General features: G+C 36.7%; 2 protein-coding genes across 4 annotated transcripts; both read right to left on the bottom strand.

The window, feature by feature from the left end:
* Positions 1–42,315: 42,315 nt before the first annotated feature.
* Positions 42,316–68,452, bottom strand: YY1 (zinc finger (C2H2 type) family protein). The gene is made up of 6 exons (XM_010247744.3): positions 67,978–68,452; positions 67,153–67,211; positions 56,014–56,213; positions 44,746–44,835; positions 43,823–43,966; positions 42,316–43,058 (listed from the first exon to the last, which is right to left on the bottom strand). Exons 1-6 carry the CDS (start codon positions 68,061–68,063, stop codon positions 42,525–42,527), a joined length of 1,113 nt encoding a protein of 370 aa, XP_010246046.1. The 5' UTR covers positions 68,064–68,452; the 3' UTR covers positions 42,316–42,524.
* A 19,354-nt stretch (positions 68,453–87,806) lies between these two features.
* On the bottom strand, positions 87,807–133,640 carry LOC104589420 (protein transport protein SEC24 A-like). Of its 3 annotated transcripts, none has more exons than XM_088887436.1 (14): positions 133,091–133,640; positions 126,747–127,738; positions 126,493–126,631; positions 124,306–124,496; positions 114,695–114,802; positions 113,870–114,073; positions 113,502–113,733; positions 113,274–113,423; positions 113,006–113,162; positions 112,461–112,588; positions 97,770–98,092; positions 97,488–97,682; positions 88,544–88,784; positions 87,807–87,829 (listed from the first exon to the last, which is right to left on the bottom strand). In XM_088887436.1, exons 2-13 carry the CDS (start codon positions 127,680–127,682, stop codon positions 88,551–88,553), a joined length of 2,997 nt encoding a protein of 998 aa, XP_088743562.1. In that variant the 5' UTR covers positions 127,683–127,738; positions 133,091–133,640; the 3' UTR covers positions 87,807–87,829; positions 88,544–88,550. The 3 variants fall into 3 exon arrangements, with proteins under 3 accessions (XP_088743562.1, XP_010246048.1, XP_019051890.1); XM_010247746.3 differs by lacking the exon at positions 87,807–87,829 and adding an exon at positions 87,966–88,405; XM_019196345.2 differs by lacking the exon at positions 87,807–87,829 and adding an exon at positions 88,389–88,438.
* Between the last annotated feature and the right edge of the window lie 10,539 nt (positions 133,641–144,179).

Below are 144,179 nucleotides of genomic sequence, written 5' to 3'. Positions count from 1 at the left end.
CTTAGGGACATCAATGGGTTTGGTTCAATACAAGTTTGCTTTAACTCAAACTTGACCCAAAAGCAACTCCTACTAGAGCTAGATAAAGAGAATAGGGTCAATACAGGGTTGTTAGAGAATAGGGTCAGGTTAGTGTGGAATTGCAGCTTAACCCAACCCATTTACATCCCTAGCTGAGCAAACACAACAAACCTGTGAAAATCATCCTTTTCTCAAAGTTGAAAATGATGAAAAGGTTGTTCTTAATACAAAAATGTCGAAACTTGTTGAGTAGAAAGGTAGGATTTTCTAAATTTTGATTCAGCCCAAGGAGGAAATTGAATTTCCATGAGAGAATACTTTTTCTCTCCTAGGATCAGACTACAATAATCAACATATTTTATTTCAAAGATTATTTAGAATTTAACGTAATCTGGATGCCACAAAAGTAACTCCCAAAGTGGTGTAACCTGCCCAAGGATTCAACCAAAATAGAACTCCAAAGCAAAAGATGGTATATCTCAAATTTTTGGAATTCAATCCTAGTGAATTGGTGTGAATTAATGTTGATCTTGGCTTCCTTAAACACAAACTCTATTGTCCTTATGGTAGTATTTACAACAATTCTAGACATCCCCATGTAAACACTATCTCGTCCTCACTCAACTTTTTTCTTTTCTTGAACCCTTGCAAAGTATTACAAGTATGAATTAAAGCCACATAGTCAATACACCAAGACATAGAAGTACCCAACAAATTGATTTTTATAACCAAAGATTCGTACATACTTTCTTTTTTCTTCAAGGAGTCTAGATATTGATTCGATGACAATTTTTCTTCTAATGTTCTATCTGCTTGTAGAAGTGATACTCATCAAATGATTAGTCTCTACCCTATTTCTTGGATTTATTACCCTTTTTCTGTGACTTTTTCTTTCCCTTCTTATTTTTACTAGACTTTCCACCTTCAACAAGCATGGAAACAAATATGTCATTTACCAATTCCTTGGCTCTTTGCAATTTATTGCCAATCTCATGCTAGGTGACCTTCATCTTGTTCATGTTGTAATTCATGACGAACTAATTAAACGTGGAAGGTAGAGAATTAAGGATAGCATCAATCTTAATATTGGGATCTAATTTGTTTTCAAGATCCTCTAATTCAGTAATAAACCCCATCAACTTCCTGACATGGTGGGTAGAATAGTTCTACTCCTCATACATGGGCTTTAGGGCATGTAAAATTTCTTTATAGGATATGACTTTGTCAAACTACTTCTAAATAGAGTTGTCTAGGTATGCCAATATATAGCAATGGGCACAAGAGTTCTCCTCTCATTCTTTATATTCTTTCTTTCTATTTGTGTTATCTCTTCAACTGAAAGGATCCAGATCTTTCTAGTTGGCATTTTATCCAATTTTTTAAATATAAGAACAATGTTGAGATTGCATCTCCAATCACTATAGTTGGGTCCCTTAAGCATGTTATCATCTAAGAGTATAGTAAACGGTCCATGTTCTATTTATAACTATTAGAGAATAAAACCTATTCAAGGACCTCACTTAACAACTTAAGCTTTTAGGTTGAATGGTTCTTTAAGATGGTATCAGAGCCACTTTGATTAAGTGGTCTAGTGTTTGATCCTCGTCGCCCCCATTATAAATAATTAAGTTTCAATACAAGGTATGGGTGAGCCTGTACTGTCCATGCTTCAATCCCAATGGGCTTTCGTGTGAAGGGGCATGCTAGAGAATAAAACCTATTCAAAGACCTCACTTAACAACTTAAACTTTTAGGTTGAATGGTTCTTTGAGAATAACAAATGTTCAAAAATAGATTAGTCCACAACCAATTTGTTATTTCATATTATACAACATAGAAAAGGGATTTTATCTAGGATTTACACCCATTTTATTCATCTTTGAGACTTTCCTTCTTATGGATGGAGTCATTTGCATGCTCTAAGAATGTGAGGGATATGTGCATGGAACCAACTGTGTCAACTACAAAACTCTATCGTTTTGTAAAAGATCTTTTATTCTCTCATCTTGTATGTGCTTTCACTTTTGCCTCCATTAGACATTGCTCATAGTCATTTTAGGGTAAGCCTCTCTAATAAGTAAGTTCTGACCTATCATATCAGGAGCCCAATGTACTATGAGAGAGTCCCATGTTAGGATATGTCACTCCCAATAATCTATGATGCCCCTATCATCTTATGAGGTGATCTAGGAACATCATCAGTCAAGTAGATAACCCAATTTTATAATGTATCATTTTTCACTACATCAACCCACCTTCACACCATTGGCGAAAGGTCTTCAAAGATTACTTCTCAAGTTAATCCCTATCGAAGCACTTATATTATTTATAAGGGAACAATAACCAACGCTTAAGTCCAAGTTTAGGTTTAACCAAAGTGGTTCCCATTAACATTCTTAAAGTCAAATTCTAAGTGGGTTCCATGCGTTAGGATGGCCATAGGGTTCCCTCTTGGAAGAGGAAACAATAAAGGGACCCACATGAAAAAGGGGATCATTCAACGGTCGACAAATCATCATGGTAATTATGTGCAATAAATCCACGATGGGTGTAGAGAAGCACTTCATTCTCTACATTGGCCAACCCGCCAAGTACTTATAACCTATGTGGCGATTCACAAATCAAACAAAATAAGTTTCATATATCATATATTAGCAACATAAACAAACAAAGCTTTGGAAACCCAAGCCCACTAAGGTTTACACATCACCAACCCATTTAACAATTTAAAACCTTCTTTGGGTATGGGCCCAACTACAAAATGCAATTGAGGCCATATATTAAGCATGGCAGAATTGGGCTAGTCCTGCTTTAAATTCTTTAGTTAGTTTTCCAAGCATAGGATAAATTGGCTAACATGTTGTACCATCAAACCCCTAACCTTTAGACCTTTTTGACCACTATTAAGTGGTGTTCATAGGCTGTTAACAGTCCACCCATGAAACCCTAGAATTGAACCTCGTTCAACTCTAGGCTAAATCGGCCTAGGGTTTGGTGCTTCAACACCTCAACCAACTTCAAGAATATCATCTGAATATTCACAGTGATATGTTAGCAATAAAAATCAATCAAACAAGCAAATAAACATAATTAAATTATGCTAAAATAGGACTGGGAGTGTGGTAGTTAAATTGAAGAACTATCTTCCTTGCACCAAACTAGGGATCCACCATTGCATCAATTCAAGATCTCCATCTTCCAAGTTGGATACTCTAGTTAGTTATCCAATTAAAAGCATAATAAAAAACCCTAATTTCTAAAGCTTACTGTAGAGAACACTAATGTGGACCCCACTAAGGTGGTCCCCACTATTCGTATGTCAACAATAAGTTATGATTAGGATTAGTTCTTTATGATTAGATTAGGACTAGTCTTTTGTAAGATTAGGATTAGTCTTTTTTCAGCTTTATCTTATCTTATCTTGCTATGTAAGCAATTCAGTCCTTTTACAAGTATGATACTATGTATATAAATTTAAGAGGGGGGGGATGTTTAAACACGTGAACCCAACTCTCTCTCTCTCTCTCTTCTTTTCTTATTTTTTTTCTTCTCCTTTTAAGTGTTTGTTCAATCTTGAGTGGCTACTTGGTATCAGAGCATTCGATCTAGGGTTTCTCATGTGGAATTAATTCAGCCGATCACATGAGAATTATTTAGGGCTGAGTTTTTTCATTCGACTGATTCTTGGAGATTACAAGAAGTCTTCAGCAACTGCCCAAGGATTGGAAAGTGCTCCTTGTAATCAGGAAGAATTAGAGAAGAATTAAGTGATCAAGGTTAGGTCTTTGGTCAAGATTGGAGGTGCCGATCAGATTTTTTTGGTTCTCTCATCAAGATTGAAGTTGGCGATCAAGAAGATTTTTCTCCGAGATCAGTTCTATTTCAGAAGTTTCTCGGGTTGATCAGAATCAAGATCAGTTTTGAGCAAACTGAAGTTGGCGATCAGAATTTCAGCAAGAATTTTTTGAATCAAGATAAGGTTTTTTTTTTCCTCAGAAATTCCTAGGTAATGTCTTATTCCTTCTTGAGGGCAGCAACAAGGATAGCTTAATTTGTGAGGTACGACTATATAGATTTTTTTTTCTTTTTATCTTCTAGGGTTTTAAGAGAAAACCCTGAAATCCAAGACTATTATTGTGTCTGGAGAAGAGGTTAGACTTGTTTTTTAAGTTTGGCTGCTATTAGATTTATGTTCTCTGATCTTTGTTTTTGAAGTTCTGTACCCAGGCCAACTGCTATTAGTTCTCAGATTTAGTAGGCTGATTGATACATTGATACATTGATACAGTTCTCAGATTTTTGCTTCTAGACCGACTGTCGTTAGTTTTTTTAGACCCAGTAGGCTAATTGTTACAGTAAATAGAATGTATTTTTTGCTTAACCCCTAACCAAGAATGGAGTTCAAGCACCAAGGGGAGGGTGTTTTTGGGACTGGTTCAAGTGGCATGACTAAAAACACCTTCCAAATTACAACTGTAAATTTTGATGGTTCAAACTACTTAGAGTGGGCCCAATCAACCATGATTGCCATTGGGGGAAGAGGAAAACTAAACTATTTGTTGGGAGATGTGAAGGAACCAAATAAGGAGGATCCCACTTATGCTAAGTAGATCAAGAAAATTATTTAGTGATGGCATGGCTGTGCAATTCCATGCAGCCACACATTAGCCGAAATTACTTATGAAAAAAAAAAGCTAAAGAAATATGAAATGTTGTGAAAGAAACCTACTCTCAGCACCCTTAATGTTGCTAGGGTTTATGAGTTGAAATGTGTGGTTAAAAATCTCAAGCAAGGTGAGAAACAAGTTTCTATTTATTTTTCAATCTTGAAATCCCTGTGGCATGAAATTGACCACCTTGAATCAATTGAATGGGAAACTCAGAAGGATGCACAGATTTACATAAAGCATATTGAAACTAATAGATTGTTTGAGTTCCTAGTTGGTTTAAATTCGGAATATGATATTGTAAGGCAGCAACTGTTGACAAGAGATAGTGTAACTCTATCCCAGGCCTATTCCTTAGTGCACAACGAAGAGACTAGTTGAAAAGTTATGCTATAGCAACAACCTTTTGAATCAGCTCTGGCAACAGTTAAGCCCAAATCTGGGAGTGATAAGGAAAGAGACATGAAGAAGGAAGCTAAGAAGGACCTAGTATGTGAGCATTGCAAGAAACCTAAACATACTAAAGAGACATGTTGGAAGTTACATCCACATCTAGTTCTAGAAAAACTTAGAAACAAAAAGGGGAATGCAAATATGGTTGTTGGCACTAATAGTACAACATCATCTAGCACAAGAGGCAATCCTCTAGATACTCTAGCTGTTGTCCGAGCTACTCTAGTTCAGCTGGAAAATGAAGTTGGTAATTCAACTCCACCTCCTTAAACACCATCAGCACCCCCTACCTCAGCTCACCATGCCTTAGTTACAAGTAATACAGAACATTCATGGATAATAGATTCTGGAGCATCTGACCATATGACTGGCTTGCCGTCACTATTTACTACCTATCACTTATCTTCAGGAAGAGATAAAGTGTCCATTGTTGATGGCTCCCTTGTTCCTATTTATGGCAAGGAAGACATCAAGTTGTCTAATGCTATTTCCTTATCTTCGGTTTTGCATGTTCCTAAGATTAGTACTAATTTTCTTTTAGTTAGTAGCAATACAAAAAACCAGAATTGTTCAGTAACTTTTTTTTTCCGGATCGATGTGTTTTCTAGGATTTGGAGACAAGGAAGGTGATTGGGACTGGTCGTGAGGCAAATGGAGTCTATCTGCTTGGATGGAGTCTTCATTGGGAAGATAGTGAAACTAAGAGGTCTTGTATTTCTCAATTTGTTGATCAGGCTATGCTTTGGCATAATAGGACTGGTCATTTACCTTTTCAGGCTTTGAAGAGTTTGTTTCCTAGTTTATTTGAATCTATCCAGATGTCTAGTTTGAAATGTGAGAGTTGTGAACTTGTAAACACTACAGGACAACCTATTCATTAAGTAATAATAAAAGTAATATTCCCTTTGAAATTGTCCATACTGATGTTTAGGGACCTTACCATACCACTGCCATGGGGGAGTATAGATATTTTCTACTGTTTGTTGATGATTATACTCATTTTTCATGGATTTATCTCATGCGTTCTCGAGATGAGGTTCTAGCATTAACCTGGATCTTTCATTAGATGATTTTAACCAAATTTAGGGTCAAAATCAAAATTTTTAGATATGATAATGTGAAAGAATATTTTGCAAACCCATTAGCCTCCTATTTGCTTGAACATGGGATTATCCATTAGAGTACCTGTCCTCATACACCACAACAAAATGGGATTGCTGAGAGAAAGAATAGACACATATTGGAGGTAGCCAGAAGCATTATGTTTACCTCCAATGTGCCTATACGTTTCTGGGGGGATGTTGTTCTTACAGTAGTGTATCTCATTAATAGGATTCCTTCACAGGTTCTTAACATGAAATCTCCATTTACCTTCTTATATCTTGATAAAGAGTTATTTACCATTCCCCTTAAAACCTTTGGTTGTACATGCTTTGCTCAGCTTCCTGGTTCTCATCATTCCAAGTTTGATCCCAAGGCCTCAAAATGCATTTTCCTTGGTTATGCACAAACTCAAAAGGGATATTGCTGCCACGAACCTACTTCTGGGAAAATATTTGTCTCAATGGATATCACTTTCTTTGAAGATGTACCCTATTATCCAAGGGTTTCTCCTCAAGGGGAGAGTAGTAAGGATGGGGTTAACTCATCAGAAGTTCCTTTACCTATCCCATTAAGTGAAGAATGGTGTAATGGGGAGGGCTATCAGAGATGCAGGGATGTGAGAGTCTATCACAGACGATGAAGACAGGTTGATTTTGGACATTAACATGCAGGCCAGTCCCTGTCTCCTCTACAGATCTAGATCCCGGTACCATAATAGTCCCAATTCCTTTTGTAGAGCCAGATCCAGGTACCACAAATACTATAGATGAAAGGCATCCCACCATGGAGCCTTCACCTTCATTAGATGATCTTTATCTTCCCATAGCAGTTCGTAAGGGCAAGCGTTGTTGCACCACATCTACAGCTCACAACATTTCTTAGTTCTTGTCTTACAATCACTTGTCTCCCTCCTATAAGTATTTTTTTTCTCGCATCCCTTGCTGATGTCCCCATTCCCAAAACAATATAGGAAGCATTGGAAGTGCCAGAATGGAAAGATGCAATAAAAGCAGAAATGGATGCCCTCATCAAAAACAATACTTGGGAGATAGTTGATCAACCTAAAGGTAAGAAACTGGTTGGATGTAGATGGGTATTCACTGTGAAACATAATGTTGATGGTTCTATTGAAAGGTATAAGGCACAGTTAGTTGCAAAATGATTTACTCAGACATATGGTATTGAATACTTGGAAACTTTTGCACCAGTAGCAAAGATGACCACTATCAAAGTCTTATTATCTCTTGCAGCTAGTTACTCTTGGTTGTTGTATCAGATGGATGTTAAAAATGTCTTCCTCAATGGAGACTTGCAAGAAGAGGTTTACATGTAGTTGCCTCCTGGATTTTATGGTACAGAGACAGAAAAGAAGGTTTGTCGGTTGAATAAAGCCTTGTATGGACTAAAATAGTCCCCAAAGCATTGTTTCATAGATTTAGACAAGCCCTTGAAAGATTTGGATATGTACAGGCCCAGTCAGACCACACCTTGTTTATTAAGAGAGTGGATTCTTCCTTAACCTTGCTTGCTGTATATGTGGATGATATTGTAGTAACAGGAAATGATAATACTGAGTTTGAGTCCCTTAAGAAACTCCTTCATCAAGAGTTCAAGGTAAAATATCTGGGAGAACTACGATACTTCTTGGGCATTGAGGTAGCCAGATTCAAGCATGAGATTTTTGTTTCTCAAAGAAACTATATTCTTGACATGTTGGAAGAAACAAAAAAGTTGGGTGTTAAGCTTACTGACACACCCATTGAACAAAATCACAAGATCAGTGCAGAGGGTGGAGAACCCCTTGAAGATAAAGCTATGTTCCAACGGTTAGTTGGAAAACTTCTTTATCTTTGTCTCCCTCAACCCGACATTAGTTATGCAGTCAGTGTGGTTAGTCAGTATATGCACTCTCCTATAACTACTCACCTCCTTGTAGTTGAGAAGATACTAGCATATTTGAAGAGGTGCCCAGGCAGAGGCATTTTATTCAAGAATAATGATCACATGAAGATAAAAGTTTTCATAGATGCTGATTAGGCTGGCTGTGTTGATGATCGAAGATCTACCTCTGGATATTATGCTTTTGTAGGAGGTAACCTTGTCTCATGGAGGAATAAGAAACAAAATGTTGTTTCTCGTTCCAGTGCTGAAGCTGATTATAGGTCCATGGCAAATGGTGTAGCTGAGATCCTATGGTTGAGATCATTATTTGAGGAGTTAGGTATTGTTTATGAGAAACCCTTGATGTTGTACTGTGATAATCAAGCTGCCATCAATATAGCCCATAATCCGGTACAACACGACAGGACTAAGCATATTGGAGTGGATCGACATTTTATCAGAGAAAGGGTTACATCTCAAGAAGTATGTCTTCCATACATCACCTCCAACATGCAACTGGCAAACCTTCTCACCAAGGCGGTTTCAAGGAAGAAGTTATAAACAGATCTACGCAAGTTGAGAATGACAAACATCTATTCCCAACTTGAGGGGGAGTGTAGAGAACACTAATGTGGACCCCACTAATATGGTCCCCATTGTTCGTATGTCAGCAATAAGTTATGATTAGGATTAGTTCTTTATGATAAGATTAGGACTATTTTATAAGATTAGGACTAGTCTTTTATAAGATTAGGATTAGTCTTTTTTCAGCTTTATCTTATCTTATCTTATCTTATCTTGCCATGTAAGCAATTCAGTCCTTTTACAAGTATGATACTATATATATAAATTTAAGAGGGGGCGGCTGTTTAAACACATCAACCCAACTCTCTTTTATCAAAATCTCTCTCTCTCTCTCTCTCTTCTTTTCTTATTTTTTCTCCTCCTTTTAAGTGTCTGTTCAATCTTGAGCGACTACTCTTACAATTGGAAAAACCTAATATAAATTCTATTAACAAGAAAGATAATAGAAATAAATAGCAACATGGAAAATTCAATCATCATATGTAATTGACCATGTTCTTACAACCTTTAATATTACATAAAGTTGAATCTTTGAAGGACCACCATACTCCATCCATTTCAACCATTCAAAAAACACAAATATAAAAAAAAATATATCAGATGCCCATAAAAGAGGAGGAATTTGAATTTTCAAAACTATGTCAAAATTTGTCCAAATTGCTAGAACTATTCTAGCCAATTTCTTGCAAGAAACAAAATATGGTCATTCAAATTATAGATCAGAACCTAGAGCTTTGGTACCATTAATGAAAGGGTTGTTCTTAACCCAAAAAAAATTAAATCTTGTTGGGTAGAAATATAAGATCTTTAAATCTTGATTCAGCCCAAGGAGGGAATCAAATTTCCATGAGAAAACAATTTTATCTCTTGGGATCAAACTGGAATAATCATCATATTTTATTTTAGAGATTGCGTAAAATTTTATCTAATCCACATTCAAAAAAAATGTAACTCCCAAAGTGGTGTAACACACCCAAGAATTTATCCAAAATTGAACTCCAAAGCTAAAGATGGCACAACCCAAATTGCTGAATTTGATCGTAGTCAATTGATGTGAATCAATGTTGATGTTGTGCATTTAAATTCTCTAGTTGAATGCAGCAACTGATCACTCAAAAGGTCTATGTTTTTGCTGGAACACTCAAAGGAAAAAGAGAAAAGGGTTTCCTTTAAGCCTTGGTTGAACAAGGGTTTTGGGTGAGACAATCTTGTTGTGTTCTCTCTCTTTAATATCCTAAATTCTACCTTATATAGAGCTGAACTCCTAGAGTCCGAAAAGGAGTTTCCCAATCAATTTTCTAACTGAATTAGATAACTTCTAATTAAGAAATAATCCTAACTAAGTTCAGAACAAGAGAGAATAATAAGCTTTACTAATCCAACCCATAATCTTCAACTAAACTTTTTAATCAAACTTGGCAAGTGACTACTCAAAATAATATTGTTTGAAACAAATTGAACCTCTTAAGTAATCTTTTATTTTCATACCTTTGGCTAGTCAATTTGACCTGAACCATGTATAGCATGGGACCCACTAATCTCCCAAGTTAAGCCGCATGGGTTTTGCCTATATATTAAAATATTTGGGCCAAACTCACTACTGCAATCTAGTGAACCACCCCTAATATAAGTGGTGCTTGGGTTTCAACCATCCTATGAAACCAAGCCCAATGATTTAGCTGAGAAAATTGCCCATTAGGCATCAACTCAAGCAAACACTTGCTCTCAACTTCTTAACCTATAATGTCAATACACTACCCATAAGGAAAGACCTCTTCCTGGATTGTACGATATGATGTTACATTCTCCATTCAAATCGATCTTAGGATTAAAAACTTTTTACCAACCCTTCTATAAAATAAACATTTTATAAATATAAATACATTTTGCAAACTAATCACAAAACAAATTAAAATCCACTACTAGTAGTTTTAGGTTTCCATTAGAAAGAGTGTAAATCAAGATATTCTCTTTGTTTAACAAAGTGGTTAATCCTATCATACTGGTTACCCACTTAAGTGTTAAACTAAACTACTCCAACATACTCAAGTATTTGACCTCAAATGGATCTTACTAGTTGGTACATCAAAAGCATCTTAGTCCAACACATAGCGAAGTATCACTATCAAGTTAGATTGATAAAAAATTCACTACCAAGTTAGGAGATGAGTGCAACTTTCCAATTTTTCCCATCAGTTTCCAAGGTCTAGGGAATAATTAGAAATGATCTTTATTCAATATTTCACTGAACACCACTCATTGTACCTTAAGTGTAATATTAGTATTACAGATAAATTGCTCCACCAATTCAACAGTATAATAGTGTCAACCTTAGCATGATAAACCACCCGAGTTTATCAAATGGCTGAGAACATTTTAAGTTAATATATGTCTCATAATGTCAAAATTAAGGAGTAACTCACAGAAACCTACCAAAAACACATATGAAATAACAATGTTCTAATTTCATTTAATAATAAATATCAAATTACATTTGTTTGATTGAAGCTAAGGAATACACTATCAAACACAAAGGTCCATTCAGTGCAAACAAATACCCCTTAAGACATTATATTTATATTTCAAAGCATCATCAATAAAAGTAACAAAGTAAAAATCACCATTGAGAGATTTAACTTTACAACAAACATAAAAATGAATTAAGTTTAACATATTTGATTTTTAATAAAAGGAATTTATGTAGCTTAGTTATGCATATCATAAATCTAATGCATCCTTTCTTATTATGTTTATTTCACCTTTTTCATAAGTGAACTTACATATCATTTTCTTCCTCTTGTCATTATAAAAGAGCATTTTATTAATATTCTAATACTCATTACCAAATTAACGAGTACTAGGGGTAGAGCCCAGGGGAGCCATGCCCCCCCCCCCCTATGATCTAGAAATCCCAACTATATATGGTATTTCATGTAAATTTCTTCTTCCTCCCACTTCTCATCCCAATGGTTTCCCCTCTATGGGTCCATCCATATTTATTCCCCCCAGGTCCACTTCAGGTTTTGCCCCCCCTTATAAAAATTTCCTAACTCCGCCCCTCAAGAGTACGCATCTTCATATAATTTTTTTTTTATAGAAATTAAGTTAAGCTAAACATTTGAAGCATGACTTACATTTTTTAGAATTAATTTATAGTCAATATCTATCTTAATGCACCCATTATCATAATTTTAAAATTTTCATTGCCTTTATCTTTATATTACTAAAACCACTTAATTAATAAGACAAGAGTAGTGGTTAATCAGTCGTTAATCAGTACCTGTACTTTGGGCCTAGTGCCATTTTGGTCCCCGAACTTTAAATGCAACAATTCAATACCTGAACTTTCAAAACGTGTCAATCTAGTACCTGCCGTTAATCAATTGTTAATCAATCGTTCAGTGGCATTTGAAAAAGATACAAATGCCCTTTGAGTGTCATCTAATTTTCTTGATCAACCCGTCCAAATATTGACAAAAAATTTACAATCCCAAATCCTTGCCTCTTCTATTGAAAAAGATACAAATGCCCTTTGAGTGTCATCTAATTTTCTTGATCAACCATCCAAATGTTGACAAAAAATTAACAGTCCCAAATCCTTGCCTCTTTTATTCAAAAAAGTTGGGGTCTGTTAATTTTTTGTCAGCATTCTTGAATAGAAAAGACAAGGATTTGGGACTATTAATTTTTTGTCAATGTTTGGATGGTTGATAAGGAAAATAAGATGACACTTGAAGGGCATTTATGTCTTTTTAAATGCCAATCAGTGGCTGATTAACAATTGATTAACACAGGTACTAGATTGACACATTTTGAAAGTTTGAGTACTGAATTATCACACATTTTAAAGTTCGGAGACCAAAGTGGCACTTAGCCTAAAGTATAGGGTACTAATTGGGAATTTTCCCCTAAATTTAATTATCAAATCCAAAGTACCTTCTACCTAGTTTGGACATCAAGTAATCAATCTAGGATCCCATTATAGTCATTGTGGAATTTTTTGTTGCTAAAGGTAGGTGGTTGTGACTAGACCTATTCATGGGCCGGGTAGCCCGACAGCCCGGCCCGCACCCCGACCGGGCTTGGTCATATAATTAGGCCCGCGGGCATGACCTCGGGCTTAACACAGTAAGCCCGACTGTGTTTCGGGTCGGGCTCAGGATTTGTCAAAAAAGCCCGGCCCGGCCCGACTCAGTATTATATATTTTATAAAATATATAATATGTATTTTATATATTATATAAAATATATAAATAATATAATATTTATTAAAATATATATTTATAATTTAATATATATATATATATAATTTATTCTTTTCTTTATAATTTCAATATCTCTCTCTATTCAGCTGCTTCAAGATTAATAATAATAATAGTATAGGCTAAATTTCGGGCCTGGGCCCAGGCTCGGGCTTCGGGCTTTTTATGAGGGCCGGGCTCGGGCCCAAGTTGTAGGCCCGATGGTCGGGCCGGGCTCGGGCTCAGGCCTTAAAAAAATTTTTTAATACACAGTAAAAGCCCGGCCCGAGCCCGACCCGGCCCGAGCCCAGCCCGGCCCGGCCCATGAACAGGTCTAGTTGTGACTTATAAGGATCTTAATAACCATGGATATATAATATTTAAAAGAAGGGTAAATTACAAAGACCCTCCTCATACTATGGGATCTGTGACAATTACCCCCTAAACTTTGATTTGTGATAAGACACCCCTGAACTTTCATTTTGCAATAAATACCTCCCTTCGTTAGAGTTCTATGAGTTAACTTTGAAAAAGATTCTCATTCGTTTATTTAAACTTTTTAAACCCCCAAACTACCCCTTTTCTTATTTATTTGAACAATTGGGGATTCAATCAATTTTCTAAATGTAATATTGAAATCCTTCCGGTTGCTCTAATAGATCCTTGTAGAATTTTGGTTGGTTTTAATACCCATATGAAATGGTAGACATTTCATTTTGATATATATAAATTTAAGGTTTCATTTGGTTTTTCTTGATTTATTGGAGAAAGGAGTGGATAATTTTTATATTTTATGGTGAAAGAGAGATTCATGTGAATGAAATGAAACAAGAATTTAAAGAAATTTGTTTTTCTATGGCAATGAAATGATTCTTGTTATTTTAGTTGGTTTTGTTTGGAGAAAATGGAGATATTTTTGGGTCAATTAGGGTTTAAGAGAAAAGGGCAAGAAAAAGAAAATAAGGAGGGGGATATTTTAGTAACTTAATGCATTCTGTCATTTGACTTAACGAGTAGGGGGTATTTGTTTCAAAGTAAAAGTTCAGGGGTCTTTGTCACAAATGAATATCCAGGGGGTAATTGTCACATACCGCATAGTACGAGGGGTCTTTGTAACATCTATATGTGCATAGTCAATTGAATGAAAAGTAATTTATGCATATTTTTCATAATAATAGAAAAAAGATATAAAACCTAGAAATATTCAACATGGATGTTTTTAATTAGGTAAAACAAGCCACCAAAATAATTTAAAGCCTTAACATAATCATTTGCTATTATAACTTCTCAAATCACCTATTTTGTAACTAAATATATAATATAAACGCATCATAAAAGATAACGGATTTCATTGTGAACCTTTATATTCATGTAAAGATCATAACTTTTGTACAAATTTAACTTTTAGGGAACACATCGTAGTAATAAGGAACCAAGATGCTCCGTTGATGTCTCTTCGAATAAAATAATATCATCACCATCAATATGAATGGGTATATTACAATATCTATAGTACCCACAACAATATCATGTTATATGGAGGTTTTTATAAAGGTAAATTAGCAATTGCATCACTAACAATAAGGGTTACCTAAAAATGCTTATATTTTGAGAGGTAGAGATCAATATATATTTTTACTTGGAATTCTTTAGGCTGCGCTCGGAAACAATGCAAATATATAGAGTGTAAAATGGTTCATATAAATTATAAAATCGGGTTAGTTTTGCATTGACAAATTTACCTTCTTACTAAACAAACTTTTAGTTGTAATGGATGCAAACATGAATTCCAATAAAGCATATACTTTTTTTTTAATCAAAAGTCCACTTGAATGCAAATTTACTTCTTTTTTATTGATGTACTTTTACATCTTATTATCAATGTAAATATGCATTTGTCTGTCATTTGTTGATGCATAAATGTAATGTTGCCAAACACAGGAAAAAGTGAACCAGATTGCAAATTTACCCTGAACCGGGATTTACACTCCATTTGCATTGTTTTCAAACGCAGCATTAAACTCTCATATTTTAGCACTAAACTTTTCATCTAATAAATGTAAAACATTTGGAAATTAGAATTAGAATGTAGTCCAAGTTAAAGTTTAATCAAATAACTATGGCAACCGGACAAGAGAGTTGCCATATTTTACACAAAATTAGGAAAAAGAAAGAAAAACAAGGAAAAAATGGGGAGAGATGATTTTTGAAAATGTTTTAGTCTTGAAAACAAACAAGGTTTTAGTCTAAAACCATCTAAGTAACTCTAGTTATCAATTTCTATCCAATCTAAATAAAAGTTTAGGTTATGAGTAGGGAAGGTGTTAGGCAACATATATACTCGTTGGGAATAGAAATTTTGGTCTCTACTTTATTCTTATATTGTTTGGGAGTAAATTAACTAGTCTTGGCCTACAAGGTTATGGAATTAGGGATACATCAGTTTCAATCACTCAACCCACCACTTCTTTTAGGAGGACTTACGTAGAACAAACCTTTCCTCGTAGGTGCCCCAAGACAATTTTGTAATTTACATGCCTAAGTGCAAGAACTATATAATGTGCAAAACAATTATAACACTGCTCTGCATGATGCATGAACAATTCATACAAAGGTAGACTCAAGGTATTGAGCATCTCAATTACAACACTACTAATTCCAAAATTTGAAGCCTCTCAGATGCTTTAAGCAAACTTATTGAGGATCTCAATTGTAACCTTCTCCAAGATTGTTACAACCACTTTTGTACAAAACCGGAAACTTGACTCAAGGTATTCTCCCAAGTATGAGACTCCTCTTGTCTAAACACTACAGAAAATAAAACTTAAGGAGAAGTTGCTTCTTCTAAGAAGGAACAACTCTCAAGTAGGCTCTCTACAATGGAAGAGAGAGAGCTTCCACTCAAATGACCAAAGTGCAAGATGCTAGATGATCCCTAAGGCCTCTCGAGATCCTCTATTTATATTTTATAGGATTGGAAGATTAAGAATTACAACAACACCAAAAAGTGGAACCTAGACATGAGCATGTCAGGGTTTAAATACCTTAGGGGCATTTCCCTCTTGAATCCACAAGAAATTGGCTCCAAATTTTGAATTTGATAGAGTTTAATGCTCTTGAAATTTTTCTAGACTTTGTTGTCTCATGTGTTTTAATAATAACAAATTCATTGAGGGTGTTAATGGTTTAAAAAGTAAGTGTGTAGCTACAAAGAAAATATCCTCTCTAAACTTAGCAAAGTTGAAAAGAAATCATTTAAGGAAGCAAAAAAGGTAGATAACAATCCCCATTTGTGCTCAACAAAGACGAAGAACTATCTACATGAGGCAATAAAGTTTAGGTGATTCCCATCATGGTTTTCAAAACTGGACTGGACCAGACGGTCTGACCGGAAAAATTGGGAACCGATTCCATTTTCCCCAAAACTGTTGATTTTGGTCAGCAAACCACTGAACCGGTCGGTTAACCATTCGAACGGTTTTGACTATTTTTCAATTTTTGTAATTTTTTTATTTATTTTTTGTCAGAACAGGTCAGCCATTCGAGTTGAATGGTCAGATTGTTCGAACCGGTAACCAGACCCCTGACCGGTTTGGTTTTAAAAACCATGATTCCCATAATGCAAATAAAAACACATTAAGACTCTCCAAAGAAGATGATGCATCAAATGACAAAGAAAGACTTTCTACCAAAGGAAGAAGAAGAAGAAGAAGACATCAAGATCCAATGTTCTTAACTTGTTTATATCGTTTTAGGACTTGATGTAAACTAAGTGCAAGATAAATCATATAGGATGAAATGAGAATACACTCGGTTAATCAATCTTAGAGACCAAATGGCTAAAATTGGGTTTGGTTCTTAGGCTTTCTTATACTATACATGATTAAGAATGTGGAAAATCATCTTTGTCACTATAAGGGATTGATTTCTCTCCAAGTGTTCTATGGTTGGAGTTGTCAAAGTAGTCAACTAGTAAGGTAAGAAGTCGACCAATAACAAGAAAGTAGTCAACTATGAGTAATCGATTCCCCATAAAGATGTGTCGATTACTCTTGACGGTAGAGACATAATCACTACATAATCGACTACCCATGAACTTAAAGTCAACTATATCCTTCACAACAGTGATTTGGGGAGTGTTGGACAACAGTGATTTGGGGAGTGTTGTAATGAACTGATAGTTATATCAATCGACCAATACATGAGGAAAAACTTCACATGTGAGTTCTATTCGACCGTTTAAACTCCAATGGCTGTATCCTCTTTGGTTAATTAATCAAACAAGTTTAAAAATATTTTCAATAAAGGATTAATGAGCTCCAATGTTCAAACAACAATAAAAAGTACTATTTTCATTGAGCCTATAAAAATCCATGAAAAGAAGAAGAATATGTGAGCTTCAATGTAGATGAGAAGGGTTTTCTCTAAGAAGATGAGAGGGAACCATGTGCTATCAATAGAGTTCTTCTATTGGTTTCCCCATGAGCTAAAAAAAGAGAAAACCCTTATGCTTCAAGGTTGAAGAAAGCCTATTTCAGCTCTTGGTCTCAAGGTATTATCTTGCATCTTGCTCTACAGCTTGAGCATGTATTGTTTTTTTAGCCTACTAGGAGGCATTTCATTGTATCTAAGCTTAAATGGAATCTGTTGTAAGACAGTGGTGTTCAAGGATGAAAATATCACGAAGATTTGGTCAAGACCTTGATGTTCTACCAGTTTAGGTCTGTCAGGCAACTGTGAAGCTTTGCTGAATATGGGTAGCATTCGAAAGTCTACCCAAGGTTGTAGGAGCCTTGAAAAACCTATGGTTGTAATGGCTTGGCTAGTACTCAAGAAGTTCAGTGGGATAGTGGAAGGGTTGGTTGAAACTCTATAAAAATCTATGTGGCATTCTCTCTCTCTCTCTCCCCTTTGCGCCATACTTCATGTTAGACTTCTAGTTGTATTTTATTTTTCCCTTGGGCTTCACTCTGCACCACATTTGTACAAAGAATATATTTGCAGCTTCTACAAAACAACCTTCTTCACTCACTTATAATTATCACTTGTGCTTATCCGTTGCAGTTATTTGAGTCCATTGCTTTTGTATTCAAGGCAAGAAATGTCAGGTCTATGAAGAATAGTTGACTACGCTAATAAAATGTGTCGACTATTTGTGGCAATATAGGCATAGATGGGTCTAGATATAGTAGACATGTTAGGTAAACACAATGAGTGAGCACTTAATAGCTGTGTGACATATGTCCCAACTAATGCGTCTTTCATCCAAACATTTTTGTTCCATTAGACAGAAATTATCCATTATTTTATTATCTTTATCAAAATAATTAGAAATAAAAACAATGGAAAAGAAAAACCTAATCATATTGGGAATAGGGATTCATTTACGTTTTCCTTTATTATTTTTTATTTTTATTTATTTTAACAAAAATAATTAAATAATGGATAATTTCTATCTAACAGAACAAAAACGTTTGAATGAAAAACGCATTAGCTGGGACATGTGTCACACAACTATTACGTGTTCACTCGTTATGTTTACCTAACGTACCGATTACATCCAGACCCAGCTAGATCGCCATATTGAGAGATGTAATTGACCACCCCAAAATTATATGATCAACTACGTTCGACAGTTGAGGGACACACAAGATGCACACACTAAACTTTCCTTCCGCTACACTCTATTAATGTAACCAACCAAGACGTTTAGAGATTTCCAAGAGTTAGGTAAAGTTTTAAATTATATGTAATTCACCCTTGAGCCAAAAATCAAGTTTCTTGGTCAAATTTGAATAAGAACATCAAAAGTTAAAAGAGGGGGGTAATGTCTAGCATGCATCAGGTTGCTAGGCGCCACATTGCTACCTAAAACGTGTCAACCATACCATTGCCACAAATTTGTAACCTTTGAAAATTTAAAATAATAATAATAATAATAATAATAATAATAAAATTAGGGGAGAGCATATATACTTGTTTCCTAAATCCGGAGTTATCTATACCGATGAGGTGAAAAGTATTGAGAACAGTGCGGAATCCACTTTAATTAATTAGAGAGCTCCCACAAATTGTCCAAAATACCCTTAAGGAAACATGCAATTATAAAAGGAAGGGGCAAAATGGGGCATCCACAAATACCAATTTTTGTTGTTACCTCTATAACTCTTGCTAGGGAAAACTAGATTGACAAAAAGTAACCTGGGCTGTTTGCCCAACCTCCACATGACACATTATCGGATTATCCACTACTCGACTTTGTTAAGAGTAGACAATTGTTTTATAATAAAAATATATAAGAATGGACAATTGTCTTATAATTTAATTTTTAAATAATTAATAATAATTTATATTTTATATATTATTTTTAATATTTTTTTACAATATAAAAATAATAATAATTAATTTCATTTAAGGATGTTCATCAAATTGATGAAAATGACCAAATTGACCACTCAATTCACCCCAAGTTGGTCACTTTTTAGTACTTTCGATTGGCTTCAGTTCAGCAATTTCCCAACCCGAGCAAGACAAATCAGTTTCGGTTTGGCCATTTGTAAACCAACCAAAATTAAACTGACCCGATTATAAATACAGTATAGATATATATACTGTATTTTAAATATAATTTTTTAATACATGAAAGTGGGAAAATTCCCATATTTCTTAATCTAAAATATTTTATTTTGTAAACTTAAATTTTTAAATTTTATTCTTTTAATAATATCATTGTATTTTTAAATGTAATTTAATTTTTTTTAAATTTAAATATTTTGAACTGACCAGCCAAACTCAAAACCAGCCCAAACCAATATCATTGTTTTTGATCTACCATTGACCCGACCGGTTAAACCATTTAAGTCGTCAATGACCTTGATTCCGGGTATAGCTTTTTTGAAACCACCCTTCAGTCAAAAATCGTTGACTTGGAAAAAATCCAACCGAATTGGAGGGTTCAACTATTGATCCATTCGACCCGGTCACTAGGTTACAGGTTGCATACTTAATGCATGTGCAAACTTTCGAAGGCCATAACTTTTGCACTCTAATGTACGATTGAGGTGATCTTTTTTTTTTATTTTGGGTAAGTTTTCAGGATCTATATGTCCTAAGGTGTCGTGAGTGCCTTACCCAATATTCAATTTGATGACTAAAATGATCAGAAAGATATACTAAGTATCAACCACATTGTAAATTTCTAAAAGTACACTAAATTGTCTTTAACTTTCAAAAATGTAATTTTACGAAGATTTTGAAAATTCATTACATTTTTGTAATTTTGAAAATTTATTTTTAAATGGTTTACTTATAGAATTACACTAATTTATCTTATATTTTCTAATATAAACTAATGAATAATTTCCTTTTTTCAATATTATACTAATTTATCTTAATAATTTGTGTAATTGTTGGTTCAAATTACAGTTTTCTCTTTCCCATACTCATTTATCTTTAATTATTTTCAATAATTTACAATAAAAATTATATAATTTTTCAATAGTTTTCCAAAATCTATCAAATGTAATAAATTACCCTAAAATTTCCAAAATATTCCAATAATTTTCAATAATTATTTAATACATTTTAAATAAACTTTCAAATTTTTTTCCAAAAGTACAATATTATATCTATTAATTTCCAAAATGTAGTTCTATGAAAATTTTATTGCATTTATGTAACTATAGAGATCTATTGAAAATTATTTTAAATTTTATTAAATATATAATTTTATTAAGTAGTTTAGTAATGGAATTACACTAATTTATCTTTTATATTCTAATATAAATTAATTAATAATTTTATTTTTCAACATTATAATATTTTATTCCCCCATCTGATTTCGGTTATTAATTATAATAATAGCAATAACTAAAAGTCTATACTATTTTGATAATTGTTAAATATAATTCTCGATTTATAGAAATTAGTTAAAGAGTTTTCAATTTCTATAAGATGTCGTTAATTAACATGAATATAACAGTATTTACCCAAAATACTTTAAAAAGTCATGATGAGTTAACTAATAATAGTATTTATTAATTTTTGGTAATTTACTAACCGTATTTATTAACTTTTGATAATAACACTATTTAATATTCATTGAATATGGATTGGATTAAATATTAACCATATTTAAATATTTATTAATTATTTTAAATGAGAGAGAACGGATATGCTCCTCACATATAGGGCACCTCACAGGCACATCCGCTATGCATTGGAAACATCTCCCATGAATAATAACTTATAAGTTCGGGAGATGTTCCCAATGCATGGTAGGATGTGTGTGTGAGGTCGGTGTGAGGCACCCTATGTGAGGAGCAAATCCGGTCTCAATTTTTAAGTGCATTAAATTACAAATCAAGCAAGTTCTTCTCCCACCTCATTGATGGAGGTATGTTTAAGTATAGTGTGGTCAGCCCACAAGGTATATTTAAGTTTATTTAGAAAACTTAAGGTATGTTTAAGCCAATTTATGAAAACTCAGGGTATATTTAAGTCTTTTACCTTTTAAATAATACACATATACACTTCATTTAACTATTAAAAATAAGAATCACTTAACTTTTAGTGAATAGAATTTTAAAGAAGTGGTGGGCTTCTTAATGACTGAAACTAAATGAAGTTAGATATATTACTATATCCTTGATTACTTTATTTTTTTTTAATTATTTTACTCACTAAAACACAAAGCAACAAATCTTTTGGTTCAACAACTTCATTATCAAACGACCCCAAGTTAAATTGTATGAAAATTTTGAAAGAGATCCAGCTAGAATTGATTTTAAGCTATTTTATATTTGGAATCTTTCAATGTTACACTTTTTATGTTTATTTCAGTGACTTAGTCGATGGAACTTTCTATTTCTGAAGGTAGGTGGCTTATAATCCTAAATATAATAGTTATGGTTATACCAACCTATTTACCATTCAAAAAATTATATACACATCACTAAAAAAATTGTATAATTCTAGGCAATCCAGGCAAAATGTTTGAAGGAAGTCCAGATATTTGGGAATCATGGGAGGGGAAGATTGGATACGTATCCTAATCTTTTGAATAGAAGTAAAAATGTCTCAAAACTTATATTTATATAAAGATCATAACTTTAATTATATATAATTTCTAAATAGAAATTTAACCTAATATTTTAATAATGACCCTTTTTCTAATTAAATAGGACTGATAGAAAAAAAAAAAAAAAAAAAAAAAAAAAGCTATTTCTTTCAGAAACAATAGATTTTCTTAACAAATCCAACTATGATGCCAAAAAGGTAGCATATCTAAAAAATTGATAACCAATCAGCTTGTATTCATACTTTTCCGGCATCATAGAAATTGCCTTTTATATTTAAAGAAAAAAAATGGGTTTTTTTTAAATAGGATTTTTTAAAGTCCTTTTCTATTTAATAAGACATTAGTTAATCAAATTCTCGGTTTTCCTATATATTTGACACTTCTCTCTCTATTTCTATCTTTCTCTTACCGTTCTTTTTCTTCTCAAATTTCACAACACACTTAGAACTCGTAATGTAATATTTTAGCAATCAGACCCTCAAATTTTAATAAATCCATGTCAAGCATTCAAATAAACTATGATTTTATTGATTTTATGAGAATGATAGAATTGAAATCTAATTTCTTATTTGTTTTTTCTTGTTTAATATTAGTGTAACTATTTTCTTAGTTTAATGCTTATGCATTCCTATGGTGCCGGAAGGTATAATAGCGGAAGAACCTTGACAGATCAAAACCCATCTAGTGAATTTTAACAAATACTGGTTGATTGGTTAGCACTTTTTATGATATTGATTGATTGATTATCATTTTTAGGTATCATATCTTTTCAATATCGTATCACATATAGTTGGGCTCTTTTTATATTGGATAAGGTGATTCTAACTTCCATCAACTGATTTATATTGATTTTTTACATCATGAAGAAAAAACAGAAAACCACTAAATATGTGGTTCTTAACTTTTCCTTTATTAAGACTGTGTTTGGTTGCAATACAAATAAATTTGTACTGATGCAAAATTATGACAGTGCAAATAATTTGAGTATAAATTCTGGCCTATTTTTGTTTTAAATGATAATTTATTTTTTTGGTCACACTATAAATGAAGTAAATTAAGACATGAAGCAGGATAAAATAAAGTCCAAAACAAAATTAAACAAGAATTTACATTTTTTTACATTTGCACTCTCATTCATTTGTATTAATGCAAATAAAATTACACTGCAACTAAACACAGCCTAAAACAAAACAAAACCTATCATTACTTTTCTAGGCCTCCCAAACTAAACTATTTAAACACGCTAATTTTGGGGTAAGATATGAAGTAAAACTAAGCAACAAGTTAGCTTTCCTAATAATTAATTAGACATCTATTCCCCAATAAATGTAAAAAAGGATAAAAGTAAAGAAAAGCGAATTAGTTACAAAGTAAATTAAACTTAATAGTTGACATCTTTAGTTTATTAAAGTATTCCTTGTCAAAGATGAACCAATAAAGTAAATAAATATATAACGTTTTCAACATGATTGATTACGTTTTTTTGCTCTATTGTGCAGTTTTTGCACTGTAATTGAACAAAAAAATGTCACAAAATCCCCACCTATATATGTTGTTTTCATTCTTTTCTTTTATTCCTTTATGCTATGTTTGATTGCAATGCAAATAAATTTGTACTGATGCAAAATCATGGAAGTGCAAATGATTTGAATGTAAATTTTGACTTTTTTTGTTTCAAATTTTAGTTTATTTTGTTTGATTGCAATATAAATGAAGTAAATAAGACATGAAGCGAAGTAAAGTAAAACCCAAAACTGAATCAAATGATAATTTGCATTTTTTTTTTTTTTCATTTGCACCCATCCCATGCATTTGTACTTATACAAATAAAATTGCACTGCAATCAAACGCAACTTTAAGGATTAAAATATCGATACAATACACAGTATCAATATTGGTGCACCCAAATAGACATGGAAACACTTTTTTTTTTTGTATCATGGAACTACATAACAAGAGGAAGGGTAACTCATCCCCCATCTCCCGTCTCCTTAGCCCCCCCAACCTTGGTGGCAACGAGATTTGATCCCAAGTCTCTACTACCAGCTGGGCCACCATCAGTTGGCCGTATGGAAACTATTTTACAACATTTAAAACTTTGGGATCGTTTAACCCATCCCTTTATTACTTATAAAATAAAACCTTAAAAAATAAATAAATATATTATTAGTCATATTAATATGCACCGATCCCCATGCCAAACTTGGGTATTATGCATATCGATATTTTAATCCTTGCTTACATGACTTTATTATATCACTAATCAGTATATTTGCTGAAAAAATAAAATAATCAAGTTTTGAATAAAACCCTTTTCTTAAAGCTACCTATCCATTATTTGTCGTCTAATAAAGTTTTGTTTCTTGAATTTCTTTCTTTTTCTTCTACCCATACTTATCTTAACATGGCCATTTCTCAAAACCAAAATATTTGAACCATTTTACCTCTTACGTTTCGACTGTATGTAGTCCCCAAATTCGTATTTTTTTTTCAAACAGGTTTACTATTGCTAGTTCTCGAAACCATATAGATGTAATTCTGATACAACAATGTACAAATCCTAAATTTAAGAAGTCTCGCTTTCATGAATCAAGATCACAACTCTCAGATATGAAATATTGGTTTATGTCCAAAAGAGTCCATAACTGTCAAAGCATTTTAAAATTCCTCTAAACTAGCATAAACTATCTTTTGCATTCAAATCTAGAAGAGGGAATTCTACCATCTTAATTGGGAGTCTAACCATCAAGTCCTCAATTACAAATTTTGTTAACCATGAAAAATGAGATCTGAAACTCATGAAAAATAAGATAAATTGTTATTTGTAATTTGCTGACAGATTTGCTGTTTAATTTTTTTTTCTTTTGACTTATATACAGATATGGAATTTATATGGGCTAAGTAATAACTTACTGAAAAAGTTAAATGGGTCAAATATATAACTTCTTTTGGGTGTTCTCCATGTAAATTGTTTCTCTTGTGTTGTGAGTTTTAAAAACAAAAACAGAGAACATGTTGATGATTAATTGCATGCATTTCTTAATTTTCAAAGAACATGTTACCATCTGGCTATTAATATCATGTTTCATAGATGATCATATAATATATGTACTTCAAATTTTGTTTGTTTTAGAAACCATTATTTTGATGTCTAGATCAAAACCAAGAAACAAAATCATAATTCAAGAATGTCTTTTAATATCTTTGTTGATGTGTGATGACTTTAAAATCAAAATAGAAACAAGAACATTAGCAAACAGTTAAAATGGTTGCCTCCAATTTTGAAATAGGATTTTCCCTTAATAGAAAATAAAAATAAAATAAAATAAAGTGACCTCAATTCCCTTCTACAACACAATGAACATGTGGATCACACATTTCAGTCCTTAAATTTCTTTACCCATTTTCCAATTTCTGCAAATTGCCTAACTATTCTGAACAATAGTTCTGACAAAAATTTATCAATAATGCAGATTATCAGCACTGGACATCTTGTAGACAGGCTTGGCTCAGTAATGGCTGGTGCTGAGTCAGTGCACTTGTGAAATGTTTCAGACATATAAGCTTAGAGCCTTCCGTACACTATTATATATTATATTAAGATAAGAGAAGTGACTTTTGTATATTATAATGATGAAGAAAGAGAAGTGATTACACATGTAGGAGCATCAAAGAAAATTTTGCATTTTTAATTACTTGTGGCAGACCAGACAAATTAAACCAGTCCATGCCATCAATCTAGTCTTCTGTTTTTTTTTTTTTTTTTTTTTCTCTGGATTGGTTCGGTTTACTCTCCTCAATGTTCAAGAGAATTCGGGTGATGATAACAATCGGATCGGGTTGAGTTGTTAATTCATTACTATGTTCGAATTGAATTGATCCCATTCCATACCTAAATTGATTCAATTTTATAATTTGATCAAATATGTAATATTTTTATTAACATTGCATATCATGAATTTATATCAATAATGCATAATAGTTTGATCCTTTTTATTTTATTAAATGTATGCAATATCCAAATTGAATCCAAGTCTAATATGAGTTTAATAGATAAATTTTCATTTAAATGAAAAGTATCAAGTAATGGATCCGGTTTAAATTTCAATCCATGTATATCCGATTCAAATCCTATTGTTTGTAGCATGGCTTTAAAAAATGATTCGGAAATGGAATCATTTTGGCCACCGATTTCTGGATTAACAGTTCGATTGTCTAGTTTTGACAAAAAAAAATTAAAATAAATAATTAAAAATAAAAAAAAAATGGCCAAAAACAGTTGAATGGACTAACGGATCAACGGTTCAATTGCTCAAATTAACGAGTCATTAACTGATTCAACGGTTTTTGGCCAGGGGACCGGATTTGAGGTAAGATGGAACCAATTATCTGGACGGTTCCTAGGCCGAAAGGTCCAAACATCCAGGTCAACGTAGTCCATGGTTTGCATCCATAATTATATTTTTACTTGATTTAATTCTCAAATCTACTGAAATCCGGAATCACAAGTCTTAAAACCAGGCTCGGAGCTTGAACCGTTCCCTTTCAGGTCAATGGGTTATTGGTTCAACCATTTATGTCAATGGCCCAATCTTTGATGTCATCGAAACAAGAAAATAAAAAAAAAATCAAAAAAAAATCAAAAATCTGGTAACTTGCTGAACGGATTAGATGGATCAATGGGTCAACCGCCTAATTGGCAGATCCTACATCAAAATGGGTTTTCATAAAATAAGGGATTAAAAGTTGACCCAAACTGATATTGTGAGCGGATCACGGGTCAGACCATCCGGGTTGAAAACACTGATTAAAAACAACTAGTTTCTGAATTCCGTTCAACCCAAAATAGTGCGACCAAGAAAAGAAAAATTCAATGCACCCAAAACAGCCCCTACCGTAAGCTTAGCAAGTTAGCAGTACTCTGTCTACATGGTCTAAGCTAACTACCCAGTGCCCAATCCTTTAGGTTTGTCTCATCTATCCCCTCCTGTACTGACACTGATCACTCTGCATCTTTGACCCGAATCGGATGGATTCGGGCGCCTTTGACCCGGGTTACAAGTTAGGTCTAGTCAATCCAATCAAATCAAATTAAAGGAAGGAGAAAGGAAAACTCCCTAGTCCCCTAATTCCTCTCTCTCTCTCTCCACAGTGTGCATTTGATGACAGTCAAAATAAAGCTCGTGACCCTTTGAAAAAGTGGTGAGGAAAAAACACACAGGTGATGGGGCCCATGATAGAAAAAGAGTCCTTTTATTCCAACCCTAGCCACTGATGCTTCTGATCAAAAGTTGATTTCCTGTGACATGAAATTGTACTTTTTTTCTTTTTCCTTTCCATCAATTACAACTCTCAAGGAGATTGAAAATCATTCACTCACTCCTCCCAAAGTTGAGAGTGAGAGAGCCATGACAATGCCTGTATTTCTGTCACTGTAAAAGAAAAAAATAAAAACTCCATCAACTTACCTCATCAGACCTGGGCAGAAACAAAAAAGCAGCTTTCTAAATCAGAAACAGTAATCAAGCTTATTGCCCATTACCAACCGACAACCTTCCCACCAAACTCAATATAATTCATTCTTAAATTACTGATCCCCAGAGACCCACAAAGCAATGCTTGTTTAAATCAGGGTTCAGAAGTCAGAGCTCAGGTGACTAAGCATTAATTATTTGAAGGAAATGGCCAAACGGGTCTTAAGAGTTGAGCACTCTCTCCTCCATGGGCACAGAGCACGAGGGCTTTTCACATGAAGGGAGCTTGTTGATGTCTCCCACACCAATTCCTTGGGTTCTTAACAAACGTGTGAAGCCCATTTTCAAGTGGGTCTTACACTGCCAGTTGACACTCTCAGTGCTTCTTCTTGTTGATTAAATTATTAGTGTTAAAACCCTAATAAGAATGACAACTGAACTAACTTTAGGGATTTAAGTGCCCATTTGGAAGGAATTTCGGGATGTGGTTTCTGCCTTTCTGGTGTTTTGTTTTAAGATGGATCCCATCCAGAAATATTATCGAAATCTGGAAAGCCCAAATCAGTGTTCCAAACTTCATTTGAGCCACTAAAAAATATGAAGTTATTCTTATCCGGATCCGGAACACGGATGCTCAATATAAGATGCTTCCCTCTCAAATTTGTTTTTAGCATGGTTTTTGAATCGCCGTTAATCTGAATGGTTGGACCATTTGGTCTGAGAATCATTCAGGCAATTTTACCTCAAATCTGGTCTTTAGTCAAAAATCATTGAATCAGTCAATAACCTATTGATCCAGACAATTAATTATCAATCCATCAACCCATTTAATGGTTTTGACCCTTTTTTTTATTTTTTTATCGGAATGAGTCATTCATTCAAACTGGACGATCGAATCATCGACCCAGAAACTGATGGCCAGAACAATTCTATTTCCAGGTCATTTTTTAAAACCATGATTTTTAGTGAAATCCACTTAACATTAAGTCCCCAATTGCAAATGCATCAAGCAGTTGACAGTTCATGCGCAAATGACTCTGTTTACCAGATCTCTTAGTTTCTACTTGCCATGTTGTTTCATATATTAAGCTTATTTTTGTTGCATTGTTAGGGTTTGTAGTAAATCTAACGGCTGAGAAATGGGGTAGTGATTGGGGCACATCTCTAACGAATAACCCAAAAATTGCTTTTGATTTAAAATACAATAACAACCATTTACACCCAGATGTGTTTCTTGTCATTTGACATGAATGTTCCCTAAAATCTTTTAGGTGTTTTAATAATTGCTCATGTAATAGCTGGGACGTGAAGGGAACATTTCAGGAATTATAAACCTATTATTTATATTCTATAAATATAAATATAAAGAAGAGATTAAGAATGACGTCACACCAAGAATTAGACAATGATGGACAAAATAGAGGAATGCATTTAGAGTAACCTAAGAATAGTTTAAATAGGTGATAAAATGAGAAAGAATAGACTAAGATGGTGTGGGCATGTGCATAGAAAACCACCAATTGCTTTGGTTAGAAAAAGTGATTACCGTTACACATCGGAGGGGTTAGGAAAACTCGGGTATAGACCAAAAATGGCATAGGTGTATAAGTAGTAACAAATTATTAAGCACTAATAATCTAAGAGTGGATATAGCTTTAAATGGAACGCATTGACAAAATAGGATTGATGTAACCAACCCCATATAGTTAGGATAAGGCATGAATGATGATGATGATGATGTCTCTTCGCAACTTGATTTTATCATGAATCACTCACAGACATTGGAAAGTGAGTTATTTCATCATAAAATACTTATCATATTTCAAAAATGCCCCTGAAATAAAGAACAATAAAAAATTGGTAGGGTGCAAATAGGTATCCAATTTGAAGAATTGAAACTGCATTGCCGGATCGATTTCCTTAATTTTAACAAATGCCAAAATCCAGACCCACCCAAAATCAAATAGCATGGACTTGTTGCAACTTTTACTTAGAGTTTGGGAATTTTTTATGATGCCCGAAAGGTATGGTACCAGAAAAGTTTTAACCAACCAAAAGGCCAGACTCGTTTATTAAGCAATCCTAATCCAAAGTTTAAGAAATACTCAAACTTGGTTTTCTTTCATCGTTTTGTGATTTATCAGCCTTAAATTCGATACTTGCATTATGAATTTTCCCCAATCAAAATAATGCAACTGTTGTGGGATCAGATGTAAACTCAATCAAATATTTGTTATCTGTGGTTCTAAAACTATATATAAAATTGCAAGTAGACAACAGCTCCACCCCTCCCAGACTACGCCAAAATTTTTACGTGGAAGTCCCATGGGTTGAAAGAAAACAATTTTGGGCTTTATAAAATTTTCATCAAATATAGCGTGAAATCTGATTTGGTCCTCACAAGACGGTACTCACTCGCACTATTCGTAGTCTTTGTAGTCTTGTATTGGAAATATCTCCTCATGAAAAAAAGCATACAAGTATGGAGATATTTCTAATATAAGGCAAGACGGCTACAAGGACCGACTCACTTCATAAAGCCACAAGCCACTACCGGAAGCCCTCCTAAAAGGGCACTATTTGTAGACCCCCTTTGTTTTGGTTGTTGCTGAAATTTTTCCATAAGTTTAGTAATTATAATTACCTCCCCTAAATTTTTTGACAAAGTTGTAAGTATACCCCCTTTGTTAGAATATTCTTACCAAAATATCCATGTAGTTACTTTTGACCAAAATGTTTATTTTCAAGTTTTCTATTCATTTATACGCCTAGCCCAAACCCTTCCAATATCCCTTTTCTGAAGTTGAAAGGTAAAGATGCAATTTTAAATTTTCTTTGTTTTTTATTTTTGGTTGTATATTTTTCAAATGTGCTCTGCCTGAGGCATTAACTCTATAACGGATTTGACTAATCCTTGTAAAATCAAATCAATAACATCTTGATGTTGTTGATTAGAAATTAAGGTATAACTAGCAACAGTTGCCTTTGCTATACCAATGTCTTTCATAAGGTAACTAATGAACCATTTTCAACTACCATTGTTTTCACTTGCAACTAGTGCCCATTTTATTGGCATCATCTAATTATTTGCATACCTGCCAATTGGTGAAATGAACTCACCGTGACTTGGTTCCTCATGGAAGCAACCATCTAAACCAATAATAGACCTACAACCTGCCATGAATCACTTCTTATAAAACTTCCTAAAATTTGGTTTTTTTTCCATCATTTTCCTTGTGAGCATGAATATATATTGAGCTACCAGGGTTAGATCTAACCAACTTTGTAGTATAATCATAAACCAATTTATATTCCCAAGTGTGATAACCTTTAAAGTGCTTCTTGACCCTTTGTTTTCCTCTCCTACACTATGGCATAGTAACATCATAAAACAATTGCTCCTTAGTACCTTTCTTATCCTTTTCCCCAACTTCTATGTTGTAGAATGCATCTTGTTTATGAAATACTCTGCTACAACCTTGGAAGTCACTCTTGCATTTTTAAAACTTCATTAGCACTTATGGTTAGGAATATATGTCTTCACCTGAAAATTGTTTTATTCTGTTCAATGTTACAATACCAATGGACAATACTTATCTTTACAAACAACCCTAAGAAATAATTCTTTTAGACTTGCATTTCTTGAATTTAATCTCTCTTGCACTTCATAGAAAGCTTTATAATTGCCTCCTTGCACTGCTTGTCATTCAAGAAGATCATACCCAGCTCAAAGTGAGAAACATCAATGGTGGGATCATAAACGGAAGCCTTCTGGTTTTCCCTCTTAAAACGCTCTGCCTCGAGTTCATTGTCTAACCTCCTAGTGGTATAGTAGCTCATAATCTCCAGAACCAATTTCTTGAAACCCTAATTGATGGTTTTCTCCTTAATCAACCTCAGCTGACTTACTACTATACTCTCTATCTCTCTATTGAGCAGTACTAATATTTCCCTTATCAACACATTCATTAACCTCTTTAATTTTTTACTCCCACACTTCTTACCTCACTACCTGAAGTTCTTCATCTCATTGTCTAAAGAGTTCTTATCATTAAACTCACCATCACTTTCAATTGATTCATCATCATTCTCTTCCTCTCTATTCCCATCAACATGTTCTTTCTCCCTAATATTTGCAATGGGATCTTCATCTATAGTCTCTCCAAAAAAGGGAACCCTAACTTGACCTTCCCCCTTTTCAGTGGTCTTGACCCATGTAATACAACCACATTCATCATCCAAATCATCCTTGAAAATCTCTAAAATCACATTATCAGTCATTTGGGTTTCACCAACATTACTTCTATCCGACCAAAGAAACTCATCCTCTAGTACTTGTGCATTTAAATCCACCTAGAACCTATATGGGTCCCCCTACCTTCTTTGGCAATACACCTCACTACATTATATGATGAGTATCACACATCTGTGCTCCACATACATGTCAAGAGTCCCATCCACGATTACATATCTCAACAGCCCAAATGTGGTTGAATCATCAACTACTTCCCTCGAACCATCCAGTAATCTCAAACCAAGTATCATCTATCAAATTTTACTTATCTCTTTCTTCAAATATCCATAATCTTCTACCATAATTAATAGTGTCCAATATGAGATTTTGTCTACCTCTATATTCTATATAAGCTTGACTCTGCCCCTTAGATACAACAGATTGTTATTACCATTCTCAAATTTATCACCAACAAACCCGGTGGAGCTAGATTTGACTCGACCTCTTGGCCACCCGACACGTGGAAGCAATCGAGGGTGACCTGGCAGGAACGACAGCTCGGCACAGCAGTGCTCAGGGCGCGAGCTCCCAGAAGAGGAGCCCCGAGCTCCCCTAAGAGGAACCCGTGACCCGAGCTCCCCAAAAGAAGCCCGAACTCTCCCTTTGACTCCAAGCCTTGTGAGGAGCGCAAAGGGCAGCAACCCGAACTGGCCCACCCCAGGGCAGTTCGGGCCACACTTCTATCCGAACTCAAGACTTTACCTCGCACACCACTCCGGCACTCCGTCTCCAGGCCACCGAACTAAACAACCGTACCTGACACTAGAGGAGTCTGTATCCTGAGGCGGCGCACCTAACTGACTTAGGATCTGACGCTTGACAGCCACACTTCAACGGCCACCTGCCACCACCACCTCTAGTTATAGAGACGGCTCCGACAAAGAGAGCAGTGGCGGTTGCCTGCCCCAATAGAGATGACAACACCCGAACTGGTAGAGGTGCAGAGGTGACGACACCCGAAATGGCAGAAGCGCAGAGGTAATGATACCCGACCTGACAGGAGCTTGGGAGTGAGTGCGCGAAGTGGTTATAAAAGGCCCTCTTCCCCCCGAGAATTGAGGTACGTGATAATTTTGCGCCATCTGATTTTTGATCTTGCCTTTGAGGAAATACTAACTTGAGCTTCAGAGCACTCTCACCGGGTTCCTCCCCAGAGACTACTCGCCTTCTTCCCCGTTTCAGGCACCTTTTGCTCCAGCCAGAGGCAAGATCGTTGACAGCTAGGACCGACCGGATTGCGCTACATCATTTGGTGCCGTCTGTGGGAAGCGCTCCTCGAATCAGTAGGGAAGCGGAGCCGATGTAGTTTTTCGCGGCCTGAGTGGCATAAAACTAGAGTACGCACTACGCTTTGAGTTCGCGGCATCCAACAATGAGGCGAAATACGAAGCATTGGTAGCCGGGCTAGCCCTAGCACAAGAAGTAAGAGCGAAGCACATAGTCATCTACAGTGATTCCCAGCTCGTGGTCAACCAGGTCACCGGCGAATATGAAGCTCGCGAGTCAACCACGATCGCCTACTTAGCAAAGGTAAAGGAGGCTCTCCTCAACTTCCCGGTTAGCTAGCACTAGTGACAACACCATGAGAACCATGTATATAGAGGACTTACCTCGGCCTAGTATTCTCAAGGGGGCAGAGGAGGTCGCTCCCGTCCTTGAGGCAGAGCTGAGCTGGATTGAACCACTCACGAGCTTCCTACTACACGGAACCCTCCCTGCAGATCGCAACGCAGCCAGAAGGGTGCAGCGCCAGGCAGCCAAGTATGTCATAATAGGCGGACGGCTGTACCGACGATCCTACACGCTCCCCTATCTGCGCTGCTTACGACCTACCGAGGCCAAGCTCGTATTACGCGACACCCATGAGGGTCTATGCGGCGGACACTTGGGGGCCAGGGCTCTCGCCTAGAAGGCACTTCGACAAGGGTACTACTGGCCAACAATGAAGGCAGAGGCCACCGAGCTCGTTAAAAAATGCGACAAGTGCCAAAGGCATGCCAATATCCACCATCAGCCTGCCGCCGACCTCAAGTACCTCACAAGTCCATGGCCCTTTGCACAATGGGGCATCGACCTACTAGGACCATTCCCGCCAGCAACAGGTGGAAGGAAGTTCCTAGTAGTGGCGGTGGATTACTTCACAAAGTGGGTAGAAGCCGAATTCCTCGCTACAATCACAGTTCGAAACGTCCAGAACTTCTTTTGGAAGAGCATAGTATGTTGCTTCGGGTTACCTCGGGTACACTGATCTCCGACAATGGAAAACAGTTTGAAGACATCAAGTTTCAGGAATGGTGCCAAGATATGGAGATTCGACAAAACTTGACATCAGTCGCACACCCGCAGGCAAACGGTCAAGCAGAAGTTATGAACAGAACTATCCTTTGCGGGATGAAAGCGCAACTAGACCGAGCTAAAGGGTTGTGGGCAGACGAGTTACCAAGTGTTCTATGGGCTCACCGAACTACGGAAAAAACCTCCACGGGAGAGACCCCCTTTAACCTCACCTACGGCACCGAAGCAGTAATATCGGCGGAGATCGAAGTACCCACACTACGACTAGAAGCATACAACGAGCAGACGAACGGAGACGAGCTACGTACCAACCTCGATCTATTTGACGAGGTAAGAGATCTCGCGTACATCCGAACCACAGCTTACCAACAAAGAGTAGCTCGGTACTACAATGCCAGAGTAAAAAGCGGAACTTCCGTGTCGGTGACCTGGTTCTCCATAAGATCATGGCACCCGAGCCCGGCGTTGGCAAGCTTGGACTAAACTGGGAAGGGCTTTAATGAGTAAAGAAAGCGCTCGGGGGAGCATACGAGCTCAAAACCTTAGAGGGCAAACAAGTACCCCGAGCGTGGAACGTCGTTAACTTGAGACGATACTACCTATAGATCACCAAGCGAAGTGGACTAAGAGTCGCTACCAGAGCCTAAGGGCTAGAATGCCGAGCTAACAAGGACTTCGGCAGGGGCTAGAATGATAGGCAAAGTGCTAACAGCAAGCTGATAAGGACCTCGGCATCTCATCATCAGAGGCCAAGTATTAACACCAAAACAGACCGCACGAGTACAGTAACCTGAGCAAAAAACGGATCGGCCATATAGTCAGTTCGGCAATATGGTCAGTTCAGAAAAAAGAGAGAATGATAGAACAATACTTAACCAAAAGGAGAACATTTCATTGCGAAATACTTTGTTTACATTCCAAAAAAAAAACAACAGAAGCGAGCTCACAGGCCCAGAGGTACTTCTTCACCATCGGAAGGCACTTCAACGATACCCGAGGGTCCTGTCTCGTCCTTAGAATCCGGTTCACCGTCAGCCGCATTGGTCATCTCCTGAGTAATGCGCGAAGTGGTTATGGCACTAATATCGAGCTTGAGGTACGTATTCCGGATCACTCACCGGCTCAGTTTAAAACCCCTCCGGTACGAGTTCACCATCAGGTCGTCAAAGTGCGGCGAGGCAATATAGTCAACGACGGCCTTCTTCTTGGCATCCTCGATGCCTTGAGAAAAGATCTTGGTCCTCTCCCTAATGTCCTCCTAAAAGTATTCTACTTGATGCCGCAAGTCCAGCCTCAGGTCCGCCATGTGCTTCACCACCACTCTCATGGCCTCGGTGTCTCTTTGAGACCTTGCCAGCTTGGCCTGTGCAGCGCGAGAAGCCGCTTCGGCAGCTCGCGCCCGCCTCGAACTTCTTTTCGCTTGTACCGTTAGAGCATGGATAGAAGAGTTCACCTGCCAAAAAGGGAAATAACGACAATATTAGCAACGAGAAGGGTAATGACAAGGAGCCCGACAAAAAGTCACTAACTTACCACCATGGCATAAGAAGCAGCATGCCCGGCTACATGGTTCAAAGGAAGCTCGGCCCACGCCACGACCTCCTCAGGGTAACAGGCCTCCTTACTTTTTTGAAGAGCATGGTTTGGCGACAGCACGCTCCTAAACTCGCCTCGGCCTCCCGAGCCTAAAGGCCCAGTCCGGGTATAAGCGGCCTCGGCGTAAGGAGCCCCCGTATAAGCAGCCTCGACGTAAGGGGCCCCAGCCGCTTCTTGTACTAGAGGGGCCACCTCGTGCTCCCTAGGCGGAGAGCTTGGTACCTCAGGCTCCGCATCTCGAGGGGGTTCGGCAAGAACCCGTTTGGCAACTCGCTTCCTCCTCTTCATGGTGTGAAAAACGTTCCCACCGCGAGTCTTTTCTATGTCCATCGCACCTGCAAAAAGAGCTCGGCATCAGAAAAAACAAAAGAATGGAAAGCAAAAAACAAAGGCAAGCCTCTGAGCGAGGAACCTACCCGAACTCAGGCCGGCCTGGATGAGCTTGGCCTCCGTCAGATAATGGTGGCATTTTAGTCCGAGCCAGGCCCTTCGCCGTCTCCCTATCTAGCGTAACACCGGGGTCAGGGGCAGCCAACCCCCACCCGGTTTGGAACGGTCATCTCGATACACTTCGTACCGCGAAGTAGTCCTGTTTTCACGTTGGGACCTTGTTGGAAAGATCGTGTAAAAGCTTGAACCCCGAACGAGGAGACAAGTAGTACGCCCGTCTACGCCCGGGAAGGGGACCCGCTTGCTTCTTAAGCATAAGGATAGAAGAGAAGATCTCTAGGTCTAAGGGCAGAACGTGTTTGCAAAAAAGGGAGATAGTCCCAACTAAGTTACGGATAAAGTTTGGGTGAAGCTGACCGACGGTGACGCCGAAGTGGTTCATAACCTCGACAATGAGGGGGTAGAAAGGTAGGCACAGCCCGGCCATGAGCTGCTCCCGGAAAATCATGATCTCGTCCAGACCGTGTTCCCAAGGGAAGTCGTCCGAGGGTATAGAGTAAGTATACTCCCCGGGCAAGTTGAATTGGGTGATAAGGGAGTATAGCCCCTCGGGCGTCATGGTTGAAGACCCGAACTTGTCTAACGTCCGACCTCGACGGGAGGAGGACGCCAAACTACCCGAGGCGACTCGGCCTACGGGTTCGAACTCTTCCTCAAGCTCTCCCTTGAGCTCTACTTCGGGCTCCGCCTCGATCTCACTAAGGTTGTCGAGGGACACAACTCGGTTCGTGGAACCTGCATCTGACCCCCTCGAGAAGCTGCCTGAGCTATCCAAGCTAGCCATAAGGAGGAAAGAAAAAAAAAAAGAAAATACTGACTCACCCGAAAAAAGCTAACGAGCTACGGAAGGTTGACACGAGCTAAAATCTGGGCGCCAGCTCAAGAAGCAAACGCAGGAGAAGGGCGATAGAAAGCAACTGGGGGTCCCCCACTATTTATACCCACAGTTACCGAAAACCGACGGCTCTGATCGAGGCAAATCCAACGGCTCGCGACCAAGCTAACCGCACACCTCCTAAGATCGAGACGTGACTGGCTGCACATCATTGGAAACTGAAGCGGCGTCGGCGCACGTCTCCCAGCATTGAAGGCAACAGTGGCGCGTTGGCGTGTTTTTTGAATTCAAAATAACGCCCGCCGCCACGTCTCCCAGCATTGAAGGCGACGACAAGTTTTTTGAATTTGAAATAATGTCCGTCGTCGCACCTCCCAGCATTTAAAGGCCGACTGGCGCATTTTCTGACTTTTTTGCGCTCGAGGAATCCGAAAATCTCCTAATGTACGCACACTTCACGCCATCGGTCAAACGGTTTGAAGTGTGGGTCAAATCCACCCGTCACCTCGCAAAGACCCTTAGCACGAGGAGTGGGGGGCAATTGATGGAGGTAGATTTGACCCGACCTCTTGGCCACCCGACACGTGGAAGCAACCGAGGGTGACCTGGCAGGAACGACAACTCGGCACGGCAGTGTTCAAGGCGCGAGCTCCCAGAAGAGGAGCCCCGAGCTCTCCCAAGAGGAACCCGTGACCCGAGCTCCCCGAAAGAAGCCCGAACTCTCCCTTTGACCCCAAGCCTTGCGAGGAGTGCAAAGGGCACCAACCCGAACTGGCCCACCCCAGGGCAGTTCGGGCCACACTTCTATCCGAACTCAAGACTTTACCTCGCACACCACCCCGGCACTCCGTCTCTAGGCCACCGAACTAAACAACCATACCTGACACTAGAGGAGTCTGTATCCTGAGGCGGCACACCTGACTGACTTAGGATCTGACGCTTGACAGCCGCACTTCAACGGCCACCTACCACCGCCACCTCCAGTTACAGAGACGGCTCCGACAAAGAGAGCAGTGGCGGTTGCCTGCCCCAACAGAGGTGACGACATCCGAACTGGCAGAGGTGCAGAGGTGATGCACCCGAACTGGCAGAAGCGCAGAGGTAATGATACCCGACCTGACAGGAGCTTGGGAGTGAGTGCGCAAAGTGGTTATAAAAGGCCCTCTTCCCCCCGAGAATTGAGGTACATGATAATTTTGCGCCATCTGGTTTTTGATCTTGCCTTTGAGGAAATACTAACTTGAGCTTCAAAGCACTCTCACCGGGTTCCTCCCCGGAGACTACTCGCCTTCTTCCCCGTTTCAGGCACCTTTTGCTCCAGTCAGAGGCAAGGTCATTTACAGTTAGGACCGACCGGATTGCGCTACATCAAAACCATTGCAATTCCAAAAGCATATCTTACAACCATGATGCTCTGTATTACATAAAAAAGGAAAAACAAAATAATTAATTAAAAATAATGGTTTTACTGCCTACATAATGCATTGGGTACCGGTAACTATGGGTAATTAAAAGCTACCAAACTTATAAAAAGAAATGCCTTTCTTATCAAACAAAGGTAAAAGTTCGATTGCAGTACATGTGAAAAGCCTCCATGCTCTCTTTTACTTTATGTTCATGACCTAGAAGCACTTCAATAGAAGGACGAGGTGAGCTTTTACACTAATGCATCCATCCAAAAAAAGCTATGTAAAAACTCTAGGATGGTGGGAGGAGAAGAAAAAACCTTGAGACAATGTGAACTTCGATGGAGCTCAGGATAGAGGTTAGTAATATGATTTCTAACGCATGTAAATATTTGTGAAAGCTGAAGCTTTGTAAATGGTGGTCAGAGATTAAGAAGACAACTCGAATCTCTTTGTTCTCTTTTCTTGTCTTCGTTTCCTTTTCTCTTTGTTCTTTTTTCTTTTATTTGATTTAATTTTGTTTTGGGTTATTATGGGTTTTGTTGACGTGTACACTTTGGTTAATGGGTTGTTCTGACGTGTACACTTTGTTCAAGGATGACTCGGCAAGCCATGTCATTTAAAATGATTATTTTAATAGATATCTAATGGATTCACCGATGATGTCTTAAACATCATCCACTTTGGCCTTACAGTGGCCTTTTCTTAATAGTTCAAGGTTGAAAATGGCCTTTTCTTAAAGTTTAGGGTCAAGGGTCACTAGAGTCAAAAATCGATGTAGGTCAATAAGCAAATTATAATACTCGGATATTTCCTTTATCATCTATTACCAAAAAAAAAAGATATTTCCTTTATCATGAAAACTTGTTACAAAAACTAGAAAATCCTGACAAGAGCTTAGTACATATATAGCCTCCTCACTGATTTCAGTGAGGCAAAAATCTTTTGGTTGTGTTTGGTTCGAAGGAAAAAATAGGAAAAGGGAAAGTAAGGAAACCTTTAGCTATTCCAACTTATGCTATAACTTGTTTCTTACTGTCAATTAAGGAAAAAACAAAAATATTAACTGGGTTAGTTGGGAAACAATTAACAAGAAGCTTGATGGGGGTTTAAGCCTTCTGGATCCTCATTTTTCCCTCTTGGCCTTCCTAGAAAAGCAAGCCTACATTGTATGGAGCCTCTCTCATTGTGGGCAAGGTTGTAAAAAGCTAACTGTTTTCTCAAACAAAAGTAAAAATAAAAGAAAACAAACAAAGAAGATAGACCATGAAGATCCATGGGGCGGTTGAGAATTTGCTGAGGCACTTATTGGTAAGTTAAAACAGGTGAAAGTTATACAATGACTGATCCATGGGGCTTCATTGGTTGAGAGTCATAGGATTGTGGGTCCAAAGTGAAGCCCGAATGGCCCAAACAAGGCTGCAAAACTTATTAACATGTCTTTTTGGGAAGATCTTCTGATGGTTTTGACAATCAAAAGACGTATTGAACTTTTGTATGAAGATCTGAATAGCTCAAAATACGTTTGGCAGATATATATCTTTTTGTGCGCTTTTCTGTCTTTCTGCATGAGAATAAAACGCGAAAAATACAAAAAGCTTTATTTGGAGTTTCCCGAAATCAGCCCAAAATGGGCTTTTCGTGTCTTTCCGGCGCTCCGACTTTTGGCGACTAAATCCCCCATGAAACAAACGAAAATAGACCAAAAATCAGTCTGCCCAACTTGTAAATAATCAAAAGACCATGCAGAATGACGCACCAAACGGGCCCAATGAAAATAGGCCATGAAGAAGAGACACTTCAATTATGTTAGTTTTGCTGAAATTGGGAGGAATTAACCAAGAAAAAGACAAATTTCACGTGGCTAGATAAATTAGCCTGACTTCCTGACACAAAAGGAAAGTTCTCAGTAAATCCAGCCCACCATGTCACAAAGGGAGGAGAGGACCTTAGAAATCCATAATTGAACAGGAATATATCTTCCACTCTATAAAAACGCCACTAACCCATTAATACAAACAAAAGATGTTCTTCTATTAGAGAAGATTTTAGTATTGTTTTCAAAATCGGATCGGACTGAACGATCGGACGGGAAAAAGCAGAAACCGGTCACCTGTTTCGTTTTCCTCCAAAACCGTTGATTTTGATCAGAAACCGCTGAACCGGCTGATTAATCGTTCAAACCGTTCGAACTATTCAAATAGTTTTGACCGTTTTCCAATTTTTTTATTTTTTTGTCAAAATGAACCGTCCATTCGAACCAATAACCAGACCCCTGACCGGTTTGGTCACTGGCTCGTTTTTAAAAACCATGGATTTTAGAAAGAGTCAAAACAGTTGCATCACCCTATTTATGACTTTGCTCCCTGCGCTGAAAATTTGGCCAGGTACCATGCCTTCACGACAGACGATATTTGGTGGGTTCAGACTTAGACCATGCCGGCTCCACACAAAAACAAATAAACAAAAGAAAAGAAACGGATTAAATTTAGGCAGAGTTTGGGAGTGCTAAATTAAGTATTTATAATTGTTTGATGAAAAAAACACTTATTTCAAACAGTGGCAGTATAGGTATTTTTAAAATAACATGGCAGGCCAAGACAGGTTAGAAAGGAAATAAGGTCATTTTTGAAAGTGTATATCCTAAAATTAAGTGCTTAAAAATAAGTGTTTATTCGAATAAGCAATTATTTGTATTTTGCACCCAATTTTTTCAAGTGTTCAATTTAAAAAATAAGTACTTATTTCATATTAGGTGTTTGGTAGTCTTTTTCTCCAATAAGCATTTGTGACTATTTTGTCCTTCATTTTCTTTCAAATTTTTAAAATATACCCTTATGAAAGTACTTTTGTTAAATTACTTTATAAAAACACTTTATGAAAGCACTTTTATAAAAATAATTTTATGATTTTATGAGAAGTACTTTTACACAAAAACATGTTTATGAAAGCACTTTTATAAAAGTACTTTTACGAAAGCACCAATACGCAATGATCCAAATTTTGTCACAACGGGCCGATATGTATCGTATCAAAGCCTTCCTGATACACCCCTACAAGGGGTGTTTCGGGTCGGCAAGTGAGTCAGAGGGTAGACCGACCTTAAGCCAGTCCCTCTGAACCAGTTTCAAAAAAAAAAACACAAAAAAACAATATCGATACGGGCCGATACGCCCTACCAACATATCGACCTGTATTGATATTTTGCACCTTGCCAATAAGTGCTTGATGGCATGGTCCTGGCTCAAATACACACTTATTTCAAATAAGCACTTATTTTTAAACACTCCCAAACATGGCCTAAGAACTTTTTGAATAAGCACTTAAATATAAGCCCAATTTTTGAATTATCGAATAAGCACTTATTCAGGCCTATTTCCAAAATGCAAATGAGTCCAAATCTGCTCCTCACACCGACCTCATAGCATGTTCTGGCCAAATGGCCACACATCGAGAACATCTCCCATACTTGTATTTATTATTCGTGGGGAGGTGTTCCCAATACTTGGTGGGATGTGGCTGAGGTCGGTGTAAGGAGCACTCTTTGAAGAGCAGATCTCAATTCAATGCAAATAAGCACTTATTGGTGTGATCCCAACCTAAAATAGAGTTTACATCAGCACCCCACAAGAGGGTGCCCCACAGCACATGAACATCTCTCAATGATAAGTACCGGAGATGATGAGATATCATCAAGAGATGTTCCCAATATATGGTTGGGATGTGCCGCACCTCAAGTGTTTATTCGAAATTCGAACAGCTTATTTTTAAGCACTCTCATACTTACCTGCCTTGATAACAGAAGAAAATAATATCAACATATTTTGCAGAACCTTTTTGCCAAGAATTTGGATAAAACAGAAAATCGTTGCAGACTCAAAAGAAATCCTTGAGAAAATTTGAGGAAAAAAAAAAAAAAAGAGAACTAAGGAGATGAAAGAAAATCAAAGTTGTTACTTTGAATTATGGGATATCATAATTCGAGGGAGAAAGAGGTGCCAAGGAAGAACCGAAAATAAGAAAAAGAAAGGACTACTTACATATATGATTAAAATATTATCTGTTATCACTAATATTTTAAGTTTCAAAAAATGGTCAATTTGGGCATAAAAGTCCCATACATACAGAGTCATCGAATCAGCCTTAATCCTCATATTCTGTCTCCTCATCATCCTCGTTGTTCTCTGCATACCTCCACCCATCCTCAACATTGTCACGATCCTCTTCTGTTTCCTCGCTATCCTCTTCCTCGTACATGTCTTTGCTTGGCCACTGTTTTTTAATCACATTCAGATTAGCAGGAGGGGCACTTGAACCCTTCCGCTGTGCAATCTTTGCAGGTGGCATCTTCGAGACTGGCTTGGGCTTGCTTCGTTTAGAATTCTTTCCACTACCACTCTTTCCAGCATAAGCATCTTGATCACTGGCTTCATCCATCTCATTATCAGCATCAGTAGCAGCATGCTTTCCATTCTCTTCTAAGTTATGGCCAGGATGCTCTCTTTTCAGGTGGAGGTTAAGCTTGTACTCATGAATGTAGCACTTGTCACATCCTTCGTAAGGACAGGCATAAGGGCGGTCTGATGAAGCAGATCCATAGCCAACTGCTGAAGGCTTTGAAGTATTTGGAAGCTTCTCCGAGGGTGGGGTATGTTTCATCGCATCCATCGCCATGTTCTGAAATATTGTTGAAGAAATATATGATTCAAAATCTAATAATAACCACCTCTTTCCAAGAGAACAATAAAATGTTCACGTGTCCCAGCACTCTCCTGCTTGCAGATTAAGATTCCAATTTTTTCGGATAAATTTTGAAGTACAGATATTCTTTAATTGATATTCAAGGTACAGACATACTTTGGTCTTCAGTATTCTTGTAACATTAAGTAATTTCCCAAGCCAATTGAAAACCATATCAATTTTATCAAAAATAATAGTGAAGCACTATGGTCACCCATGTGATTATGATCGGATGATGACCTTTCAGCCAAAAATTTAAAAATGTAACCAAAGAATTATTTTGATCTCTAGCATAGGATTGGCAACTAGAAATTGTTTCAACCAAGGATCAAAGTATCAATATGTATCACACCATATCATACAATTCTTGTTGATTTTCAGGGTGGGCAATACATGAGATACTGCAAATTTGAAAAAAAAAATGATGCTCAAAGCTTAATATTCGTTGGGTAGAATGTAGATCTCAAAAATCGTTCTGAAATATTGCTATTTTCAGCCTGTATCAATGTTCAGAATCAGGCAATAAACAAATTTTGCATATCATCCATATTGATACTCTGAACCTTGTTTCCAAAAATATACGTTGTCTGCTTACTGGGAAAAATTCACCCTCTTCTCACAAACTAACCATTAAGGAAACAACCAATGTTGTGGACATGAAATGAAAAAATAAAGCTGAAACTGAGAGCAAGTACACCAACCTTTTCATGGTGAGCCTTGATGTGAGTTTTTAACTTGTATTCATGAGCATATCTCTTTCCACAGTCTACATATGGGCAAATGTGATAATTTTCTTGTGAATGTGTTCGCATGTGTGCCCGCAAGTTGAAATCCAGGGAGAAAGCCTGCATTTGGCAAATTTTCTTATTAACTAAAACAATGAATAATGATAAGACCCAATATTAACTGAATGGCCTTTAGCCTGACAATTTGACAATTGAGTCAGAAGTCAGAACAAGTAAGCACATAACCAATCCTATTAATAATGAGGACTAATACAGATCCAGACACTACATAATAGGGTCAGATTAATTTGGATCTGTCGGGATGACCAGAACCAATGAAAGCCCTAAAGCACAGGTAGGAACCTTGAATTTAATGAACCCTTATCACTTCATAATAGATTCTCAACCTACAAAAGAAATCGGTTGTTATAATTATCCAGTTCATCTCATCTTCTCTCCAATAAAAATCATTCAAAATAGTGTAAACAATCTTCTCTTGAAAACAAAAAAAAGAAAGGACCATCAAAACCCCAAGTTTCGTACACTGTTTGGGTTTCTTGCTGCACAAGTCTTACATGTAAATTAAGAGTATACCACAAACTGGATGCCTCTGTTAAGTTTAAACATTGTCTGGTCATAAGTTGCACCACCATATATACTAAAATTTGAGGTATCTGACACAATATAGCACCGTAGTAATCCCAGTAACAATATTTGTAGGGTAAAAGGGTCAAAGGACAATATATTCCAGACATGAAAAAAAAAAAGTAGACTTCCAACAGAAGGCAGCCCATATCATCCAAGAATTCACACTAGACATGATAACTAAGATACTACAAGAATTCCCACAATATAACAAAGTTCTAAATTGTAGCAGACTTATGAAGTAGGATATTCACCTTACCACAACCTTCATGAGGGCATACAAAATGCCTCTCCCCTGTATGAATGAGAAAGTGCCTTTTCAGCTTGGAACTATCCAAGAATTTCTGCAAAATAAAGCATTGTGCAATTAAAATTGCTGAAAGAGCCTGAAGGGAAAAATTGCATAGTTCTTGATGTGACAAAAGCATGAATAGCCAATACAAAATCAGAAATAAATTTTAAACAAAAACCAATGTCAACATGCTCAAATAAAGAAGACTTCTCAAATTTGTCAAGAGGATTATTAAAAGACCAAAGCATGCTTATTTTATACAAAAGAAGAAGAAAACTATAGGGTTTAACTTGATGGAGCTCAAGACACACTAGATCTGTATCTTGTACTAGGTATTTTGGATTTTAACAGTAAATTTTTGGACCAGACGGTGATAACCAAGGAAGAGTAGTTCTGCAATTAATATAATTAGTTATCATAAAAGATTAAGTGGGTAAACCAGATCTTGTTAGACTTCTTCCCCCATCAAGTCTCTCTTCTCCTTTCCTTTTTCTTTATCAATAACCAACCATTTTATTAATTAAATAAAAGGGAAAATACAACATACAACCCATCAATAGGGAGATAAAAAGATTTTACCTCCCACTTATAGCCATTTTTCCAAACAAAATTATCAAGATGCCCAAAAAGATTGCTCTATCCCCACCCCTTGTTTTGCAAGTAATCATCCATGCTGTTTGCATTTCTTTGAACCCATTGGATTATCACTCTTGTTAACCATATGAATTTCTTGATTTCATTGCTACAAGTCCAAAGAGATGCACCAATCTTTTGCAACCATCCACTCACTGTCCTTGAATCATCTTCAGTAACTAACCTATTCAAGTTCATCAAGTTTGTCATTTCTCCTTCCAATACTGCCATTACTTCAGCCCTTAAAGAATCACCCATACCAATCGGTGCTGAAAAAAAGCCTATAATGTTGCCCATTCCCTACATATCAAAGCCTTCCTCACTAAGGTCCCTACCACTTCAGATTTCTAATAATATCATCTATTGTATAGGATGTGAAGCTCTCAATAATTTTAATCCAGTGAGCCACCATAAAGTATTCAATCAATGCATTGAGTCTCCTTTCTTGATCCCTAAAAAGTCTTGCATTTCTTTCTTCCCAAATTGTCCAAATTACAGCAGTTCTTGTGTATCTCCACACTCTTTCCTCTCTTTTTTAACCAAGCAAACACATTGGCATCAAACAGGCTTGCCATATTTGATGGAGGAATCCACCTCACCCAAAAAGACAAAAGAACCGTTCCCAAATACAATTGACAAACAGATAGGAGATTGGCAAGTGAAGGTAAGTCTCACCATTAGCCTTACAAAGAATAAACCAAGCTGGAGGAAGCAGAAAGATCTCCACTTTTGAAGCACATCAAAAGCATTAATCTAAGGGTTCAAAGGAGAAGCAAACTTTGAGACAACCTTCTCAAAAGATAATCAAGCATATAAAGAAGGAAATTGATCTTTACGAGGAGAGTTCCACACACGTGCATTTTCCCAAAATTTGACTTTGTTACCAGAATAAACATCATACCTGATACATAAACGTTAGCAAGAAAGGGGTAGAAAATTGGGTTTACTGGTTTTAGAAGGGGAAGAATATACCAGAAGAGCATTTCAGGAGCTAGAGCTACAATACTCGATGAGTGCTGATAGGCTTTGATATGCCTTGGGTGGGCAATTCTCGGTTTTTTCTCCCGAGGGTTGTGTTGCTTTGATAGAAGTTTTTATTGGGCTTAGTTTTTTTGAGGTTCACAAGTGATAGCCATCTGCCAAGGTGTTTAAGGTGTGTCTCTGTGCAGGAGATTGTGCTTCATCTGCACGTTGATTGTTCTATTTGAAAACTCTTTTGGGGATGTCTTCAGGCTGCCTCAGAACTATTATGGTGATTCCAAGGTTTCCTGGAGTCACAGAAATAAATAAAAAATAAAGGTTTCCAGGAGTCATTTTTGTTCACTGGCCTACATTGAAAGGATCCCAAGCAGTTTAATCTTATACTTTTCTTTCCTCTTTGTAGTATTTGTCTTTTTAAGTTGTTTAGAGTCTAAGTTGTGGTGATTCCTCATCAACCTGATTGATGTACTCTTCCTTTTATCAATAAACTTTTCCTTTTTATTTATTACCAAAAAAAAGGTACACAAGAAAGAATAGAATGAATAGCCTTCCAAGGAGAAGCCCATGAAAACCTTGTTGACAATCCAGCATCCCATCCATTATCCAATAGCCCATGTATACTTAGAATAACCTTGTGCTACAAATTACCTCCATCTCCAGGCAATCTCCACAGCCACTTACGCAACAAAGCCATGTTTCTCACGTCTATATTCCCTATCCCCAAGCCTTCAAAGTTTTTACATCTACAAACCAACTCCCACTTTATTAAATGATCCTTCTTTTACTCCCTCAGTTCCCACAAGAAATCTCTCTATAATTTTTCCAACTATTTCCCCATTCTTTTTGAAATCCTAAAGATCGACAAATAATACACCAGAAGACAAGCCTAAGTGGATTTAATTAGTGTTATCCTACCTAAAAATGAAATGTAGCCTTTCTTCCATCCCATTAATCTCTTGGACATTCTTTCTATAAACAAGGACCAAAAATTATAGTTTCTTGGATTAACTCCTAAGGTGAGACCTAGATACTTTAGCGGCCAAGATGACACAAAGCAACCTAAAATATTTGCAAACAACTCTAATTCCCTCTCCTCCACATTTTCTAAATAAAATAAAATTTATTAAAATAAAAAGAGGATTACAAGAAAGGTAATGGGGTGTCACCTGAGAGAGCATAAATATTCCCAAACTATGGGAACCAAGAAAACAAACATTACACCCAACTCCTGACTTCACCCCCCCCCCCCCCCCATGGATCCATCTTCGAATTGATATCCCCCATACTCAAAATAATTGCATTTTATCCATCCTCAAGAATAATCTGCTAAAAACATCAGTGCTGAAAGTAAATAAGAAGGGGGAGAGGGGTCACCCTGCCTAATTCCTCCACAAGCTGGAAAACAGTCTTTAAGAGTTCCATTCACTAAGAACAAAAAATGACAAGATCAGATGCAACCCCAAATCCACTTAAACCATCTCTCCCCAAAATCACGCTTCCAATAAAAATGACAATCAACTAGATCATAAAACGTTTCTATATCTAACTTACATATAATATATTTGTTTCCAAATTTCTTGGATTCATCCATAGATTCATTTGCTATAAGAATCTAATTTAGTTGCCTATTTTGCACAAAGATTCCTTGGTTGGAAGTGATAATGGAAGGAAGGACCTTTTTAATCTCAAATCCTTAGAAATTATCTTCTAAGGACTATTACAAGCTAATAGGTCTTAAATCTTCTGGGTGGGTAGCACCATGCTTTATAGGGATCATAGCTAAAATAGATGCATTCAATCCCAGGTTAATGATCCCCTTCTCAAAGAATTTATTAAACAATCCAATAGGTCACACACTTAAGAATGTCCCAACAATCTTGATTTGATAGAAGGCCATAGTGAAACCATCCAGTCCCATATTTTTATCCATAGAAAACATAGCTTCCCTAATTTCCTCCAACTCAAATTGATCATCTAGCACCTTGCTGACTTCTCTGCTAAGTGCCAAGGCACAGCCAATCCAAACCTTCCACCTCAATTCTTTCACTCAAAGGCCTTCTACAACTGATTTGGAAGTGATTGACAAACACCTTATCTCCTCCTGTTGAATAAGCACTTCACCTTCTGTCTTCAATCTAGACACAAGGTTTTTCTTTCTCCTTCCATTGGCCAACTATGAAAATACTTGGTCATAGCAGTTTTACAGTGTCACCTCACCCAAACGCCTATGGTTTTGTATACTAGGCGACCGCCCAGAGACTTAGGCGGGCACCTAAATAAATTGAAGAAATTATTTTTTTTCATATTTATTATTCTGATATTTTTATTGGATATTATGTTGTTTTAGAATAGAACTGGTTACATGTTAACATTTTATTATTAAGCCAATACTAACAGAATACATTGTTCATTTGTTTTGTTGTCTTGCAAGGGTTTTTGCTCCATCGAAGAGGGAGGAGAACCGAAGGCTTCCAGCTCCATCTCCAGTCCAACTTCCAGCTTCAGTTCGTAAGTTTCTTCTTCTTCCGCTCGACTGTTCTCAGTCACTAGTCTGTCCTTTTTTTTTTTTTGAAAAAACAGGGGCTCCGCCCCTATACTCCTCTCTGCCCCTAATCCTTGTTGTTCTCAGTCAATAGTCTCAGTCCCTTTTTTTTCCGAAAAACAGGGGCCTATACTCCTCCCTGCACCTAATCCCCTATACTTCTTCCTGCTCTTCCTCTTCTGCCCCTATACTCCTCTCCTCCCTTCCTAGTTCCTACTCTTTTTTTTTTCAGTTTTCAAATAGAAACAGCTGAACCACACTCTTCTCTTCTTCAATTCTTCTTCTCATTGAATAAAATTAGGATTTTATGTACTCTTACTTTTTTATCAGTTTTTTTCAAATAATTTTTTATATCATTAATATATGGCTAAACGGAAAGTCTAAAACCACAAACTTGATTGTATGGCTGAATTTTATTATATGGCTGAAATTTGTTTAATTAATTAATTAATTTCTATTTGTATATTGCATTTGTTCATTTGCTGATTTGGATTACTGCTTGCTTTAGTTTACTTAAGAAATCTATGAATAGCTCAAGCCTGAATGAAATTTGATTATATCATATAACTGATATTTGCTTGCATGAAATTTTTATTTAATTTCTATTTCAACAGAAATTATTATTTGTTTTTATTAATTTATTAATTATTGTCATTGCTGATTTTCCCTTGGTCTTAGTCTTTTTATTGTTGATTTGTCATTGCTGATTATATCATTGCTTGAATACATGTTAATTGCTAAATTGATAATATTTTATGTTTTTAGCTTTTTATATGAAATTTATACTCATTTGAATGATTTATAGTGTTAATAGTTAGTGTACATGCTTGCTAGTTAGCACACAAAACCAATAAAACAGCTTAGAAAAGCATAAAGTAAAAACTCAAGAAAACTAACATTTTAAAATTCCAACGCCTGGGCGCCCTGTGGTCCCCTAGCCCCGCCTTGGCGTCTTGAAAACTATGCTTGGTGTTAGCACCACCCTCCTTAATCCATTTGTGTATATACTTATGCTTCCAACTAACCACTTCTTGATATAAAATGTCCTCTATCTAATTCTTCATCTCCCACCTTGAAGCTTTATCATCCTCCCTGACTTCACCCTGATTTTATCTAGTATCTAATTCCTCAATTTTCTCAAAAAACTTTAGTTTTCTCTCCTCCAATCCCCCAAAATACTCAATATTTCATTCTTGATTCTTCCTTTCAAGAATTGCAGCTTTTTATGAAATCTCATTCCTTTCCATTTGATGTTTACACTTTTTCCCTCCCACCATTCTTTCACATTAGTTTTAAAATCAAGGTGATGTATGCCACATATTTTCAAACCTAAACAAAGTCAAACCTCCTCCCCCAACACCTTTATTGACATAATGTTATGGGCCAGTGATTAGACATGACTCTAGGCAAGGCTTTATAAATGGTGAGAAGGAATCTATCAATCTTAAGAGTAGACAGGATTACTTTAGAGGTTGGACCATGTAAACTTGGACTGTACCCAAGGTATCTCCTTAAGTTCCCACTCACTGATAGACTGATTTAACTTCCTCATACTTGTGGTTACCTGTTGCCTAGGGTTGTTGGGCTCTTGTGTGTATCTAATCATTGAAATCACCACCCAAGCACCAAGGCCCCTCCCCACAAACCCCTAATACCATGAAGTTCCTCCCATAAATTATTTCTACACAGTCACATTACCCATTCAAATCCATCCTCCACCTATTTGAATTTTATTGATATTGTGAATTTCCCCACCGTCTCCAAGCTTCTAGGCTCTCATTCTTCCACATCACTACAATTCCTCCAGATGCCCCCTAGGCTGGAACCGCTGCCCAACTAATCCCTCTAACACCCCAAGTACTCCTAGCCCATCACCTATCAATTTCTTTTTTTTTTTTTTGATGAATCATCACCAATCAAATTTTGTCACCTTAGTTTCATGTAGGATGACCAAGTCAGGCTTCTCCAATGGAGGTCACCAACCAAACCTTGAATCCCATACTATCCAAATGCACCTCTAGCAATCAAGGAATTCTCTCCAACTTCACAGCAATCAGGGGAACCATTGCTGAAAAGAGGCTACTTAAATCACAGGTCAACAACGCACCTCCACACATCTATGCAGTCCTTCCAAAAACTTCTCTAGACCAGAGAGGGAAGGGAATACCTATAATATGTATGGCGATCCTTTCCCCTAGTAACACTTCTTTCATGTTTCTTAGAAGAATCCATTTTTCAACCATTACCAATCCTTCTTTCATCAATAAAAACCTTTGTTGAGAATGTCAACATCACTACCCAAAATTCCAAGAATGACTTCCAAACCAGCAAAGGGGATTACCATCACAGTCAAAGTTATATGCAACAGTCCATTCAGATGTTCCTCCCCAAGTACTTTTGCATCTTCATTTTTCCTTTTTTCAGCCATCTACTTCTTCAACCGGTTCTTCAATAGATTCAATATACTCCTGAAGAACATCAAGCACCAATCCACATCCAGTTTCTCTCCTTCCTTCAGGGAAGCAAACAAACTACTTATGGTTCCCCCAAAAAACTCTGTTAGCACAATGAAAAGTCATTTGCCATTCTTCTTTCTCCTCACAAGGAATCCTCTCTCTCTTCTTCCTTTGTTACAAACTTCCAGTCTCCAAGGCAATTCAATTGTGAAGTGACTTGTAAAAATCCTTGAAACCATGAAGCAAGCTTACCTACTACATCATTGTTGCCTTCTTTGTTTCTCCATTCTTTAAAACTGCTCCTCCTCATTCCCAGACTTCTCCAAAGATGAATGACTTGGCCTCAAAACTAAATTGCTCCCTCCATTTAGTTGCATGTTGAAACTTTTCTTCTATCGTTCCATCCTATAAGGCATGTGAGTTCAACTTTTCTACAATTATCTCCAGATCAATCTCCCTTACAGAGCATGAAGCACTACCTTTTGATAGACAACAACTGAAAATCAGTTTACAAGGAAGAAAGCAAAGACAATTTTGTGTTGATATAAATAATCCCGTCACTGAATAAATCAAATAGGAGTGGAGTATCTCCTAATTGAAGGAGATTCTAAGGTGGTTGTGGGCTGGTTAACAGACCCGAGCTCAGTAGTTTGGTGCTACAAGGATTTCCTAAAGAAGACAAGCTGGTTAACAAGCAACATGAATGTTAGTTCACGTTGGGTGAGAAGGTCAGCAAATGCTATGGCTGATAGTCTCGCTAAACAGGGGGTCTTGAGGGAACATCTGTTTTGGGCAACCTTGTAATGATTTGATTATAGTGTATTGTGGTTTCTTACACTTACTTTTACTTTCAAGAGAAGCTGCACCTTGTGCCTCTCTTTGGGGTGCCATAACATTTCTTACATTTTGGTAATGAAGTAACTTTTCAATTATCAAAAAAAAAAAAAAAACATCCCAACGCCGAATCAAAAAGAAAAAAAAACAACATTGTAAAGTTGTTATATATCAGTGGGGATCATGATGATTTCTAGCATCAAGCAGTAGACATATCAAAATGTGAAGAGTAAATGGATATATGCGGTTGGGCAAGAATCATAGAAGGCCTTTATGAGTCCTGTTTGATTGATAATTTAAAATTTTGTTAAAGGAGATGGGCAAGAAGAACAAGGTACCTTAAGATAAGAGATCTACTGAACCTAAATTTGTATAGCATCAATGTTGTCAAGTTGGCTCTGAGAAATCTAGATGTTTTGGCTTCCTTAGGTGAGGAATGGCCTATGTGATAGAAAAATATTGCAAAATAATGGTTTGACAGTTACCTTCAACTTCAACACTTTTTATTTCTTTCAAGCACATCAATTCTAGCCCTTGGATTAAAGCATTCAGCTCAACCCTTAGGGAGTTTCCATATCCAATAGGACCAGAGTAGTAAAGTACCACAGTATGATCCCTGATTACACCTCCAATACCTGAAGCTCCTGGGTTACCACGGCTACAACCATCAAAATTAAGCTTAACATGACCCACTATTGGTGCACACCAGCTGACCACACTGCACGTGTCTCTTTCCTGGAAATCAGCAGTGACTTTCCAATCCCTTTTGTTGGACAGTTTTGTATGCCCTTAGCTTCAATCAGAATGATGTACTTTATGAGTTTATTGTAAATGAATAAAGATACATATTTGATTCATGTTCCCTTGGTATGTTTCTGTGTAATACCCCTTAAACTGGACACTTAATGAGACTCGTGTTAGTTTAGAATGTTCACAGCCAGTGGGTCGGTCTGGGGAGACCTATCCTGACAAGGCTGACACTGTGGTGCCACCAAGTCGGTTGGGGTGGCCTGTCTCAGCTGCCAGGGTGAGACCCTAGGCACATACAGTGTAGGATTAATTGAATCTTTGAACTTGACCAGATTTCTAGTATTGCCCTGGACCTTGGAGATTGATGGGCAAAACTGGAAAGTTACACCCGACCCCTAGACTTGATTATGATACTGCACTAGGTGTCGGATTGGGCTATCTTTGATGTACCAATCAGTGAGATCCTTAGCGGGGGTCAAAACCTAGGTATGTTGGGACAGTCCGAGAATTCATCTGAGTGGGTGATCATAGTGACAGGATCAGCCCCTTTGTCGGACAAAGGTAATGATCGGGGATGCACTCTCACTGATGGAAACCAAGACTGCCGGCAGCCAATTTCAACCGTTGAGATTTGTTTTGCAAAATATATTTTATATAAGATATAAAAGTATATATATTATGGTTTCTAAAATGTTTGCAAGAAGGTTTTAATTCCCGGGATCCATATGAGTGGAGAGTGCAACACTGTTCCTTGCAGCCGAGGGAGAGGTCCTCTCTTGTCAGGCAATGTATGATCATTATGGGCTAAGAGGTTAAGTGTAAGACCATTGAGGATAACACCTGATGGGCTAATCTTGCATCTACCCACAGTCCCTGGGTGTTACAAGGTGGCTTGGCCCAGGGACCACTTAGTGTAAGTGTTAGGCCCATAGAGCCCATTTGATGGGTTTCAGGGGTTACACTGTCTTCAGCAGTGCATTCGACCAGGCCTTATAACAAAGGCTGGGCTGAACCCATGTGGCTGATGTGTAGATCAATGCTTGAGTCCCACGCCATACAAGGAAGCCCAACTGGGCAGCAGTTTGGAAGGCTTTTTGAGTACATAACCTTAAATGGGCCTTAAGCCCATTTCGAACTGAGCTGATTTGATCAGTCATTTAAAGGGGGCGAATTCTGAAGTGGGTCAGCTAAAAGGATTGGGCTTAGACCCTATCCACTCAGAGAGTCCAAGATCTAAATGAGATTTAGATCTGGAAACCTCCTAATTATATTAGGAGATAGCTGATCTGATCTGCAGATAAGATAAGGATTATCCCTTATCACTAAGGGACTTCTAACCCAAATATGATTTGGATTAGCAACTCCTAATCTGATTAGGAGCTGATCCCTTTGAGATTATAAAAGGGGAAGGGGGCGGCAGCCTTTTAAAAAAAAATAATAATCAACAGCATTCTTCTCTTAAAGAAAGAGAGATTGAGAGATTTCCTGCATACTGCAAATTCTCTCCTGCCGCCACCTTCCTGCCATTGCCATTCCTTCAGTTCGATCTCCAGTTCTTGGGAGCAATCAAGATTTGATCTTGATCTCAATCTTTTGGGAAAAGATTGGTTGGAGCTGTACTCACAAGCCGTCCAGTTGATTCTTGCGAAGGGTCAAGTTCTTTTGAAGAACGTTGTTGATTCTGCTCCATCCTTCACTGTGCCATCTTCAGTGGGAGCAGATTTTGGATCCTTCCTTGGGCGTGAACACCTCCATTGGGAGATAGTATTTCTCCGTATCAAGTATAATCCTCTCCCACTCCTTTTGGTTCAGATCTGGTTCAGTTTATGGTTCAAGATTGATCCTTGAAAATATGATTTTCTAAATAGGGAATACGATTCCCAGTTGAAGGGAGAGATAAATTTTTTTTTGAAATTCGCCCCTTATTCCGCAATCTTTGGGCATCCATGGGATCGATCTCTCATCCCTTCACCTTTAACAGGTCATCTAGGGACACCCTTACAATCATCACACACCAAAGCCCAATGAGCCACCCTTATCATGGTGAGCTCAAGCAGATCTTCCACCCTTCTTGCCTTCTCCTCAAAAACTCTGGCATTTCTGTCATTCCAAATCACCCAAAGCACAGCACCCCTTTGTACATTGCCATGGTATTTTTTTGTCTTTTTGTAGTGCTTCTCAACCAATTCATACTAAGCAGACCTTTAACCTCTGTTGGAGCCACCCAAGTACATCCAAACAAAGAAAAGAAGTGTTCCCACAATGAGAAGCAAAGATGCAATACAGCAGAATGTGATTGGTGGTTTCCCCACTCTTCAAACAAAGGGTACATACATGAGGGGATAGACATCAGCTTTTCCACTTCCTTTGAAGCCTCTCAAAGGTGTTTATGATTTGATTGGCTGCTTCCCAAGAGGGGACCTTTACCTTGGGAGCAATAGGACTGCCCCAAACTTCCCTAACCGGAAAAGTGTTCCCTTCAATGGGTTGATAGGGTTGAAAGAAAGAGACAAGAAAATAGTCCATGAATTGTAAGTATTATTTCTCTGCTTGTTTTAGCACCTAAAAAATTTTAAAATGTTTTCTGATGTCCCCATATTGTTAACATCATGTTTCTGATGATTTTGTCCATGATGTAGACTGAACCCTTTAGGGACAAAGACCAACTGTATTTTCATATGACATTCTAAACATTGCTTGAAATAACTATGAGGTAATAAATATAAAAAGTATTTTTCTCTCCTAATCCTGTAATCATGTTCTATCAGGATCATGATTATACTGCTAATAAGATAACTGGTCCTAAGTTTCATTTCACTTTGTTTTTATATTGAAAAACGAGTTTCAAACAACAGAAGTTGTTTGAAACTTTGAATTGCATGATGGAATTACCTTGCAATCCAAAATCAGATAGCAAGGAAAAGATACAGAAAAATGACTGATGCATATAAATAGTTGAATACCATGCAAAAACAATGTAGCAACATAAAGACATTTTATATTTTATCAAAAACAATATTGAAAAACGAGTTACCTTTCCACATCCTTCATAATGACAGACATATTGTCTCTCTCCATGGATGTGAGAATGCTTCCTCAAAGCCCCAGCATCAATAAAAGTCTTTCCACAGCCTTCATAGCTGCAGAGGAAAAGAACTTCTGTACTTGGCTCTGGCTCTGGTTCTTCAGGTTCTGGTTCTTTTGCCTTCTCTTTCAAGGCCTTTAATGTATCCTCTGAACAGAATAATAAATGCATAAATAAAATGTATGTTATGCAAGGTAAGCATCAAAGCATTAGGCTATATCACATGATAGAAGAAAAAATAAAAATGCTAAAAAAACAATCACATGGTTACCCAGGAAAACCACATTCAACTTTAATGTCTATGTAATCTAGAGCACAATGTCCAAACTGTCATGAGCTTCATAAACCATCAAAATACATAATGGGGATGTTAGTCAAGCCAACTAACAAATTCAAAAACTAGATCTTAATGGTGCATTCAGAATGACATTCAACCTTGTAGCTTCCTAGTGGGACAACAAAAGTTCAGCCCATTATGTTACATGATGCCATGTTAAATGCATATCTATCTCCTATTTTTCCCTTCTCTTTTTGTCTAGGGTGAACAGAATGGATAACTGCATATGGAGTGAATACTATTAGAAAGCTAGAAGGAAAATCTTGTGAGATAACTGTAAGGCCAGAAATGTTGTGTCAAGCAGTGTTGGGCAACCAAGTGGTAAAACTAGAAAGAATATAACTAGAAATGAGCATACTCATGGAATTCTAAGACAGCTCCAAAAGATGATAATGCATGGAAGAGAAGGCTAAGATGGTTTGGGCAAGCAATTAAGAACATCACCTACTGCACTGGTAATAAGTGACCTGTCACAAGTTGAAGGGCCTAAAAGAGATAGAGACAAGGCAAAAAGGATATGGGTGGAGGTGGTAAGAAATGATTGAGGGTTCACGGTTTAACAAGGCATCTGGCCCCTGATGGTGGAATGGCAAAACAAGACTTCTGTGTCCAACCCTATATAGTTTGGATGAGGCTTTGTTGGGTTGGGTTGAATTCAGTGCTACCAGAAAGCTAAATTAGAAAATTGGTAGATCCATAGAGATAGAAATTTTATTCAAAATGGATAATGGACATTTGGTTAGTTTCTAGCATTTAATCATTTTTTACCGCACAAAATAATTGAGATGCAAAGCAGAATTGGAACTCGGATACTTTCAACTCGAATGCATTTGAAGATGACTTTCAATGGCATACCGCATACATCATCATCAAAGAAAGCAGCATGATTAACTTTTTTTTCAGTGTTCAACACTGAAGCAAAACTAAGAAACTTGGCAAATTTTGGGCCCGATTACTAATCTCCTGTTGCTTTGTACAATGCATTTAGGAGTCTTTTTGTTCTCTTTTTGGCTGCAGGTGGGATCCCCCTCAAGAGGTGGTGGACATCTTCAATCCAAACTCCTCGAGGCAACCAAAGAAAAAAGGGAGAATAATGTCAAGAGCTACTAAGGCAGCAATTTATTGGGTGGCATAAATAATCATCAAAGAAAGCAACATGATTGACTTTTTTTCATTATTTAACATTGAAGCGAAACAACGAAACTTGGAAAATTTTGGGCCTGGTTACTACCTCATGTCCCTTTGTACAAATTATTTGGAAGTTTTTTTGTTCTCTTTTTGGCTGCATGCGGGACCTCCCTCAAGAGGTGGTGGACATCTTCAACCCAAACTTCTTGAAGAAACCAAAGAAAAATGTGGAGAGCTACTAAGGCAGCAATTTCTTGGGTGGTGTGGGAAGAGAGGAATAACAGAATATTCACCGGAAAGAATAGGACTTGGGAGGAGGTAATAGACAGTACAAAAGTGAAGGTTGCATTATGGGTTAAGACATTGAACTGCTTTTAGAATTACTCAATTACTGGCATTCTAAGAGCATGAAAGGAGGTAGCACAATCTACTTGAAAAAAAGAAAAAATAAGTGGAACAGAAATCCCCAGAAGGTAACAAAGTGAAACTGAACTTTGATGGAGCAACCAAAGATTCAGAGAGCAGGATTTTGGCATTATATTCAGGACAATTGACGTTGCATACTCTTTAAAGGCTGAATTGTTAGCATTGCTTCAGGGTCTTCGGCTGGCAAAGCAGCTGGGCTATAGACAGGTGGAGGTGGAAGTGGATTCCAAAGTTATTATATCATGGATGAGGTGTAACAGACATATACCTTGGACTCTTAAGCATGCCTTCAAAGAAATTGAAAGGATTGCAATGGATTTAAATGTGGAATTTAAATGGATAAGGAACGAAAATGGGTTAGCTGACTCTCTAGCTAAGCAGGGGGCTGCAAGGCAGCAACTGTACTGGGCTTCTTTGTAATCAAGTTATTGTTAATGGGGATGACATTGTTGTCATCAAAGTGTACTGTTTTCGTTTATCTAAATAAAACATCTTTTTCCTGATAAAAAAAAGTATGAAGATAATTTCAAGGTTGTATCCTTTCATGGTCAATAGTTATATGTATATGACTTGACACCCAAGGTTCAGTCAGTGTAATATAGGAGCTGCCCAAACATCCAGTGTAGGCATGAGTTTCACTTTTAAGTAACCAATTTATGAAGCCCTGATTTTGGGTCGTATGAGAAGTTTATTCTAATACTTATCCAGTAAGCCCAATATCATGCATATTGAACAAGTTATATACAAAATATGGACACATGTGTCTATGATGAAAATCATTACTTTCATTGCATACCTGTTTCATCAAAGTTAAATGTAACTTGGATCTTAGCATAAAACAGGAGGAAATGATCCTAATTTCGTACTTGTGTTCTAATTTTGGTACATCAAAATCGGTCTACTTAGCTTGATTTTTAGAAAGATTGACTACCTATTAACAAGTAAAATCACACAATTTCAAGCACTAACTAAGCAACTTATGGCCAAAATGCAAATCTGTGACAGAGCTACTACTTTCAGATCATCCGCCTCTTTTTGTTAAAGCCCTATGAATTCTAGGAATAGGTTTAATACTTTAATACAAACCATAGTTTGCTTTAGGGTTTGTTAGTAGTTGACTAGTTACTCAAGAGTCAAAGACTTTCTATTTCTAGTAAAATTCATATTTACTACTGATACATTATTCAAGGTGATCATAGACTATTTATGTTTATAATAGTGATCAAAAAATTATAGATTTTTTTTCATAACAGAACAGAATTCATTCGATGATATGAAACCAAACTACACAAGAAAGGCTGGATGGCAGGAAAATAATAAAAATCACAGAATGGTTCCACTACACAGGACAAAAACAAAAAAGGATTACAAACCAAATACTGATCATGGTGAGCACCACACCAAATACTGGTCCACAGCATGACCAGTGGACTTCCTACTTGCATGAATTCACATTTTCAATAAAGCATAAGACAAGAGTGTCCAATAAGGTTGTTCATGCACTTAGTAGAAGGGTCCTACAACTAGATGTGTTATGTACACAAGTCTTGGGCTTTGAAGAGTTGAAAAATCAGTATGGTAATGCTGTCCATGATGGGTGCCTTTATAAAAGTACAGTTATGCATTCCAAAGGGATCTCTGCGTTAAGAGATTATTAGAGAGCTCCATGAAGGAGATTTGAGAAGACATTGTGGTAGGGATGAGACTTTAACTATGGTGGCTGATCTTTTTTTTTTGGCCTGAGATGCACAAGAATGTGGAATAAGTGGTGAAAAGATGTAGAGCTTGCCAACTAGCAAAGGGTAATACTCAACACAAGACCATATACACCTTTGCCAGTTCCAGATTCTCCATAGGTTCACTTGAGCATGGATTTTGTGCTTGGGCTTCTTAAGACATCAAAGGGGCATGATTCAACTTTTGTGGTCATGGATAGGTTCTCCAAGATAGTGCATTTCATACCTTGCTCAAAGACAATTGATACTACTAAAATAGCTGAATTCTTCTTGAAGGAGGTGGCGTGTTTGCATTGGCTTCCTTCTTCTATTGTATCACATAAGAATGTGAAGTTTATATAGTACACTTTTGCAGGACATTATGGAGGAATTTGGTTACAAAGCTGACCTACTCTAGTACATGTCATCCACAAACAGATGGGGAAACAGAGATGATAAATTGGAGTCTTAGCAACACGTTGAGGTGTCTCATTGGTGACCATGTAAAAACTTGGGATGCTGTCATACCTAAGCTGAGTTTGTCTACAACAATTCAGTAAATAAATCCATCAAAAAGACACCTTTTGAAATAGCTTATGGACATTAACCACAATATGTTTTAAGCCTTGTTCCCTTACCAAATGAAGGATGAGTGTGGAAGGTGAGGATAAAGTACATCCATAAAGAGGTCCAGCCTACAATAGAAGCTAGTAATGAAGCTTATGCTGCATCAGCAAATCAGCATAGAAAGCTAAAGAAATTTTCTAAAGGTGATGAAGTTCTTGTCCATTTGAAGGAGGTTTCCTAAGGAAACATATCATACATAACTCATAAGCTGAAATCAAGAAAGTTTGGGCCTAGTAAGGTCTTAAAGAAGATCAACTCTAATGCTTGTATCACTGCGTTGTTGGAAGCACTTCAAAAGTTCAAATGAATCCTATTTTTAATGTTTCTGATTTCTATCCATTTGAAGGGTTTGATGGAAAAGTACAGCCAATGCTTTAAAAAACAACCTGGAGGATAAACCATTCTTGCCTCTGGGTTGTGGGTCAGCGGTTCAACTGTTTGGGTTGGACAAGCAAAACTGTGAAACATCAGCACAATATACATATATTTATATAAACAAGTATTATATTAATTAAATAATATAATTATACTCTACATTTAATATTTGTATATATGGTTTATATTAAGTCTAATTTATATCTTTTCTTTCAATTTTTTTATTTTTTATGAATAAAAAGATAAAAATTGAAATTTAAGACCAAAAAAAGGGGTTTTTGGCAAAAATAGTGGGGCAACACATAGGTCTTGAAAAGTAACCAAAAATCAAAGAAAGAGATCACCCCAATCAGACAATCGAGCACAAAGTTATGGCCTTGAAAAGTTTCAACAGAGTTTAGTGTGTAGACCCAATGACCGGGTTGAACGGGTCAACAGATCAACCGCCTGGTTTGGACAATTTTTTTGTAGATAAATAAAAAATAAAATTTATTGAAGGAAGAAAGAAGAGAACCCAGGAAAAATTGTAACTCAGCCCAACAGAATCCAGGACCTCCAAACCCTGATAGAACCTGCTTTGGATAACCCTAATTGAAACATTACACTAAGAAAAACTCTGAAACAATTTTTATTAGGCCCTTGAAGGAGAAGCTCTTAACTTATTAGTCTTTTTTGGTTTTTTCACCCTCATAATAGAACCAACCCCAAAAGGACCCTCCCTTCAGCCTAGTAAAAACTTTAGATAGCTGAACTGTTCTCTGAGACTTCTGACACTTAAACATACTTAACTTCATTGGGTCTTTTTACAAAAGCTTGCTGATCATTTGCCTTATCATTGATCCTTTCTAATTCCAGAACAATGTTTTTCTCAAAGAGCTGACCTGCCTTCAAACCACTGTCCCCAACATTTCCAATCTCTACTACTCCAGAACATCTCATTCTGTCCTGATCATCAGCATTCCTTGCATGAAGACAAACCTCCTCACCAACCACAGTATTCCCCTCCCTACCCCTTGAAGGCACACAGCCTCTTTCTTCCAATTCCCCAAAGATTTTTCTTGCAAATTCCTCTCCTCCCAAAAAACGCATACCCAAAACTTTACTTACTCCCACTTCTTTATTCACCACTGTTTCCAAGTCAATAGATCTCCCCGATTTGTGTTTTTTTTTTTTGATAAATGAATAAGATTTTATTAAACCAGCAAATAAGAGTTACATGCAACCCATGGAAAGGCACGAGATGCGACCTTTCCTTTAAAGCTAGTTACAGAATTATAAGTGCAAAAGAAATTACTCATTTTGTGTTTTCTTGATAAATAAAATCATTTCCATTGAATTACTCATTTTGTGTTTCATCAATGAAAATGCCTTCCTCAGGAGACTCGCTCATTTTTTTATCAGCAACCAAGAAGAAAAATTCATTAATGATTACAGGAGATTCACTCATATCATCAACATTTCTTTGATTCCTTCCTCACCCTCTACAGCTATGCTTTCTCTTTCTTCCTCCACTCTTATTGGCTTTGTTCTATATTTGCTTTCTCCCTTATATATTTTCATGCCTATTTTCCTTAACTCATAAATTTCAAGCTTTTCACGACAGTCTGGATTATCCCCTCTCAACTCCTTCCAAATTGTTTTTTGACTGTTTTCCTTTCTGAACTTTACTAACTGCTCTATTAACCTCCGAAATCAAATTCAAGTTATAACAAGTAAGCTTCCCTCTGAGACATCTTCAGGATAACTCATTTGCTGCAAACAGAGTTAATGTTGTCATTCACCACTGTTTCTGCTTCCTCACCAATCTCCCTTCTCTAAAAAGACTTGTTGATTCACTATTAAGATTGTGGGAAACAACCAGTGACTCCTCTACAATTATATTCTGAATAGAAGACTCAGTTGACAATGGACAAACCTGTGGATCCTTTTCCACTCCCAAATCTACAAGAGCTTCCTTTCCACAATTATTGTTTATTATTGGTTCCGCCTTCATTGCGCCACCAAATTGGCTTGGTGGCAAGCTTACAGTTATTGGTCAATTTCCAGGTTTTAGGAAAACTGGACTTGAAAATGGGACCAGAAGACGACTTGAACAGTTCGACCATCTGGGTCGGCAAAAAGTTGAAAACATTGAATGCAGCCACGAGCTCAACAATTTCCAGGTTTTCTTGTCCAAGTCAAGTTTCAAACCTAGGGAGGTTGATGCAGGAACTCGTGGGGTCCACATATAACTCGGCTTAGCATCTGGTTCCTAGGGGGCCAAGCTAGTTATTCGTCTTTATTTTCTTGTTTCTCGAGTTGTATATCTTATTTGGGTTTTTATAGTTGGTTGTTAGTGTCATAGTATTTTACTTTTAAGGTAAATCATGTGACATGTGACTAGGGGTGATCATTTCAGCTCTGCCCGGGGACCCACAAACTTCATGGCTGAGCCTGGGCTCAATATTTCAGTTCAGGGCCTTCAGGCCTGGGCCGTATATATTTATATGTCAAACATATATAATTTATACATATGTGTAACTTTGTTTCATGTTATATTCTATGTTTTATATACAAATGTTATAACAACACCTATAATACCAATTAGATATAATATTTTACATTATATAATGTTTAAAATAAATTGTATACACTTATTATATGCACATAATATAAAATATTAAATATATTTAATGCATTTATAGATAAAAATAATAAGCCCAAAATCAGGCCCAACCTGGCCCAAGCCCAAAACCTGGGCCAGGCCAAGGCCCTTGTCACAAGTGCAAAGCCCGGCCTGGCCCATGATCACCCCTACATGTGGTCGTGCAAGTCACTTAAGTTGGGGTATTTTGGTCAAATTGGGTATTCAAGCGTCACTTTGCTTGGAGATAGCTACATAAGCCTTAAATCTTGTTTGTAGAAGGATCTTTTGCTATATTCAAAACCCTAAAGACATATACTATCCTCTGCAGTGATAATTTTAGCCCTAAAATTGGATTGTACTTCGTTCCGACTTCTACTTGTGCTGTCTTACCTCAAGTTTTATCACTTCTTGCTGTTGTTCCTACTGGTTTTGATATTTTTTTGTTGCATCAGAGTAGAATAAAATTTAAAAAAAAAAAGAAAAAAAAAAGCTTCTTTGCCATCAGTACTTTTATATCAATACAAACAATAAATTTATCAAGATCAAGAGAAGAGTACAGCAGTAATTTAAAAGGTGGATAGCCTCAGCAACCAATTCAACATAAAGATAAGGTATTACAAACAAAACCCCCTTACAATAAATAAAAAAGGTAAAAACTTCTATACTTATATTCAATCTTTCTTTTTTCTCTTCCCAAAACCTTTGGATCTTTTAAATTTCAATAGTAAAACTTTAAAACAAAGTATAAATGTTCTATATGATAAAAATATATTTAACACACATTCTAATAAGATGTAGCAACATAAATTATACTTTTACAATGCCCCCACCTTGTCATTTTTGTTGTCTAGGTGGCACCCTGTAGTTATAAACAAGGTGTTTGGTGAGGCACAGCCTAAGGCACTAGCCACCTAGGTAACACCAACAACAACTGTGAATAAAGTTATTTTTTAACAAAATCTTGCATGATAGAGTTCCAGGTATCTTTTCTCTTTATCTATTCATTTTTATTGTGCTGCTTCTAGCATTCCTTATTTTTCCGTGTTAACAAATCACCAACCCTGAAACAATTTTTGTTCAACATTAAACATTCCTATCTTCCCTACAAGCTTTTTTTACCTTTACTCCAGGTCAAAACAAAAAATTATTTCCTTGTATACCTCAGCCCACCTATTTAAGCTCACCAAAAAAGTACAAGTTCTCATCTCCAGAAATCCAAATAATTCTCTTGCTCAATGAGCTGATTTCATGCTCTATCTTTAGTTCCCCTCCCACCTACAGGTTTCCAATATTCTGTTTGCATCATGATAACAAGTGAAAGGTTGAGGAAAGGAAGTTAAACCCATTCCTTCGGTCCTTCCCCTAAATCTGTATAGGCCTTCCAGTGGCTATCATAATGGGCTTAGATATCATATTTTCACAAATATATGTGAACACAACTCAATTCCATGGGCTTGAAAATACTCCCCAACCAACACAACCAAAGCCCAATAAATTGTTGAGTTGATCCAAAGGTCTAAAAATTGACTCCATTCCAATAAGCCCAAGAGGTTGGTTGCCAACTCATGTAGACCCCTGTGATAGGAAAAGGATCAAGTTCCAGTCAAATCTTCTCAATATTTTCGTAGCCAAATTTTTCATCTTCAAGGTTTGCTAAATGTTTAGGGATTTAGAAGATTCATTTTCTAGCAAAGACATCTTTTTTAGTCTCACTGTTTAGAAAGATAAATATATTGTAGATCTCCAAAGAGATATTCCGAATCCTCTATATGAAGCCATGTAAACATTCTGTTGGGCATTGATGAATGAAAGAACGAAGTTGAATTCTTCTTCCAACAATTTTATGGTTTCTGCTGACTCCAAGCTTGAAGGTGCACTCCTTCCATCTCCAGGTACCGACTCTTAGGGAAGCCTAATAGTGCCAAACTGCCAAATCCATTAGGTATTTTTGATCCGGTATATCAATCTTTTGTTGGATAGCAACCTATTAAAGCCTTTCTTTGTTATTTTAGATTAACTCTTTTATTCATACTTTCTTCATTGTTGAATCATCTTCTCCACTTCTTGATTTGTCTTCTTGTCATCCCATTATTCCCCCTTTTTTTCTTTTCCTTTGATATTTTTTTCTTCATGGGGCTACACAACGGGGAGTAGCCCATCCCCCATCCCAGGTCTCTGCTACAACGAGTCAAAGATCCTACCAACCGAGCCACTATCAGTTGTTTTCCTTTGATATCTTTTTATTATTGACTAAATTCTATATACTCAACAAACTTGTGAATTCTATTTCAGTTCATCTTTTTTTTGAATGGCCTCTATTTCATATCATCTTCACTCACTTATAAATAGTTTTATTGATTACTTGATCTCGTTTAAGTTCTACCCGTCCTGGTGAGCAAACCAAAGCTAAATCTTAAACTAAGAAGCACTTTGTGGCCTGATTCCAGCTTGCTTAGGCCCATTTTAACCACCCAATTAGCTACATCTTAGGTAGATGGGTGAAGAAGGGGACATTGAGGATCTGAATTGTGTGAGAAGATATTCAGAGTTGACTAGATAAGAGAAAGAGAAGAAACAAAGCACTTTTAGAGGGAGGAGAGAGAGAGAGAGAGGATAACACTATTACCTGCATGTAACTTGAAAATAAATTTTTCATTCCATTATTTCCCACTCTAAAATTCCAATTACAATGACTTTATTTATGTATTAACCATGATAGCTCAGATCTCCCTTTATGGATTCTAACTTCAACTAGGAAACTGATCAAAAAGAAATTGCTTCAAAATTCAGGCAACCCAACAGGGACACTAAAAATAGGAATTTAACTCCTAAAATAACTCTAATAACCCATTACTAATGCGATTAAAACTTACTGTAAGGATAGCAGAACAAATTTTGGTTTTACCATAAATAGTAATTACGGGCATTAGTATAACTAGCACGACTGGAAATTATAGTACTCTTGATTTTCACTAATACTAATAAATTTCTAAAAAAACCCTCTTCTTAAGAACTACCAAATTGGAAATAAATTTGAAAAGAACCAAAATACCATCCAAAACACACAAAATTATGAAATTGCCATTGAATGAGGAGTTGAGAGAAAACTGATTTCTTTCACCATGGATTCATTCCCTTCTTCATGCTTGCATCATTTCTGCATCATGAAGCTTGTAATATTTATAAAATTCATGAAGCTTTGTTAAGAAAACTATTAGATGTTTTCTTTATAAGTAAAATATTTGCATAGAGGAAAGATCCTTCCAAAAAGCTGTACGAGATGTTGCTGAATATTTTTCTATTTGAAAAACAAATAAGAAAGTTGTCAAATATAACCAATACATCTAGTATCAAATATCATGTTTTGTCACTTCCCAAAAGTATGTAAAGTGCTGTTCAAAAAATAGTGTGGTAAGTATTTATATTATCATATCTTTAATCCTTTTGTTCAACTAATGAAGCTAGAAAGGTCCAAAACTCTAACCTTGGAGTGAGATTTCAATGTGCACTCAGGCCTTATTTCTAGTGTTAGTCACTATGCTTCTATCACATTTTCATAATTCTCTTTCAATCACATTTCATTTTGGAAATCTAGACTAGCAAGACCTAAATCTGTTCAGTATAACTTGCTCTAGCAAAACAGAGATTATCAGTGCCAAATAGGCATAACAAGTCGTAAAACATTTTCTAAATCACAAGACAAACAAAGAGAAACACATAGATAATATGTTAGCTTTTATGGAGACTTCATTTAATTCAAGATGGGCATGCTACCCTACAGATAGAAACTGACCCAATATATTTCAGAGTTGAAATTTTTGATAAATGAATCATTGGAAGGAAGTAAAACTTGCCTGTAACCCATTTCAAAAGGTAGCACTTTCCACCAGTAGAAACAACATCTTGAGGCACCCTAAAAGATAAAATAAGGTTATCAGAAAGATTGATATAATGAAACCTACACCTAGATATGATACCCAGAAAATTAATAATGATGAGAACAAATATTAAATTACAAAAGTAGCCCCATAAACAAACTAACGTATTATAAAGGAAATTTCTTCAATAATTATAAAGCAAATCTATAGAAATCACAAGAATAGTTTTTTTCTGTAAAAGTTAGGTTAAGGCTTGACTAAAAAGAGGGGTTAGGATAAGGATTAGTCAGTTGATTGATTCCCAAAAGTTTAATATAAATACATAGTAAGCCAAAACCAAAGGAAACCTTGCAATGCACCATTCTATGTGTGCGTGAGAGAGAGAGAGAGAGATGAAAGCGAAGTCAGAAATCGTTTTCTCTAGGCGTTCTCCTACAAACTCAGATCATCTGAAATCAGTTTAAGCAAAATAATATAAAGCTTAACAAGATTTTCTTTTCCATTTTCTTTAATCAGAACCAATTAATTAAGTATATTAAATAATTCTATTTCCATGAATGAACAAAGCACAAGTCGAAAACAGATATAAGCCCCGTCAACAAATCAACAACAACACCAACGTCCAATGCCACCAAAAAGTATTAAAAAAAGGTCCAAATAAAAAAAATAATAATAATAAGAGACAAAAAGTTAAGAAGAAAAGCACGGGCATGTATCAATTACAATTACCATTGAATGAAAGAAAAAAATAAAACCCTGAAAACAAAAGCAGAGAAGAAGAAGAGAAAAGGGCTAACTGACCATTCCTTGAACCATTTGACGGCAGGAGACTTAGACTTGAGAATGGGGCGTTTCTCGAATAGATGCGGATTCGTCTGCAGCTCCATCCCTTCTATTTTGATTTTCAGATTAACAGTTTACAGAAGATCGCCAGATTTAGGGTTGAGAGGGAGAGAAAGAGGGAGGGAGGAGTGTGGAGAATGTTAATGGAGTGTTGATTCTTGGTTGGTTGTGTCGTTGGATTATGCTTGTAGCAGCATTCGGGTACAGGCTACAAAAAAAGGGTTCGCGGCAAAAGGGTCGCAGGTTCGCGGCAAAAGGGTCGAGCCATGGTGAAGTTATAGTGACTGCGACGCGCTTCCACGTTTGCGCTTCTCAGCGGTTTCGTCGCTGTTGGGATTCTCGAGGCTTAATTTGAAAAGAGAGTACGGTGCAAAGTCTGTATTTTCTTATTTCAAAAGCGCGACTCATAGCAATTGCTGCCACTGCCACACATAGGAGTGAGCAAGAAAAGTTGATTCTATATATATTGTGTATTTAGGTATATTATCATATTATTTATATATTTTATATATTTATATATTATAAATTTATAAATATGTATTATATATAATATATAATATATTATTTATTATTTAAATATAATATTATATATATATATTAGTTGTAAATCACACTTGCAATAATCTGAATTAAAAGAAAAAAAAGAAAATAAGAAGATTGAAGAGAGAGAAGTGTTGGTGGAAGATGATGGAAGAAAATGAACAAGAAAATAGAGTAATTTTAAACCTCTCTCTAGCCTCCCAATGATGTAAAAAAATAAGAACAATTACATGAGTATCCTTAGCGGGGCATTCATCACTGAATATCTATACTATATATAAAAGTAGGAATGCAAAGTGGAAGTTTTTTTAGATTAAAATTACCCCTATTTTATTGTTTGAGAAAGGGTATAAAAGTCATTTTATTATAGTTTTAATGCCAATTTTAATGGCTACTAAAATGTTCATATTTGTCGATTTAGTGCATCTCTAATTGTAAGTTTGAAAACGTAACTTCAATTATTACCATGGTTTTCAAAACTGGGCCGGAAAAACCATGAACCGATCACCTGACCTGACCGGTTCCGTTTTTCCCCAAAACCGTTGATTTTGGTCAGCAAACCGTTGAATCGGCCACTTAACCGTTCAAACGGTTTTGACCGTTTATTATTATTATTTTTTTGTCAGAATGGGCTGACCGTTCGGGTCGAACAATCAGACCGTTCAAACCGGTAACTGGACCCCTGATCGGTTTAGTTCTAAAAACCATGATTATTACATTCCACCCCATTTAATCCCTTATCATTAAGTCTTATAACTTAAAATCTCATTTTTTGCTTATTAAATCCTATATTAAGTTATTTTTCATTAATAAATTATACTAATTAGATTTATGTCAATATTTTTAATAATATAAACCCGAATATCTTAAAACTAACCCAATAACAAAACAATTCTTTATCAAAGTGGTGACTAAGAAATCCAACCATTCAAATCAAATTGATAGGGGTGAGCATTATTCAGTTAAAACCGAAAATTTTGGTTCTATTTTTTCAAGTTTTGGTTATTTTGGTTTGGCTTTTTTGGTTTTGGTTTTTAGGTTTAGAAATTCGGTTAACTGAAAAAACCAAATTAGCCAACCTAGTTTGATTTTGGTCAGTTATACCAATTAGGGCTGTTCACGGGTCGGGTTGGGTTGGTTTACTGCGATTTTTCCAACCGACCCAACCTGATCGGGTTACCTGACATAGAAATCGAAACCAACCCAGTGTTAAGCAAAACCAACCTGGTCGGTTTGAGTCAGGTTGGTCAATTTGGGTCGGTTTTGGTTCTAAGTTCATCCCTGTGATAAAATCTTGCTAATTTTAAAAACAGTCATAAATTGAACATCATTTCAACCATCTCCTATGATAAAATTTAAATGAAAAGTTAATCACAAAAGTTGTTCATTAATCACTATTCACTAATCCAAAGTTTCTTGCAACCATTCGAAAACTTGGTGGCCTAATGGGCTTTGGAAATTCATGTTTGAACTAGGAACTTAAATTGGTTCGGTTTGGGTCGGTTTTGATTTTCTTGTGTGAAAACCGAAACCGACCCAAATCAACGGTTTAGGAATTTGCACAACCCGAAACCGACCCGTGTTGATGAAAACTCAGCTGACTCGGGTTGGGCCTTCTTATGAATAGCCCTAATACCAATGTTGACTTCCAGCCTAACCCAAATGGCAAAAAGTTTATATCTAGATACTTTGGGACCTTGTGTAGTAAGAAAAATAGTTGTGTGACAACACTAGAAATACGGGAAATTGTTAGTAGAGGGGACATCCAAATTCAGAAGGTAGCATCATCGGAGAATGTAGCAAATCCATTAATTTAGCCACTGACACAAAAAGTGTTAGAGAAACGTGTGAACAGTATGGGACTGAGGCTTGTACCCGATTGGACCTAAGTGCAAGTGGGAGCTATTAGGTAGTGTATGCCCTTTACTCCAATTAGATTGATGTACAAATACATTTATTGTAAATGAATAAAAGCATATTATTATTTTATGTAGATATTGGTATGCTTCTGTGTAATTACCCCTTAAATTGAATACTTATGAGATTTGTGTTAGTTTAGAATGTTATCAGCCGTTGGATAAACCTGGGGAGTTTATCCTGCCAAGGCTAACATTGATTTGCAACCAAAGAAGTTGGGGCAGTTTGTCTCGACTGATAGAGTTAGACCCAAAGCACATGTAGTGTGTGTTTGGGTGAAACAATGAATCCAAATTATTTTCTAGTTATGCCCTAAACTTTGGAGATTGATGGGAAAAACTAGAAAGTTACACATAATCCCTAGATTTGATTATGGTATTGGACTAGGTATTGGATTGAGTTGTCTTTGAAATGCCAATCAATGAAATCCATTAAGGGTCAAAACCTGAGTATGTTGGGGCAATCTAAGAATTCATCTAAGTGAGTGATCATAGTGATAGGATCAGCCCCTTTGTCAGACAAAGTGAAACATAGGGCTTACGCCCTCTCTGATGGAAACTTAAATTGTTGTCAATGGATTTCAACTATATTTGAATTTTGGTTTTGCAGACAAAGGTTTGCAAATGGTTTTAATTCCTGGGATCCATTTGAGCAAAGAATGTGACACTGTACCTTACAACTAGGGTAGAAGTCCTTTCTTGTCAGGGCAATGTTTAATCATTATGGACCGAGAAGTTAAGTGTAAGAAACCATTAAGGGTTAACTACCTGATGCACTTTATCTTACTTAGGTCCATTATCCTTGGGTCTTTATAGGATGGTTGAATTCACTGTGTTTTGTAGTAAATTCAACCAAGTCTTTTCATAAAGGTTAAGCCAAACCCATGTGGACTTATGTGAAGTTACTGTAGAGTTCCACGCCATACAAATTAGGCCTAAGTTGGCCATGCAACATCTTGGGTCGTCAGCATTTGAAGGAAGTGAGTGTAAGGCCCATAATTAATAAGATTAACTAAGTTGTTTAAGGCTCTATTTGATGATTAAGTACTTGTTAATTCTTAGAAGTACTTATTTTAACAACCCTTTAAGGTTGTTTGGTAATCCACTTTTTCAAATCACTTATTATGTTTTTAAGTACTTGTTGGGGCCGTAATGTTTGGTAAGCTACTTTTCCAATAAGTGCTTATATTTATAAAAATGACAATTTTAGCCCGCTCCATCTCATACTTCTTCTTCCTTTTCTTCTTTAGAACCCCTAGAAATCCATTGTTCATCATCTTCCTCACGACACAGAACTAGGTGGCGGTGGATTCATTCCAATATCCACCTTCCACCATTCCATCCTCCTTGAACAGTCGAACTCCCTTTCTCTTACATTCAAAGCTCGACTCCAGCCAGTACTTAATCAATCCATTTCACAGACAAAAATCAAGCGCAACGGCAGCGCGCTAGCGCGTGCATCCGTTTTGAATCTTGCTGCAACGGCAAAGCGCGTTGCGGCGCCCTAGCGGGCGCCTGAACTTGCAGCCTTCGCTTGCTCTCAGGCAACAAGCAACTCCATGAGCGCTAGCGCTCAAGCCGTTGCGCTAACGCGCAGCCGGCTTTGCAGCCGCTTGCGCGCTAGCGCGCGCAGTAGTTTTTCATCATGCTTGGCGCGCCGTTCCTTCTGTTTCGCTCAATCTCCATCACAGGCCGCTCTGTCATTGTCTGATTTTTGGTTGTCTGATTACACTCGATCTGATGTATCTACTTATCGTATTTTTGCCCCTGCTCGGTAGTTCCGTAGCTGGTTTTTTCGGACGTTTTCTAGGATCAGAAGGAACCGCTATAATGACCACCACGTGCGTTTCATTCTCTTCGATCTTATCTTTTATTGCTTTTTATGAAGTCGCACCGGGAGCTAGTGCTTGCTATCTAAGAATTGCTCCATGGATCTCATCGGAAATGTTTGATGCTATAATCCCCTAATTTTATTGGGTGAGTGGTCCATAAGGAGATAAAAGAAGATGGTGAACTAGACTAAAACACTACTCTCTCTTCTTCTCTTTTGTATTCCACGAAACCCTATCATGACCTAAGCTTTCAAAGACTGATAGATATTAGTTTTCTTTTAATTTTTGTAAGAAAAAATTAGAATAATTTCATGCTCACCTTCCCTAATTCGATCCAAGCAGTTGGGTTGCCATTTTGTTGAAATAAATGTTGCTAAATCAACTTCACCTATACACTATGCCATTTTCAGTAGAGGCTGGTTTTAGGACTGATTTGGGCGTGAACTTCTACCTTGGGATCTGCGTTTGTGGTATTTGTATTCAGTATAAATCTCCCTCTTTGTTTGGTTCTAAATCTAGTCCGGTTTATTGCAAGACCAATGCTAAAAAATGTAATTTTTCAAAACATAGGGAATTTGATTTACAAAAGGATTAGGAAATTTTTGAAAATCAGCCCAGCCATCTAGCATGGTTCGGCCATCCATATGATGGATCCTAACCCTTCTAACAAAATCTTCGATTCCAAAGACATGATTCATCTTCCTAGGCCTTCACCACTGCCTCAATGTATTATCATCTAATTAGAAAATTCCTTTGGTCCTGTATTTTTACCTTAGCAATGTCCAAGCTTTTATTTTTGTTGTTGTATATTGTGCATGAATCTCCTTTGAAGAAAAGAGAATGTCTTCTTTCCACCATTTTCCCAACACTTAATAGATTTGTCTCCAATATTGGGACTAGCAACATGTCTTGTATGCGTTGCATCCAATTCCTTGTCTTAACAGTAATAGTGTCTTTATTTTTTACCTCCACTAATATTCCATTATCAAGCTTGACTTGTAACTTGATTGACTTGTCTATATCTTTAAATATTTTCTCATTACCTGTCATGTGATTATTGCAACCACTATCCAAATACTAAGTATCATCTTTTACTTATGAAGCAACATAACATGCATAGAATAAATATTTACTTTTATCCTTCTCTTCAAAGTAATTAGCTTAATGTCTTTCCTTAAAATGGGAATCCTTCTCTACATGCCCAAATTTTTTACAATTTTGACGTTGTTGTTTTCCTCGAAACCAATAATATTTTTCAAGATGAGTGGTTTTCTTTTAGATATATGACATAGAGGATATTTTTATTTTTTATCCCTCCTAATATCTCCTCCATTTTCATCATTTGTACAATTTTTTTCTTTTCTTGAGTTTTCTCTAAATTTTCTTTCACCTCTTTTAGATTTTTGAGACCTTATATTGAGCTTAGACTGAAAGGCATTCTCCATAGAGCTTACATCATGCCTACTCAATCTTTTTTCATAAGCTTCTAGAGAGCCTACCAACTTTGTACAGAGTGGTGATATCTCTATCTTTTGACTCCTCGATGGTGCTTACTATTGGATCATATTTTTCTACCACACTAATTAATATTTCTTTACTTGAACTAATTAATATTTTTCAATCACCCTTTTCTAAGTAATATCTTCTCCATAGGATCATAATTGATTAACAATCTCTCAATCTAGAATAATAATCTTTAATGGTCTCAGAATTCTTCATCTTCATATTCTCCAAATCCCTTCTAAGAGTTTGAAGTTTAACGATATGTACCTTGGCACTGCTTGGAACTCCTCCTTTAAGGTATCCCATGCACCTTTGGCACTTGTAGCACCACTAATTATTGGAAAAATCAATGCCACCATTGCCAATTGTATGTGATAGAGAGAAAGATTATCCTTCTCCATATTATTCTATAATTTCTCTTTCTCTGTTGTAGATAGAGTAGAACTGCTTTTAGGGATATTAAATCCCTTATCTACAATTTCCCATATACCTTATGACATGAAAAGGTCCTCATTTTAATGACCCAATAGTCAGCTTTCACCAAAAAAAGTGGGGATTTTGATTTGGCTATTAGCTAGAATGGTGGCCATGATAAGGTTTGGGATAATAGGGAATTTTAGTTAAAAGTAAATAATGCCCCAAAATAGTCAAATCGGGTTATGATACCAATGTTGGGTTATGTAGGAGAGTAGAAATGTTAGGACCTAGGATGTATGTTGACTTGAAAAATGAAGGATTGTGCGTGTAAGAGTAATTTTTTTTGGTAGAAAACTATAACTTTTTCATTCCAAACAACACAGAAAACAAATCAGAGTCTGAGTACAGCAGAACAGAAGACAGAAACAGAGTGCAACAAACATGCAAACAGGATAGAAAAAGAAAAGAAAAAACAAAGTAGGAAAACAGAGGACTAAGCAGGCTCAGATCTAGCCAAAATTGAGAGCCATTCTGGGCAGTCAAATAGAAATAAGCCATGGTCTTGTGCGCCTCTCTGCGCTAGGAGATGAGCCAGTCCATTACTATTCATGTTAACAGAGGAGAGCGAAACATTCAAAGAGACCAAAGCACTATCAATGTCTTTTAGGAGAATAAATCTCTACTGGTCTGGAGAGAACGTTTTTACTAACAACTGATATAAGTTCTCTACAGTCAGATTCCACCACACAGTAGTTCAAACTTGCAAATCTAACTAGATCTAAGCTTTGTCTCATTGCGATTGCTTTTGCTTGGATGGCTGAAGTTACAATAATAGGGCCAAAACAAGCTACCAGGACCAAACTATTTGAATCTCTAATCACCGCTCCAAAACCCCCCTTATTGTTGTGCTTGAAACCTCCATCAACATTTACTTTAACTTGTCCTACCGGAGGAGGTTGCCAAAAAAGGGCTGGTGCTTATGTATCTTTAGATACATTTGTACCTTCTGAGTAGCTCTTCAAAGTCCTTACCATTAGCTACAATTGCCTATGGACATTCATTAAAATCACATGTGGAGAGTTGTTAATATTATCAAACAGATAAGAGTTTCTTGCTTTCCATAAAAACCACAAAATATATGTAGTATTTTGAAAGAGAGAGATGACATCCTCTTTCACTTGGGCACAAGATTGAAGCCAGCTTTGGAGACATTCTTTAAAAGTCACATCAGGAGGGTAGGAGTCCATTCTAGCATTGAAAATACTACCTAGCCATGTTCTCTTAGCTAGCTTACACAGACAAAGTGAATGGAAGACAATTTATGTTGTTGCACCACTGATTTAACAAGTGTCATTATTTACTATCTTCTTCTTTACTAAGAAAGCTCTAACAGGAATTGCAGCTCTGCTACATTTCCATAGAAAAATTTTGACTTTGGGCTCCATGGGGATTTTCCAAATGGTTTTCCAAAGGGTACTGTTGGAAGGCTGATCACTCCTAGCATTCTCAGACTCAATAAGATGTTTTGCTACATAGTAAGTTAACCTAAGTGTGAACCTTCCTTTTGAGTCTAGAGTCCAGGCTAGCACATCCTCCCACTCCCCTCTCGCCAAATTCAGATTTATAACTTTGCTTGCATAGAATTCCCCCCCACCTCCTTTACTAAATCTTCTTTCCATGCTCTAGTATTATTGTCAATTAATTCACTTACCAAGGTAGGAGATCCTGACCCTGGTTTAGGGCCCATTAACTTGAAACCATCTGTGGAAGCCAACTATCACCCAAAATTGAGAGGTTACTACCTTTGTTGACTAACCACATAGCTCCTTTTTGTATAATCTTCCTTCCCACTAGAATGCTTTTGCAACCCTAGGAGCCAGATGAGGGTAGATCATCCCTTAGAAAATTTTTATTTTTGATGTATTTCCCTCTTATTATTTGGGCCCACAAGCTATTTTCACCTAAAGCAATTCTCCATGCAAGCTTTGCTAGGAGAGCAAGGTTAGAATAGTAGGGATCCCTAAATCCTAAGCCCCCATCATGTTAGTTTCTTGAAATTGTTTCCCAATCCACCCAATGAATTTTGCTTCTATTTCTTTCATTCTTTCCCCACCAGAATGTTCTTTAAAGTTTACTTAACTCTTCACTAATTTTTTTTGGGATTAGAAAGCAAGACATGGCATAAGCTAGGATAGCTGCTACCATAGATTTCAACAAAGTTGCCTTCCCCGCTTGACTTAGGTACTTCTCGTTCCAGGCATTCATTTTGCATTATGCTCTCTCTACCAGCTGAGTAAAAATATTGGCTTTGGTTTTGCCAAAGGAAGTAGGTAGTCCAAGATATTTAGATGGGCTCCTTACCAATTTGATTGAGTCAAGAAAGGGCTTCAGCCTATTTACCAACACTTTTTCTATGATCGTATAGGATGCACATTCTGGGTTTTTGATCTTAGGGACTAGGGTAATGTAGGTGGAGTTCAATTCTCTTAAGAGATACCCGGATTGGAAGAAGCCTTTAACCGCATTGATTACATCTTTCTTAACAATTCCCCAATAATTTTGATAGAAAAAGTTAGGGAGACCATCCAGCCCCGGGGCTTTTCCTAGGCTCCATTTGAAATATGGCAACTTCAATCTTTTCTTCACTTACTTCTCTTTCTAGATTATTCCTCATTTCCTCTGTAATTGGGTTGGCACAGGCTTCCAAGACTCTACTCATATTTGCAGTTTGGGGGTTTGTAGATTTAAAAATATCCTCGAAATGCTCCATTAGGACTATCGATATCCTGTCATCCCCTTCTACCCAATTTCCTTCACCATCTTTGATCTTTTTAATTCTGTTTTTAGATCTTCTCTTTAGTGTGTGTAGGTGAAAAAATTTGGTATTTCTATCCCCCAACTGAACCCAATTCTGTCTCGATCTTTGAGCCCATAGCATCTCCTTTCTTTTTTGCCACTTCTCCAACTTATGTTCTAGATTCTCCACAGCTACAACATTGAATTTCTCATTTTAAACATTCATTTCATCTTCCAAGGCTTTCCTACAATCATTTATTTTGGTGTGGATGCACCCAAAAACCACTTTGTTCCATTTTTTAAAATTATGCCTTAGAAGTCTGCATTTTTCTCTCAATTTAAATTGATTGGATCATGAGAAAACTGAATTCCAATTACTCCTAACAAAAGACTCACAGTCACTATGGGTAGACCATGCTTCTATAAACCGGAAAGGCTTCCATCTCTTTGGGGGTGTAAAATCTATATCTACAACTAGAGGGAAGTGATCAAAACTTGGGGACGACAATATTTGGACACTTACATTACTAAAAACAAGCCTCCATCTTGCATTTGAAACTGCCCAATCCAATTTTGCCTTGATATTGAGGTTTCCATGCCTTTTGTTTGACCAGGTAAAACCCGACCCACTACTGTCCACTATCTCAAGACCACACTCCATTAAGCAAATTTTGTTTTTGAAAATTGCAGACCTTCTTACTGGTTTGCCTCTTTCTTTGTTTGAAGCACTAAAATGCATATTTAAGTCCCCAACACACAGCCACGACCCTTGGGAAAAGTAAGAAAGTTTTCTCCATTTCTCAATGAAGAGATTTCTCCTACTGGATTTTGGTTCTCCATAGAGGAAAGAGCAGAACCAGTCTCCAATTATATCATCATGAATTTTGTTGTGAATGTGTAATAAGGGTCAACTGCAAGTATTGTAAGATTTATGTCTTTTTCCCAAGAAAGAGCCAAACCTCCTTTTTTCCAATAGAATCTACCCCCCAACAATTCCAATCCCATAACCTCTGAAGTCTTCTCCTACAATTCAAGAGGGAAGTCTTCATTTCAATTAGGAAGCAAATGTTTATTTTTTCCTCTCGAAGGGTCTTAAGGCAATTTGAATTGTCAAGGGGAACCCATCCCTTGACAATTCCAACTATATATTTTCATTGGCATCTTAGGGGTTGTTGTGGGACAACCTCCCTAACCCACTTATTCAAGATCTAATGATAGGCGCCAAGCTTCTTTCCTAATAGTAGGGCATAACCATACCTTAGTTTCTTTCATGTGAGAACATTTCCATGCAATCATCCATGGGTTTAAAAGGGTGGTACTCTCTATTAAAGTGAAAAGATTCCCCATTCAAAATATAACAGTCATGCAATGAGTCAATATAACAAGAGGATGGGAGACATACCTCGTCACTGATGTCAATATCAATGAGCTTTGCTTCTTGGGTAGCTTCAGAGGTTGGCACCTCCACAGTTTTCTTAGTCAAGTCGTCAATGGTGATGTCTTTCGGAAGAGTCAGCCTTTCCTTGCTAGACAGAGAAGAGCCTTCTTCAGTAGGCAAAGTTTCTTGCTTCCCCAATTTTGAAAAGGGACTCTGGTCCGGTAGGTTGGGACTTATAGTAAACCTCTGCTTTTCTAAAAGATTCAGACCCAGAAGATCATTAACTTCCAGACCCAGTATTGGTTTTGGATTTGGCTCCAAACCCAACCCATTCAACGGGTCCCATCCGAGTTCAGATTTACTCTTTTTTGTTGTGGTTTGTGATTCTGTCTCTACCTGTTCTAAAATGCAGATACCCATGTGCTTTTTCTTTCTTTGAAAGGCAAGATCCGGATCTGACGCGCTGACCTTATTTTTTCCTTTAACAAGCTTATTCAAAAATATATCCTTTCTGACATTTCTTGGAACCCCTTTCTGATTTTGTTCTAATGTGCAAGTTAACACTTCCTGCATATATTCGGCTTTAGTGATTTCAAACAATTTTATCGAAGAGGTCGTTCCCGAAATGGAGGACCTAGTCTCTTTTGGGTTGGTAGCGGAGATTTTCCCAAAAATGGCAACTGTGTTCTCCATTTCATGCAGATCCTTGAGCCCACCGCCCTACCAGTCCTCCCTCCTACCCCGACTCCGGTCACCCTTCACCAGAGATAACAGCACGTTGAGCGTATCTCCGGGCACCTCATATCTGAGTTCAGTTTTGGAAGTTGAAAGAGCATTTGCCAAGAAATTATTTTGGGTTGGAACATCTCTCTGAGTCTTCACTCCCGCCCCTTCATCATTCTGGGTTCTAGTAAGAAAGTCAATCCTCTTTCTTCCTTCACTCTCCGAGGGCTCCCCCTTTACGCTGAACTCCTTGGAGGAGCTCACACTTACTGTGCTAACTGTATTGTTTGTAAACTTGAACTCCGAGGGGAGATATGTCGCTCGTAGCCAATGCCCATAAACAGTCCTATTACTTTCCATACCCATGCGCTGGTTCGCTAGTTTGGATGTGAGTTCATCTAGAAACTACTCCTCCGTAACTCAATTGAACTTTGATTCACCATCACCCAGAACTCCACACCTATAGCAGAAAATCAGAAGTCGCTCATACTAGTAGGGAAACTACATTTGTATACCTATAGGAGTAGTTTCTTGTATAGCAACCGCTAGGGCTCTAGAGATGTCAATTCGCACTCTAGCTCTCAGAAAATGCCCCAAACAGGGGATATCCTCATCATCTTCTTTAGTGATTACCTTTTCTACCGTACCGGCCTCTCTTGCTAGTCTCCTAGTCCATGCCATCGACATCATTTCTACTGGTACATCCAAAATCCGAATGGTGAGAACTATTTCAGGAAAAATGAGAAATCTGGGTTCTAGATCAGGTTCCCATCGTCGGAATAGCAGGGGATAATCCTTCACCATCTAGGACTGACTCTCCAGCACCCATTCAAGATGCGGTGTTTTCCGAAATGAAATCCAGAGAACATCCTCCATTAGCCATTCGATTTCATACTTGAACTTTCGGCTCCAAACAGATTTAATCGTGTCAAGGATCCCTTTTGTATTAATTGGTTTGTCCGCCACCATTTTGGCAAAGAGTCCCTAATAAAATCTCTTTCCTTAAACCTCTCGCACTTCTTCCCTTTCAAACCTGATCAGTTTCAGAAAAAAACCACAAATCTTCTGCTTCCCAAAGATAAGGAAAGAAAAGATGAGGGAGATAAAGCTGTATGAGTATCCTTGTTCCTTCTATCTCTCTACCAGGAAAGCACGAACTTTGTAAGAGTATATAGTTAGGCAAATAGGTAGAGTGAATGGTGAAGGCTAGCTCATGGCTTTGGGTAATGGGCACTTGAATTACTTGTGTGTTGAAACGTACATGCCATCACCACCTATTTATACTGTTGGATTTTAATTTCATAAATCCAATGGGTTTGATTGGTCAATTACATGAGCAATTGCACCTACACACTTGATTGAAAAATTAGTTTTTTCTCTTACAAAACCCAGTTTTGAACTTGTCCCACATTGGAAAATTATGAGCTTTGTTTTCAGTATTTTAATAGGAGCTGAATTATACTCCTTAGAAATAGTAGAGGAGAGTATGGGGGTTTGGTACTACGCAACGCGCGCACGTGTGCGGCGCAATGAGGCGCACTTTGCTTGCACTTCGCGCGCACCCACGTGACTCGCGGTGGTGCGATGCTGACCGTTGATCACCGTTGATGAGATCAACGGTCACGATTCAATCGAGTGTGATCAAGAGGCACAATTCAAAGTTAACAGTCATTAACTCTGTTAACTACTTTTTAAACAGTCATAACGTTTGAAATTGTGACTGTTCAAGGTGCCTTCTCTAAACCAGCACTTACCTTTTCTTCATACCTCTTCATAAACTATTTAAGGAGCATGAATCAAACTCCAAAAACACACAATTTCAAAATTCACTCTCTCTCTCTCTCAGCCCGGTCTGCTATAGTCTCACAGAAGGGTTTTTTAGAGACTTCAACTTTGCTGGTTGCAGATTCTCACCCAAGGCTCTGTTGTATTCTGGGAACAAATTTGCCTATAACCCAACAACAAACTTAGTGATACTGAGTAGGGGCAAATAACGTTCTTAAGAAAGTGTCTTTAGACGCGCCTCAGAGCTTCTCCTCCAAAGTTATAATGACCCCATTTCTCCAACATATACTAGAGCTAAGTTGGTGAAACAAAGCAAACCGACATTCTAGACCCCTTCTTTTATTTTAAATTCTTTACATAATCTAGAAAACCTGAGATAATTTGTGTTTCTAGACCCATATTGGCTCATTGGTTTCTACAAGTTTGAGCTTCTAGAAAGTGAATTATTATATAATCCTCAGACGAAAAAGTTGGGGGAAGATTTGCTAGCCCAACTCAACTAAACATTTTCAATAATTTTATTGATGACCGTAACTTCTTTGAGCTAGAAACAAGGGGTACGAAATTTACATTAAAAAGTTATGGATTTTTGAAAAATTGGATCGAACTCTGATAAATGATTAATGGATCTCTTTCTATCCCTTTGCCCGCACTCCCATCTTACTTCGAATGGGGCAGAGAATGGATTTTGGTCCTAAGCTGTTTAGGTTTGAACAAATGTGGGGAGAGAGAGCTTGCATGTTGCGTCCTATGAATTCGTGGGTTCATGGAAAGCGTGAACCTGCAAATGAAAAACAACCACGTCACCCTAGTGAATTAACAAGCATTTAACGTGATTTCTCTGTTAACGCTACTAACCATTTCCTCCTCTTCTCTCTACTAACCCAGTCAAATCAGGCCACCTGTCCTTATCTATCCAATCTTCCAACAAATGTCCAACGATCTCCTTTAACTTTAATTATCAGTTATTAATAATTATCGCTGTTAAAACGGTTTAGAATTTAAACCGAACTGATAATTAACAGCGGTTATTAATTACTGATAATGATTACTTATAATTAATTACGGATAATTAGTAAATAATATAATATAATATATTAATATAATTAATTAAATTCTAAACCGTCTTAATTAATTACTATTAATTAATAACTGATAATTAACAGCGATAATTAATTACTTATAATTAACAACGATTTTAATAATGACAATTATTAATTCTGATATAATCATTTAATATTTATATTTATTCATAATAATTATTACATAAATATATAATTAATGTTATTTACTAATATTATTATTATCAGCAATTATAATTAATAATATTATTATTATCCATTAATTATTTGATTGAGTGAATGTTAAATTATAAAACTTTCAATTATTCAATATTGGTTACTAAATTAATTATAAAAGCAATTATTATTTCATTAATTAACTAACAAAATAATTATAACAAATTTATTACTTAATATACACAAAATAAGTACATACATAATGAGAATATATTATTACTTAATAATAATTATTACTAATTTAACATTCAGTAAACCAAATAATTATTACTGAATTAATATAAATATTAAGTGATTATATCGAAATTAATAATTATCATTACTAAAATCGTTGTTAATCGTAAGTAATTATTACTGGTAATTAATTATCGCTATTAATTAAAACGGTTTAGAATTTAATTAATTATATTATTTATTGATTATCAGTAATTAATTACCGCTGTTAATTATTATCAGAAATTAATTATCAGTTATTAATTAGTATTAATTAATTAAAACGGTTTAGAATTTAATTAATTATATTAATATATTATATTATTTATTAATTATCGGTAATTAATTACCGCTGTTAATTATCAGTTAAAGGAGGTTGTTGAACATTTGTTGGGAGGTTGGAGAGATAGGGACAGGTGGCCTGATTTGAGTGGATTAGTAGAGAGGAGAGTAGAAAATTTGGACTTCATCTCACTATTTGATCTCTCCTCCCATCGTCTCTCAGCATTATGTGACCATACCACCGGCGATGTTTGGCGTTAAAAATCAACCAACGACCGGCAACCAGCGGCGAGTGATAAGTTTATCTCTTATCTTATTCTCTCCCTCCTCTCTTTATTCTTCTTCTTTTTTCTTCCTCCTTCGTCAGACGTCCAATGCACAGGGGTTCCACCCATGGTTTGGTCACTAGGTAAGGCTAGGGCTCTGATGAGAGAGCATGGGAAGGGTGTTAAAAATCAATGGACGTTAGCTGAAATCTATATTACGACCACAGGTTTTGCTGGCGGTCTGGTCAGTGGGTAAAGCTAGGGCCTAGGGCTATGACGAGAGAGTAGGGGAGGGGCATTAAAAATCAATGGATGTCATCTAAAATCTATACTACAAACAAAGAAAAAAAGGAGAAGAAGAATAAAGAGAGGAGGAGGAAGAGAATAAGAGATAAACTTAGTGTTCGCCGCTGGTTGCCAATCATCGATTGATTTGGGTTTAGTGGTCAGTTCATCTATTGTTAACAGAGCAATCCTGTTAAATATCTGTTAATTCACTAAGGTGACATGTTTGTTTTTCATTTGCAGGTTCACGCTTTCCATGAACCCACGGGGTTCACAGGATGCGAGCTCGGGGAGAGACGACTGATTTGGAACATTTAATCAATATGGGTTGGAACCAGAGGGATATGGGATCAAGGGGTATCCAATTTATTAAGAAAAGGGATCACATAGTAACTGACATAAAAAGATGGAACAAAAATCAAATTTGGTAATATTCAAGAGAAAAAATGGATAATGGACCAACAAAAACAAACTCAGGGACATTTGGTGAATAATCCAAGTCAAAGAGAATTCCTAAACAAGGAAAGAGCCCTGCAAAAACAACTGAATAATATCATACAAAGGAAAGAGATATTTTGGGCTCAAAAATCCAGAGTGGAGTGAATTAAACTTTGGGACAGAGATACAAAATTTTTCTACACCTTCACCCTCATACGAAGGAGCAGAAACCACATATTAAAAATCAAGGATGATAATGGTTCTTCGATAGGAGTTTATGAAATTAAAGTGGTTTTTTTTTTTGTGAGGAAAGCCAATGAAAGATTTACATGGGAAAATATATCCAATATGGACTTGGTGCTAGAGGAATTACAACCATGAGGACCAAAACAGGGAATTAGCCAAAGAAGTTTCATCACAAGAAATATGGGATGCAATTAATTCAATGAATGAGAATAAAGCCCCTAGATTTGATGGTTTAAATGTTTACTTTTTTAAAAAAAAGAAAAAAACTGCAATTCAATTATTGGAAGATATGTTGAGGAAGTTGTGAAGGCTTTTCCCATTCTAGTAAAATGACAAAAGGTATAAATAAAACCTTTATTACCTAATTCCAAAGAATGATAACCCAAGAAAAGTGGAGAATTTTAGGCCAATAAGCCTTTGTAACATTATCTATAAAATAATAGCTAAAGTTCTAGTTAATAGGTTGAAACCTTTAATAGGAGATATTATTACTCCCTACCAAAGTGCTTTTGTGCTAGGAAGACAAATCATCGACAATATTTTGGTGGCCCATGAAATGATGAATTCCATGATAATGGAAAAGAGAAAGCAAGGGGTTATGACTTGCAAAATTGACATGAAGAAGACGTATGAGAGATTCGAGTGAAAATTCATTGAAAATACTTTAATTAAACTATGTTTTTGTAACAAATGGGTCAACTGGATAATGCAACATATAACCTTTATGACTTATCAAATACTTATAAATTGGTCACCTTTAACTCCTTTTACTCCACCAAGGGGCATTAGGCAAGGAGATCCTTTTGTCTCCCTATATATATTTGTTCTTTGTAGTGAAGTGCTTTGCAGAATGGTTTGCAAAGAAAATTCTGGATGCAAGGAGGTTTTAGGATTTAAACCCTCAAAATATGGGCCTAACTTCCCATTTCTTCAATTTGTTGATGATTGTTTCATTTTTGTTAAAGCAAAATTGGAAAACATAGAGAAAGTTAAAAAAAATCATGGAACTTTTTTTGGGACAATAACCAAATTTCTCAAAACCGAGTATCTATTTTTCCCAAAATATTCATAGACGTGTTAAGAGGCTCATCTCTGGTATCCTTAAGATTCCCATCGAAAAGAAAAAAAAGTCTATCCCTAGGAATGACAACCGGGTGGGGCGAGGACGGGGAGCCTCTCCCCATCCTTGACCCCGCAAAAATCCCCGTCCCCATGGGAATCCCATTCCCCGTGATTTTTTATAATGTTAACCATTTTGTTTTTTTATTTTATTTAAAAAATAAAAATAAAATAATTAAAATTTACAATCCTATTAGAAAAGATTCAAACATATTCAACCATATTCTTAAAAATATTAATATATATATTAGTGGGGATCCCATGGGGCAGGAGTCAGGGTTCCCATGAGGCGAGGGCTGATCTTCCGGTCCCCGACTCGTCCTTGCTAACGAGGATGAAAATTTCCCCATCGCTGTCCTTGTGGGGGGAAATCATCCCTATCCCCACCTCATTTAAGGCAGTAAAGACACTTACAAAAACAATGATTGAAAAGCCGTTAATGAGGGCTTTTAAAATATTCTTTCCCGAGCTGGTAGAGTTACTTTAATTAAATCTTCTATTGGAATGATGCCCCAATTTTTAATGATGGCTTTTAAAATTCCAAAAACAATGATTCAAAATATCTTCGATTGGAATAATGCCCCAATTTTTAATGAGTTCTTTTAAAATTCCAAAAACAATGACTGAAAATATGGAGAAAAAATAGAAAGGTTTTCTTGCAAACATTAATGACTACAAAGGCATCCACGAATGGGGGTTGGGGGATTAAAATACTTAAATGGGTTAATGCTGTTGGGTGTTAGCATCGCCAAATTAGGATGGAAAATCCTCAACCGAATAATTTTATGGGTAAAAGTTATAAAGCAAAAATACCTCAAGAGAGAATCTTTTTGGGTGGCTAAACCGAAGAAGAATGCCTTATGGGCTTGGAGGGGTGTCCTAGGGATATCCTTAATAGGCTAGAAATTAGAAAACGGAAAATCAATAAGGTTCTGCGATGATATTTGGGTTGGAGATAGTCCCATTAGAAAATGGAAAATCAACGAGGAAAGTCAAGACTCCTTGGTAAGTGGTAATCCCATTTACGTGGTCAGTTAGACCCCACTTGGAATATCAGCAACTTAATCAGTTTTTATAAGGATATTAGCACCAGGAATGACCTCCAAGTTTCTTATGAGCATGCGTTGAGGGAAGGAAACTTTGTCACTGATAGATTGGCGGCTCTCGGACACTCGATGGAGATCTCCAACTCATACCTGTCTGATCCTACTGTGTAATATTTGTTTCTGGGATGCTTGTTTCAAACGTCACTTTTCTTTGTAATGCATTTTCTAAAATATCAAAAAGAAAAAAAAAAGAGAACAAAAACATTTCCAAGTACTGCATACAAATTGCCAATAAATTAGTAGACGGATGCTGGTTTCAGAACTTGCCTTAGAAAGAAGACAAATGTGAGGTGGAAGTGTCCAGTTGAACCTTCTCTAAACGACTTCACAAGTATTGGCTTGTTGAAATGAAGAAACTTCCCAAGAAAATGCCCTCATCTTTGAAGGGTTGGGTTTGACTATATTGTTTTACCCAATGTTCAGAAATCTGGACTGGGTATAGAACCAGAGAAGGGAAAGGTTCACGGGTCAGGTTCAACTGGGGTCAAATCGTGATGACATGGCATATACGGATATACACCATAGGCTATCTAAATACTAAATATAATATATTTATATATGATAAGTAGATGATTTTAAAGCAAATGATTAGGGTTCAATTCTTTTAATTTACTTTTTCTTTAAAATACGTGTATAATAAATTAATATGTATAATAAAAAAATCATTAATTAACATAAATAAAGAGGTAGATTAATGATAATCAAGCAATATATTGAAATTAGAGGTCATGAGTTCAAGTCTTTTTAAATACATTTTATAATTTATATCTCAAGTAAATAAAATAATGACCATTTTATTGATTTATTCATAAAAAGTCGTTATTAAAAAGGACAATTTTGTCTCATCCAAGTGTTGACAACTTTACTCCAGGTGGGACTGGGAGATGGGTATCATTTACCCGATATCCAGGGAAATAAATTTTTCCATGAGCTTAACACAAATCTGAAAAAAGAATATGGGTTTCTTGGTCAATGAAAACCAAAATCTCATTGACCAATTTCTCCCCTCCCAAAATCCAAAAAACGAACAGGAAAACCTCTCCCATTGATCTAACAAAAGAGAAACAGAAAGCTGTCCTAAGTGATCCACGTTCCAAATCCTCTCCCATCCATTTTTCATGAGATTCAAAGAGACTCTCGAGAGAATAAGCACAAAGGTTTGAGTGCTTCATGATCTCTAAAACCTCTCCTAAATCCAAAATCTCGTGACATTAAAATACCCGAGGAGATGAAGAGGAAACAAGGGAATTTTAGATGAAGATAGTATGAATGGCCTTGAAAATTTTGGTTTCAACAAACCCCAATATCATAATGTCCATCTTCAATGAGGGCTCAACAGCTTATTCTTGCAGATATTATCGCATCCACCACGCCACCTCTAACATAGCTTGCTTTTGTAGACTTCCCACCAAAACCCATCACTACCATCTAAATGGTCCTGCTACCACAGCCTCCAAGATTTCAGGAGGGAGCGATTGACTTATCTATTGAGGAGGTAAAAGAGAGATGCCAATGTTTGAGTGACTTACCCATTTCTCCTCCAAGAAAAAAAAAAAAAAAACAAAGGGAAGGGAAAGCCGTTTTCTTGTTTCTCTAGAGTCCTTTAGAGATGGGGGTAAAAGTATCAGATGCATCAAGAAAAACCTAGTTGTATTACTTCACTGTGCCTGCACACCATAAAGATGGTTACCTAACATATGATAATAATAATTTAATATGATGATCTTACTGACCAATCAGTTGAACGATTAAATCATCGGAACCCATTAGAACCCAAAAAGTTAAAACCATTAAATCAGGAGCTGATAAGAAAAATAATTCTGTTGTCATTGATGGTTTTAAACTTTTTTAACAAGTCTTTAAAAGAATACAATAAATATTCCAAATTAAAGCCTTTTTGTTCCAGTGTAAACTTTTAACACAAAAATCAAGAAGTTAATTTTACATGCTGGTTTAAATCATTGTGAGAAAACAAAGAAAAAAAGGGAAAAAACGAAATATTGCTGGTGAACTTGCTTCCTTGTACCCAGCAACCTCCACATCTAAAACTGGAAACCTCTAAAGAACCTCTTCCCGGACACTAACAAGGGCAAGGAAATGTACATTCAAGGACAACCTCAAATATAACCTCCCTATCATGCCAGTTTTTTTCTCACATGTCTTCCGTGATAACATATATCTTTTTGAAAACATTTTCCGGTACCATGACATCTTTTCCTTCTCTCAATAGAATATTTAGTTGCCTGAGAAAAGTGCTTGTTATAATCCTTCATAGACTGAATATAAATCATTGATCAAATTTTCTTTTTTCTATTGCATGTATAAAACAAGACCTATTTACAAACCAAGAATGAAATCATTAAATTTAAAATTCAGTGTACCTCCATATCATGCACTTTGCTGAATTTGCCGATGTATTTGCAGCATCCAATCAACATACCCACAGGTTCCACAATTCTGGTCTTCCAAAAGGTTTGCAAACAGCAAGAAAGCTTCTCTTGGCTGCTCCCCTTGTCTTAAAAGCTGGGGCAGCTGATAATAGGAAGGGTTGCTTGCCCTAAATCTCTTTAGTATTGCCATTAACTTTCTTGACATCTCATTATCTAGCTCACAAAGGCTAACCTGAATTGCAAAAACAAAAAGAACAAAACTGTGTTGTAGAAGCTCAAGTGTCTCAAAGGCACTAAAAGACAAGCCAAAAGGAGAATATAGAAGCAAAAGAGAGAAAATGATTCAGGCACGAAAGCTAGGTTAAACATCCTAGTTCAATATTATTATTGGATGATCCCGTTACAATTTCTGAGGGAAATGCCCTACTCACTGACAACATCAAATAAGTAAATAAAAGGAATATTTGAGAGGCATTAAACAACTAAATAAGCCATCAAGACATGTTATCAAGAGACAATATGAGTCATAAAAGATCAAAACAGCTTGCGAAGATGTTTACATTTTACAAGATAAAAATAATTCTGAACCTATTTTATCAGTAACCAGATCAAACTTTATTAAATGCAACACGATGAGATGTATACAATCCACTAGCTCCTCAAGAGAGAAGTAGCCGGATCCAAATCTATCATTGGAAAGCATAGTACAACATAGAGTTCCATTGAAGTACATTAGTTATCCCAAGTGCCCACCATAATTACATTATTCTGGTGTAGAACCCCCCCCCAACAAAATTACATCTTTTCTTGATTTTTTTATTCTCTGTCATTTTTGAAACCAGAACCTAAATAATCTCTTCTCCTAAAATTATCTTTAGTTCCTATTTATCTCCAAAATTATCTCTAATTTATAGAGAGTTTCTCTATATTATCTCTAATTCCTATTTATCCTCTCCCCTACTTTTTATCTATATCTATCTAAATAAATTTGGATTAAAAAATTTAAGAATTATTTAAATATTCTAACAAAATTATATAATAACTTTAAAATATTTATTAAAAACACAAACAATAATTTTGTATTTTTACAAAATATATCACGAAATTATGTACTAACAATCTAAATTATGTTTTTCCGGATTATCAATTTAAATGTTTCTCAAATATTTAATAATATGTAATAGCTTTAAATATTTAACATAACTAGATTTTAAATAGTTAAAATAACGGAATTATGAAATAAATTAAAAAAATCAAAGTAGAAAAATAATTATAACATAATATTGAAATTAATAATAATTTTATATATTACAAAATTAATAATGAAATTATGTGATAATGGTATAAATTATGATTTTATGGATAATTAAATTCAATAAATAATTAATATCTTAAAATTTAAATATTTTACTATTATTTAAGTATTTAAATAACTAAATATTTAACATAACTAGATTTTTATTAGTTAAAATAAAGAAATTATGTAATGAATTTAAAAAAATCTGAAAATTAGAAATATAATTCTAACATAATATTGAAATAAATAATAATTTAATATTTTTACATAATATTGTAAATAACTAATTTCACTTATATCAAATAATAATTCGAGAAAATAACTTTCAAAAAAATAATATTTATTAATAATAATTTTAAACTCTTAATCTGTATTTATTATATAATTATATATACTAAAATTAATATTTATTGTATTTCAGTAATTATCTATTGTTTTTGTGATAAATGTATTTTCAATGATTATGTATAAATTTATTTTGTTTTGTTATTTAACAGAAAACTTTCAATAACTATTGGAGAATAAACTACTACTATTGAATTTTTTTGAATTTCATTTATTGTACTTATTGTATTTATTGTATTTTTGTTATAACTTATTGCCTAATTAATATTTATTAGAGATTAAACTATTATTAGAGATTATACTATTTATTGACTAAATTAATATATTTTTAGTACTTATTGTATTTTTGTAATTATTGTATTTTTTCATTACCAATATATTTTCAATAATTGTGTATTTTCACTATAAATTTTCAATAATTATTGGAGATTAAACTATTGTTATTTATTGGAGATAAGACTATTAATTTAGCTAAAATTATGAGTGTTCACGAGTTGGTTCGGTCCGGCTGTAGGCTATTTGGACAACCAAATTGACCTAGTCAGGTTGAGGAGTTGGTCAACTGAAACCGAGTGACCTTTTGTGAAAACCAACCCACTCAAGTTGTATTGGTTTGGGTCAGTTTTCACCAAAGGTCAGTTGGTTCAATAGATTTAAACTTAAAAGTTAAATTTAATTTTAAAAATCACAATACAATTAATAAAAAATAAATTTAAAAATTAGATTTATGAAACAAAGCATTTTAGACTAAGAAATATGAGAAGTTTCTCACTTTTTCATAATAAATATATATGGTTATGTCGTTTGATTTTGGTCATTTTACAAATGGCCAAAGTGAAACTGATCCAAATTGGTCGAATTGGGAATTTTTTGAACCAAAGCTGACAAAAAATACTAGAAAACTGACCAATGCGGGTCGAGTTGATCGGGTTGCTCGGTTTCATAAGTTTGATGAATAAACCTAACTAAAATTAATTATTGTTATTTTTGTATTATAAAAAAATTATTAAAAGTAGTATATAAAATATGAATAATTATTAATTATTTAAAAAGTTGAAAATATAAAACAATTATATTTGTCATTAGGCCCATGATTTTTTATTCCAAAAATACCCTTATCACTTTTTTATACAGAAAACAAAATTGGCCAAATATAGCCAATAAAGCGGTTGCCTGTGTCTTATTAAGGGCAAAAATGCTATTTTTGTTTCTATTTTCTTTTGGTTAAATTTATTTAAATGAACATTAGGGTCAACACTATCATTTTCCACTATCATCTAATGGAAGATTGATTAAATCCGTTGCAAATTATAAGTGGTGTTTTAGTAAAATGCTAACTATAGGGCTGATTTTAGTAAATGCATGATACTATAAGGGTATTTGAGTAAATGACCCTTTCTATTATTTATCTGGTATAGACCCCCCCCTCCCCCAACAAAATTACATTACTTGTAAAATTAGAATTATTGAAGTGAATAAGATGCTAAACAGGATGAAGAAAAAGGTGTTAGGTGGAAAGGTATGGAAGAGGTAGGCTTATTATGGCTAATTAAACTATTTATTAAGATAATGAAGACAAAGATGGTGCTAGATGAATGGAGAAAAACACTATGGTGCCTACATTTAAAAACATGTGCCATACAAAGCTATAAGAATAATTTTGGGATTAAACTCATAATTGAGCAAAGGTTATGGCTTGTATCAGAAAGGGTTAAGAAATTTAAGGGACCATGAATCAGAAAGGGCAACCTTCTTGTTACAAATTCTTGATTCAGTTGCCCTGGATTTCTCTAAATCAGATGGCCGGATTTGGATTCCACACCCCAAAGGTCGTTTTTCTTGTGCCTCCTTTTTTCTTTCTTGTGTTCAGACCCAAACTATCTTCCTTGCCTTGCTGATGAAATCTGGTCTAAATCTATTCCTCCCAAGGTTGGGGCTTTGTGTTGCGAAGATTTCCATGGGAAAATAAACACTCCGGATGTTTTGCAAAAAGAAGATCCTTTATGTGCCTGTCCCGGTGTCCCCTAACCGGTGTACCATGTGTAAAGCAAGTGGAGAAAACTGCTACCAACTTCTGATATCCTGCCTGTTTGTTGATAGTCTCTGGGAAAAGATTTTTGAGCTTCTTGGTCAAAGGTGGAGCTTGCCTACTCAGATTAGAAGTCTCTTTGAACCAACGACTTTCAGTTGGCCAAATAGAAGGGGTAAAATTCTGTGGAGATGTACCAGGACTGCATTGATTTGGACGGTGTGGGAGGAAAGGAATGGCACAGTGTTCAATGATAATGAAAGAAAAAAGGAAGCAGTTCTGGATTGCATCTTATATAGAGCTTTAATGTGGGCCAAGTCTCTAAAGTTATTTTCTGATTTCTCCTTTGATGATATGTGGAGAAATTTGGAAGCTGTAGCTAGTAGTTCTGCTACAAGGAGTAAACCTGTTGTGGGCTGGAAACCACCGGATGAAGGATTTATCAAACGGAACTTTGGTGGCTACAGCCTAGGGAACCTAAGCCGGCTGGTATAGGGGGAGTTTTTAGAAACTATGAAGGTCATATTATTGCTATGTTCTCAGGTTCAGTTGGAGTACGGGACTCGGTTTTTGCAGAGTTCCAAGCTGTCCCGCAAGGAGTAAAGTTTCCTAGAGATTTTAAATTATGATAGATTGTTAAGTGAAGGTGACTCATAAACTGGCAATAGGGTGGTTTAAGTGGCTGGTCAGAGATATGACAATTTCAGTCCAATGGGAAAGGAGGTCAGCTAACGGGATAGCTGATTTCTTTGCAAAACAGGGGGTGCATAAGTCTGAATTATTCTGGACTCAGTTGTAATCTGGTTATATGGCAGGGGCTGTATCTCGTGCCTCTGCTGGTTGTACTCTGTGATACTTAACTATGTTCTAATAAAGCTAATATCATTTATCAAAAAAAAAAAAAGAAAATTGACAATTGGTAACATCTGGCTATATTTTCCACCTTTTCTACTATTGGCTTATTAGGTGAGTTATCCAGTTATTGTTCTTCTCCTCTCCTATTCAGTTGAGAGCATGTTATCACGGACCTAGACTCCTCTAGCGTCTCGTGCAGCACTTGGGCAGCAGTCCGTCGCTCCGCAAGTCAGCCTTCCCCACTTAGAGTACTCCAAGTAGCTTACCAACTCGTCCCTCACACTAAGGCGCACACTTAGGCAACAAAGGCACAGTGCACACAAGGAAAGAGAGACAGAGAACTCAAAGGAACTCCTTGTAATGCTCAAGAGAGGAATACAACACTTGTTTGCTTGGTGAATGCAAATAAGGGAGGGGGTCCCCTTTTATAGGCACTTCCACCTCCTTAAAGGATTTCTCTAGAACATGAATGTTCTAGACTTGCTTCTAGACTCCTCCTTCTAGACTTAACTTTGTTCCCTTAAGTACATGAATGCTCTAGAATAGTTCTAGAAGTGTGTACAAGTATGTACAAGGTTTAAGGATGTTCATTAGGCTTTTAGAATGCTTCTGGAATCTCCTTGAATTCTCTTGAAGTGTCTTGGGGCTTCTGAAAGCTTCTAGAGTGTTCTTGAAACCTCTCTTCCATCAGTCCTTCCCACGGTAGGGTCGAGTCACATAGCCTCATTCTTGGCACCTCGTGACATCCTCCCCCACTTAATTTGGTGACGTCCTCATTGCTTCTTCATCATGGTAGTGACAAATCAAGTGTTCAAAGTGCCAAAGATCTTCTATGCGTTCCCAACTCACTTTGTTTGGAAAGTCTTTCCACTTGATGAAGTATTCCTTGTAGGGTGGCACGCCACACCTTCTCATCGTCCGATCTGTTAGGATGCATTTTTCTTCTTTGTCAAACGATGTGACCACAACCGTGGGTGCCCTCTATGAGTCACTTAGGCTGGGTCCTCCATGTCTTTGTGATATGGTTTGAGGTAGCTCACATGGAAAACAAGATGTATCTTTAGCCTAGAGGGTAGTTGGACTTGGTATGACACCTTGCCCACCCTCTTGACAATGGGGAATGGCCCTTCATATCTCCGACCAACCCCTTGTGCACCTTCCTTAGGAACTTGAACTGTTGAGGGAGTAGCTTGACAAGCAAGTCCCCAATGTTGAATTCCACGTGCCACCTCTTTTGGTCAGCCCACTTTTTCATCTTTTTGGTGGCTTTGGCCAAGTAGGCTTGAGCCAAGTCTGCCTGTTCCTCCCAACTCTAGGCAGCACGATAGGCTTCTGGATTCTTTCTTGTATAGCCAACCGCAAGCGCTATCGGTTGTTGTCCTATGGCAAGTTCAAAGGGGCTTTGGTTGGTTAACTCATGCTTCCGTAAGTTAGGACTGGGCTACGTCCAACCTCTTAGTCCAATCCGTTTGGTTGGCACTCACATAGTGTTCTTCATGAAAGCTGGGAGAAGCACAACTCCGATCCTAAGAGTTTGAACCTGCTTTGTCTGACCATCTGTCTGAGGGTGAAAGTTGGTGGAGAAGCACAACTCCGATCCTAAGAGTTTGAACAACTCTGTGTGGAACTTGCCTATGAACCTGGGGTCCCAATCACTAATGATGCTCTTAGGTACACCCCAGTATTTCACTATGTTCTTCATGAATAAGCAAGCAACCTCTTTTGTTGTGCAATTGGTCGGGCGCATACTTGAAAAATTTGTCCAGATATGCCTTGTGTGCTAATAAGTGGGCACCCTTCTGACTTTGGAAAGGCTGAGATGAAGTCCATGGAGACACTCTCCCATGGGCACTCAGGTGTGGGTAAAGGTTCCAACAAACTACGTAGTGCCTATTGCTCCACCTTGTCCTATTAGCACACAAGGCATATCTGAACATAGGCCTCTACATCATCTGTCATGTGAGGCCAATAATAAGCTGCTTCAACCAAGGCTAAGGTGTGGCGCTGGCTTGGATGCTCAGCCCATGGAGTGTCATAACACTTTCGTAATATCTCCCGTAGATTACCCCACTTGGGCACATAGGACCTATTCCCCTTAGTATAAAGTAATCCATCTTGCACCAAAAATCGCCTTGTCTTGCCTTCTTGGGCTGCCTTGATCAGCTCTTTGGATAGCACATCTTGCTCCAACCTTTCTTGTATGTGATCTAGGATATGGTTCTTTGGACCACTCATGGCCGCTAATCTTTGTAATGGGGCCAACTCGGACCTAGATTCCTCTAGCGTCTCGTGCAGCACCTGGGTAGCGGTCCGTCGCTCCCAAGTCAGCCTTCCCCACTTAGAGCACTCTCCTGGCTCTTTAGACCAAGTAGCTTACCAACTCGTCCCTTACACTAAGGCACACACTTAGGCAACAAAGGCATAATGCACACAAGGATAGAGAGATAGAGAACTCAAAGGAACTCCTTGTATTGCTCAAGAGAGGAATACAACACTTGTTTGCTTGGTGAATGCAAATGAGGGAGGGGATCCCCTTTTATAGGCACTTCCACCTCCTTAAAGGATTTCTCTAGAGCATGAATGTTTTAGACTTGCTTCTAAACTCCTCCTTCTAGACTTATCTTAATTCCCTTAGGTACATGAATGCTCTAGAATAGTTCTAGAAGTATGTATAAGTATGTACAAGATTCAAGGGTGTTCATGTGGCTTTTAGAATGCTTTTGAAATCTCCTTGAACTCTCTTGAAGTGTCTTGGGGCTTCTGAAAGTTTCTAGAGTGTTCTTGAAACCTCTCTTCCATCAGCCCTTCCCACATTAGGGTCGAGTCACAGCCTCAACCTTGGCACTCGTGACAATATGCCGATGCAAATTGGACTAGTTTTCTTGACACCCGTGGGTCTACTTCTGGGTGGTGTGCCTTTATGGGTGATTCACTCATCCCTTGGAAGTGTAAGAAACAACAAACAGTCCCCAAGTCTTCCATTGAAGCAGAATATAGGGCAATATCTTTTGTTTGCAATGAGATTGTTTGGTTACAATCTCTCTTTATGGATCTTGGTATTTAGCTTCCTACTCCTATTCCTCTTTATGCAAACAATACGAGAGCTATCAAGATTGCATCTAACCCTCTCTTCCATTTGAGGACCAAGCACATCGAGGTTGACTGCCACTTTATACGAGATCTTTACATTGTTGGGTCTATATCGCTTCCTCATGTAGCCTCAGACATGCAAATTGCTGATATCTTCACCACCAAGGCTATGGCTAGAGTTCAGCACCTCTTTCTTATAGGCAAATTGATGCTTATGTCTATGCATTAGTTTGAGGGGGGGAGTGTGGAGATTCTGTGACGATGTATCTTATTAGTATAGTCCCTATTGTATATTACATTATTTGTATTCTTTATTCTTTTCTCTCTTTCAGCCCTACATGAGCATTCTTGTAATTGTACATATCTTTTAATATATAAGAGACTCTTTGAGGTGCGGGTCGACCATTCTAGACATCTCTAAGATTATTCTTGTTCTCATCCTTTTGGCCAAGAGTGTTACACCTCTAAGATTATTCTTGTTCTCTTCTTTTTGGCCAAGAGTGTTACATCTCTAAGATTATTCTTGTTCTCTTCTTTTTGGCCAAGAGCATTGACATGAATATGTTCTTGAAATACCATGAACCTCTACAATTTTGCTTTAGACAATACACTATTAATCTTGAATTCCCTTCCACCATCAAAGAGCTAATCTTGAGAGATCTTGCCAATAGCAGCCCTTGAGACACCACAAACAGTTATGCCTTTATGGAGCTTCCATGACCTATAGGTCCTGGGTACATGCCTAAATTTTATTCACGGGAAATCTCTAAAAATCCCTCAAATATCTGGTGGCCCTCGGTTGCCCAAACTGCAGTCATCAAAATTTAGTTTATTTAGGTTAGCAGTAGGTGAATGCTATTAGCAAGCAAGAAACCAAAGTTCTAGCCGAAGAACAGGAAGCTATTGTCAGGCAAAATCTCATTTTCCACAAATCAGGTAGAGCCTAGGTGAAAAGAAAAAAGATGCACCAATTTATAGTGATATAAATTAAAAAAAATGGTATTTGTTTTGTAAAACAAGAATTTGTTGACAGGGATGTCCCTTTGTTTATAAAATGGGATATGTGCAAATCAACACCTAAAAAGTAAAGAGTTAAGTTTCATTTCTTGTTTATATTCAATGAGGGGAGAGTCCAGCATGTTGGGGACCACAAGATTCATTCCTAACCATTAGCATAGATAATGAATATGATAAGAATTCAATAACTTCTGATAAATATGATATAAAAAGGTTAAAAACAACTTACTTAAATCACTAATGATATGATTTGAACTCAATAACTTTGAAGCACTAAAGCTCACAGAAATCAAAAAGCATACCTTGGATAGGTCAGGAAAAGTAGACAAGTCCACACCAAGTAAATTAACAGCAATATCAGATGAAAGCATTTTTCCAAACCACATAATAAAGCGAAACCCATCATCATAAATATATAGACCTCTGGAATCTAAACTTTGCATGGTTAACGGTAATGATTTTGAAAATTTCCCAAAATCATCAATCTTTGCAGATGCCTGCACATATAAAACATAGTTATTATCTACAGAATTTAACATTTAACAGAATCACAAGAGAAAATAAAACAAGGTCAGATTCCTTACATTTTGGAGATATTCATCAATACGAATTAACCTGGGATAAAGAAGCTTCAATAGCCCTGCAATAGGTAGAGTCATCATAGTGTAACCAGCTGCACAGCGTTCATCAAGCTGAACATCAGCAAATCCCCCACGGAGAGGTATGGATTTGCATAGCGCTAATCCATACAAAAGCAAGAATTGCAGTGATCCTGGGTATATCATCCTGCCACCCAAGCGATGCTGCACAGCATAGAGATTTCGATATTCTCTAAGGGCTTTCACAATCCTCTGCTGAATAGAGTTGCGGGCATCTTCCAGCTTATAAGACAAAGTTCTCTCAATTGCTGCAGATTTGATTAGTTCATATTAGAAGCTTAAAAATAAACTCAAGATCAAGTTATATATAATTACCAAAATGGGGGAAAATAATACCACAGGAGACTATATTACCTAGATACAGAAAGGAAATTACTAGACATAGTGTTGGATATGGAATTCACACTAAAAATTGAAGTATCTGACACAATACAGCACTGTTGTACAGGTATCCAGGAAACACGGATGGGAGATCAGGGAGATAGGAGATAGGAGCTCTTAGGAACAATCTAGAGAAGTCTTAATATGAAATGAGCTGTTGTAGCTTTTAAAAGGATTGCACTATAGCTTCTCCATGCCAGTTAACGAGCTAGTAAATTCCTGGGTGAATGAAGGGGTTATTAAAGCTAATCGATGTTCAGGGCCTGCCCCAGAGAGAACACTGTAGGATGACTTGCATGACAATTTTAGGTGGTTAAGCCGATGACTCAGTATAACTCCTTTTTTATGGCAAAGGGAAGAAAGCACTAAAACATCAAGCTACAAAGATAGGTGATAAGTTATCACCAATAGGGATAGGAGGAAAATGAAACAACCACATCTCAACAAAGGGTTCTAAACCCTAATATCAAAATCATTCAACAAAATCCTCATCAAAGAGGCCAGCACCAACATTTGCATTCAAACAGCAGCAGCACCCTCATCAAGCTCTATCCTTGCTAGTTGCTACACCCAGGATTATCTATTCCACCCCCTCAACCAATCCCATCCTTTAGTATCAGAAGCTACTATTTAACATCCCCCAATCTAATAGAATTTATCCAACCATCACCCTTGCTCAATTTAATTAATGACAATTCAATGTCTCTAAGTCAGTCTCTTTCTTCTAGATCCATGAACATTCATACACACTAAGGCTTTAGGTATTTGAAAAGTTTTTTTTTTTTTTGCTTAGTTTAAAAGTTAAAAGTGTTAGACAGTGTATGCCCTTAGCTCCAATCAGAATGATGTACCTTATGACATTTAATGTAAATGAATAAAGTACATATTTGATTCATGTTATTGTGGTGTGTTTCTGTGTAATACCCTTAAACTGGACACATATGAGACTCATGTTAGTTTAAAATGTTCACAACCGTTGGATAGATCTGGGGAGATTTATCCTGCCAAGGCTGACACTGATGTGCCACCAAGTTGGTTGGGGTGGCTTGTCTCAGCTACCAGGGTGAGACCTGAGGTACATGCAGTGTGGGTTTTCTTGAAACCCTGAGCCAGACCAGAATTCTAGTATTGCCCTGGACCTTGGAGATTGATGGGCAAAATTGGAATGTTACACCTGATACTGCACTAGGTGTCGGATTGGACTGTTTTTGATGTGCCAATCAGTGAGATCCTTAGAGGGGGGTCAAAACTTGGGTATGTTGGGACAGTCCGAGAATTCATCTAAGTGGGTGATCATAGTGACAGGATCAACCCCTTTGTCAGACAAAGGTAATGATTGGGGATGCAGTCTCTCTGATGGAAACCAAAGCTGCCGATAGCCGATTTCAACCGTTGAAGTTTGTTTTGCAAAATATATTTATATAAAGATATACATATATATATATATATATATTATGGTTTCAAAATGTTTGCAAAATGTTTTAATTCCCAGGATCCATGTGAGTAGAGAGTGCAACACTGTTCCTTGCAGCCGAGGGGGAGGTCCTCTCTTGTCGGGCAGTGTTTGATCATTATGGGCTAAGAGGTTAAGTGTAAGACCATTGAGAGTAATACCTGATGGGCTAATCTTGCATCTGCCCATAGTCCTTGGGTTTTTATAAGGTGGCTTAACCCAAGGACCACTTAGTGTAAGTGTTGGGCCCATTAAAAGCCCATGGTGATGGGCTCGGGGTTCACTGTCTCTTATAGTGAATTCAACTAGGCCTTGTAATAGAGGTTGGGTTGAACCCATGTGGCTGATGTGTAGATCAATGTTTGGGTCCCACACCATACAAGGAAACCCAACTGGGCAACAGTTTGGAGGCTGAATGAGCACATAGACTTAATGGGCCTAAAGCCCAATTCGAACTGGTTTAATTTGATTAATTAAAGAGGGGCAGATCTGGGATTTAGATCAGCAGATAGGATGGAGAGTTATCCCTATCCACTCAGAGAGTCCAGATCCAAATAAAGATTTGGATTTGAAAACTCCTAATAAAATTAGGAGGGCTGATCTTTATCTGCAGATAAGATAAGGGATTATCCTTATCTTTTAAAGAGAATCCAGATCCAAATACAAGATTTGGATTAGGAAACTCCTAATGGGATTAGGAGGACCTTTCTTTAAGGCTATAAATAGAGGAGGGCGAACCCCAATTCACCCCAAGCTGATTACAGATCCAAGAGAGAAGACAACTCCAGTAAGACTGATGCCATCTTCTGCTCTTGCCTCCCTCTATTGTTGCTGCCATTGCCAATTTGTTCTCCACTTGTAGAAGCAATCAAGAAGCATTCTTGATATCAATCCAAAAATTGATATGAAGTCATGCTCACTCACCCTCCATCGAATTCTTGCTGAAGAGTTCGGTTCTTGCTGAAGAACCACCTACTGATTCTACTCCACCCTACGCTGTATCATCTTTAGTGGGAGCAGTCTTTGGCGTTTTCCTTGGGCGTGAACACCTTCGTTGGGAGTTACTGCTACTCTGTATCAGGTATATCCCTCTCCTACCTTTTGGTTTCAAATCTGGTCCGGTTTAGGTTTAAGATTGATCATTGAAAATGCAGATTTTCTAAAATAGGGAATGTGATTCCCACATGGGAGAGAGAAATTTTTGAAATTTCGCCCTACCTACTTGTAGGGTTCGGCTATCCATATGATGGATCATCCCTTCAAAAAGACCATTATTAATGTAACATCAATAAAAAGATAGTTTATAAGTTAATAAACCATTACAAAGTTGTGAACACACACAAAAAATAAATAAATAAATAAAACAAAAATGACAAATTAGAAAAAAAACATACATAGGTGAAGATGCATACCTGGCTTCGGGTGAGGCACATGCCATGAAATGCACCTGCCTGTCTGCCTAGATGCACCTCCTAAAATCTCTTTATATCTCTACTTTTTCCTTAAAAAATTCTTCTATTGGGGAATCTCTTTTTCTTTTGCTATAAAAAAGGCTCTAGAGATTCCCTTTAGACAAAAAGCATTATGGTTATGGCATGTGGAAAGAGAGGGTTTGAGGGAAAGTCCTCGTTTCAGAGGGGGGGGGGGAGAATATCTCATCTCGTTCAAGGATGTTGTAGTTCAAAGAAGCTGGCAGGAATATGGGAGTTACAGCTTCAAAAAAGGTGAAAGGACATTCTGGATAGAAACCTCTGCAAAGGAGGTCGATGACAGGAAAAGGTTTTTGGGAGAATGTCTAGTAGGCAGATACACCAAAGAAACTCCTCCATTGGAGTTGGTGGAAAGGTGGTCAGATGGTCGGAGGCAGAATGGAATCCATTGGGGGGACTGAAGATAAAGAAGTTGATTCGAGGGCTTTTCCTTTTCATTTTTTCTTGTGAAGATGAGGCTAAGCGTATACTTGAAAAGAAGGATTACTGGGCGGAAAACCATTCTGCTGGATTGGTGGAGGGCTTACAATAGGCTGCTATACTAATGAACCCACAGCCAAGATGGAAAGGGAGGATAATGTTTGGATCCAAATCTTTGGTCTCCTGTTTGTAGTTGTGCTGCCAGGAGTAATAGAAGCTATCGAAGATTACTGTGGTGGTTTATGCAAACGGATGACTCAGTTTCAGAGTTGGCCACATGCGAGTGGGTGAGAATCTAGGTGCAGTGGAAACGGATCATTCTGGCAACAGTTGGTATAGCAGTGAGGGTATTATATATAGTCACAAACTCACAATCTGGCCCGAACTCATTGCTGCAGCTTGTCCTCTTTTGTTGAGGTTAAAGAATGCCAAGACAACCACAAGGGAAGAGATTATAAAAAGTTATGAAGTAGGAGAAATGGATGAGTTTACAAATGGGTTGGCAGCATTGAAAAGTAAACTGGAGAGTTTGCAAAAGGAAGCTAAACTGCAGGGGACGAACCTGCCAAAATCTACAGTTGCAGATATTTCAGAGAGAATTCCAACAGGCTGATTGAGGAAGATGAATGACAGCTGTCAGATCTTAACAGGGATAAAAAAGGGATCAGTTGATGGCCATCTGATTGCTAAGGTGGTCTTACTTGATCAAATAGATGAGTCCGTAACTCAAGTTTCAAATTCAAAGGGGGCTGATACATGGCAGGGTTCTATACAACAGTTAAAAAGTTAATAAAGGAGTGTCTGGCAGAGGTGGGGGAGTCTGCGGTGCGTGTCGTTGGGCCTAGTTGCCAAGAATGACCAGACGTGGGTATACTCGAGAAAAAGAGCCAGGAGGAATCGGAGGGTCAACCAGAAAAACCAGACCCAAACTGGTGAAGACCCTAAAAAATATTAGACCATCTAACCTACCCAAGCAAAGAAGGCATAACCCAGTACTCAGGGGGATCAAGTTTGAGGAGAAAGAAAGAGAAGATTGGCAGTGGAGATCTAAAGCAGCAGTAATGGAGGTGAAAGGCAAGGTGATAGTGGAGGATGATGCAAGTTCCTCGGGAATCTCATGTCTAGCAGGTTTGTATGGTAGACCAGAGTTTAAGGGCAGTCCCAGTCAACCATCTGCAAAGGGAGATGATGTTCTGGTTGAAAGGAGAGAGGTAGGAACACCAACAACAGCAAATATTCCAAGGTCTCCACTCTCCACGGTGACGACATGACACCACTATAGGTTGTGCACTTGAGCTTCCTGAGGACCAGGTGGAAGACAGGCACTTGGTGGAGGCTGTTCCTATGGAAGATGCGGAGATTCAGGTTGGTGAACAGTTAGGGGAGGAAATCCAGGGGCCATAGGCAGATAGCATGCCCACAGAAACAAAAAAAGGGGGTAGACCCTCTTCCAACCAGACAAGAAACAGAGGTGATGTTGCACTGGGTGTTGTCCAAGTAGTATGTAACTTAAGTTGGTGAGTTTTGGGAGGTTTCCTTCGAAGGCTTACAAGAAGAAATGAACAGACTACTTATGGCCATGGAGCAAAGAACCCTAGAAGAGCAAGGAAAAGAAAATGTTCATGTGAAGAGGAACCTCAGGAACACAAGTAGGGAGATCTTGAGACTCGTGTGGGATCTAAATGACAGTGCAAGAAGAGCAGAGGCAGGGGGAGGGAAAGAAGGAAGGGGTGATAAGCACAAACTTGGTTAACATGAAGATAGTTTTGTGAATGTCAGTGGTCTGTGCTCAGGTAGGAGGAGGGTGGTGATTTGCTCAACAATGGAAAAAAAAGCCAGATGTTTTACTGTTACAAGAGACAATTACAAAGAGTTGGTGCCACTCTGCATGGAGGCCATAGGTACAGCAGGGGGAATTCTGATTATCTAGAACACAGAATCCAAACAAGTTTCAGATCAGTGGGTTGGAAGGTTCTCGGTTTCTATCGAAGCCACTTGGAGGGGTGGATTTAGAAGCATCATAACAAGTGTCCGTGGGCATAATGATGAGGCAAGTTGAGCACTTTTTGGATAAATTGAAACAGTGGTGAGAATCCTTTCAAATGGAAGCAAAAAAAAAAGGTTTATGATAGGATAGATTATCAAAAAGAAACAAAATGGAGGCAAAGGGGTTGTATTAATTGGTTGAGAGCTGGAGGCAAAAACACAGCATTTTTTCACCAAATGGAAAATGCTAGAAAAAGAGTGCATTCAATCAGAAGTTTACTGATGGAAGAACAAAGAGTGGATAAAGATTCCATTAAAGCACATATTAAGAACTTCTACAAAGACCCTTTCACAGAAGGCCTTGTCTGGATGGCCTACAGTTTGCAAGTTCATCTGAAGAGCAGAAAGAAGAGCTTGACAAACCTTTCACTCAAGAAGTGTGGGAAATGGTGTCCAGCTTAGAAGGAGATAAAGCCCCCAGGCATGATGGCTTCACAATTCTCTTCTACAAAAAGGCTTAGGGTTTTGTGAAGGAAGATATGATGAAGGCTTTAGAAGAGAGTTTCATAAAAAGGCCACACTGGAACGCGCCCTCAATCTTTATTCCAAAGGTCAGGGATGCATCATAACTAATGATTATAAGCCAATAAGTCTGATGAGCAGCTTCTACAAAATCTTAGCAAAATTATTGGCCAATCAAAAAGGAAGGTCATTGCTCATATCACCTCCCCCTTTGAAGGAGCCTTTTTTCCAAATAGACAATTACTGGATAAAATTTTAATTGCTAATGAGTATTGATTTTAGGCTAAAGAGAAGGGTGGAAGGGCTGCTTTGCAAAGTCAACCTGGAAAAGGCTTATGATCATGTTTGTTGTACTTTTCTGGACTACATTCTACCATAGTTGTCAAGGCGACACCTAGGCGGGCGCCTAGGCGACAAGGCGCCCTTTGAGGCTCACCTCGCCTAATCGCCTAGCAGTTTTGTACTATGTATTGTAAAATACTTTTTTATTCTTTATTTTTTGACATTATAATTATAAAATAGGCACTATTAAACTAAAATACTCATTTTATGTGTTTATATACTAATTTGTTTTTATTATTTTCTTATTTGTTAGGATTTAATCAATACAAACATTGCTAAATGCTGTATTGAACCCTCAAAGACTTTAAAACATGAACCAATAAGGAAGAACTTCAAATTTTGTCTACCACTACTACCACTGCTACTACTACTACTTTTTCTTTTCTTCTTTTTCTATAACAAAAATAAGGGTTCAGACCCTATATTTTTTGAATTTTCTTTTCCTTCTTTTTTTTGCTTCTCATGAATATGTTGATTTTCTATACTTTAACACGAACTCCATACTTTTATTATGAAAATTATGAATAATTATTAAGGAAATATGGCTATAGTACCTAGGGAACTACCCTAGGATCTATATTTTCTATATAAAAAAGTCCATCACCTAGGCGCCCGCTTAGGCGCCCCCCTGACGCCCAGACTCGCCTTGGCGCCTTGAAAACTATGCATTCTACAAAAAAATGAATTTTGGCAGGAAATGGAGGAATTGGATGAGGGTCTGTGTCTCAACTGTAGAACTTTCCATTTTGGAAAATGGAGTTTCTTCAGGGTTCTTTGAAAGCTCCAGGGGAGTCAGACAAGGGGACCCATTATCCCCTCTGCTCTTCATTTGTGTAAGTGAAGTGCTAGCTTTGTTGATAAAAAGGGCAGTGGATGGGGGTGTCTAACAAGGTTTCAAGGTGATAGAGCAATGTACTTTGGTGGCTTTATTGCAATATGTCGATGACACACTCTTCCATTTTGGAAAATGGAGTTTCTTAAGGGTGTCTTTGAAAGCTCCAGGGGACTCAGAGACAAGGGGACTCGTTATCTCCTCTGCTCTTCATTTGTGTAATTGAAGCGCTAGCTTTGTTGATAAAAAGGGCAGTGGATGGGGTGTCTAACAAGGTTTCAAGGTGAGAGAGCAAGATACTTCGGTGGCTTTATTGCAATATGTTGATGACACACTCTTCTTCCTCCCAGCAGATCTAAACCAGTTACAGCACCTCAAGGAGGTTTTAATCTGGTTTGAAGTAGTCTCCAGACTGAAAGTGAATTTAAGTAAAAGTGAACCAATCCCGGTACGAATTGTGCAGAATACAAGTGAATTGGCAGGAATCCTTGGATGTAAAGTGGGTAAACTTCCTACCACTTACTTGGGTCTCCCTTTAGGGGCGAAGGTACAACTAAGAACATTTGGGACCTAGTTTTAGAAAGGTTGTCCAGGAAAATTGCCACCACCTGGAAATGCAAATACCTCTTAGCCAGGGCCAGAAAAGCTCTTTTGAAGAGTACCCTTTCACAATTACCAACCTTTTACCTATCTCCTTTACAAGCAGAAATAGCAGAGAAGTTGGAAAAAGTACAAAGTGATTTTCTGTGGAAAGGTTGGCAGGAGAAAAGTAAAATTCATTTGGTTCAGTGGGAACAAATTTGTTTTCCTGAATCTAAAAGGCACTTAGGGGTCAAGAAGATGAAGGAAATAAATGCGGCTCTAATTGCTAGGTGGTTTTGGAGATTCAGCTCTCATCCTCAGATTCTTTAGAGACAGATAATTGCAGAGGAATTTGGAGTCAGGAACTTCAACTGGGACCCAGGTACTGTGGAGGGTCCTTATGGTTGCTCATTCTAGAGAGGCTTTGAAAAATTTTATTCAAGGAATCAAGCTGAAAGTGGGGGAAGAAGATCAAACTCTGGAAAGATGGACAGGTTTCCTTCTTTGTATTTACTAGCAAAGAACAGAGAAGCAAGAGTTATTGATTATTATGAGATCCTTGAAGGGGTACCTGCCTGGAGTCCAACTTTCAGGAGAAGCTTGAATGACTGGGAAATAGAGGAGATGGTTTTTCTGTTCAATTTGCTTAACCAGAGACAATCAGATGTTTGTGTGTTATTTGGAAGTAGTAGAGAAACTTCAAAACATTTATTCTTGCATTGTACAGAGGTCCAAGATCTACTTACTCTTGTAGTCTGCTGAATATCTCTTGGTGCATGCCAGAGAGTTTATTAGAATATTTATTCTCTTGGAAAGTGAGGCTTAAATGAGAAGGGTAGAAAACTATGGAGCACTATTCCAGCTGCAGGGTCTTGGTGCATTTGGAAGGAGAGGAGCCAGAGAATATTTCAGAATAGAAGCAGATCAATGGAGAACCAAATTAGGAAGATTTTGAGCACATCCATTCTTGGTTGGCTGTAATAGAGCAATTCAAAACCCATCAAAGTTATTTGGGTCCTGCCATTTTGTTTTTGTAAGGCTGGCAGGACAGGAGCTAACAGGATACTTTTTTGTAAAGATTTGCTGTGCATGTCATACTTGTACATGATCTTTTTGAATGAATACAAAAATCAGTACTTAAACCTTTTCTTCAAAAAAAGAAAAGAACAATTATGGCACTGAGTGATCCAAAACATCCAGCATTCATGGAGCAAATTCTAATGGATGTATGTGGGTTTAAATGAGAGATCTAACCTCTCTTGTCCTTGGAAAGCCATTGTGGAAGGGTTACAAGTTTTTTCTTAATCACATCAGATATGATCTATGTTTGGCGCTGGCATAGAAACCAATGTCTAAAAGATTGTTTTCCTGACCTTTTCTTGCTATTTCTTGCTTTAAATCTGATAACATCTTTATTTCCCCAATCAACCCTGGTCTAAATTGGGATCCCCTTTCACCTTTTCTGTTCACCCTAATAGATGATGTTTTTAGCGAACTAATACCCAAGGCTGATAGGGAGGAGAAGATTAGAGGTTGGAGGGTAGGTAGAGATAACATTCCAGTTACCCACCTTTAGTTTGCATATGACAATATTTTTATTTTTATTTTTTATTTTTTGTGAAGGAGATCTTAGAATGGTGTATGAATTAAAGGAGTTTGTAAAGAAGTTTGAAATGGTCATCTCCACATGCTTCTAGGGAGGTGGAAAGTATTGCTAAGGATATAATTGCTGAGTTTACATGGGTAAGGACTGCAAACGGGTTAGCTGATTCCCTTATTAAGCAAGGAGTTATAAGACAGCATTTATTTTGGGCTGCTAAGCAATATTGAATCTGGCATTTTAGGATGGCAGTCTTTCTTCTTTGTATTAACTTTAATCCTTAATCTTATAACAAATTTTCACTTTGCTAATAAAAAAAGTTTGTAATGGTGTCTAATTTGAAAATCAATCTTGAGATGATCTTTATTGCAGGGCTCAATTTGGTGGGGGAGCTAGACTCTAGTGACTACCCTAGAGTGTTCCACCACCAGTCGGCCCTTGACTTACCCGGGTCTCCACCGAGGAGTAAATCCCAAAGAAAGTAGGTTTTGGCACCTAATCTTAGAGAGGTGTGCAAAGAGGTTGGCAGTTTGGAAAGCGAATTATATTTCACTAGGGGTAGAATCACGCTAATAAAATCCAAGGTTTAAAATGTCCATGTCGGTGGAAATGTCGGTCAACCAAATAAAAGAAACATGTCGGAAATATCATATGGAAATATTATAAAAATAATAAACATAGGCACATGTTTTTTAAATAATTATTTTGTTCTAAATCATTAAACAAAGCTAAGAAAGGAAGGTTATAGACAAAAGAATGTGTTTTGAAGTTGTCCTGTAAACCTTAAGATTTAGAGCTTTGTGATAGAATGAGTCAGAAAATTTTAAACTCAGAAAATGTATATTGCTGTAATAGATCAACCAAATAATATAATACACAACAAAAACTAATAATTAACTTCATGTTTGAAATGAATATTGTGCTAGGTCAAAGTAACCATGCAAGTTAGGCGGGCAATAACATTGTTACTCCACATATCTACAATATTATCACCAACTTATGTTATAATACCTTCTCTTGTACTCTACAAAGTGTTGGTAGTGTTCATTGGGGAATATGTTGATTCCGGTAAAATTTCATGTCACTATCCATGGAAGTGAAAATGGAAATATGTTGTTGAAACTACTTCTTGTACTCCACATAGTACCAGTAGTTTTCATTGGGGAATATGCCGATTCTGGTAAAATTTATGTCAGTTTTTGGGTAGTTTTCATTAGGGAAATTTTAAACCATGATAAAATCTATGCTTGCAAATTTTCCAGTTTATTATCTTTCAGTTTTCAGGGTTCCACAAAAAGAGGCAAAAAAGAAAAAGTTATGAGAGATTTCTTGTGGGAGGTTTGGTTACCATGGTTTGGGGGTGGCCAATGTAGAAAAGAAGAATGTAGCTTTGTCGGGGAAATGGCTATGGAGGTGGCCGTAAGAGAAGGAAAGACTTTGGTACAAAGTGGTGGCCATCATTCATGGTAGGTTGGGTAATGGTTGGGATGCAGATGTATCTTATCAAGCTACTTTGACATCACTATTGAAGGTTATTAATGGAACTCTCCATCATTTTCTCAGTTTTATCATGTATATGTTTGGTCTGGGGACTTTGTACATTTCTAGGAGGATGTTTGGGTTGGGGTGCTCCTTTGAAAGACCTTTTCCTTGTACTTGATGTCTGTACAAAAAATGATTTGGTCTTGAAATTTATTTTTCCTCCTCTACTTCCTAAGGGTCATAATTGGTCTATTACGGATTCTTGATAATGTGTTTGGACCCCTCTAAACCAAATAAACACATTTAGATCCCCTCATCCAAAGTTTTTTTTTTCTTGTGCCTCCTTGTTTAAGTCTCTGTGTACCTCTATTCCTCTTGTTTCTTTTCCATTCAAAGAGGTATGGTTTAAACCAAGGTTTTAAAAACCGACCTCAAGACGGAACCGTTTTGGCCACTAGTTTCTGAGCCAACAGTTCGACCATTCAGGCTGAACTGTTCGGATGGTTTGAAGAATTGAACCCTTAGATTGGAATATTAGGGTAAAATGTATTACATATATATGTATCGTAGTCTTTTTTGAGAAAAGAGAGGGAGTTGGTTGTTGGCTGAGAAAGGAAGGAAGAAAGGAAAGGAAAGGAAATGAAAGAAAGAAAGAAAGAAAGAAAAGGAAAGAAGGAAGGAAGGAAGAAGAAGAAGAGGTAATGTTCATCGGTGACGGCCGCAATCACGATGATGGCAGCGACAAACGACGGCAGGGACGATGACAATCTGAGATCTCTCTCTCTTTCTCTCTTTAATCTCATATCTGATCTCTCTCTCTCTCTCTCTCTCAGTGATCTCAGATCTGAGATCTCATCTCAGTCCCTCCCCCTTCTCTGTTTCTCATCTTTTTCTCTTCAATCCTGCCAGCAAAAAATAAATAAATAAATTTTTATTAAAATGTGAACCACCATCTGGGTTGAACGGTTCAGCGGTTCAACCATCCAGGTCAGCAATTCTCTGACCAAATCAACATTTTTTTTTCAAAAAAGCAGTTTAGACTAAAACCGGACCCAGAGATATGACTGGTTCTTGGGTCAAATGGTTCGACCATCCAGTCTAGTCCGGTTTTCAAAATATGGTTTAAACCCATTCCACATAAAGTTTAAAATTTTGTTGGGAAGGGGATCATGGGAAGATTAGCATAATGGGTAATACTACAAAAAAGAATACCCTTTCTTTGTACTCCCCCTAACTGGTGCATTCATTGTAAATCCAATTGTGAGAGTTGTTGCCACCTACTAACCTCCTTTCCTTTCGTTGTTGATATTTGGGATTGGTTTTTCTTTTTCTTCGAGTGTAGGTGGAATCAAACAATAGAAGTAAATATGCTATTTGATCCTTCTACTTTTTCTTGGCCTAAGAGAAGGGGGATAATCATGTGGAGGTGTGTGAGGGCTGGCTTTGTATTAGACAATTTGGGAAGAGAGAAAATGCAAGAATTTTCACAGAAAGGGAGAGAAGCAAAGAAGAGATAAGAGATTGTGTGATGGCCAAGGTGATACATTGGATTAGAACCTTGGACAAGTTCTTGCAGTTCTCATTCAATGATAATATGAAGAAACTGGAAGGTAGTGGCTAGTAGATCCTCTAAGAAGGAAAAGGTGCAGCAGGCTTGGCAACCCCTTCTTGATGGATTTGCCAAGCTGAATTTTGCTGGAAGCAGTCAAGGTAACCTAGGCCCCTTTGGAATAGGAGGGGTGTTGAGAAACACAGGACATGTTGCTTTGTTCTTAGGATCAATGGGAATGGGAGATTTGACTAGAGCTGAATTACTTGCTGTACTACAAGGAGTCAAAATTGCAAGTGATTTGAATTTTGAATATTTTTTTGATCAATAACACAGTTCATTAATTATCAACAATTAGAATTACAAAAAGGAAGACAAACTTTCTTATCTTCCAACTTCAACTTAAGCCCCAAGAAATGAACAAGAGAGAAAGAGAAAAGGAAAAAGGAAAAAAACCAGATTTAAATTACAACTGTGCCCAGAACATCGACTCCCTATCCACCCCTTGTTTAGCTAACCCATCAGCAAAAGAATTAGCTGATCCTTTTACCCAACTGATTTTAACTTCCATTTCTCGAACCAGCCATATGAATTTCCTTCTCATATTGCTATATCTCCATAAACCACTACCGTCTTTCTTCAGCCACCATACCACCACCTCCGAGTCCCCTTCAATTATGAGTTTTCTGAGATTCATCTCCCTAGCTTTCTGGACTCTTTCCAAGACTGCATGGATCTCAACTCTAAGGGAGTCACCCACTCCAATGGGGCCTGAGAACATGGCAAAAACAACCCCTTTCTCATCCCCAAAAACACTCCCAATCCCTGATTGTCCAGGGTCCCCTTTGCTACTTCCATCAAAGTTTAGTTTTATGAAGCTTGCAGGTGGGGGAGTCCAAGACAGACTCATTACTGCTTTAGTCTGGGTACAGCTAGCAATCTCAACCCACTTCCTCAGCATGTCATCCACTCTAAGGATTTCATCCACTGTACAGCCCTTATATAGATCAGGGCCCTTAGATCTTCAGCACTTCTTTCTTCTTCAGAGAAGATTCTGAAGTTTTTTTCTTCCCATAAAGACCAGCAGACTGCTGCCCTCAGTCCTTGCCACATAGTCCTTTCCCTTTTCATACGCCAACTGAAAAAAGGAGCAAAAAGACTTTGCATATTTGATGAAGGATTCCAAATACACCCAAACAGAGAGACACCAGTAGATGGAAACCGGTCTCCCCATCAGCCTTACAGAGAACACACCAATGAGGGGACAAACAAGAATTGGGTCTCTTCTTTTGGAGCAGATCACCAGTGTTGATTCTTTCCAGAAATGCTTCCCAGCAAAAACTACCAACCCTAAGAGGAATTGGTATGCACCAAACCTCATTAACAGGGAAGGGGGGGGGGGGGGGGGTTACAGGATTGGTGGACTGGCTTAACACTTTAAAGAAGAAGGCACAGGAGAAGGAACCAGTAGGGGTGGGGGTCCAAATTCTGGAGTCTTCCTTAGCTGGGTCTAAGAACACGATTTGAATTTTGAATATGCTAGATGTGGTTATAGAAGGGGAGTCAAAACTGGTAGTGGGGTGGTTTAAGGAACTAGAATCCATAATATGGTATTTTAGTGATGAGATGAAAAAGTCTAAATGGATCACTAGAAGTATGAATTTAATGATACAATGGGTGAGGAGATTGGCTAATGTGGTGGTGGGACACTTCAGCTAAGCAAGGGGTGAGTAGGGATTTCTTGTATTGGGTTAAAATGTAATGATTTTTCTTTCTTGTAGCACCTCATGCCACTTATGGGTTGCTTGTAATGCTTACTTTTATTGATAATAAAAGTGAACTTTACTTATCAAAAAATAGACAGTTTTGTGGAAGTTTAAGTGAACTACTCTACTAATTACTATCTGTGAAGTTCTTTGATACGTTACAAATCAACAAACCAAAAAAAAAAGCTCAAATGGCTTCAATGGATCTTACCTAGCCTACTAAACAAAGAAACTATGGCACCAGTATCAGCCTGGCGATACATCTCTCCAAGATCTGTTACCACAGGTGCTGCTGCTGTGTGGACTCTGATACGTCTTTCACCAGAAGATGATGTGTATCTGTTGCAAATTAAGGAAGCTCCAACCACTAGTATCTTTTCCACTCTAATAACATCATTCTGGACTTGATCACTAAATACATCTCACTTCACTGCTAGATAAATATTTCCAACAGTAGATGACCAAATAAGAAATAAAAATGCTTAATAAGAAACCAAGTACTACCACTTTAATGAATATTCCAGATGCATAAATTTATAGCACAACATGGGATATTCCATACATGGATAAGAAATTCATAGATCACAATCAAATTAATAGCCAAGACATACATTCTAGGTTTTTTTTTCAAGATAGTACTTAGCTGTATGAGAAAACAACACATTATGGGTAATCATTAACAAACTGGATTTTATATCTAATACATGTATACACTGTCTATGGTGGAAGCTAGTTAATTAAAGAATTGAAGGATACAGAAGAGCAACTTGGAAATACACGGTCTGAGTTGTCAGTAATGTATCTTCCAGAGACAACTGCATTGCAAAGGCTTTATCACAGTCTACAGCCGGAAGTGCCAATAAATCTGTGGACCTTAGCATGAAGTGTCCATGATAAGTGGTAAATCGCACCCCTGATAAGCAAGAAAGATGTATCTTTCATTATAGAAATGCTAACCAACAGTTTACTCTGCTAAATAAAGCTAGACTACAAGCTCGCAAGAGGCAGAGTAGCAATGGAATACCTTTTCCACATCTTATGCGCATTACAGCTTCCCAGGCAGTCTCCCTTGTAAGGTCCCTTGCCAGCTCATATTTTAACTTCTCACCATGAATGCTCGATTGGAAACCTGGATAATAGCACACCTGGCCACCAGTATATTTTGCTAGAGTTCCTGTAACCAAAAAATATATATCTTGAAAACATAAACAAACATGCATTTTAAATTACTCAATATCAATATAATATGCACCTAGGGAAGCTATATCAGTGTACTTATCACTGAAAGCATAGACATTTACTCCTATCTGATACTTTGAAAAATCAGCGGCCATTTGCTTATAGAGAGGATCTTCTGGAATTCTTAATGCATGTTCTTTATCTGTTCCATATGCACGAGGATCATCTCCACGTAACTTTAAGCGGCCAATACCAAGAGATGGTAGTGTACTCTGAAAGATCAACAATTTCCCCCCAAGTTGACTCTGTTGTGAAAGTGCAGTGCAAATTGATGTTAGGTCATTCAATGATCATAATGTCCTCCAAAGGTCAAGATAGATACTAGTCATAGATAGAAGATAAAACATTTGGAATAAAACATGTGTTCATAAGGTACTGTACCATAACCATGAAGGCTGCTTTAAGAGCTGGACCAAAAGCAGATTCCACATTTAAATTTTCCTGAAACATGGATGGCAAGCTATCTAGAAAGGCATCCACCACATGTCTTGATTCAGATAAGTTGACAAGAAGATCATCTGGCAATGGTACAAATATATCATCCAAATCTGACACCACCATCATCTGAGGCTGCGACAAAGATGACTGGACTAGGCAAAAACACACGTTAATGTGGGCTTCAACTTAGCATTTTTTTTATCAGTAACAAACAAGAATTTAATTACTTATTATGTTAAAAGGAATGATGTACAAAAATGATTGTTCCAAGCAATCCTTTTGATGAGTTCATCCCTAGGACCTATGCTGCAAACTATATATCACTTTTTTGACACAATTAGTTCCTCAAGGGACCACCCCAAAAATAGTTTTTCCATATTCATCTCCTACCTTGGTTGCCAATACATGTCATGCTTTTGACAGACCTAAGCAATCAAAATCATCAAATAAAGGTCATTCTTAATATAGCAACCAATTTCTAACTTCCCTCATAGTGTATCTTATTTCCAAACTCCCAATGTGTTTGAACCAACCTAACAACACCTTCAAGTCACACCCCACCAAAATTTTTCTGTAGTGTGATCTGCTCAATCATACACCTGAGCATGCATCATCAAGAAGCTGATACATAAACATTTGTGCACCCAAATTAACCATGAAAATGGATTAACAGGCCCTACATATTTCAATAATCAATACTTGCAAGACTAACTAAACAATGCTCCAAAGTAATCAGTTCCAGAAAAAAATTAAAACAAAATCACTTGCCTTCATATTATAGAAATGCAATGTGCTGTCAAAAGTCAAGAATCCAATCTGTGTTCTGGGGAATCCAGGCAGTTCATCCAAAGAAGACTTGATGGTCTTTGCCACAACCTGAAAAATGAATGTTCGAAGTCAAAAATATTCCCAATTTTAAAAGCTGGTGATACAAAATCTTTTGGGAATCTTTTTTTCCAAATATCTCCAATATTTTGCCAATATATCAGCAATATTTCAGATTTCATTCATAAACTGTATATATTTTTAGTAAAAAAATTATAAATTCAGAACTTGAAACTGATACAACAGCCCTATAAGAGGTGCAAGATGCAGCCTCTCCCAACAGATTATAAAGAAAGTAAAAACTGGATACATAGAGGCTAAAAACACATTACAGCTAAGCTCAAAACATAGCTTCTCTATTTGCCCCTTGCTTGGCTGAGCCATCATCCAAAACATTTGCTGATCTCCTCACCCACTGTATTGTTATAGACATATTCCTCATTAGCCACTTAAATTTCTTAATTTCATTCTTATAGCATCACACAGCATCCTCAGAGTTCTTCAACCACCCCACCACCACCTTGGGATCCCCTTCAATTAATAGTTGAACCACACCCAATTGATTTGCAAATTGCATTCCTTGTAAGGAAACTAGTAGTTTTGCCCTAACATGCACAAATCCCAATGAGCCCAAGTAAAGAAATACAACCTCTCCAAACTCATTCTCGAAGACCTTCCCATTTGATAGAGCCCTGGGTTGCCTTGACTGATCCCATTAAAATTCAGCTTCAATGAACCTTTAGAAGGGGGAGCCCACCTTGTAGCTACCCTATTCTTAATGGCGGAGCACTTTGGCTACTGTTAACCAATTCCTCCATAAATCATTAAAGGAGAATTGGTGGAAAAGTTCCAAAGTCTTTAACCAATGTATTGCCCTATTCAACACACATTCCTTCAAATATTAGCTGCTCCTTTCCTCTTGGAAGAATCTAGCATTCTTCTCTTCTCATATTGTCCAAATCAAAGCTGCTCTGGCACATCTCCACATAATTCTTCCTCTATTTTAGGCCAAGTGAAGGTATAAGGGTTAACGGTCATGATTACTTCTGCTGGCGAATTCCACCTGCACCCAAACATCGAAAAGAGCCTCCCATAACTTTGCAGTAAAAGAACAAGAAATTATTAAGTGGTAACAATCCTCACCATGAGATCTGCAAAGTATACACCAGTTAGGTTAAATACAAAGGAAAGGTCTTTTCTTTTGTAGGTTAGTTGAATTGTTTACTTTCCCATGGAACACTTACCAACAAAAAATCCATAATCTTAGGGGGAGCCAGTTAGCACCAAACTTCCTTAGAAGGGAAAACCTGTCGACAGGAACACTGGAAAAGAGACTTTAAAAACGAAGCACAAGATAAAGTCCCTTTGGACCTAGGAACCCAAACCCTTTTGCCTGGCTTAGAAGGATCCTAGCAAACCTTATTGAGGATACAAAGCAAATTAGGTAGGCATTCAATTTCCCCATCCCTTAACTCCACTTACAGAAGTCAAAGTCCCAATTCGAAGCCAAAGGAGTTTCCAAAGGGGAGAAATTTTGAGGCAACCTCTTTTTTATACAAAAAGATAAAGAATAAGGAAAAAGATCCTTTATGGAGTATCTCCGACCCAAATATCCTCCCAGAACTGAATAAAGTTCCAAAACAAACACCATACCTGACATACTTGAGAAACCAAGGAAGAATACTATGAATGGCCTTCCAAAGTGTTACCAAATTAGCACGCCACCAGCATCCCATCCATTCTCTGAACAGTCATGAATACTTTCCACCACTTTGTGTCATAAGCCTCTCTCTCCGAGGGCCAAAATTTCATTAAAATCATTATAATTTTTTAAGTCTTTTCATACGAGAACCAATGCAGAATTTTTTTTTTTGATAAATGAACCAATGCAGAATTGATGATTGGATAATTGGATTAAAATTTTGATATGATTACTAAATCAATATAAGTCTATGGTTCAAAAGAAAAAGGAAAATGCATACAATCAAAAAAGAGAATTCTCAATCTAATTAAAACATATAGTAACAAAAAAAAGACAAAAATCAAAATGGCAAGTAAATGGCATATTTAATGAAAAGAAGATGGCTAAAAGACTAGAAGAGAAAGAGAAATATACCTAGTAAAGTATCTTAATTTTTCCTATTTGATTATACAGTTCTTTGCTATGATTTTTGAGCTTTATATGTGTAATTATACTCTTGAAAGTTTATTAAGTAATTTCGTGTTTCTGATAGAAATCTTTAATTTTTTTTAATTTCCCAATATCTTAGCAAAATTAGCTAAATAGATCCAAATTTCCCCATCTCTACAAGGTAAAATGTCCATTCATATCAGGAAAACAGACATAGCCTAAGTAGGCTATGGGAGGCATGCATAGGCATAAAAAGAGATACTAGAAATCCCATCTTTTGAAGTAAATCCCTCAGAAATATAAGGTTACCTATAACATGACTCAATGTTCAGAAATCAATTTTGATTTGAACTTTGCAACTATACTTTGCTTCTTATCCTTCCAGGAAAGCAAATTGCCACCAAAGAATGTACAATAAACTGTAACATGACTCAATGTTCAGAAATCAATTTTGATTTGAACTTTGCAACTATACTTTGCTTCTTATTTTTCCAGGAAAGCAAATTGCCACCAAAGAATGTACAATAAACTAGAGTAGATCAAGGGCCCAAAGGTAAGCCAGCACAATTTGCATTGATGTAACCAAATATAGTCAGTCAAATGACCATGAACCATAGTTGTCAAGGTGCCTAGGTGAGCCTAGGCGACCACAAGGCTCTCAGTCGCCTAGGCGACTAGGCGGGCACCTAGGCGATGGAATTAAGTACAAAATAAATATTTCTACCCCTCTTAAGCTGCTTTATTGGTTTTTTATACTAACCAACATACATGTATGCTAGCTATTAGCAATAAAATCATTCGAATAAAACATAAAATGCCATAGCTAGCATACAAGCCAACAAAAATGGGGGAGTGCAGCTAAAAAAATAGAGAAAAATAAGGGGGCGAAGCCCCTGTTTCATTCCCAACATAAGTTGTCCAAGAGGACGATACGGACTATGTTTAAGGGGGTGGAGACCCTGTTTCAGGCTAAAAAAATGGAGGAGGATTGTTAAAAGTAAGAAAGAAGGAGTACCAATGTGATTTTAGGAAGAAAAAGAAGAAGAAGAAGAAGAAGAAGAAGAAGAAGAAGAAGAAGAAGAAACTCTGGAAACTTCTTGGACTGAACAATGGAGGTCTTGGACTACTTGGACTGAACAATGGAAAATTCTCAGTCCTCGCTTTCTCTTCTCAGCTCTCAGTTCAAAACTCAAAGTCTCAAACCCAAAGAAACTTTCGTAGTTTTAATGTAAAAGAGAATTACTTTAATAAAAAATGGTAACATACAACAGGGTGTATTCTAATAAAATAAAATAAACCAATAAAATGATATAATACATATGCACATTCAAAAAAAATATATATATATATGGGTGAGCGCCTAACACAAAAACTCCTTGGCATTGGGCAAGGCGACTTCTAAAAATCGCCTAGTCACCTTGACAACTATGCCATGAACCTTGCATATATTCCCAAGGCATAGAGAGATATTAAACAAAGCATCTAGGTAAGAAACCTAGGAGAATCCAAAAACTCACTAATAACATTAACGACAAATGGCATATCAAGGTGAGTGATAATCAAATAATTTAATTTCCTAACCTATCTATGGTAGTGGCTCAGATCATCAACTAATTCCCCTTCATCAAATACAAGCTTCTTGGAAGACCATGCATTTGGTAGCAATGATTGGCTCTGAATGTCTAAGGAGAATTGGGTTAGAGAAAAGGGAAGTGGCTGGACCCCAGAGGGGCTGCACTACATACCCTGTGGACAAGGATTAGGCCACCGAAGTTCCTTTGGTAGTGGAGAAATAGGTAGGGAAAGCCTCTCAGAGAGAGAGAAAGAGAATGAGTCAGGTCTTAGGTCTTGGATCCCCCCAAGTTCCTTAGGTTCATCTTATTCATATGTTATATTTATAAAGAGAATCTTCTAGAATTGTGCCATGGCATCTTATTCATGGGCAACATAACAGGGGGGATAGCCCATCCCCCTCCCTTAACCTCCCAACCCTGGTGCCAGGAAGCACATTTTGACTCCAAATAAGTCCAACAAATTTACCCAAACCCAACAAGTAAAGTCCCTATGTAATAACATATGGCTAGAAGTCTCCACACTTCCATTACATAATGTGCAAGCCAAATCCGCTACCTTTATGCTAGTTGGGATCTTGTTACCAAACAAAAAAATCCAGCATTGATGGTACAGACCTGATCCAAATCCTGTCACCTGGAAAGTGCAAGGCATCCTTCTTTGACAAGCAGTTAAAAAAGGATTTCATTGAGAAGGGACCCGACTTCTCAAAAAGCCATTTCCTTTTGTCCTCCCCTATTCCAGATATCTTGGAGTCATACAGAATCTGTGGAAAATTGATCAAAGAATTCACCTCCCAATCATTGAAATTCCCTCCTGAAATGAGGGTTCCAAATACAATGTCCATTTTGCCTCTCCAAGTAATCAGCCACTGTTGCATCCTAGTTTACAGCAATCTCGAACAGATCAGGGAATAAGGTCACTAGGGGGCATCTCCACACCAGTAGTCCTTCCAAAAAATACCCTATGACCATTTCCTACTTCATATTTTATGGCCTTCAAAAACTGTGGATGGATTTTCTGAATTGCCTTCCAAACTGAACACCCATAGGAGGATCATACCTCTTCTGTCTCCCACTTCCCGCTATTGGAGCCATACTTGGACACAACTAATCTTCTCCACAGACTATCCGCATGTTTATTGTATCTCCATAGCCATTTCCCTATCAAGGCTGTGTTGACATCTTTCACTGATCTTATCCCTAGACCCCCCTTGGCCCTGGGACTGCAGATTTTCTTTTTTGATAAATAAAATAAGATTTCATTAATAGAAGAATAATGCAGTTACAAGCTCACCATGGAGAGGCCCAAGCTGCATCCTCTACTAACAGCACGAATAAAGCAAAAGATAGAAAACAGATTTAGTCTACAGTTGAGCCCAATACAATCTTTCCCTGTTTACCCCTTGCTTTGCAAGATCATCAGCCATAATGTTTGTCGATCTCCCCACCCATTGTCAAACTCCTTGTCATCCAATTCAATTTTTTTTAATTTCATTCTTAAAGCACCAAACTATAGAGTCCGGGTTTTGTAGCCAATCCACTACTACCTTGGAGTCCTCTTCTATTAGCAACTATTCCACACCTATCTGCACTGATAGTTGTACTCCCTGGATAGCAGCTAGAAGTTCCAGTTCACCAGACTAGAGAGTCTGGAACTACAGATTTTCTTCCAGCTCAACAGATGACATTTTGATTCCTCCTTCCATCCCCTCCAATACGAAATCTATCATCTTTTTTTCTAACACTTCAGCCCATCTAGCTGGAATTGGGAACAAAGACAGGTAGTATACAGGGAAGGGGGATAAAACACTCTTGATTAAGGTGACTTTACCCCCTTTTGACAAATATTTGGTCTTTCAAGAAGCCATCTTTCTATCAACTTTCTCAATTATGGGCTCCCAAATGGATCTAGATCTACAATTTTCACCCAAAGGCATACTGAGGTATTTTGATGGAGCTTACCCAGTCTGCATCTACCCATCTTTCCAGATTTGACACTTCCCAACAGCCATTATTTCACTCATTTGAATATTGATGAGTAAGCCAGTTACCGCATCAAACCATCTTAAAATTGCCTTCACATCAGTGTTTTAAAAGTGCTAGGTGCAAAAAAAGCGCAAGGGTCAATTTGTGCCCAAAATGCAAGGCGCAAGGCAAGGCATGCGCAAAGCAAGGCACAAAAATACAAAAAAAAAAAAGCTAAAAAAATAAAAATATATTGAACATAATATTATTAAAAAAATATAAAATTCAATTTTAAAATAAATGTTCTAAAAACCTATTATCTAAAATTTAAATACATAAATGTAACATGTAAAGCATATTCAAATGAAAATATAAAAACTAAAATCAAACATATAAGTATTTTCAAGCATGTAAAAGCCACAATCTCTTTTTTCCTCAGTTGCATTATTTCAAGTAGCTAATGTAATGTATTGCATTCCTAATTCTACAAGCCACTTTTGTACCATGCCCCTCGAGGCAAGCCCAAACAAGTCCATGTTAGGGTCTTAAATTCTTAATTCTCACATAAAAAAATGATTATAGCACTGACAAGAAGCAGATTATAGCACTGACAAGGGTGTTAAGATAACACCCGAACCCACTACCAACAACAGCAAGACTTACAATAAACAAGAGTAACCAAAGAAAGACTGAGACCCCCCCCCCCTACAGAAAGGCTTTCAAAGACGCAAAACTAACAAAAAGACTGGGACCCCCCCTCTTCACACATTGGCTAGTCATCAGGATCAAACGACTCATCCTGCCCATCATCTTCCTCATCCCAAACTTTTTCTCCTTTCCATTGCATCATCTTCCTTAACTCTTGCCAATTCTAACCTCCCTATCCACCAAGGTCTTAATCAGTGTTTTAAAAGCGCAAAGAGCAGGGTCCAATTTGCGCCCAAGAAGCAAGGCGAGGCGCATGCCTTTTTGAAGCAAAGCGTGAAAATAAAAAAAATGATAAAAAATAAAAAAAAAATGTTAGAAAAATAAAAAAAGGCCAAAAAATTCAATAAATGTAAAAAATCAAAAAATATTAAGCATAATATTAATACAAAATATAAACTTAAATTTTAAAATAAATGTTTTAAAAAATATATTATCTAAAATTAAAATACATAAACATAACATGTAAAGCGTATTTAAATGAGAATTTAAAAATAAAATCAAACATATAAAACATTTTCTTCAATTGCATTACTTTAAGTAGCTAATGTGATGTAAAACATATTATATTATTGATTCTATGAGCCGCTTTGTTCCATGCCCCTCGAGGCAAGCCCAAACAAGTCCATGTTAAGGTCTTAAATTCTTAGTTCCCACACAAAAATAATGATTTTATAAGTTTAATTGCTTTTTAAAATCATTATTTTTGTGTGAGAACTAAGAATTTAAGACCCTAACACAGACTTGTTTGAGCTTGGCTCGAGGGGCGTGGCATAGGGTCCAGGGGTGGAGCCCCTAGCCCAACCGCTAGTTTCAAAAAAAGCAAAAAAAAAGCACCAATTTTCAAAAGGTGCATGCCTGGGCTGATGCACAAGGTGCATCAGGTGCACCAGGCATGCACCTTTTGAAAGGGTTGCGCCTAGGACCTAGGTGAGGCACATACCCTAAAATGCGCCTTGCCTGTGCACCTAGGCACGCCTTTTAAATCATTGGTCTTACTCTCCATTTTCTCCCCCTCCTTGTCACCTTGTTGACACAAAGTAAGGCTACTCTCAGCAACTTGATCTCCCTCTTCCTTCTTATCCCATGACCCTGCTCTAACCCCTGATCCTTCTTTTGTCAGGGTTGACTTTATCTCCCCTATGACAATCAGAACTAGCCACTTCCTTCCATTTGTTCATGACATCACCTATTGAGAAATCAGCAAATATCATCATACCCACTGAACCACTCTCACCATAATGATTTCAATGACAGCCTCTCTACTTCTTTAGCATCTCTTCAAGAAAAAAGAAGGGGAAAGCATGAAAATAGATACAGAAACCAGACACTATAATCAGATACCTTTTCTCACTTTGAAACCATCAATTTGATCTGATTTTGGTGGGGAGAGAAAACAGAAGTTAGTAACATTTAAAGAAGAAAAGGGGCTATCAAATGGAGAGAAAGTTCTATGATCCCAATTGGCCAGATATCTTTTTTTTTTCTTTTTGATCAGCAAAATGAGAATTTTATTCAATCAAGAAAAATAAATACAGAATTACAGCAGCTAGAAGAAGACATTGCACCAGAAATAGCTACAATAAAGCCCAAAAAAGTTGTTGCCTTTGAATTCCCTGCTTAGCTAGAATCAACCATTTTTTGAGTCCCCTTCTATCTCCAAGTTCTTAAGATCTGCTTGCTTGGCAATTTTTAACCCTTGTAGCGGAGCTAATAGTTCAGCTTTTAAAGAATCACCTTCCCCTAAAGGAGTAAAGGTCCTGAGGACATAGCCAATACTTTGCTTGAGCCAATTCACCAGATATCTATTTATGTTGAACTCTTAAATGATGTGAGATTACAAATAATGCCCACACTTAAGTAACAAGAAAAAACTGACTATAATACCCTCTAAATTTAAAAGAAAAATGAGTGGACACTTGCACCACTTTTCTAACCAACTAAACTCCAAGCACAATAGTCCCATTCATGACTAAGAAAGAAAAATACATAACAGTCTAGACTTCCAAAACAAATAAAGTGCATGCAAAACATGATAAACATTAGGGAAAGTCTCTTAAGTACCCCTAAGTTTTATGAAGTTGACTAACTCTACCCCTAAGTTTTATGAAGTGGAGTCTTAAAAGTACCCCCAAGTTCTCTGACAATTGACTAAATCCTCCCCTACCATTAGCGTTCGTTAGCGGTTCCATCACAATCCATTCACATGTGACACCACGTGACATATAGAACAAATATTTGTGTTACGGAATCTCCATCTACCTCTATGGCACTTACCCTTCTCTTGTATAATGGAGGTCAAAGATAGATTGGGCAGTCCTCCTGTGATGCTCTCTAGGACTCCACTTTACAAGTTTTTGATGTTTAGAAGTTTGAGAGAGTTGACATTAGTGGTAAAAAATAGGTTACAGGTTGATTGCTCTTCTCCATCTCAATAAAGTTTGTTATAGGGAAAATGGGATCAGAGAGGGGTCATACCCGATTGTTGTGTGTTGACAGAAGGGTGGATGGCTTGCCAAAAGTGTGGAGGTTTTTCTGGTTTTCGGTATTTTCTCCTTTGAGAAGATGGAGAAGACCATCAAGGTTTTATTCAAATGTTTCATTTGGAAATTTTAAAGAATGGTGGATAAAATAGTCTTTCCCATCTTTCCGTTAACAAACACTAATGACAAGGGAGGATTTAGTCAATTGTCAGAAAACATAGGGGTACTTCAAGACAATTTCTGAACAGTAGGGGTAGAGTTAGTCAATTTCCTAAAACTTAAGGGTACTTTAAGAGATTTGTTTTTTGATAGATGAAAAGAATTTTATTATCAATCAGTGAAATTATTACAAGCAGCCCTTGGAGAAGCATGAAGTGAGACCTCTCCTAAGAAATGAAAATTACATCAAAGCAAAGACAAAAGAAATTACAAAGAAGCCCAATATAAATTGTTCCCTTGAGGCCCCTCGTTTAGCTAGATGATCAGCTAAGACATTTACCAATCTGCCCACCCAAGAGATTTGCCCTAAACATTATTTCTTAACGGATAAAACATTCATAAACAAAACAGCAATGGTCAAAGATAATATAGCATGCATTAGCTCACTCCAAATAACACAAGTGTATAGTCTGCAAATAGCAAGAAAAATGAGTTTTCAAGCAAATCTAAATATTACTCCTGTGTTCAAGTTGTTACCTCAAGCATACCACTTCTAACAGCAGATACTGATACATCAATGAGAAAAAAATATAGTGGCGGCATTGGAGGCCGCACCATATATTCTGTTGGAGCAACAAACTCTACACTACCCTTTGTAAGTTCAGGCCTTTGATCATTGTCAATTCTTCTACCAGTCGCATCCAAGTGTGCAAAATATTCACCAGGAACTGAAAATGGTAATCAAGATATATTAGCTTTTGTGTCAGCAAAATAAGATATTTGACACACTGACATCTGATCTACTAGGTTCAATCATATCTACCTAGATTGCATTAGAAAATAAGAACATGGCCACCCCGTACTAAGTATGGGGCCTGTATTTTGATAATTTTTGTTTGGCACTCATTATTTATATTATCAATTTATTTTTTTATTTGATATTTTTTGTCATATAGATTTGTTTATTTAATTTAAAAAAAAAAAACAAAACAGGTTTTATTTGTAATCAATAACCCACTTTATGGATCCAACATCATTTGAACTAGTTTCTTATTTGTCCCCTTTTAGTGGAGGTAACTACCATTTGAAGCTCATGCTTTTTTTTTGAGAGTGGGTAGACACATATCTGAAAAAGAATGCTTCTATGTGAACACTTCGGTTGAGAGCAACACATCTCTCAAGGAGGCTGATGAAATCTTCAAGTTTGGAGGTTTACCAGGAAGTAGGAAGCTGAGATGGTTAGTGGATTTTTAATGTGGACACTTCAGTTAGTTTAGATTTGAGGAGAGCAAAGGCTATCAAAGGAAGAGGGAGAGTAGGTAGAGGAAGAAGGTCAGGCTAGACTTAGTTTTTCTTTGCTTGGTTGTGGTAAGTGGGAGGTGGAGAGTTAAGGTTGTTTAGTGGGTTTTTGCTTTCTGTCCTTGGGTGTTTTTGTTCTAGTCCTTATAGTAGGAGGGAATTTCTCACTCCCGTCTTTAGTTGGGCTGTATTGTACTTTCCTCCTTTTTTCAATTTTAATATTTTTTTTCTTTTACTTATCAAAAAAAAATGCTTCTATTTGAGAGTGGAAATAACCACCCTTTTAATACTCTTTCATAAAAGAATACGATGCCACTTGTCTGGAAGAGAAGGCTTGTGGTCTATGGTAGAGGTGTAAATCAGACCGTGCCGCCCATGGCCTAGCACGATTTTGAGCCAGCGAGGCATGGCCCAGCACAACGGATTGCGTGCCGTGCCAGGCACAGCACAATCATATGGGTCGTGCCAAGCCTAGGATTTCAGGTCCATGGGCCAGCACGGCACGGCACGACCAAGCAGCCCATGACACCTGCAGTCCGTGGTGTTTATTTTCAATTGTATTATATTATTTCATTTTATAGCATATATAAGCAATTGTATACATCAAAATTCATATAAATTAAAATTTTAAGATCTTTTTTAATTTTTTATATATATTTTTTAATTTATGTTAAGATTTTCATTATTTTTTCAAAAATTTAAAAAGCATGGCTTGGCCCAGTCTATGGTCCAGCCTGGCCCAATGCTCGACTCACAAACCAGCCCAGCCCGTGGCACAGCACGGGCCCACACAAGCTTGGGTTGTGTCGGGCCAACCCCCCAAAATATCCCAGTGGAGAGAAGAATGGCCCAACTCAGTCCATGGGCCAGCACGGCACAGCCCGCACTTTGCATGGGACGCATGCGAGCCGTGCCGTGCTGGCCCAGCATGACCCAATTTACACCTCCAGCCTAGGGCCTTTTTAGATGGGAACGACATTAATACATTCCAGTGATAGATAGAGAGAGAGAGAGATTAAAATTTGACATCAATGAACTCAAGTGACTATTTTCTATATGTAGGAATCACTAACTTATTTTGGAATACATGAAGTGTAATGTATGATAACAAGATTATAGATGGACATGATATGCTACCTGAAAATGAAGAAAAACTTTGAATCATAAACCATTCAAAATGATACTCAGACTTCTACATAGTGGTAGTTTTATTCTAGCTTGAACACCAGATTTTTTTTCTTTATTTTTTAGCTTGACAACCAGATGATCGAGTCATAAACTACCACAACATATACCTTATTCAGTCTGGGTGCATTATGCTTCTAGCCACTAGCTTGTCCAAAATTCCAAATATCGGTGAATAGTTGAACTCTTTCTTGCATTAAAGAGAGAGAGAGAGAGAGAGAGAATTAGTTTGAAATTTACCATCATTAAGCAGAGAACAGATGTTGCAGCGCCACTTTCTTCCTCCATCAGTAAATGTAATATAAGGATTAACATAAGTGCGACATCTTCTACACCGAATAATGCCAGTTGGTCCAAAATTAACAATAGGCACTTCCTCCTGGACAAAGATAAAAAAACAGTTGACCAGTGAATATATCAATTTTGAAAGCACTGCAATACATAGGACATTTAAACAGATAGAACTAGCTATACTGAGCAGTAGAAATACTGACCCCATCAGGTGCTTCAGCAAGAGGATGGATGACTGCTGCAAGAGGAAAATGCCATCTTGAAAGCAATGACTGGGAGTTTGGTATTGCATTTGTTGTAAGCCGTAAATATCTGGAATGGCAATTCAAGGGATACATTTTGGCAATGGAATTTGGCATAAGATCACCTTCAAAAGGCCTTGGCAATGCTTTGGGATCAAGTCCAGGATCAATCGACCCTGGAACTGACCCAACTGATAGAGACTGAAACTCCTCTACCAAATTTTGCATGGCACCAACAGGAGGTCCCACACCAGGATGCTGCATTTGTTCCCTTGAACTCAGACCCACAGGAGCTGCTAGGGGTGGGGGTGGTACATAACCTCCTTGGGGAGCAAGAAAGGAGGGAGACTGCATAGGTGGAACTTGTGAAACCAGGTTAGCTTGATTACTTGGATATCCATGCAAAGATGACTGCAATGCTGACCTGGGGGCAGAAAATGATGATTCTAAAGGTGAACTGGGAACAATCCCTCTTGGTGGCTGAAGATTGGCACTTTGAGGTGGAGATCCCATAGGCATTGATGGAATCTGAGGCTGTGGACGAAAGGAACCAGGTGGAGGTAGAACTTGCTGTGCTGAAGGAAGCACTGGTGGGGGTAAAACAGGCTGCCCAGCAGGTGGACCACGTAAATTGGATATCTGTTGAACTGGTGCAGGATATTGTTGGCTGGGAAAACGTTGATGAACTCCTACATTTGGTGAGGCATAAGTTGATGGTGGAGAAGACATAGGGGGACCATTAGATCCAGAAGGTGTGTTAGCTCTATAACCTGTGCCCTCTGATCCAACCACAGGCCCAGAGGACAGAAAGGGCATTGTTGTCTGTGGGGCAGCTGGAAATGGTGAGATGGTAGGTTTTCCTAGGTAAGTGGGGGGTCCAGGCCTTTCACTCGCCATTGATTGTATTTCACACACTTGATCTGCTTCTGCTAGTTATTATCCATCTATGGAACCTGACAAAAAAATCTTAGTAAAACATCTGAATTTGGTCTTACATGAATAACAGAAACATATAAACATCATTAAAATATGGGGTCCACTGCATGAATCCTATTTCACCATTCTGTTCTGTTCAGTGACACAAACATTATAAAATTCTAAGAAGCCTTTTAGTAATGGCGTAATTGGCTGAACTGGATGACTTTTTTTCTCTTTCAGTGGATAAAATAATTAAAAATAAAGTATTTGAGGGTTTAGTTATCAACCTAACTTTAGCTTCATCCATTAAGATTCTCTCAACCTCTTTGATAACTTATTTACCAATGACAAAGCAATTAGTCATTCAAATTGGTCACTACAGCTGTTACCAGCCTTACATGAACTGTAACTACAACAAATATAACTTGGTATATCAGATCAAACGAAGGATGATGAATGAACCTAACAATACTGTAATAAACGTATATGTACTATACTAGAAGAATAGCTATACAGTGCAATTGAAAAGTGTCCTTTAGGAAGGACGCTTGCCTCTTGAGTGTATATGTTCACCATGCCTCAAGTTCTTATTTAACAGATAATATAGCTGTGCTCACCATGTCAGATGAATATTATTTGAAGTGGTAAGCAATTTCAAAGAAACAGAAAAATTCCCCCATTTCCCCAAGGGACAAAACAAAAGCCTCCTAAAAAATCCAAAAATCTCTCCATATTAACCTTGATATTTAAAAAATTTCCAGATCAATGAAACTTTTAATTTTTTTCTTTTTTTCTTTCTTTCTTTTTGAAGCAGGTAAAGTAATGAAAACTTCAATTTGTTATGTATAAGTATTCCAATTTTTGGCAAAATATTGTCAAATTTTCACTTATTTTGCAAAAATCAATTAGATGATGAGCTTCTCATTGCAATTATGCAAAAAACAAAGACTTTAGTTCAAAAACTAAGGATTTTATTTCCAATATGAAAGGTTGTAAGTAAAACAAAAAAGGAGAGTAACTAGAAAGCTAGAACAATTTCCATAAGTAGAATTGTTGGGTCACCTTGGACTATACAATTTTTCCCTTGCATATGCTTTTTTTTTAATCAATAACAGAGATATATGTTATCAATGAAGAAGAGCTGTCAGAATGATAGAGCAACAGTGATTGAGAGAAAGAGCCCTCGAATCTTGGTTCTTTTTCTTTTTTCTTTTTTTTTTTTTTTTTTGGGGGGGGGGGGGGGTGATCGGAACAGAAATTTCATTCTATCTTTAGTTTTTACCATTCAACTCTATTTCAAGCTAAAGACTTGCAATCAAAAATTTATACCTTATCTTTGCTTGTCTCCTAATTGGTGCATCTTGTGCAAGGCTAATGGAGAGGATTGTTTCCATCTCTTAGTTTCTTGTCCCTTTGTTGCAGAAATTTGAGATTATTTCTTTTGTCTCTTTGGAAGCAGGTGGACTATACCGACAGAGGTGAGAGATTTACTTGAACAGAACACTTTTTAGTGGCCCAAGAAGCGGGGGAAAATCCTTTGGAAATGCACAAGGACAACAGTGCTATGAACTGTTTGGGAAGTATGGAATGCAAGGATTTTTCTAGAGAAGGAAAGGAGTGTAGAAGCTTTGTTCATCAAAAAAAGGAGTTTAGGAGCCTTGAAAAGCGTGCATTTTGGCAAAGGTGATACATTGGGTGAAAACCTTGGACTTGCTCTCTCAATTTTCCTTTGGGATTATTTCTTTTGTCTCTTTGGAAGCAGGTGGACTATACTGACAGAGGTGAGAGATTTATTTGAGCAGAACACTTTTTAGTGGCCCAAGAAGCGGGGGAAATCCTTTGGAAATGCACAAGGACAGCAGTGCTATGAACTGTTTGGGAAGAATGGAATGCAAGGATTTTTCTAGAGAAGGAAAGGAGTGTAGATGCTTTATTCATCAAAAAAGGAGTGTAGGAGCCTTGAAAAGCATGCATTTTGGCAAAGGTGATACATTGGGTGAAAACCCTGGACTTGCTCTCTCAATTTTCCTTTGACAACCTGTGGAGTAATTGGGGTGAGGTGGCTGCTAGTTCCTCTAGAAGGGGGATGTCGTTTCTTGAACTCATGTGAACGAGTTCTTAAAGCTCAACTTTGATGGAAGTAACTTAACCCAGGCCCTTCCAGGATTGGAGGGGTAATTAGGAACAAAGACGGACAGGTTGTAGCTCTATTTTTTGGACCAGCAGGTGTGGGAAATTCAATAAGGCCGGAGCTGTCAGTAGTTGTCCAAGGATTACAGATAGCAAAGGAGTTAAATTTTAACAGATTAATTGTGGAAGGAGATTCCAAGGTTGCAGTGGGCTGTCCACGAAATCCAGAGGCTGTTACATGGGAATTTAGGGATGAGCTTAAGAAGATTAAATGGCTCATTTTATTACCAACCTTTCAGTGGTGTTTCAATGGCAGAGGAGATTGGCCAATGGAATGGCTGATTTTCTAGCCAAGCAGGGGGTTAATAGGGGTCATTTATTCTGGCTCAATTGTAATTTATTGTTCTGCTTCTTTTTTGTTGATTGGATGAGGTGAATCTCACACCTCTCCCTGGGTTGTTTGTATTATGATTTTCTGATTTTAATAAAATTCATTTACCTATTGGGAAAAAAAAAGATTTATACCTTAAAGTAGAAACATTAATGTAGCACTCACCATTAGAAAGTCCATGTGGCACCTGTTAAATCCTGCCCAAATGTCACCTTTGGTTTTAGAATTGTAGGAAATGTTTCACAGCGTTTTTTGTTCCTTAATTGTACAATTAGAAATCACTCCAAGAATTATAATTGTAGAACTTCTCTTGCAAGTGAGTTTTTTTTTTTGTAATAAATAAAAAAGGGAGTTAGAGGCATAGATATCAGAAATACCAAAGCTTTCATGACAAATAAACTACTTTGACCGTTAGACACAAGAAGGGTGAGAATGAGAGCTAATAGGTTGTGAGAAACAATGGATATTTATATGTTATACTCACAGCTTTAGTTGTTTTACTGGTTAATTACCACCTGTACTAATTATTGGTGAACAATGCCTACCAATCTTCTTTGGCACCCACTAGCTAATTGATAAATTTAGGCTAGGTTTTATGTCACTTAGGAGACTAAATAAAGTTTGATTTTTAATTGAACAACCCACTACATCTAAAAGAATGTGACACATCAATGCAATGTATTGAAAACCATTGTGCTAGGTTTTTATAACTGTTTTTGACAATGGTCTATCCAAAAAATTACATCAGCCAATGAACATCAATGCACTGGGCACTGGGAATAAATAAAAGTACATCTTAACTAGAAATGTTCTTCAAAAAAGGAGTATCAGTATAAAAAAGGAACTGTAAAGCACCCCTGAAATGGTTTTTGATCACCCAGCACCCCCTGAAAGAGTATCAGCATAAAAAAAGAACTGTAAAGCCTTTTTCTTTTTTTATTATCGGACAGATTGGTGATAGGTAGAATACCTTTCCCCTTAGCACCACCTCCTCCTGACTTTGCTCCCCAAACAATTGGGCATTTCTTTCACTCTAAATAGACCACAAAATTGCTGGGACTCTTTCCAGAGACTAGTTTACTCCTTCTTAGGCCACTCGAGTACCATCTATGGAATAAAGACTACTAATTCTGGTAAATAACCATTCATCCCACAGTATAACAGAACTAATGTCCCCAACTTATAAGTTAAAGGCCATTACCCAATGTTGCCAAGGTTAGAATCTTCTATATTGTATGTGAATAGCACACATAAACGCTGTAGTTTGTGCAGAACCATACCTCTTCTAATAAGGTTATCAGCAGAAAGGCATTTACAGAATGCAGCTGACCAAGCTAAAAATGCCACCTTCAACAGGACTGAAGGAGCTCAACTGCTTGAACTAGGACATAAGATAACTTTCTAACTTGAATAAGAACTTTTTAATTTGAATTGAGAAAATAATATGATTTTAGAGTGGAACTCACAATACTTTAACCATATTTTTATTTAGAATTAAAATATATTTACCCCTTGTGCAAGGCTACGTGTTTGAAATAAAAGCTCTCTAATCTAATATTGATCAGAAAAAAGCTCTCCAATCTAAGGGTTGGGAGCTAAATTAATGTAGTCCTTGTTTGCATGGGACCCAAAGTCTTGGGAGCCTTTGTGTTGGAACTTTTATTTGAGTTAGGAAACCAAACTAAACTTGATTTGAGATTAAAGAGTTCAAGCCTGAGCTAAGCACTTGGATAGCTATTTCATATAATACTAATAATCATAAGCCTTTTAATATTAGTTTAATGTTTTTTGAGCAAAGTTAACTTTAGTATTAATTTAATTTAAAAGTATGAAAATATGAAATATAAATAAGATTTGAGTCTTTGTATATCTTTTATATTAAAATGAAGATAATATTTTTTTTTGCCAATCTTCTGATCATAACTAGTATGGAGTTAAGTGTTAGGCAATCAAAGAACATATCCTAAAAATGAATGTGGTAGAAATGTGTATAGCTAAGATGGGTGTATGGATAGGATCAGAAATGAAGTCACTTTAATAGGAATAGCTCCAATAGGTAATAAAATGAGAGAAGGTATACTAAGATAGTTCAGCCACGTGCACAGAAGACCACTTCAGAACTTGTAAGAAGAGGCGATCTATTACAAGTTGAAGGGGCTAGAAGGGCTAGGGGCAGACCAAAAGGAAAAGGGTTGAAATAGTAAGAAATGATTTAAGCACTCATAATTTAACAATGGATATAGTACTAAACAGAACATGATGGTGAATCAGGGTTCATGTAGATGTATAGTCTGGATAAGGCGTAGATGATGTTTTCTAGCCATAACTACTTAAATAACTTAACTGACTAAGTTGTTTCATTTAATGTAATAAAATAACACTTCAATAATAAAATGTATTTTATTCTAAAAGTATAAACAACGATTTTCTGCGAGAATGGCAACACATAGAGTTTAGAAATGCAATTCGAAGGTCGGTAGGTATTATCAAGCATCTTGATTCTTGAGTGGATCAAGATTGACGCCTTGGCTTGATCTTGTAAGACAACAGTAACAGGTTCGACTAATTGAAAGCCAGAACAGATACAACAAGAAGAAACACAGACAACCAAAATCTAATACCAGAACAGAATACAACCACTGTTATCATGGTTAACACCTTGATTTCAAGCGCAAAACACCCAAAACCACCACCACCAAAACAAATACAACCATAAACCCAAATCTAAATCCAAAACCGTTCATGATCTTCGCTTTACACTTTTAACTACCGAAAAAACAAAATAATTATCAAGACAAACATTCTAAGTTTTCCGTTAAACCCTAAATAAACAACAAAAGTAGGAGTTAAGTGAGGCAGGAATTACCAAAAGCAAGAGACCAATATCCAATTCTCCTTCTTTGACTGCAACCACAATCCGAGAGGAAATAGAACTAAAACCTAGAGTTTCAATCCAATTTGTTCACGCCTCTAAAGCCAGATCCAAGAGCACTGCTTACTTTACTCTGAGATTTTTGCTTCTCCCCAAATCCAAGAGCATTCGTCGCTGATCCTCCCGAGATCCAATCCGATTACTTCAGACTCGGATGGTACAGACAGATAAATGAATTGAACTCAGATATTTCAATTAGGATGATGGGATCTGCTTAATAATCAGATCGAAATCGGATGTCTCGCCATTCGATCCGAGCCCGAGTTTACAATAATGGGATTGTAAGTCGGTAACAAGTTTACCTGAAGTCCTAAGCACCCCCAATAAATTATTCAACAACCGTTCTTTCTTGACACATGAAATGTGCATTCATTGTTGGGTTATTATCCGAAACACCTCTTCACTCTGGGGGTGTTTCCAACAGCAACTGTTTCTCAACTTTCTCTTGTGCCAATTCTAAAACCAAAATACTACTAGCTGGTTTGAAAACGACAAAACAAAACACCAAATTATGTTCTTGCTTTGGTTATGATAACCGAAGTGTTTTTGGGCAAATTACAAATACTCCCTAATTTGCGATAAAGACCCGGTTTTCAAAACCAGACCGTTGGATTAGAAAAACCGGGAGCTGGTTTCCGTTTTCCCCTAAAATCGGATTTTTTCTAAAAATTGTTGATTTTTGTCATCAAACCGCTGACTTGGTTGGTTAATCGTTCGAATGGTTTTGACCATTTTTTATTTTTTAAAATTTTTTAATATTTTTGTCAGAATGGGCTGACCGTTTGACCTGGTAACCAGACCCCTGACTGGTTCAGCCTCTGGGTCAATTTTAAAAATCATGTAAAGACCCCGTAAACTTTTACCATGCGACAAACATCCCTTTTATAGTTTTATTAGCATTTTGTCATTTGACTTTAAAAAAATATTTATTTTTTTTATTTTTTTAAATCCCTAAAATACCATTTCTTATTTATTTGAATGGTGAGAAGACATCACCCACCAAATGGCCATGGATTCTAAGGACCACACCAATGGCTGATTACCTATTTTTGAGGAAGAGATGGCTAGGGTGATTAATTTTCTGAATAAGATCAGTGTTAAGGGATTCGGGTTTACACTATATACCTATAATACTCTACTAATTCATCAGGTGGACAAGTTTAACATGGTTGGAGCTGCCCAAGATGCGTATAAACAGATGTTGAGCAATTGGATAGAATCTAGGATCCATTTGGTTTGCAGTTGGAATTGAAATCAAAATCTTTCTGAATAGAATCAGAATGGCATATTCTCATAGTCTGTTTAGTTCAGTAAGAATGGGAATGGGAATCAGAATCAGTATGAATGAGATTTCATTCCTAAAGGAGAGACAAGGAATAGCCATTCCCTCAAATGGGGAATACGAAATGTTTCCAATTCTGCCCAACCAAACAGCTGGAATCGGAAATAACCCATTCCGATTCCGATTCTGATTCCGATTCCAGACCCCTATTCCTGTGAACCAAATGGGGTCCTAGTCTTTTAGCGCTTAATGCAATGCACAATGTACTGTGTAAGAAGGGGAAGGTCCAAGAAGCCAAGTTGATTTTGAATTGGATTTTTCAGTGTGATTTGGCCCAGATGTTTTCATGTACACGCCTTTAATACTTGTGTATTAGAGAAACTGTGAAATAGATTCTGCTTTTAGGGTTTTTGATCGTATGATCAAGGAGGAATATTATCCGAACACTGACATATTCTACTTTGATCAAATGCACTCTACAATGAAGGTAGGTTAGATAAGGGTTTAAGAGAAAAGTGCAATGAAAAGAAAATAAAGAAAATTTAAAGTAGGTATTTTGGTAATTTAGTGCATTTTATCATCTTACTTAATGGGTATTTATCACACGATAAAAGTTTAAGAGAGTCTTTGTCGCAAATTAAAGTACAGGGGTCTTTGACACTAATTAATCTCATAATACAGGGGGTATTTATAATTTACTCAAAGTTTTTTTTTTCCGAAAACTGAAACCAAAATAATATTCTTGAATTATTGAATTTCTGGTTTAAACCAACCATGGGGATTATGGGAATTGTTCGTTTTTGTTTTCAACGGTTTTAAATTTTAATGGTTGTTTTTTTTTGAAATAGAGCCAACTTGTTTGGTTGTTCCTAACAAAAATACAATTAATGTTACAATTTCAAAAACAAATGAAAACAAAGCCATTCAGGTTGTAAAACACTCCTTTTAGTAATCTATTAAACTTTACCTTGACTTTTTGATACCTTCAAAGACCCCAAACATTTGATGTAAAAAGGTAATATTTGCAAGATTTAGGTGGCGTTTGAAATTTTGAAGTCTGATGTTTGAAAGTCAAAAATCTATCATTTAAGTCTGAAATCTATCATAAGATTGTTTGAGTTGGAATAATTCCCCAACATCTAAAATTGTGAAATTTACTGTTTTACCAGAAATTGACTGAATGATAATATTAAAAACAATAAAAAGAATACTAAAAAATATTATAGTTATTATTATTAATAATATTATTTATTATTTAATTAATATTAAATAAAAATGTTATTATTAAATAAAAATTTACTATTATTAAATATTAAATAATAGTATTAGTTATTATTATTAATAAATAAATAACACTAATGGTTTAACACCTCTGAAATGCATTTAAAATAGGCTAGACACGAGATGATGTTTAAGCATATTCAGACATTTTTCCTCTAATAAGAGGTTAGGCACGTGACCGTTCAAACACATCCAATGTCTAAAAAGCAAGTTTTGAAAAGTGTTATCAAACACCACTTTAATGATATCCATCTCTTCAACTTTTATCATTTTAATAATTTGCCTAATCATCACCCATGCCTTAATCCCAACTATATGGGGTCGGCTCCATGAATCCTATTTCACCAATTCGTCCTATTTAAAACCGTATTTTTAATAATTTTCTTAATAGTTTTATTTTGTCGGGTAGGGCTTAATAATTTTCCGGTTCCCCTTTTGGTAAATGAAGATTTTTTATTTTTTCTTGTGTGCTTACTAAAAGTTGTAACTTGTTACTTCGATGTCATAAACATAGAACAACTTTAGAGAATTTGCAATATCATTTTTTGGCAATGAATTTCTTTGGTTAAGTGGCTTTTTTAACAATGAATTTTGAAATAAATTTATTTGATTAGGTGCCTCCAAACTCCTCAACAGCCAATATTTGAGGATAAGTCATTTTATAAATGACATTGGTATGAATACAAATTGCAATGGATGCTTATTTATTAGTGGTCATATGGTCAGCTGCCTAGTAATACTGTTTTATCTTTATTTTTGTTAAAACAAAAGTTAGATTATAAGCTTAATTTTTTATAAACAAGAATCTAATTAGATAATTTAATGTTTGAGTATATTGATCTCTATAATTAATCCATGTGTTAACTTTAAATATTATTCATGCAACTTGTGGGCATTAAAAAGAAGGGTAAAAAACTTTAACATTCATTGAGGTTTCTCATAAATAACTTACACCTCCACTTTATTTTCTGATGGGACTTAAACCCCCTCTTAATTAGATCAAAATGTTATTTGATATAATTAATAAAAGATATTTTGCTCTTTATTGTTATTTACATTTTCAAAGAAAATCACAAAATACAGAATACGGAACAAGACATCTTTGTGGATGAATGAGGTGAAAGATGGATTTGTCAGTGCAATAGAGTAGAAACTTGAGGAAACATTATTATAATGTTTGTTTTTTTTAGTTAACTTAGGATTTTTCTTCTTTAAGATGTACTTTTTGATATTTCTTTTATTGAAAATTTTTTGAGTTCTCATTCTTCAAGTTTATTCTCTAAAGAAGAAATTGGATTTGGGTGTCATTGGTTTACCCATCCCATGCTTCTGGTTCTCTAATTTTTTCAATACCTTTGCCTTACAATGATCCCCCTGCGATGCTATAAAACACTCCCATAGATGCCCATAATCATTTGCCACAATATCACCATTGCATACTTGGAGAGACCGGATTGGGCCTCACAAAATTGTCCTTACATCATCCTTACAGCTTTTTTGAAATTGTGTATTGGGAATATCTTCATACTTTGGGAGATATTCTCATTGCATAGCTACAAGTAGCTGTGAAGACGGCCTTGTGAGGACCAAATCCAAAAGGCATTAGTGAATAATTCCTTTTGGAACACATCATCCCATTGAAGAGGTTCATAGTCAAACTCAACAAGTTTTCTCCATTAATACTATTGAAATTCTTAGGCTTCCTCCCATCACAGAGGACCTCACTCATTAATTTTGTTGACACCAATTGTTTTGAGAATTTGGGCCTTGATGAAATGTGCAACTTGGGTTTTCTCCATTAGGAATTGACACCATTTGACCCAATGCCCCCTCTACATTCCTTTATTTGTATTGGGGATTACAACCAAGGTTTAAAGTATCGGAAATGCAAGGTGTACCGGAAAGACAATTTTAAGAGATGTATCAGGATACACTTTGGATACGTATGGATATGGACAAAAAATCAAGATACGCATAATTATAGTAGAAAATTCAAATAAATCCTAAAAAATATATTAGTAACAATATTTACAAGTTTTATATGATTGTAAATAAGTCATTTAAATGTAAAAAACCATAATTTAATGGCTTATATAAAGTGTAACATATCAGAACACAATTAGTAACCGTTGAAAAATGATGGAATAACTAAAATGTAAAAAAACAAAAAAAAAAAAACTAAAATGTGAATGTCAATTTTCAAATAACCAATATAATTAATCTTAATATTTATTAGTATATAAATTTTAATAATTAATTCTAGCATTTATGAATAAACACTTGTCACTCATTAAGAAAAGTGAAAATGTACTTAAAATTAAAAATAAATATGCTCATAGCAAACAAATATGTGTAGTTCATTGACGAACTTGTGATTGTTAAAATCAAGTGACCAAGGTTCAAATTTTGTTATAGCTAAAATTTGAAGTTTTTACACTAACAAAACTAATTTAATGAAAGGGGATCATTAATTAAAGGAATTAATGAGAGAATTTGAATTAGGCACTAAAATTCGAATTTATATTTAAATTTGCTTTGGAGTGATTGACTAGAAAAATTAGACTTAAATACAAGAGTAATGACATTAATGAGAGATTTGGTATTAAATATTGATTAACGAAATTAACGGTGAACTGAAATGATCAAATGTATTATCAGACTATTTTGGGCCCGTATACTTTGCAATAGCCTTGATTACAACTACTTAGCTGCATCATATGACAACAAAACTGCACAATAAAGAGTTTCCCATTAAAATATGGTCATTATTGGGATTTTAATAGAAACTAGTAAATAATATTGCCAACAATTACCACGTAGAAATTATGTATAAAATACGTGTCAATTAAAATTGCCACATGGAAAATGTCAAACACATGCCCATTTTGATTCTTCCACGTGCATCTTGAACCATGCCACATCATCCTATAAATAGGTTGCATTCTTTATGTGTAAAAAGACTAATAATTAATGCTACCTGTAAACTAACACAGAAAATGGATTTTCCTATGTATCTAGCTCCATCAAACAAACACAGGACAATTAGCTCAAAAAACATACATTCATTTTCTCATCAACCCAATTTTGTTGATGATCAAAGTGAACCTAAAATCATCTCTCACAAACATTGGGAGAGAGTGTAGAGATTTTTGCATGTGTATTTCTTACTTTTTTTTTCCTTGTAATATAAGGACCAAGATTAGTCACATTTGAGCAATATCGATAAATGGATCCCAATTGGCATGTAACAGTAATGATGATAAGGTTCTTTATGCTCATCCCTGTGGCTTGACCCTAGTCACTTCAATTTTCTAATTGTTAGATCTAAAATGGCTTACTTTGCACCAGCAAATAGTAGCCAAGCAATGGCTACAATGTCCTCTACTTTGTGGTGAAAGTAGAGACCAAAAAGAGTATGCAAGAGAGATAAAGAAATTATGGCAACAAAGATGGAGGAAGAGGAGGAGATCATTGCAACATTGTATCCAACCATTCAAAATCACACACAACCGCATCACCATGTAAAGGAAAAACAAATTTGCATTCAACCATTCAAAACCACACACACAACCACATCACCATGTAAAGGTAGAGTTTAAGTATTGGAAATTTATGTATCAAAAAGACAATTTTAAGAGATGTTTTTGGGATACACTTTGGATATGCATGGATATAGATGAAAAACCAAGATATGCATAGATACACTAGGAAACTTAAATTAATATTAAAAATAATATTATTACTAATAAATATATATTTTATATGACTACAAATAAGTTATTTAAACATACAAAATCATATTTCAAAATTTTATATAAATCGTTAGATATTGGAGCACAATTGGTAACTATCTAAAAATGATGAAAGAACAAAAATGTGTATTAACTTTTAGAAAATTAATATAATTTCTATTAATATTTATTAGTATTTAAATTTTAATAATCAATTTTAGCATTAATTGGTAAACATTCATTAAGAAAAAAATTGTTTAATCTTCAAATGTTCTTACCTCCTATTTGTAGTTTTAAAGGTCATTTACTTAGACACCACTTATAATTTTGCATACTTACTACATGTTAGGCTGATTTGAAACCCAAGAGGGGGTGAATTGGGAAGCTTTATAATTCCATTATCACTTTTTTTTTTAACCCCAAAATTTACTCCAATGCCTTGAGAGGAGCCATATTGAACAGGACTGATTTAATCTCTTGGTTGGTAGGAACATAACAAAGAAGATCATTTTCATGTGAAGAGATGATTGAAGGTAACAGAGTTGCATCCACGTTGGAGAAGTCACACTGGGAGTTTAAGAAAAGGTTCTTGAAGAACTGAACTATTAAGAACCCAATTTGGCCTAGATTAGAAGTCCATTGTCCATTTCTATCTTTTAGCCAGTAAATGTAATTTTTTCTTCTTGTTGTGGCAGTTAAGTGGAAAAATCTGGTGTTCTGGTCTCCCTGTTTCAACCAATTATTTCTGGAACACTCTTTCCAGCAGAGTTCTTCTCTGTCATACCATAACTCAAGTTCTTGTTTGAGAGCTGTTTCCTTCTGTAAATTTTCATCATTGACATCAACGCTTTGAATTTCTTCAATTTGTTTTCTTATTTTAGTAATTCTAGTCTTAAATTGAAGGGCTGAGTTGTACCATTTTGATAAATGTACCTTGCAAGATTGACATTTTCTGGGTGAACATTCCACTGGAACTTGACCAAGCTGTTGGATCGAGTGGCCTATGGCCCTCGATATATATCATCCTCGACGTGTAAGACTATCCGTAGGCCTACGGGAATAACCACACATCAATGAAGTATTTTCTCTATGTGGACCAGCATGCACACACAATCAACACCTCTTTTCAATTATTATTATTATTTTTTTATTTTCCTATAAAATAAAATCTGTTTTGACTTATCTCTTTTAAACTTGGTCCACTAGAGTAGTTGTTGGTTGAGAAAATGTCTCGACAAACAGGGACAAGTGTTGATCTCATCACAATGAAGGCTAATCATAAAAGGGTCTATAAATAGAACCCAAAATATTGAGGAGTGCACTTGAACTACTAAGAACATTTCTCCCTCTCAGCATAACACTCTCTCTTAATCTCTCTTGATTATTAACAATTCTAGTTGTGGTAGAAAATAGCCTCCACTTTGGGCTGTTGTAGAAGTTTGGGACCCGTGTCCAAACTTGGCAAGAGTTCCTAGACTTTCACATTGTATCATCACAACCTTTAGTGGTATCAGAGCCTACTTCAAAGCTCATCGGTAGAGAGGAAACACAAGCAACCGGGTTTGTAGAGAAGAATTTTTTTTTCTTTCTTTGAGTTTATAATTAAAATGCTCACTATTTTAGAGTTGAACCACATTGCTTGAAATAATTGTATTTTAGGATTTAAATTTAATTTTTTTTGTGGATATTGATTTAATTTACATGTTGCATATGCTCTTTTTGTGTGGATATTGATTTTGAAATAACTAACATGTTACATGTGTTCTTTTTTGGCTCTCCAAAATATTGTCGTTAATAAAATCCTGATTTGTTTTTTTTTAAATGGCCAAAGCATCGTGTACTGAGATTTCATACCCAATTGAGTTGTATGCATTGGTACCTTTTAAATTTGTCCGTTTCTTTGGTTATGAAAACTATTCATTTGAAGGTGAAGCAAGTAATCTTTTTTTGGTTGAGATTTGGTTTTCACAAGTTATTGAAAATGTATTTATGAGAGTAATTTTAGTGGCTATAATGATTTTCTTTTATTTTAATAAAATTACTCTCAAAGGTCAATCAAAGTGTGATCATCTATCCATTTAAATTTGGGCTGTTCTTGGGTGACCTCTAAAATGGTTATTCTTTTTTTTTTTTTTTAGTTTGAACATTTTGGTTGTTTGGGCCAATAAGTACTTGACGTCATTTAATCTCCTATGCTATATTTTACACAAAAATCTTAAAGGTTTTCTTGTTTCTTCTTTGACTTTCCAAACTGATATAGTGATATAGCTAATTTTGATTATTCAACGAATTGGGAATAAAAGATTTTTGGTTTCCTTTTGCCTTTCTAAACTAATAGCTAGAACTTTGATTGCTCAGGGACTGGGAGTGTTTAGTCTTTCCATTTATTTTATCCTTCCTAATTATTCTCCTCAAAGTAACTTGTCCTTTGTTACCCATTTGATTCACGATTGGAAAATAAAATTTCCTTTAGATCACTAAAAAAAATGTTGCATATGAACCCTACGTTTTAGTTGTTGGATTGTTGATAAGCCATAAATATCCATTTATAAAAGTGATGATTTAGGGAATATCACACTTCAATCCCTAATTTTAGTTGTTGGATTGTTGATAAGCCATAAATATCCATTTATAAAAGTGATGATTTAGTGAAAATCACACTTCAATCCCTAATTTTAGTTGTTGGATTGTTGATAAGCCAAAAATATCCATTTATAAAAGTGATGATTTAGTGAATATCACACTTCAATCCCTAATTTATACATATACTCCATCATGATTGTAAAATTAGGAGTAGAAAATATACTCCTAAAGTTAAAAATAATAAAAACTAATAGAGAAATTACTATCCTTATTAATTAAGGAAGAACAAGGAATGAGAAGCATGGGAGGATCATTAGTTGTAGTTAGTGAATTGAGCAAAATTGAAAAATTAAATAGAACTAATTTTCAGGTGGAAAAGGAGATTTGGAAAGAAAAGAGATAAAAAAAATTACATAGTGGACAAGGAAATTCCTTTATCTCCAAAAGATGAGACATCTCCAAAGACAAATAAAGAATATGAAAAGTTTGTGAAAAGATAATCAAAAGGCAATATTAGCCATGTTAACTTTTATGGAACCCGATATAGAATTAATTTTTTGAGGAACATGAAAATGCAAAACCAATGTTTGAAGCTATAATTGATACATATGATAAAGTGATTGAAACCATTGTAGAACTTTTAATTGATATGCATGTAGGATGGTTGTATCCACCATATTAATTAGATGAATGTATAGCCAAGGAATTAGCTGCTACCAAAAATCCTATGCCCTAGAAAATGCAAGTATCCATCATATTATATAGCCATCAGAATCTTGAGAACTTGTAGGGATAACATTAAATCTATCTGATACAACACTAAATATGCAAAACTTCCATATTTTATTTGCCCTTGAATCTGAGAGGGAAAACAAAAAGAAAATATCACAAGAAATGATGGCAATATCAAATAATAATAAGGCTAAAATGAAAATGAAGATGTCCCTCAACAAAATGAAAAATTCAAGGAAAAATATAAGGGAGAGAATAAATGGTGAAATAATTCAAAAAAAAAAACTTCAAGAAAAGGTTTCAATATTACTATTGTGGAAAATTGGGCCATACTAAGTATTGAAATAAGGAGAAAATGAAACAAAGGATATATGCTAAATCACTCCTTAGTGGGAAATATATTGGGGAAGTCCTGAGTATTGAAATTTACATAGTAAATAAAATACCCACCAAGACTGTGAAACGTGAAATGGTAGGAAGCAAGACCTATCACATATAAAAATATAGGGTTCAAAATATTTATACGTTACACCCTATTTATATAAAAAAGACTAGGTAATAAAAGGGTAAGGTGTACCTAGAAGATTCCAAGGGTTACAAATGGTACAAAAGTGATTAAAAAAATACAAATTCTAGGATGGAAAAAAAAAGGAGTATGTAATGCATAAATTAAAATAAGCATTATATGGATTAAAATGAGCCTCTAGAAAGTGGTCTTGCACTTTTTACAATGAATTATGGATATGAAAACTTATTAATGAGAGTTCTCACATGATATTATGTATATATAAGAATAGTGGGAGTTCTTACATAAGAAAAACCAAATTATGGTTAGCTTCTAGATTTGAAAGGAAAGATATTATGTGTAATGCCAATTTCTTTTCTTAGTTATTAAATAAAATGGATGAATTCTTCTCTTTCACAATAATCCTACTTGGATAAAATTATTTTGATTGAAAATATTTAATTTGGTAAGAACTCCAACTAAGAAGGGAACAAAATTATGCAAGGAAAAAACTCCATGAAAAAGAAATCAAAGAAAATGAAAACAAATACATATGCTCAAATGCATTATATATATAAAAGCAAAAAAAAGCATTATATATGGTATGTTGATATAATTGAGCATATGCAAAAGGTATTGCTAGTTAATATTAAAATAACCTTGGAAATTGGATTGGAAGGTGATCAGAGGGATACTAAGAATTATCCAAGGAGTAAAAAAATATATTATAAATTAACCTAGCAATGCAATGATTTGAAATTGAGAAAATATTGTGATGCAACACTACAAGAAAATGGGTCTATAGCTACTGCAGTGTAGCTACGAACATAAAAAACCGTAGCTAAAGCATAAGCTATTGCTACGGGTATGAAATACCAGTGGCTAAAACTTGGTTTCTAACTACGGTCA

Source organism: Nelumbo nucifera, chromosome 5 (genome assembly GCF_055504915.1).
Source record: "Nelumbo nucifera cultivar China Antique chromosome 5, China Antique-T2T, whole genome shotgun sequence".
Classification (NCBI taxonomy): Eukaryota; Viridiplantae; Streptophyta; class Magnoliopsida; order Proteales; family Nelumbonaceae; genus Nelumbo; species Nelumbo nucifera.
This window is presented reverse-complemented; position numbering and strand designations above follow the sequence as displayed.

Excerpts from the sequence above, each read along its gene's own strand:
- YY1 (XM_010247744.3), bottom strand. The coding sequence starts at position 68,063 with ATGGAGCTGCAGACGAATCCGCATCTATTCGAGAAACGCCCCATTCTC. Across the intron at positions 44,836-56,013 it reads ATTATGAAGGATGTGGAAAG|AAATTCTTGGATAGTTCCAA; the intron begins GTAACTCGTTTT and ends TTTATTTTGCAG. Across the intron at positions 43,059-43,822 it reads TCAAGGCTCACCATGAAAAG|AACATGGCGATGGATGCGAT; the intron begins GTTGGTGTACTT and ends ACAATATTTCAG.
- LOC104589420 (XM_088887436.1), bottom strand. The coding sequence starts at position 127,682 with ATGGCGAGTGAAAGGCCTGGACCCCCCACTTACCTAGGAAAACCTACC. Across the intron at positions 113,424-113,501 it reads CACTGATATAGCTTCCCTAG|GAACTCTAGCAAAATATACT; the intron begins GTGCATATTATA and ends TTTTGGTTACAG. Across the intron at positions 88,785-97,487 it reads CTTTTCCTGACCTATCCAAG|GTTAGCCTTTGTGAGCTAGA; the intron begins GTATGCTTTTTG and ends TTTGCAATTCAG.